Source organism: Platichthys flesus, chromosome 5 (genome assembly GCF_949316205.1).
Source record: "Platichthys flesus chromosome 5, fPlaFle2.1, whole genome shotgun sequence".
Classification (NCBI taxonomy): domain Eukaryota; kingdom Metazoa; phylum Chordata; class Actinopteri; order Pleuronectiformes; family Pleuronectidae; genus Platichthys; species Platichthys flesus.
The window spans coordinates 23,752,666-23,861,123 of NC_084949.1; the positions used below are offsets into that span (position 1 = coordinate 23,752,666).

At 43.2% G+C, this 108,458-nt stretch overlaps 8 protein-coding genes across 14 annotated transcripts; 5 read left to right on the top strand and 3 right to left on the bottom strand.

The window, feature by feature from the left end:
• Positions 1 to 6,352: 6,352 nt before the first annotated feature.
• LOC133954193 (noelin-2-like) lies at positions 6,353 to 29,657 on the top strand. Its single transcript, XM_062388512.1, has 8 exons — positions 6,353 to 6,917; positions 12,521 to 12,670; positions 15,223 to 15,378; positions 20,911 to 21,130; positions 22,628 to 22,734; positions 27,629 to 27,805; positions 27,901 to 28,074; positions 28,763 to 29,657. Exons 1-8 carry the CDS (start codon positions 6,774 to 6,776, stop codon positions 29,081 to 29,083), a joined length of 1,449 nt encoding a protein of 482 aa, XP_062244496.1. The 5' UTR covers positions 6,353 to 6,773; the 3' UTR covers positions 29,084 to 29,657.
• Positions 29,658 to 41,751: 12,094 nt separating this feature from the next.
• LOC133953462 (cilia- and flagella-associated protein 144-like) lies at positions 41,752 to 43,474 on the bottom strand. Its single transcript, XM_062387388.1, has 4 exons — positions 43,465 to 43,474; positions 42,783 to 42,932; positions 42,307 to 42,560; positions 41,752 to 41,823 (listed from the first exon to the last, which is right to left on the bottom strand). Exons 1-4 carry the CDS (start codon positions 43,472 to 43,474, stop codon positions 41,752 to 41,754), a joined length of 486 nt encoding a protein of 161 aa, XP_062243372.1.
• Positions 43,475 to 45,709: 2,235 nt separating this feature from the next.
• On the top strand, positions 45,710 to 63,701 carry LOC133953760 (cdc42-interacting protein 4 homolog). 4 transcript variants are annotated; one of them, XM_062387832.1, is made up of 15 exons: positions 45,710 to 46,041; positions 52,401 to 52,516; positions 52,633 to 52,686; positions 53,195 to 53,345; positions 53,461 to 53,523; positions 53,750 to 53,854; positions 54,116 to 54,244; positions 54,440 to 54,586; positions 54,992 to 55,153; positions 56,814 to 56,837; positions 58,913 to 59,022; positions 60,199 to 60,331; positions 60,421 to 60,488; positions 61,034 to 61,140; positions 61,233 to 63,701. In XM_062387832.1, exons 1-15 carry the CDS (start codon positions 46,018 to 46,020, stop codon positions 61,376 to 61,378), a joined length of 1,539 nt encoding a protein of 512 aa, XP_062243816.1. In that variant the 5' UTR covers positions 45,710 to 46,017; the 3' UTR covers positions 61,379 to 63,701. The 4 variants fall into 4 exon arrangements, with proteins under 4 accessions (XP_062243816.1, XP_062243817.1, XP_062243818.1 ...); XM_062387833.1 differs by having other exon boundaries at positions 53,198 to 53,345; XM_062387834.1 differs by lacking the exon at positions 56,814 to 56,837.
• A 73-nt stretch (positions 63,702 to 63,774) lies between these two features.
• On the bottom strand, positions 63,775 to 77,583 carry sh2d3a (SH2 domain containing 3A). 2 transcript variants are annotated; one of them, XM_062387830.1, is made up of 19 exons: positions 77,437 to 77,583; positions 77,147 to 77,238; positions 76,899 to 77,016; positions 75,533 to 75,594; positions 75,265 to 75,413; positions 70,166 to 70,205; positions 69,814 to 69,930; positions 69,526 to 69,669; positions 68,665 to 68,966; positions 68,472 to 68,557; positions 67,834 to 67,953; positions 67,589 to 67,746; positions 67,301 to 67,501; positions 66,918 to 67,079; positions 66,471 to 66,586; positions 65,526 to 65,697; positions 65,317 to 65,428; positions 64,994 to 65,179; positions 63,775 to 64,370 (listed from the first exon to the last, which is right to left on the bottom strand). In XM_062387830.1, exons 2-19 carry the CDS (start codon positions 77,234 to 77,236, stop codon positions 64,183 to 64,185), a joined length of 2,523 nt encoding a protein of 840 aa, XP_062243814.1. In that variant the 5' UTR covers positions 77,237 to 77,238; positions 77,437 to 77,583; the 3' UTR covers positions 63,775 to 64,182. The 2 variants fall into 2 exon arrangements, with proteins under 2 accessions (XP_062243814.1, XP_062243815.1); XM_062387831.1 differs by lacking the exons at positions 75,265 to 75,413; positions 75,533 to 75,594; positions 76,899 to 77,016; positions 77,147 to 77,238; positions 77,437 to 77,583 and adding an exon at positions 72,915 to 73,052.
• A 1,312-nt stretch (positions 77,584 to 78,895) lies between these two features.
• Positions 78,896 to 93,181, top strand: LOC133953761 (proto-oncogene vav-like). 2 transcript variants are annotated; one of them, XM_062387837.1, is made up of 29 exons: positions 78,896 to 79,051; positions 79,569 to 79,676; positions 79,890 to 80,006; positions 82,350 to 82,466; positions 84,893 to 84,951; positions 85,140 to 85,205; positions 85,347 to 85,455; positions 85,700 to 85,795; positions 85,895 to 85,963; positions 86,085 to 86,188; positions 86,286 to 86,385; positions 86,690 to 86,785; positions 87,082 to 87,150; positions 87,276 to 87,362; positions 87,450 to 87,535; positions 87,632 to 87,767; positions 87,870 to 87,979; positions 88,807 to 88,908; positions 88,989 to 89,083; positions 89,177 to 89,196; positions 89,722 to 89,758; positions 89,848 to 89,984; positions 90,327 to 90,392; positions 90,631 to 90,662; positions 91,535 to 91,645; positions 92,153 to 92,240; positions 92,353 to 92,482; positions 92,724 to 92,875; positions 92,964 to 93,181. In XM_062387837.1, exons 2-29 carry the CDS (start codon positions 79,590 to 79,592, stop codon positions 93,015 to 93,017), a joined length of 2,532 nt encoding a protein of 843 aa, XP_062243821.1. In that variant the 5' UTR covers positions 78,896 to 79,051; positions 79,569 to 79,589; the 3' UTR covers positions 93,018 to 93,181. The 2 variants fall into 2 exon arrangements, with proteins under 2 accessions (XP_062243821.1, XP_062243822.1); XM_062387838.1 differs by having other exon boundaries at positions 85,703 to 85,795.
• Positions 93,182 to 93,883: 702 nt separating this feature from the next.
• On the bottom strand, positions 93,884 to 96,212 carry ubl5 (ubiquitin like 5). Its single transcript, XM_062388150.1, has 5 exons — positions 96,054 to 96,212; positions 95,183 to 95,247; positions 94,779 to 94,862; positions 94,643 to 94,680; positions 93,884 to 94,182 (listed from the first exon to the last, which is right to left on the bottom strand). The coding sequence occupies exons 2-5, from the start codon at positions 95,236 to 95,238 to the stop codon at positions 94,139 to 94,141; spliced, it is 222 nt and encodes a 73-aa protein (XP_062244134.1). The 5' UTR covers positions 95,239 to 95,247; positions 96,054 to 96,212; the 3' UTR covers positions 93,884 to 94,138.
• A 56-nt stretch (positions 96,213 to 96,268) lies between these two features.
• pin1 (peptidylprolyl cis/trans isomerase, NIMA-interacting 1) lies at positions 96,269 to 99,373 on the top strand. The gene is made up of 5 exons (XM_062388149.1): positions 96,269 to 96,449; positions 97,619 to 97,701; positions 98,025 to 98,133; positions 98,216 to 98,326; positions 98,457 to 99,373. The coding sequence occupies exons 1-5, from the start codon at positions 96,392 to 96,394 to the stop codon at positions 98,564 to 98,566; spliced, it is 471 nt and encodes a 156-aa protein (XP_062244133.1). The 5' UTR covers positions 96,269 to 96,391; the 3' UTR covers positions 98,567 to 99,373.
• Positions 99,374 to 100,190: 817 nt separating this feature from the next.
• Positions 100,191 to 108,054, top strand: si:ch211-14k19.8 (uncharacterized). 2 transcript variants are annotated; one of them, XM_062388747.1, is made up of 11 exons: positions 100,191 to 100,606; positions 101,124 to 101,492; positions 101,974 to 103,806; positions 103,878 to 103,966; positions 104,085 to 104,143; positions 104,752 to 104,915; positions 105,746 to 105,911; positions 106,018 to 106,209; positions 107,217 to 107,438; positions 107,634 to 107,793; positions 107,882 to 108,054. In XM_062388747.1, the coding sequence occupies exons 1-11, from the start codon at positions 100,564 to 100,566 to the stop codon at positions 107,957 to 107,959; spliced, it is 3,375 nt and encodes a 1,124-aa protein (XP_062244731.1). In that variant the 5' UTR covers positions 100,191 to 100,563; the 3' UTR covers positions 107,960 to 108,054. The 2 variants fall into 2 exon arrangements, with proteins under 2 accessions (XP_062244731.1, XP_062244732.1); XM_062388748.1 differs by having other exon boundaries at positions 100,194 to 100,606; positions 107,885 to 108,054.
• Positions 108,055 to 108,458: the final 404 nt, after the last annotated feature.

Consider the following 108,458-nt stretch of genomic DNA (forward strand, 5'->3'; position numbering starts at 1 on the left):
ACTCATAGAAGAATGAAAAACTAAAAAAGTAGAATTAAGACTAAATTAAGGTTAAGGTCGTCTTTACTGTCCCAGAGGGGCCATTTGGTTTGTAAACAATAGTCACACACAACCAATACACATCATAACAACACATATTTACACAAAAAGAGCACAAAGAATCCATTAGTCCTTTGTTAAAATACTAAAATATATTAAAATGTGTGTGTGCCAAACACCAGGGCTACAGCTGGTCTCTCTCTCTCTCTCTCTCTCTCTCTCTCTCTCTCGCTCTCTAGCTCTTTCTCGCTCTCTCTCTCTCTCTCTCTCTCTCTCTCTCTCTCTCTCGCTCTGTGAATGTGGTTCGATAAAAGAAGGGTTTAAGTTTTGATTTGAAGAAAGTTACCGACTCAGCCGGCTGCATTTCCTCAGGCAGGTTGTTCCACAGTCTCTGAATCTTATTTCTCAAACTCTGTCTCAGTGTTTATCTCAGAATCTGGATCAAACTGGCTGATGTATTTCAACCTGTTGACTCTGGTTAGAATCCTGGCAGCAGAGTTCTGTTCTGTCTGAGGATGCTCCTCACTTTTCTATAGACACAGATAATTATTCACCTAAATACATCACATGCTTTTATTATGAAATGTTTACATTTCAACCTTTAATTTGTTAAATGTCAGCTGATCTTCCTGAACATCAGGGTTCTCAACTGTTTTCAGTCCGAACATATTTCAACTAATTCATCAGAAAATTATGTTTTCAGAGTTTGTGTCGTTTCAGAAAACGTCCAGGTTCAGTTTGTGTTTCCTCAGTTTGTCCAGTAGATCCAGTCCAGTCTGAGCAGCCAGCAGAGACACCATGTTGTTATACCCGGAGCTCGCCGCTGTGTCGTACGCCGTTTAACCGGCGGCATTCCTCCTCCTCACACTGGCCCTGCAGCTGAGGAGGAGGAGCTACCACAACGTTTAATGCCTGAGCATTTTGTGTATTATAGACTTTATATACGGATTTAACATCCTGTAGAAATGAAAGCAAAATATCTCAAATCCAAACACTGTCATCTTCAGTCAGTGTCAGCTGTCAATCATCAAGTCTCAGCCTGTTTCTTTTATCATCAGATAACTGATGAAACCAAACTGATCAGAAAAACTTGAACAAACAGCAGTGAGAAAAAAAGACGAGCTGAAACGACAGAAACATCTTTAAAAGTATATTTAACGTCTACTTTGACTTTTTAGTTTAGTCCATGTCCCATCTGCTAACATGGAGGAGGAGGAGTTCAGGACATGTACTGAAGCCAGACAAAAGGGGGCGATCAAGGCATCCATCTTTATTTGCAGTGTGTGTGTGTGTGTGTGTACAGGCGTGTGGTGACTGTCAAATCAAATATCATGTAAAATGGTGCTGTGTGTTAAATCTGCTGGTAATTTGTATTCACTGAAGCTTGAGCATACATCATTCATGTGACCCCACCCCACCCCCCGTCCCTCTGCACAGTGACATCTGCAGTGCATCTAACTGAGGACATTTCCCTTGGTGCTGAAACTTTAATGAGTGGAGGCGGATGAACACAGGTCGTCCAGGAGAGTTTAACCACTAATTTCCACTGATTAAATATGGAGGACATGTTCTGAGAGTCGGTTGCATCGTGTTCAGAGATCTGTTTCTGATTCTGATCTTTGACGTCTAACCCAGAGTCCAACATTCAGACATTTTATTCCTTTTCCAGTTTATGTGTTGAGGATAATTTTGATTGTCCACAATAGAAATGTAAATCAACCTTTTTAAATACACTTAAATTAATGGTTTCTTTCTTTACCCTAGAATGGTTCCTTTATATTTAAATACTTTATAATTACATCAGGAGCGGGTCTTCTTTACCGAGTCCGCCAACGTTTTTTTACAGGAGCCCAGACTGGACAAACTAAAAACCTTTTGGTTTTTTTATTGAAGCTACTGAAGCAGGGGGAGGTGAGGGGTGTTCAGCTGCAATGTGAAAACTTCACCACTAGTTGTCACTAAATCCTACAAACTGAACCTTTCATTCTCACTGTAACTTAAGTGTCTTTAACTTATTTCGTTAACAACAAGAAGTAGATGTAACTGATAACTGGTCGCTCAGCATCAACCTTTTATTCACGTATTGCAAGAAGGTGTTGAAACATAACTTTTAAACCCAATTTAAGATTTGTGAAACTTAAATATTTATTTGTTAAAGCAAAACAATACAAATTTCACTGTTTTATTTACTTTGAGATCGTATCAGAACAATCTTGAACAAAATAAAAAAGAAATATCAAGATATCAGATATCGACTAAATTTCAGAATAACTCAAATCTATTGTTTTTTATTTTTATTTTTATATTTATTGTTTGATCTTGATTCTGTCACCCAGTCGTTTTGAGCTGGACCTGGTCCTGTGTGGTCTGGATCGGCCATAAAGCTGTGAAATCAATATTATTTTATTTATATTTTTCCTTTAAACATTTTTAAATTATACCAATCCCCTCTTTATGGTCCAACATCGTTTTATAGAGTCACATACTGAGACCAAACACAACATCGCACTTGTAACGCATCACTCAACACTTCACCCACAAAACCACAAACTAATGGAATATCTGTTGTGGATGTAACATATAAAAATCCTCCTCTTCAGCCCCTCCTCCACTTCACCCCCGTCTTCACCTCCTCCATGACACTAGTCTTCTTCAGCTTCTGTGACTTTCATCATCCTGCAGCCGACACCAGGACTGTGTTCTTCTCCCACAGCCAGAGGGGATTCGCTCACTCCAGCCCGCTGCCCCAGAACCCTGAGGCAAGGCACGGGCAGTCGTACAGTCTTCTGTGTCACCTGGAGTGGTCGGGGGTCTCCTAAGTGAAGGGTCACAGCCGGAGTTTTTTTACTTTTATATCTTTCATGTCAAACCTGGGTCACGACAGGGAAGACCTGGAGGCCGGTGATGGATGGAGCTGGAGTGGGTTGGCTGCTGCTGTTCTTTGTATTCTACTCGTGTAAGGTAAGAAGGCTGTTCCCCCCCCCCCCCCCCCCCCCCATTCACACTCTTTATCTCTGGTGTAACATGGAGTCCAAAAGTGATGCAGCTTTACAACTTCAGAGAGAAAGTGGAGGGAATTGAATTTATAATCTTTTCATGCAGATAAAACATCTGTCTGTTGTGAGGAGATGTTCCTGCTGCAGAGTTCAGCAGCAGACGGGAAGTTTTGAATAATCTCCAACACTTCCCTGTTTGGCTCTTTTTCAGTTTTCTTATCTGAAACACACACACGTGTGTTTGCACAGGGAAATATTTATATCTCCCAAAAAACAGGATATATTTATCATTTGCTTTTCACCTGAGATTCAGGAGTCGTCTCTGCACTGAAATGAAAAACTTATCGGATCCACAGAATAAAAAAGAGGAGATGGATATAACATTTTAAACATCAGTGCATCATCTTAAGAGAAACTTCTAAAACCACGTTATTATAAATCTACTTCTTTTAAAACTTCTATTTTGACTTTCCTTTCATAATCAAATAAATCTCTATATCATCTGAAATTATTTTTGTTCGTTCTCTTCTGGCTCATTGCTTTTTGTTACTTATTTAACTTTTGTGTTGTGATATATTTGTCACTTTGCTTCACTCTTGTTCTTGTAAGAAAACATTGATACGAAAACGTCTTATCTCTCATAAACCAGAGACCAGAGCCCATTAACAGCCTGAAGGTGTTTCCCAGCACTCAGTTTTCATGCTGATTCCATTGTACTCCAACACTGTGTTTCCCCCTAAGTGCTGCCGATTGAAATATTCATGTTAGTTCAGTGTATCCGCTGGGGGGGGGGGGGGTATGTATAATCCATAGGTGTCCTGGGGGCATTTTTATAGAGACAGGAAAACGTGATCATGTAACCGCTGACGGGAACAAAGATGAAACATTTAGCGGTTGGTCGGTTTAATTGTCGACGCTGAATCGCTCCAGGAGGAAAACTACAAGCAGCCATGTTCTGTGTGTAACAGTGAAGAGTTGCTCCTCTTGATGTTGTATCATGAAAAAAAACACACATCAGCTGTTAACACACTACATCTGCTCCGTGGGGGTCTCGAACACGCAGCTCCAGAAAAAACACATTAGCTTTCTTTCATCAGCTTTTCTCCTAACGACTTAATTACGTGATCATTTGTTATATTTTGAACTGATGACATGTTGCAGAATTTCCCATTAGAAGCAAGATGATTGACTCGTTAGAGATTCTCTTTGGACTGAATGAATAATGTTCATCTCAACTGGAGTTAGTGGACTCAACGACTGCACCAGTAACACCAGTAGAATACACACACTACATGGACTTCCACATGCTCTTAGGCAGTTAAATAACAGAGACCATCTTTCAAAAGAATCATCATCAAAAAGATTAACAAATAGGATATTAATTATTTAATAAAGTTACCAGAAACATGTTTCCTCTCTTATCTTCAAGATCTACTGTCATTTCCCATTTGAAGATAAATTATTCAGCTTGAATTTGTGAATATATGTGTCTCTGCATGAGGTGGACACTGTGCCGTCAGCCTTCAAGGGCAAAACACAAAAACTCCAAACGAACAGAAGTCTCCACAGACAGGACAAACCTTGACTGACAGCTCGTCCAGTTTCGTCCCTGTTAGCAGAACCAGACGTCACCTGAGAGGACTGTGGAGCAGAACAGGACTTCAGTCACGTTCCCTCTTTACTTCTTCATCTTTCCCTTGGATCTGTTCCTCCATCTTCAGCGGGAGGAACTGAGATTAGAGGGAAACGTGGACAGTTAAGAGAAGTTAATTGAGGTGTGTCAACACAATACAACACAATTGTTTATCTCAAAATCTCACTGAATACGGCTGCAACAAAGAATTTCTTCATCATTTTAACCTTGAAATGTCAAGGTTAAATATATTAGACAAAAGAAACTACACAATTGAGTCGCTGGAACCAGAAAATTAAGATTAAGATTAAGATTAAGATGCATTTATTCGTCCCAAACACATGCACAGACATGCAAAGGCACACTCATGCAGGTAGGGAAATTTAATCTCTGCTTTTGACCCATCTGGTGCAGGACACACAGAGCAGTGACCAACCATGTACGGCGCTCGGGGAGCAGATGTTGGGGGAGTAAGGTGCCTTGCTCAGGGGCACTAGACAGGGAAGGAAGAATCCTCTTGGATTTTTGGACAGATCAATACAGGTTCGTCTTTTTGTTGTTTCTCCGTGGAGTCGAACCAGAAAAGAACCAGAGACAAACCAGAGACCTACTCTGCCCATAGTCCCAAGTTTCTGCCACTAGAGACTAATTATTTAGAAATGATAAATCAAAACACTTGGCTATTTATGTATTTTTTGGTTCACGTGGTTCCGATTGTATCACCGATGGAAGAGATTCAACCTCTCCTTCATTTTGGGGATTTATTTTTTCATAACCGAGCTACAAATAAAAAGTCTAATGTTTAAAATCACTAAATACTAATAAACTGTATATCAACATACAAACCTGAACAAAGTCAAAATAAATATATAAACACTTTTACAAATTGGTCTTTAAGAGACGTATCAAGAGAGAAGATGCTCGTCGCACAGTATTTCCTCATGATGATGGTTCCCAATAGACCATTGGTCTTCAGACTGGACTGTGGAACTGGGACAATCCTCCATCCACTGGTTCCTCTCTTATGCTCAGTCCCTGTGGAGGTGAAGGCAAACAGATGCTTCCCTGGAAACACAGAGGAAATACAGCATCTTCTCAGAGTCTGGTTCTTCCTCCAAGTTGGGATCAGATCTGGTTTGATGCTGGGGGGGGGCCATCGCCGGCCACATGGTGGCGCTGTTGCATTAGTTTGTCGTGCACCATGAGGCACAAACACACACTCACACTCAGTAAAACACACAGGAGACCAGGGAGAGGTCAATCCAGAGCATCGGGCTGTCGTGTGGGCGTTTCACATTTCATCAATATAAAGAAAACAGGGGGGGGCAATGAGCAGAGAGGAACATAAATGAATAATTTAACTAATGGAGATAAAAATACAAAATAAGATGATTAGAAATGTCAGGAGGAAAAATAGGAACAGCATGAAATGGGATAAATATTGAGTGGGCTTTTTATAACTTCTTATTTCATGTTAATCTGTTTGTTTATTAAAGCAGACACTGATGAAGAGGAGGATGAGCTCATTTGATGATGAAGAGGATGAGAGAATAGGTGAGAGTGAGAGATGGTGTGTATTAGAGAGAGAGAGGAAGGGAGGGAGGGAGCAGCAGAGAGTTAGATGGTAAATGAGAGAGCGACGCTGGCTCAGTCACAGCATCCTTCTGCCAGGAGGAGGAAGGATACAGGAAACACACACACTCACACAGACACACACACAGACACACACTCTGCTCAGTCAGACAGAGCAGGCGTTTCCAGGAGCGTCTCTTGCAGCCGGAGCTGGATGTTGTGGACGTTTGGACCTGGCGTGTCTTCACATGGAGACATCTGGAGCGGCTGGTGCTCCCGGATTCTAACCTGTGGCAGTGTGGGAGAGCGGACGTGCAGCACTGGGACCACCCTGGCTCTGCTGCAGAAACCCTGTGTTCGGAATTCCTCCAGCTGAGAAACTGCTCATCACCTGTAGCATCATGCCGTGCACCTGCTGTGGTTTGACTGGTGTCCACTGTCTGGACTGCGTGTGAGAGACCGGCCGGAGTTCCTGCCTGTTGTGTGTGTGTGCGTGAGTGTGTGCACGTGTGTGTGGATGTGTGCGTGTCAGGATGACCGTTCCCATGTTAAAGATCGGTGCGGTGCTCAGCACGATGGCCATGGTCACTAACTGGATGTCCCAGACTCTGCCGTCGCTGGTGGGACTCAATGGAACCGTCGTGTCGCCCGAGGGGACACATGAGCGCATCGTCAGTGTATGTATCCCGCGTACATGTACACACTTTGCACACAAAGCAAAATGAAGTTATTTTATCTAAACAGAAGTACCAGAAGTTTTGTGTTTCTCTCTGAGATTCTACGTTGTTCTGTTAGTAGTTCACTCCTGTTGAGGGTTAGGAACAAAGGATGATGCACCTCGTCCTGGTTTGAACTGGGATTTGTGAATATAACATTGTGTTGAATAATTGTTTTAAATATTCAGAAATGAGAGAAGATCAAAAGATCATCTTTTGTGTTGTGTGCTTTCTAAATATTCCCTCACATGCTTCTATCAGCTGTTTGCTTGTACATATTACCACCTTATTATCACACCCTATAATTACACATAAGTGTGATCATCCTCTTGAGATGAACGGCTGCTTTTTAATCGCAGCAAAAACACCAACAACACATTTTACATTTTGAGATGTAAGAAAGTGTGAGAATCAAATGATTCCTGGTTCAACACAAACAGGAACGTTTCCCCTTCGTGCTGCAGGAATATGTGTGATCCTCAGAAAATAGAACAAAACAAGGAACAGAAATAGAAAATGAGAAGATGCTCTGAAGCACAGATTCAGAACAGAATGGAGAAGAGAAAAATCTGTGGCTGCAAATGGGAGGAAGAAATTGGCAGCAATTTAATGGCAGAAATAAATAAAAAAAACAAATAATCTCCCCTGTTAATATGAGTCATAAAGAACACATGGACACACACACACACACACACACACAGGGGAGAGGGGGGGGGGGGGGGCATTGCTCTTTCTCTGACTTACTGGGGGGGTATTTCTCCCGGGGTGGACTGACTCACCCATGGGACAGCCAGTAATTTGTCGCCTTGGCAACACACTGGCAACCCCAAGACATGTAGATGCTGGAAAACTCGTTATATATTGTGTACGCATATATGTGTGTTGTTATTGTGTATGTGTGTTTTTCTGTGTGTGTTTGTGTATTCATGTGTCCCCGGGCTTTACATGATTTAGCTTTCTGGCTCAGGAGGCTCCTCACAGCTGCTGTGTGGCAGGACTTTGCAAGTTCAGCAAAGTGCATGCAGCCTCCTGCAAGTACACACCCACACACAACCTACACACACACACAAACACACAGACACACACACACTGGCAGGACATGGCTGAGAACAGATGGAGATGCTGTGTTTCTAGAGGAATCTCCTGATGAGTAATTTAAATCTGGTCTGGGGTTTCCAGACGTCTTGTCTCTGATGCATCCGACACATTATCGATATCTTTTTAATGCTTTTAGCATTTGGTCTAAATCAATTATCCATTGGACTTTAGTAGGCTAGTTTTTTTTTCTGTGTTATTATGGGTATCTGTTTAACTTGATCCTATATTTAAATTATCCAACGCTTTTTGATATACCGGTTTAATTAACCATTTAAAATTATTTATTCAAATTATCGTAACAATCAAATCTTATGGTTTCACCAATTTTTAGCTCATAATTTCAATAATTGTCTCTTTGTTTTTCGGTTCAGGAATTCATATCAACTGTTTGTCACTTACTTTCTAGACCTATCAATAATTAGTCCAACTGTTTGCATTACTTTAAACTCATTATTTGAATAACTTGATACTTTGATGTAACATTTCATAAATTTCATATAATTTCTTCGTCGTCTTTTTATCTAATATCTTTTTATCTATCTAATATCTATTTTAAGCTCATGTTTTCTATTCCTCCCGTTGCGTGTGTATGAAAATATGACTCCTGTAAACTCTCTGCATGATCACCCACTACTCTTCACTCATTCCCAGCCCCCCCACGTAGAGCGCAGGTGCTGCAGCTGTCTCAGTGAGTCGCTGTGTATTTTAAATCAAATTGTTTTTCTAAAGAGCCGAGCTGCTCGACATCATCTTTCCACGGCACCTCTGGCGACCCCCCCCCGGGTATAAAGGATCTGTCTCGTGCACTTTTCAGAGTTTGGGCTGTTTCCCCGCCTGCTGGCTGCTGCCTCCTCTGTTGAATCCGTGCACGTTCAGCGTGTGGGCTCTGCTCTCGCTCCTATTTGCACTGATCCCTAATCAGCCGAGCTGCCTCAGAAGATTCTTATCATTTCTCCCTCGTGTGGAACGGACCCTGAGGTGCGGTTTGTCCTCCTCTGTTTAATTAACAGGAGCAGTCGGCACAACTGATGCTTATATTTTCATCCCATCCACGTTCTGCTCCTTTATACCCCCCCCTCCCTTCCTCCTCGCTCCTTCATCCCTCCTCCATCCCTCCTTCATCCCTTCTTCATCCCCTCCATCAGCTTCATTGTAAACTGGACTTCAAGGTTACCACACCAAACCCAGCTGATTGATTTATGCCATGTTTCCCTCCAGGCATCCACCTCCCCTTCCCACCGCCCCCCCACACACACTCCTCTATATTCTCCCAGTTTCCTCCTCTGTCGTTATTCTCTTTCTCAGGGTTTGTGGGGCAGCTTCTCATCCAGATTACTGTGACAGGCTGGTGTGTGTGTGTCTGTGTGTGTCTGTGTGTGTGTGTGCATCAGATTGAGCTCAGCCTTTTACATTGTTCTAAAATGTTAAGTGGGTCAAACAGGCCTGGTTAAATCTCACCGAAATGAGCCCGTGGTTTTCTGTGTGCTCTAATTTAACGTCCGGTGACTTGGGCCCAAACGTCTAGAGACCAGGGAACAACTGCTGTGACCTCGACAGCTCCACACCAGGACTTGCATAACCCCAGAATGAAAAGAATGAAATGCGTGATTACATAACTGAGGTGGTATTTAAGGTATGTGTGTGTGTGTGTGTGTGTGTGTGTGTGTGTGTGTGTGTGTGTCTCTACTTCAGCCTAGAAAATCACCTTGTCTTTTCGCTCCGCTTTTGTTGAGTAACAAAAAAATAACAATTTATTCTCTTGAACTAAATAATGGACGTAACAATCTTTTTTTCTTTATTCTTGTTTGAGCTGTTTCGGTATCTTGGCATCAACTGAAGGTGTAATTTGTGAAATCCAATGCTTTGAATACCTGGTGTTTACTTTTGAATAACACTGCACTTATGCCATTGAAAATATGGCTTTGAAAACCATGTGTTTGGGTTTATCCTGCATTGAAGCCATTATTTAGGAGTTTATTCACCCAGAGATGGAGCAGCGTTACGGTTGGAGTCCTTAGTCTGCACCTGATTTATTTAAGAATGATAATTGATCATCTTTTAACATTTTTTTTTAATCTCCAATCGCCAATATTGACTCACACTCCACCACATTGACCAGCCAGTGACTCCCTGTTTACAGCGACTGGAGCACACTGTTGGTTTTCAGTGCCTTTCTGCACCTGCTCTATTACCAGAGCTCCCAGTCCGAGGAAGAAGTCTCTTTTGGTAGCTGTGAAATTCAAGTTTGAATATTTTGCCTAGCATTTCTGGCAAGTTGAAGGTATGAAATCAGCTGCATTTTTTACTATGACTGTAAGGTATCATTAGAGTACATCTGACAATTTGCTTGCAGGTCCCTCAGGATGTTTTTCAATCAACAAAAATGCTTTTTTCATGTTGTCATATGTATTTGAAACATGTTTTTAATATGTGAAATGGCAGCGAGAGTCAGAAAAACACTGTGCATCAGTTTGGACTGGGAGACTGTGGTTGACTGGGAGCTGCTGACATTGAGCCAGGGAGACCAGCAGCTTTGGCTGTGGACGCATGATGGTGGAAACTCTCCAGTTCAGCCGGTTGCTTTCCTGGACACGAACATGTGGGAGATGTCACAGCAGATTTTCAGCTGAAAATGAAAAATATCCCATTTACATACTGGATTGTCTCCAGTGCCATCAAATACAATGAAATCTAAATAGCGTGCAATCGCCTTTTATCCAAACATAAGAGGACATTAGAATCACAATAACGAGCCTCGTGGCGAGCTCCTGAATCCCTGCTGGGATTTACCAGCAACATGGAATTAGACAGGAGCATTTATTTATGTTTAAAGGGAAATATGTGTCTGACCAGAAGAACACGCTGAGGTTTTGAGTAAATGTTGTTTTTGTCGGGAAAAAGGCACAAAAGAAAAAATGACTCACTTGTTTCTTTTTGAAAAACGCTTTTACTCAAAAGAAGAGAAACGCAAAATAGAGAAAATAGACGAAAGAAGAGAAACATGTGAATGTGTCGAGTGTTTTAATAATTGAGTTTAATTAGCAACTACATTTCTCAAACATTCCCATCATGCTTTGCAGCCGGAGCAATACGAAAGTGTTATGTCTCGTTATAGTTACACCATGTAGAAATACTTTGTCCTGCACACGTCCCCCCCCCCCCCCCCCCTTATACCACACTGTACTGTATGTGTCATCTGGAGCTATATATGGCAGACATTTGTATGCAGCCTGAAGGGAAGCAGCTCCTGGTCACAGCCCTGGAGCTCGGTGTGGCTGCACATGATAGAATCGCATATGATGAATGTCTGATAGCGGAGTGCATTGTCCTATCTGGGTCACAACGATCGGGAGGAAGGGGACATATTTCAGAATTAGACAGATTCAGTGGAGCCCGACTTCTTTTTGATATTGCACACGAGGCATGAGAGGATTTAGTTTTCTGTTCGGCTGCAAGAAGGGACGATATCTCTTTATCGATGAGTCCGATGGCGGCTGCACGCATGGATTTTCAAATCATAAAAACGTGGGAGACCACAGACATAACGATAGATGCAGCCAATTTTTAATAGGTTGTGAGAACGTCACCTAGTCGATCCAGTCGAGACCCAGGAGCTCTCACACTTCCAGAGAGTTGAGAACTCACAGAAACTTTGACTTGACTTCAGAATAAAAAAACAAACAAGGAGGTGGACTCCTGCAGGTGTCAGCTGGGTGAGAATAACTAAATAAAAGAGCATGTTTGTCCTTTTCTACTGGTCACATGGTGCAGGAGACAGAGGTCTTATTAATGTGGGTAGACATGTTCCAGTTCTAAATGCAAAAATCAAGTTGCTGGGGATTTCAGTCTCAGTCACGTCTCCCCAATTTCAAATCGTAAATATCAAACATGTGGGCTAGATACTTACTATTCAAAGTCAGGGAGGCTCAAATGTCTGTAAACTCTTCACACCACAGAGACATTTCAGTTCAGCCTCATCAGAATCAGAACCCTGCATTTGACGAAAAGGGCTGAATTGGATTTGAAATTTGTCTGATTGTCCAAAAGGGAGACAGATCACAGGTTTCTACATTCCAACCATATTTCATTAAATAAAACTTTAAATAAATGTATTTCAAACGCTGAAGTTGGAGATTTTCTGGCTGTTTCTATTTGATGAATGAATGAATTATCAAGACACGTATTGATAAAACTATTTATGGACTTTCATCATGTTTTTATTACAGCTGCCAGAGTTTCAGTCAAAATCAATGCGTTTGAAAAGGTATATTTCAAATTGAATGGACATCACATTGATTCCCTCAGAGAAGTGAGCTGTTAAGAAACAGAAGAACAACAAACCAATAGATCCCTTTTGAGTTTAAATTGTTTTTACTTTGTTGTCACCTCCCTCTGTTGAACGCTCACATGTTGTTGCTGCAGCCTCTTCATTCCCCCCCCCGGTGTGTGTGTGTGTGTGTCTGCAGGGCTTGTACCCGGGCTCGGAGGAAGGCTGGCAGGTCTACAGCACGGCCTCGGATCCCGACGGCCGGTGTGTGTGCACGGTGGTCGCCCCGGCACGAAACCTCTGCAAGCGAGACCCTCGGAGTCGACAGCTCCGCCTGCTGACCGAACAGGTGTGTGTGTCTGTGTGTGTGTTTTGTGTGTCTGACCTGTGAGTGCGTCCTTGCATGTGTCAGTGCTCGGCATTGGGATGCAGCACATGAGTTGGGGAGGGGGGGGGGGGGGGGGGGAGGCGGCCTACTGGAATGATAATATTCCCTGGACTGTCTCTTTGTTTTGACACCTACAGAAACACACACAAACAGACACACAACCCGGGTTTCACTGACAGCTGTAGCCCTGATACATCAGCCGCCGCGGCCTCCACAGACTCAACGTGCCAGAGGAGTTTACACTCAAAGGCAGCACTGACAGATGGGTGGGACAGACACACTTTGCTGTGTGTCATGCCGATGTGCAGCTCTGTGTGTGTTTGAACGTCTGCATGTGTGTGTTTGTGTGTGTTTGTGTGAGGGTGTGGATGGAGCCACGTAGGCACTTTTCTGACGATATATCCGCGTCCTGAGGGAGGAATAAAAGTGATTTGTGACAGGAGCCCATGAATTATTGAACGCCATCAGTCCCTGCAAACATTTTTTTCCCAGAGCAGGCGCCACTGCAAGGCTCACACACATCAGGATACCCCCCCACCCCCCCCATTCCCGCCAACGTAAAAATGAAACGTGATTCTAACTCGCTGCCGGTGTTAGATAAATCAAGGAGGTAACACGAGAACTCTCAGGAACAATAACTCTCTCCGCTCGCTCCTCCACTCGGCTCCTGTTGGGAGACTTTGTATTTTATGAATCGTAAGTAGCTCAGCGTGTGTGTGGAGGCGACGCCGAGCCCCAGCTGTGAGCGTGAGGGTGTGTCTCCCTCTTTTTTTTACTTTTGTTTGTTTGTTCCGCGCGTCACTTCCTGATATCTGGGTCGTTTTTTTATAATAGAATTTGTTTTCGTGCTTGTTTTTCAGCCCGATATCAAAAGGAGAGGTGAGATACGTGGTAGCGATTCAGGGCGGTTAATGAGAGAAGGCGTGGGAGTGTTTGTTTCTTCAGAACACAACACACTGTCGGGGAGAAGCTCACATTGAAATGGGTCTAATGAGATGCAACTTCAAAGAGGAGCAGCATCTGTGGGTCTTTGCTTCGTGGTTGTTGAGCCAAAGTGTTTAGAATACTTAAGATTCAGTTCACTTTCAAATGTTTCTCTCATTTTTGGATTCTATTAATCATCTCCTCTGACAGGCCTGTCCACTCTCTCTTTTAAGGATTCGCCAACAAAAACATTTAGTAGCCGTGTTTCTTCCCAGAATTACTTTTCCGTTATCTTGGATAATCCGCAAGCTTTTTAAATTGGAACCAATTTCCGCTGCCTGTGGCTTTTTCCTCTTTTCTCATAAAGTTCACATTTTATTTTCATCATGAAATACAAATATTGAGCGTTGTCTGTAATCTGCTCCAGATAGTTGAGCTCCATGGAACGTGAGTTTTAAAAGCTCTCGTGAAGCCTTCAAATTTCCTTTAGCTCCATCATCTGATCGTTTTTGACGGGGGGGGGGGGGTTGTACAATTCTCTACCTAACAGATAAATATAATGTAATATACTTTAACGACCTGCGGATAAGGTCTGGAGAACTGGGACAGTTTGATTTCCCCACATGCAGAAGGCAGCGGGACGTTCCTCAACGCAACACAAAGACAAATTCATACAAAGACACACAACCCTTCACACCGACCGTGGGAGAAACTCCACACAGACACGTAGAGAACATGCAAACTCCACACAGACAGGCCCCTACCAAGCAGGGATTTGAACCAAGAACCCAATGATTATAATGCACTTTAAAACATCAGTTGAACATCATGAAGGTAGCTATCGTTTTTCCTTTCTGAGCATGTTGACGTTAGCATTTAGCACCGCCGTGACAAAGTGCAGCCTCACGGAGCTGCAGACACTTCATCTTGTTGATTTATAAGATCCCTGAAATCTAAGGCCTGAAATTAAATCAACGCTGTCAAGGTGAGACAGAAATCTGACTCATTCAGGTCATGCACCTTCCAAAAGATTTATCAAACACTGTGTAACTTTCGCCCTGCAACAATCAGCCACAAGTGGGAGTTTAATCCGTTTGGCTGTTGAGGGCTTTTGAGTGGTTAAGTGGTTTCTACACACACAGAAAATAAAACCTATGAACTGCTTCACCAGAGCTGCGACTGATGTTCCAGGTGAGACGTTGGAATAGAATAGGCTCCATTCATCTCTATTGTGAGTCAGTGTACAAAAGGATTTTGGGGACAAATCTGAGTTTTAAATCCCAGTGAAATTGCCATTGTGTTGGAATGGAAGCAGAAATCTCACAGAGGGAAATTTTCCTGGTCACATAAAATAAATCTGAAATGCTGATAACCATCTAAAATCACTTGTGTGTGTTCATGTTATGCACAAATCCTTTAAGTATTCAATCATGTCATCACTCAGTCACACTGCTCGACAATCAACAGGTGGGCCTCAGTCAGAAAACAGCCCAAACCAAAGCATTAGCATTTCAGGCAAGGTGGGACGCAACAAGCATTCATAATATCAACTGTGTGTGTGTCTGTGTGTGTGTGTGTGTGTGTGTCAGGTTCAGAATGTGAGTCAGTCCATGGAGGTGGTCGACCTGCGGACGTCCAGAGACCTGCAGTACGTCCGAGACTCCGAACCGCTACTGAGAGGAGTGGATGGACGTTTACACACGTATGTGGCCAACCCCCGGTCTCTGACGACAAAGGGCTTGCAGGTACACACACACACACACTCACACACACACACACACTCAGACGCACACAGAGTAAGACAGTCGCTGTAGGGAACACATAACCTTTGGTGTGAAAACATTGATTTCATGCATGCCAAGCTGAAGCTTCCTGTCTGCTCACAGGCATCTTTCATGGAGGGGACAGAATGTGTCTCTCTCTCTCTGCAGGAGTCTTGTGTAGAAAGTGGCAGCATCTCCACACACAAGCTAAAAATAAACCCAACGTCTGGATGAGTCTGAAATGTATTTCATTGATGTACAGAATCAAAGGGAGTTTATCTCCATCCTGCGTTTGTTGCTTTAGATTTGCAGGAGAGGAATTCAGATTACCTCGCCGCAAGTTCTGAATTCTAAACGTGTCTCACTTCCTAAAATTAGGAGTTCTAATCTCATCAGTCCCGGCGCTTTCTGCCATGACGCCGCTGGCAGCAGGCGTCTGCACCAATGACAGATCAGCAGGGCAGCCAAAGATTATTTGAAGAGTTACAGAGAATTCAGAGGGAGCGGATCTGAGGAGTGAATGATCTTAACGGTTCAATTAGCTGTGAAACTGCTTGTTTAATGGCTGCTACCTGCAGCTGTGGACTAATGATTCTGAACTCAAAGGTTGTGAGACCCACTGAATGCAGCCTTCCCTGTAAACACAGGTCTGGGATTTGGGCAAAGAATTCGGCTGCTTGGATATTGTGGTTTAATGGAACCTGTCATTAGGATCTAAATTTAGCCCAGTGTAACCTGGAGGTTTGTCTTTTGATTTGCAATAGACCAGATCTTCTTATCGGGCAAAAACAGATCCTATTCTGCTCCATCCTCCGTTATGAACCCTTTAAAGACATTTTGGGTCCTTTCTGTTTATGGACTTCTTAGTTTAGAGACATTTACCTTTAGGTTTCCTTGTGTTTGCTTGTTATTTCACTGTGTTCTCCATTTCCTGTTTTACTTTCCTCGTGTCTCTATCCTAACTTCCTGTCTTTGTCCTGTTTCCTGCCCCTGTGATTGTCAGCTTCTTTTCCTCACGTGTTCCACCTGTGTTTCATCGTCCTGCCTCCCGTGTGCTTCACTTTGTCTTGGTCGGTTTCCAGTGTCATCCAGTTCCCAGTGTTTCTCATGTTTATCACTATTTTAGTTTCTTTGAACCTAGTTTCCTGGACCGGGCTTTGCTTCTGTATCGAGTTCTTCTGTGGGGTTATTTTTACCTTATTAAAGGACACCTTAGTCCTTTGGGTCCTGCCTTTCCCCAAACTGTGACGAAAAACATGACAGGATTGCTGCTAATGAGAACAACAACATTTCAAAAGCACCTAATGACCACATTCCCCTCCTTACTTCCTTCACTGAGACACAAGGCAGACAGACTCGCCTGTGGACGTGAGTCGATGCCTCGTTCACCTTCAGGTCGGCTGAGCATTTACCTGACAGCTCACTAAATGTGGATAAAGGTGATAAGTGATGATAAGAACTAGCCAAAATAACGGAACCCATCCTTGAGAGATTTTATTTGACTTTTCAAGTTTCCTCTATGTCCCATCCATCAACGTGGAGGAGACAGGATGCACCCACGCCATTTATTGTCCCTTACAAGTATATAATGCCTGCCCAGCTTCGTTAGGATGTGAATAGATCAATGAGAAGTAGAGTCAATATGAAGACACAGTGTTTTTAATCCACCTGTAAACACCCCCAGAGCTCAGAGATTAATATTTGTTTAATCCCAAGAAAGAAAGTGGAGCGTCACTATAATTCATTGCTGTTGGTGGTTGTTTGTGCCAGACGAGTTCTTGGCAAGGAGCAGCAAACCCCCCCCCCCCCCTTTCAATCTTCACTATTTGTCTCGCAGCAGACTTTCGCTCCAGATCTAATGTGCAGACTCTTCTCGCTCTCTCTGCTAGACGGTTAATAATAACAGTTTATTACTTTAAAATACCAAACAGCAAACATGGGACAGATTGACTTGAAACTCCGACTAGAGGCTCACAGGAGACGCTGCATGAACCTATGAGAGTCTCCATGGGAGGAGGCTAAACACAGACACATGTAACAAGCAACATGCTTACCCCCACACGCACACAGACACACACACACACACACACTCACACAGGGCACAACTTCCCTAAATAAAGAGCATCACTGGTTTTAATTCCATTCAACCTTTCATCTTGTGCCGAGCATCTTCTTCACAACATCATTGGGCTCTGGGGTCTGATTTGAAGTTTTTATACAGTTAGCTATGGTTGTGTGTGTGGGTGTGGGTGTGTGTGTGTGTGTGTGTGTGTGTGTGTGTGTGTGTGTGTGTGTGTGTGTGTGTGTGCGCGTGTGTGTTTGCATCTTGCTCCTTGGGGGTTTTCACAGTCACAAGCTTTTTCCTTTGCACAGAAGTGGCAGAGCTGGTGAATATTTATGTGCAGCTACTGTAGGTTTATCAATAACTAAACAGTGTTTTCATCCCGAGGAAGGAAGGGAGCAAGGCAGACGGAGAGGGGGATGACGGACAGAGAGATTAAGAGGGTTTGATAGATGGACTAATCAAAGGTTTGAGATAGATGAAGGAGAAGAAAAGGGGTGGTGCGGGGGGGGGAGAAGAGAGGAAAAGATGTGTTATTGCATATTGCGATTTCTCCCTGTGGGAGCGAGGGATGAGGGAAATGAGCAAAATGAAGTAAGAGGGAAGGTAAAGGTCAGACGGAGGCTGGGGGGGAGATAAACGAGTGAAACTGGAGGGGGAGAGATTAGACAGGTGAAGATGAAAGAGGGGACATGGCAGGGGAGGGATTAACCAGGTGAAGTGTTTACTCTGAAACAGGCCGTGACATTCTCAGCATTTTGTCAACATCGATTTTTAATCACTTTACATATTTAATGAACCTCCAATTATGTGCAAATAGCGACACCGGCCCGACTCGGTGGGAACCAGGTGGACGACTGTGGACACCCAGCCGAGCTCTCGCTGTCTTTGACGCTTTGCTCTCACGTCGGTGCTGCGGCTCCAGAAACATGTTCTGAAGTGATGTTTGGGGAAAGTGTTTCTGATCTGTGGTGATGGCAGGAGAGGGATTAGACACGCAGTGTGTGTGATGACTGCACAGCCTCCTCCCTGGATGTGTCGTTCTGTTAGCACGTAGGAGGCGGGAGATGCTCCGAGGAGATGAAAACCTTTTTACTGTCTTTGCTTGTGACACTTTTAAAAAATCTCTCTCCTCTCAGCAAATCGTTTTTCGCAGGGATTTGAAAAATTAGTCGAGAATGAAACAGAAAGGGGGAAATATAAAGAAAAGCCTTCATACGCCGAATATCGATCTTCCTTCCTGCTGATTGCAGCGCACGTCCTGCAGTCTCCATCGATGCAGGCTCAATGTCTCCAGTTGGAGAGTTAGAGAAGAAGCTTTCAATCCTCACAATGATCCCAGTCTGCATGTTGTGCTGCTGATCTGAGTGCAGAACAGTCCCAGTCACTCTCTCCTGCAGCCACGTCTCCTCCTGGGGGACGGGGAGCTGTTCCCAGGGCAGATGGGATGTTCAGTCCCTGCAGTGTTTGTCTAACGCGGCTCGTTGCTCCCCTCACTCCTGTCCCTCGAGTCTCGGCCTCCTCAGGGAAATGAGAGGAGGCGAGGAGGGAGACGGCGATAGCTCAGGACACAAAGCATCTCAAATGTTGAATGTGTAGAAAAAATGTAAGTGGGGGAAAGAAGGAGTGATGGTTGCATGTAACTGAGGAGTCCTTGAAAAAGGAAAGTGGGTTTTCACAGGCAAACCAATTACTCTGTTCCTTTTTATTCCGTTTTCAAAGTGAAACTCCAACTCGAGGGGGATTCACACGTGTTCTATTCGTGTCTCCTTCACTGAGCTACAGTCCTTCAGTTCCTCGAGTCCTTTCAACTGTTCACTAACTAAAAGGCCGGTGGGAGAGTGTGTGTTCTCGCCAAGTTAAAACAAGTGTGAAAGTCTTCCGTCATTGTCATTGCACCATAAGGCAACATGGAAAATGGTCCAGTATAGTTTATAGAGAGTAATCCTGCTGACTGACAAACAACCAGCAGCACATGAAAACAAACCTCCACCAAATTTTTCCTAATTACATTGGTCAAGATCAAATTATTATTTCTTTGGAAATCATTGAAAATTTCAATAATTTAACAATTCTTCAATAACATGTCTCAAAACAACGACACCTCTGTTATTTATGTTGTTGACTTGTGTACTAACATCATACAAAATGTACAAATTAATTAAAATGCAGAATAACTAATTAATTTAGTTGCACGTTGCAGCTGAACATCCCTCCTCTCTCCATCCATCCATCCTTTCCAAACATGATAGAGAACCTGTGGTATCCTTCAAAAACATGGCTGCCCCCGTAGAGAGGACCTGCCTCTTATCTGGCTATAAAGGATTTAAATATAAAGATCTCATTCTAGTGTAAACAAAAGTACAATTCGTGCAATTTAGAGGATTAATACACACAAGTGAAAACATCACTGGGATTATTCTACATTCCATTTCACCTCAATCTTTCACACTGGACAACAGATGGGTGGAGGTACTGGTGCCTGCACATCACCTGATTCACCAGCAGCAACGTGCAGAGGTGACCTCAGACCGGAGGCAGCACTCTGCAGAAATGATATTAACTCTCTTTTGTATTTTTGTCCCAGTGTGGATTTTGACGTTGAAAATTGATTTTATTAATCGAATTTGCTGGTGTGAATGAAAAGAAAAGAAAAACCCAGACCCCTGATGACTGCTTCTATTATGGATCCATTTTGTCCTGAGTCCACGATGGAACAGGATTGAAAGAAATAACATTAGCGCGGCACAATTTGCGGTAGCTCCGATGCGTCTCAGACTGAAGCTTATTACAGGACAACAATGGCTGTGACTCACTGAGCCAAGACACGTGAGGAGCAGGTGGAAAATAAGAAAAGAGAAAAGGATGGAAAAATACAGCAAGGAGACAAAGTTGCAATAGATTTCATTTTACGATTCATTTATCATAAAGATCATCTCATTATGCATCCTTTCATTTCTATTTTATGGGTAATGAATAACTTTGGATCTGCTTTTGTGATTTTGTTTCCATTTGTTTTTTAATCTGCAGTATTGCAGTCATGCACAGAAATGAATATTCACATTCACGCTGCAGGGGTGTTGCTCCTCAGGAAAAACATTTTCATAGACTGAACACCTGTGGTTCCTCGCTCTCAGCTCCGGTGGAAGCCTCCTTTGTTCTCGCTCGGCCAATTTCCAGGTCACCAGCAGCAGCGTGGTGGAGCGATGACGGGGAGAAGCACAATTAGGGGAAAGAAAACCTCCCTGAGTCTATTCTGGGGTTGTCTTCTCTGTTATTCAGGCCCAGACCTGGACAGGGAAGTAGTGGGACACAGAGGAACGTCCTCAGCAGACGTATAAACCGCCTCAGTTGGCTCGACTCCGAGTTCCATCGCCCTAAAGAGACAACAGCGTGTGCCCCCATTTCTCCCTCCAACTTATTTCTTCCCCCTGCCTTTCGTGCACCCGCAGGAGTTGAAGGGCCAGATGTCTCAGCTACTGCCCCTGCTGGCCGTGGTGGAGCAGTACCGATTGGACCTGCAGACGCTGGCCACGCTGCGAATGGAGCTCTTCAACCTGTCCATCATCCTGACGGCCATCCAGGAGGAGATCGGAGCGTACGACTACGAGGAGCTTCAGCAGAGGGTCTTACTGCTGGAAACCAGGCTACACAGCTGCATGAACAAACTGGGTACGTACCGAGGGGGAAGTCAAACTCACCGACTAACTGCAGTGTGGTTATACACGGTACCGTAGAGTGTGTATAAAAGTAGATGACAGGTCTCTACTTCCTCGTATTGTACAAGAATGACGACACACATGATTGACCAATGACAAGTGAGTCTCAGCTGTCAGGAACATGAATATCTGTGTGATAAGATCTACTTAGAATGAGTTTAATCCATCTCCCATCTGATAACCTGGTGGAGGGGTGGTTTATACTGCAGCCAGCCACCAGGGAGCGATCAAGAGGACTTGGCTTCACTATAAAGGAGCTCTCATTTCGTCCATCTTTGTTTACAGTCTATGGATTGTTACCATTAGGTTGAGTTTATGGCTCTGAAGGAGCTTCTTTTTTATTATTATATATCTCAGAAAACAACTCTGATTGTATCACCAAGTTTATCTTGAATTGGACTATTCCTAACATGAAAAACATATGCTACCAACGAAAATATTACAATCAGTCAGAGAGGGTCTCACAGAAGATGCTATCAGATTGAATCATGAGAAGTGGAGATACCGAAGATCAGAAGTCCGGGTGTCTCCGCCTCAGCTTTAATGATTATTCCCTCAACTTTATGAAACTGCAAAACTTAAATGCTCCACGCCAAATAATGTAGAGGTAACAAGGTTTTTAACGATATCAAACCGATTTAACCAAGACTTGAGTTACGTTTATGATTAAAGCGATTATCCGTCATTTTGGGAAATTACCCTTATTCTCTTTCTTGCACTGTTAGTATAATATATTGTAGGCTGCAGTTGGACAGGAGCTAAAACCAAGCATTTCAGACAGAGGCTGAAAAGAGCAGCTGCAGCAATTGACAGAACACAGGAGCTTGTGAACCTTGTCAAGTGAAAACTCAAAAATTTCAACCAGAACATAAGAATAATTGGCAGGTTTTCTAAAAGGAGTTTGACAGGATCACACACTAGGAGAGAGGTTGTGTCCTTCAGGTGTAGCTTGGTGAAAAATGAATAGCTGAGACATTGAATAAACAGCAGTGAAGTAAATGAAGTAATTTTTGTTATTGCCTTGATTCTGTTTTTGCAGTGAATTTTGTTCACTATTGAATTCCATTATAACCGCTGTGAATCCACCCTCTATTAAAATTCTCAGGCTGAGTGTTTTTCACCCAAAAGACAGATTCCTGGTTGTGTTTTACTTTAAAGGTCACAGTTGCAATTAGTGGAGTTAAACGCGGTTCAAGGTTTGACAGCTCAGATTCTCTGTCTGTATTTAGAAAGGTTGTTATTAGTGGTACAAGTGGAACGGATATGTTTAGGATAAAGACCTCGTGAAGGAGAAAGGAGACAGTCGACCTTGAAGGACAACATCACTGACACCACGCCAGAAAACAGGACTCCTCAGCTTCCCAGTTTGTGTGTTGTGCACGAGTCAAGTTTGTTTTCATTGGATCCTCGTTTGCAGATTTAATACAATTCATTCATCATCTGTCAACAGGTTGTGGTCGCCTCACTGCAGTTAACGGCCCGATCACCGTGAGAGCCTCGGGCTCCCGCTTCGGCTCCTGGATGACTGACGCCATGATTCCCAGCTCCGACAGCAGGGTGGGTGTACAGTGTGTGTGTGTGTGTGTGTGTGTGCACGACAAGTAAAGCATGTGATGCAAACATGGTCACACGGCAGACACACAAACATCGTATCCTTGGTGTATTCTTTCTGTCTCTTTTCTGTCTTATTTTCAGCTTGACTTATGTATCGGTTTAGACAAAAACTTCTTCTCACACACACACACACACACAGACACACACACACACACACTCCATTCAGGGAGAGCATATTAAGCTAGTTGTCAAGGCGACTGTCTCCCAGTTGCCAGGTGTGATTTATATTGCCATGGTGACCCTTGCCTGTTCCCTATTAGAGCTTCTCCCTGGTGATGAAAAGGAGCAGCAGCATCCCAGATATCGTCTTGTTTGCCGGGAACCAGTTTGATTGGTTATCTGCTACTGGGTTATGAAAGGGGCCGGATCCAGGTCCCAGAGTCTGTTTACGAACCTGTGTTTCTGTCCCTGGGTTTTAATGGTGTTCACGAGATGCTCCTGAGTCTGTGAGGCACCCAGCAATGCAAAGTCCAGCTCCTACAAATCCACAGTTTTCCTCCGACTGGATTTATATCATGAAGAATCCATTGAAAATATGAGAAAATATGTGATTTACTATAGAAACCTTTTTTTTATATATAGCTAAAAGGAACCCTGTGGCATATTCTTGAAAACAAACAGTTATATTTACATTGTGTGCCTCTAACCAAAACGCACCGTGTCCTCGAGGCTCAACAAACATGTCGCATGAGTTTCCTGCAACAGAAAACATTTGCAGAGCTGATTTATTTTAAACCGTTTCAAATTGTATTGTGGTATCAAGTTTTAACGTCATGATATAAATGCAGACATTAACCATTGTTTAAAATGTCATAAAGGTTAACTAGATATATCGTGCTCAAAGACATGACAGAAATATAGGCCATAGCATGTTATGAGGATAAATGTTCAAGTGCGCATGTTTCTGATCAAATTGGTTTTATTAGTCATTTTGATAAATCCTGCTGCTGCTGCTACTTCACCAGGGTACACAATAGTTTTTCTGTGAACTCTCTCATGAAGCAAATAGTGAACGCTGGCAGCACCTACGTGACGGGAGGTGACCTGCACGACCTTTGATATTTCATAAGGTCGTCATTGTAAAGGTAGCTGATATTGAGTGTCAGAAATATCACCGACCAAGTGGAAAATATAATTATAGGTTTTTTATTTTTTATATGTCAAATAAAGTTGGTTAAAGTCACATGAACACACACACACACACACACACACACACACACACACACACACACGCACACGCACACACACACACACGAGTCAAGATGAGAAAAGTCACTCTCATACGTCCCTCAGTATCCATGACTACAGTGGCTGCGTATAGGGTCCCAGTTTGGCATTTATGAATTCTTCAGTAGCTCCCCGGTGAGTGTGAGACGTTACACTTAACACACTCAAACACACACACACACACACACACAAACGCCTGCACACACCTGTCGCTGTGTTTGAGAACAGCTGCCGAGGCGTGGATATCCCCTGATCTGTCAAGATGTCTCTGGTGATGGTGCGAGAGGGAGAGACAGAGAGAGAGAGAGAGAGAGAGAGAGAGAGGGAGGGGGGGGGGATGTTAGACAGAGAAAATGAAGAGAGGACGGTCGGTGCAGAGGTGTGATGCAGGGACAAGAAGACGTTTCAGCCAAAAGAGGGGGCGGAAGAAAAGAGGAAGAGACGACGAGGAGGGAGCGGGTTGATCAAAAGCACAACAGAGGGGAAGCAGGAGGGGATGAGAGAAGCAAGGGAGGAGATGAAAAAGGAAAAACAACCGAAAAAGAGCCGAGCCCAGACAGGGCTGCGGTAGACATTAAAGACGGGCTTTGAATTTTTAATGCCTTACTGGTCACTGTAATCATCCTTCTTCTCCACTCAGACTGGGACGTGATCGCTGCTTACTGGGACTGAGAAATAAGGAACTTAATTCTTCTCTCTGTGTGGAAAGGTCGGCCGGAGATGAGGCTGGAGCAGTTTGAGTTCAGACAAGTCAAGTGGTTTTCTGTGTCGCTCTCTCTCTGCTTGTGCGTTTGATAAACTGAGGAATTGTGTGGTCAGAGGATGTTGCTTTTGTGTTGCAGCAAAAAAACTGTAATTGTGCTCACAGACAAACGAACTAACAAACAAACAGGGGTTACAACAACAGAGGTAATAACATCGATCAAAGTAAAGGCACACAACACAAAGACACAAAAATCACAGTCGTATAAATAGCGTAACAGCAACATGAAGCCGATGCATCTCAATCGCCTCCTGGTGGCGGGCTGCAGTATAGGTCATAAACCTGCCTCCTCCATGTTTGTGAATGGACACGTTCTTATCACACTGATGTATGTTCACGTTAAGTTAAGTTTGGTATTAATTAGTTAATTGATTTATATAAAAACAGGGTGAAACTGACTCGCAATTGATGTCGAGTGTGTATCGGAGAAGCCTCGATGGTGTGGCTCCACGATCACGACTGCACAGACCCTGACTATATACATATACAAATACATATCTACCTTTACATCAGTATATAAAATACATACATAACGATTTGAATCCCTCTTTTTGGATGCAGCCAGAAGAAAAACTCTGCAGCGAGTTCAAGAAACAACTGAGAAGAAAAAAGAAAACTCCCTCGTTACTTTTTTCCCAAAATCAGCATCTGGAGCTTATTTATCTTGAGCTAATGGTGCATACAGATGCGATAAGATCACATCTGCCAGAAAAACAAGGACGTGTGTTGCTTTCAAACAGTGTTTTTAAAGATCGGAGAGCTTCTCATCAGATGAGCTGGCGAAGCAGGAAGAGAGGAGGAGGAGGAGGAGAAATGAAAGAGACGAGCGTTGGTGTCTCTGCAAATCAGCAGAATCAGTGCAATCAGAGGGGCTTTGTCTGAAAGTCTCTAATTCAGTGTGATTACATTTTTATTATATTGCGGCTGGAAATTAACTGTAATTTTTAAAAGAATCTCTGCTGTAGAAATGTTCTTTCCTTTGACACGTGGAAGAAGAGATCTTTTCATCTGCTCACGCTCCTCTGCCCTCTGTGCTTCGTTCTGTTTGCAGAGGGAATAACGAGCATCTTCTTCACCAACAACTCTCTCTCTCTCTCCCCCCCCCCCTTTTTCATCTCTTTCAGCTCCCGTCCCTAATTAATCCTCCACGCTGTCGACACTACATTTTTCTCTCCATCTTCTCCCCCCCTCATCTTGTCTCCTAGCCTCTTTCCATTTGTTTTGTCCAGTGATCTCTGATGGTCCCCCCCCCCCCCTTTTCTCCTGCCCTGTATTTACACCTTTTTCTCATTACTCTCCCATTACCTGGTTGTTGCTTCTCATTTTCCCATGATAAAGGAGATGGGGGAAGGTGGACATGAATCCTCTGGTATATAAAATATGATCTAATGTCACGTCTCTTAACAAGCTACAGCTCACAGGACAAAGACTCGTCTGATGTCATCGTGTTATGGATTATCACAGCAAGAGATAACTGTTGTATTTAGGTTGAAATAAAAAAGCCTCTGTTCTCACATATGTAGTCGTTTGAAGCCCATTTAGCACTGGACCTTCTGAGTAGTGGCTCCGTACAGTGAGTGCTTGTGTGTTCACTATGTGGTGCTCAAAGGCTGAGGAACAAAACGTATCATCCTCAACAGTCGATGAATCAGACGTTGAAGTAGAGCTGTTACTCTGTTATCTCGGAAAATGTGAGAGGTGTCATGTGACGTAACGTGAAGCTGTTGGGTTCCTTTACACAGAAAATGACTTTTCGATCTACTGTGGCCGGATTTCTGGAAGTTTTTACTGTGATTTGTGAAGTTTTTGTGGTTTAATTTGATTCGAAATGTAAAGACGAGAAAAGTGCTTCACAAACTTAGTCCATTTTCTCTCCTGAAGTCTTTTTTTTTTTATAGATTATACTGTCGAATACTTTGAAAATCCTAATTACTAATTCATGAGATAGAATATTGAACACGTCTTGCTGTGTGTTGGTCTGATCGAAGCTGAAAACAGACTCCAGCTCATTCAGAACTCTGTGAACCAGGATCGACTCCGAGCTGCTCCTCCTCTCATACCAGGTTCTGAATGGACAGCAGCTGAGTCTCTGGTTAACAAAGAGATCATCTGAGAGCGTTTTCTTTCTTTTTTAGATTTTATGCGTTTCTTAAATTTGATTAGATATTTTTTTCTTTTTTAAATAACCTTGTATTTTAAATGTCATCCAAATGTCATTTTGACATGTGCTTATCTTTCTTCAAATCTGTTCTCGTCTTATATAATTTATGCAAAGCACTTAAAGCTGCATTTCTTGTATTAAAGTAAATCAAATACAGTTTACTACTATCATTACTATTACTCTTACTATTATTATTATCATATTTCCCAGGCTTCAGAATGTTGTTATGCAGAAACATCATTGGAGAAGCCGCACAGCGACCATCCAAGGATGAGCATCCTCCAAAAGATGATGGATGTGTGCATGTGCTTTTGATTTTGGAAATGTTAACATCTGTATAATCTTCTTGAATCTCAAGTGTCCGTCAGCCTCCGTGTTCAGCCCTGCGGCGTGTCGAGAATCCAAAGCTTAGTCACCGTGGCTGAGCTGTGATTAATCCACCACAGTTCTGTTCAGGGTCATTTTAGAGAAGAGTCACTCAAACATCTCTGGTTCCTGTGTCGCTGATTCGTCTCGATTTGTTTGGCTTGAGGAGTTCAGAGGCCAACAGGGGGGGGGGTTGAGTGGCAGCTGCAAACCAAACACCTTGTTGTTATCAAGCTCCTGCAGGTGACCATTTGGGATCTGTTGGATTTGATTCAGCTTCCCGAATATGGTGATAGGAACAGATGTCTCTGTGTCACCAGGTCTGGTCGATGGACGGTTACTACAAGGGCAGGCGTGTGTTGGAGTACAGGACCATGGGGGATTTCACCAAGGGCCAAAACTTTGTGCAGCATCTGTTGCCGCACCCCTGGGCAGGAACCGGCCACGTGGTCTACAACGGGTCGCTCTACTACAACAAGCACCAGAGCAACATCCTGGTAAGAGACCGGCTGCAACCTGAGCAGAGGGTAGGGGGGGGTTAACAGTTTGATAATGAGATGACACAGGTGAATGATTGGCCTCTTCTTTCCAGGTCCAGTACCACTTCCGCTCCCGCAGCGTGTTGCTCCAGCGCAGCCTGAGCGGAGCCGGGTACAACAACACGTTCCCCTACAGCTGGGGGGGCTCCTCCGACATCGACCTCATGGCCGACGAGACGGGACTGTGGGCCGTGTACACCACCATCCCCAACGCTGGAAACATAATGGTACAGTCCGCCCCCTGACTGTGTGTGTGTGGGTGTGTGTGTGTTTTTTCCTGCACTCCGGTGATAAACTTAACAAAATAAAAGCCAAAGAACATAAATAGGTTTTGTCAGAGTATTTTAAATTTGCAGGTTTCTGCTGTCAGCACATTTGTTTTATCGTCCAGTAGCTGACAAAGAGGTTCTGTATTGAATAACAGTATAATGATAGGCATCGAACATAATGAGCACAATGCTTACTGCAGGCTCCACAACCGTGTTTATGTGTGTGTGTGTGTGTGTGTGTGTATGTGTGTGTGTGTGTTCCTGAGTGTGAGTTTGAAAGAGAGAGAGAGAGAGCAAGAGAGAGAAAGACATAAATCTATGAATATTTACGCACAGGTTTTAACAATAAAAAGTAATTTCATGGTAATTTATTATCGTAATAAAACGCACATAATGTAATAGGAAGTGATTGTGCGTTCGAGTGTCATTAACAACTGCAGGAGAGGACGCTGCAGACAAACCTGCAACAAACAAACATGTTGTAGAGAAACGGGACATTTGTGTTTATTGTGCTGGTTTAATGTGTTGTTTTTTTTAATGCACAAATAAAAAATATGCACAAAAACTAGAGATAAGTTATAGGTAAGTTACAGATTGTGGCTCAACAGCAAAAACACACATCTTGTGACTGACTCTCTGTCTCCAGGTGAGTCGTCTGGACCCCCGCTCGCTGGACGTGCTCCACAGCTGGGACACGGGGTTTCCCAAGCGCAGTGCAGGGGAGGCCTTCATGATCTGCGGCACGCTGTACGTCACCAACTCCCACCTGGCCGGGGCCAAGGTCCACTTCGCCTACCACACCAACTCCTCCACGTACGAGTACACCGACATCCCCTTCCACAACCTGTACTCCCACATCAGCATGATGGACTACAACCCCAGAGAGCGGGCGCTGTACACCTGGAACAACGGACACCAGGTCCTGTACAACGTCACGCTGTTTCACGTGATCCGGAGCGACGGATAGATCCACGTGTTCGGTCAAATATAGAGATATATCGGAGAGGGAGGTTGATGACAGGTCTAACTAACATCACATATACACACACACACACACAAACACACTCACAACGGCCGTTCATATCAAGAGGAAAATGATCTGTGTTTGAATTTGAATGCCCTCTAGGCCACGAACGCTTTTCTGAGCTAATAACGTTACACAATACACGGTTGTCAAACCCACAGTGGAAAGGTCACAGACGTATTTAACACGGCGAAGAGGAAGATGAACTGCCGCTGCTGGAGGACGCTGACGGGGAGGAGGGAGTCCGTCGGTTTGAGCTCATCCGTGTTCTGTTTTGCGTTTCATTCTACTCGTGTCTCAAGATGTGATTTTCTTGGAAGTTGAGGTCAAATTGTCGGTGGGGAAAAAAAATTGAAAGAAAGAAAGAAAAGCTCGGCTCGGGAACTGAATCCAAACCGGAGTCAAACCTCGAGCGTCGACAGAGGCCCTGATGGAGATGTTCTGGGTTTGTGATGTGATTGTGGACGTATTCAGTCTGCATGGTTGTTCATTCAATAAACCTTACTGTCAAACTCGACTGTTGTTTTCTGTGTTCTGCAGGAGGTTGAGTGGTGGAATCAGCTTTTACCTGGTTTTTAATGCAAAGTCTGTCTATATGTTTGCAGCTTTGAAAATGAAAATGAAAATGAGATATTTCCCTTCAGGAGGTAGTGGAAACAAAAAAAAAAACTGAGCTTAAATAGGAGTTGATGTATGTATTGCATGTATTGCATCAGATGCATGTACACAGAAATGTTCTGCTGTTCACATCAAACGCAGGAGAAACCTACATTCTCTTATGTGGTTGAAAGGAATATTTGTTGCCGTACAGTAACTGAACGAAGATCAAGGTTTCATGTCACAGGTTTTAATTTAATCTAAAAAAAACTTTTTTAAATGGACAGACAAACAGCGTTCGTTGGACAGAGAGCGATTATGAAACCCGGAGCAGAAACGTTTTGCCTGAACCTTCTGTGTGATTCCACAAAAAAAATATCACGACTCCACCAGGAGCAGCACGAGAGACGACGGAAGGCTTCATTTGCACCAAACCAGCGTCCAATGTGTCCTCAAGGTCTCCAAACCACACTTTGTCAAGTTTAATGCTTAATATAACATTAGGACAAGAGCTTAATGATGGCACCTTGTGATGTCATCTTGCTCCACATTCTGTTCTCGATTTTGCTTCGTTACAAAACCAACCACTGAAATTCAGAGTTAAAAAAGCTCAGTTCTCTTTCAAATGTTCAGTAAATGGCTCCTGGAAGCGGCTTCTCTGCATCGACTTTTGTCAAACGAACCCAAACACCGGGGGAAACCAGTGACACGCTCTCTATGAAGCCATAGTCAGTGTAAATTGTGAGTTCTCTCATCTGCAGGGATGAGTTGCGTCGGTTTTAATTGATCTCACCGGTGTAATGGAGGATGTGAGCTCGGGGGAGAGTGGCGTTTCCAAGCACAGCAAAGGTTAACCTGCTCATTATTATTTAATTGGCTATTATGAGCTCAGGAGGAAGGGTAGTGTCCTCAGAGATTCGTCCAGCAGTGTTTTCTGAGTCCAACGTAAAATACACCTGCGATACAATTCTGGGTCCAGAGAGGATCCGAACTGACGCAGTGCAAACACATGAGAGAAAGTGTCCAGACGACAAAGAGGAGGCAGGTGTAAGAGACGTCTCACTCGTGATCAGATAAGAGAAAATATAAAAAATTTGTGGATTTTGTTTGTTCCACTGATTTGTGGAAACCTAAAAAATTCTGTTGCAATCAGCGTCAGTAAATAAATGTGGATGACAGCTCCCCGAAAGTGAAGCCAAAAGGATTCAGTCGCCCTCTGGTGGCTGGCTGCAGTATGCGTCATAAAACTTGTTAGTGGAAGAGACATACGGTTTCATTTTCCCAGTAATTTGTTTTTAATCGTTTATTTGTTGCTATAAAACGTTGAAAAATCACGATTGACAGCTGACACTGACTCCTGATTGGCCGGTACAGTGCAAACTCTTCTGCCAACCGATGTTTTTGGCACAAGATGGCTGCCTTTGTATCCACAATATTTCCCCTTGATTTCTGTATAGTGGCAGGAGAGGTGGCGACACGGCGTCCATCTTTATCTACATGTGGTTGCGATGGTTTTCTCCGACCTATTTTGGGGATTTAAGACTCGTAATTAAACAGGTGTTGAAATATAAACGTCTCACTTTAACACAAACCTGGAAACAAACCTCGAACGCCGCAAAACGTCTTCTAACAGACAAGCTAGTGATGCTCGCACCTGAGGGGCAACTCCAATCTCATGTCTCAATAAACTGTGAAGATCATAAAGTTGTTTTTGGGAGTCACAGCTTCTGTCAGGCTGCATCAGTGGCTCCTTCACTCTGTATGAATTTCAAGCGACAGCCTCCAGAGAGAACAGGTGTGAACTCGCTGCACCCGTTTCCCTTCCAACACAGAACAAGGCTCCACGCTGATGATTACCGCTGATGAACGGTTAAATGGCCCAGAACTCGGTCGTTTAACGAACTTTAGATTTCGGCATTCGGGTGCAGTCACATCAGGCCTCTGTTTGAGACGGCTCCGCGCTCAGATACGAAAATATATAAGAGGATGTGACGTTTAAGTACATGTTGATCACAGGGTTTATAGTTCATAGGCTGGTAGAGTTAAAATGTACAAAGCAAGGCAATGATGCACATCACACTGTTCATATTTGCAGGTTCAAACCAAGAACTCTTTCAGTATATTTAGAAACATATTTATATATATTAATTATAGAGGCTTTTAATACTTTCAGCATTGTCTTATACCTTTAGGGAATTCTCTTATCTTCAAAACTCTGTGTCATGACAAGCGTGGAAAATGCATTTTTCTGGACGCATCATGGAAACAGCGTCCAAGTTTCTAAACTGCAGTTAATCGTGAATGACTCACACCAATGTTCCACCATTGAACTTTTGAACTCGTCCATTCAACCGACTTTAAATGATTTGAACATTTTCAGTCTGTCTGTGTGGGACTCATATCTTAAAGAACTTGGCACGTGTGATGTTCAGAGCTCAAGGAAGTGTAGTAGTGTTGGATTTGGTTTGATTTGGACACGTGATGCCTTGGTTATTAATAAACTGAACCAACAGACGACCAGGCGGCTGGGACTCATCAGAAGGGACATTGTGTTTCACAGCAACGACAACTGATTCTGCAGTTTTGGGATCAGCCCACTCGGGCTTCACTGAATCACCACAGGTCACTTTTCCAGTGTCACAAAGGAAACTATACCACCAGCATCAACACAGGCCCGAGACCCAACCCTTGACCAACAGGCAGGTTTAGAACGGACACCGTGAAATGTGATGCTGCCCATTATTTCTGTGTAATTTTCATTTTATTGCATTGTATTGTTGCATCATCGTTTTCTCTCCATCAGGATTACGCTGCAGCTTCTCCATGCAGGCGTCTGCACAGCATCTATCACACGTCCATGTCTGCTGGTGCAGTTTGTGATGTTGGCCTTGCAGACATGTTACATAACAAGATGGCACAATTTTTCCTCTCTCGCTTTTTCTCAAGTGAGCGTATTGCTGGATCCACATTGCAGCGACAGACTGCGAATGACTCCCAGAGCATTTACCTCGATTCGCTTCCATCCCTTTGTGCTTCTCTGCCTTTCATTGCTCCATCTCTCTATCTTCTTTATTTGCCCACCTCCCTGCTGTACTTGGCGAGGCCCCAGTCGCTCTGGCACCGTTCCTGCTGCAAGACTCCCTTCTCTCCATCCATCACCATCATTGGCTCAGATTTTCTGCATCGGGAAAGTGCTTCACCGGAAGACCTGCCGGAATTCCACCCAGGGCTACACACTCACGCACACACACACACACACAAACACACTCAGCCCTGGACAAAATGCTGCTTGGCGTGTAACAGACGCCGGTTATATCATTTTTACCTTTTTATTTATTCACCTCTGTCTTTCCATCTATCCACTGGCTCTTGTCTCCTGGGCAGATATCAGCCTGATGAATAATTGACTAATGTTAGAAGAGACCACCCGAGGGGGACAAAAGGAGGGAGCGAGGGAAACAGAAGAGGGAGAAGTCAAAGTGAGCAACGACACTCGGAGAGAGAGAAGCCGAGGAGTCGGATGCACGGCCACGTCGATGCCGAGCTCAGACAAATGGCTTGTGATTATGTTTAATTAATGATGGGGAGATCGGCTTATTAAACAAGCACACAGGCTGAAAGAGCAGAGTGGGAGGGAGAGAGGGGCAGGTGGCAGGAGGAGGAGGAGGAGGAGGAGGAGGAGGAGGAGGAGGAGGAGGAGGAGGAGGAGGAGGAGGTCAGGGAGTCAGAGCACAGTTTCGCTCATTGAGAGAGAACCAGGGTGTAAACAAGTGGCAGCCGGGGCCAGTCTGCAGTCCTATTTATAGAAGTGAGCACATTGGTGAGGGGAAGCCAACCAATTAGAACCAAGCTGCACAAACTCACTCTGTCACACACACACACACACACACTAACACATTTACAGACGTGTTGTCTTTGTCCCTCATTGTCACCGGGGTCACCTCCTCAGGGACCTTCGTGGGAATCTAACCTGCGCTGCTAATGACGACCCTCGACCCCGATGTTTGATTGGTCAGGAACTTTGCTGCAAAAGTCGATGATAACTCTTATTAGCCTGAGGGGCTCCGAGGCAACTTGTGGATCGGGCTGATGTAAATCAGCGGCTAATTAAGTAATTTTGTGCACAAAGGTTTCGATCTGTTTTAAAAGTTTCCAAACACAAGCGATAGATGGAAGTTGCAGATTCCAGCTGTTTCTTCCAGAGGACCTTATTTGTTTTGTGCTATTTGGTCCATATTCACCATTTACACAGGGTTTCACTTTATGTTCACATCCAGATTACACCTTGCCTAAAGAGAAGCGCATGTTTGCCAAAAAAAGGGTTACATTGGCTATTTCACAAGCGGGCAACTTTAGGCTCACATCCCTTTTTCCTCCGGTGGTTTGATCCCCGACCTCCTCCTGTCTTGAGTCTTTCTTACTCTTCTACTTTTCCCTGTGAGGTTTTCTTAAGCAGTTGGTGCAGATCACAATCATCAATCTCTCTTGAAGAAATCATTTGTCTTCATTAAAATGTCTAGAAGCAACTTCACCTACGTTTTCTATTGTGTTGATTTGTGTAAAAAAAGGCTAGCATGCACAATTCCCAGTCACACCAGTCTGTGATATAAAAACATATAAAATATAATACATCTCTAAAGTACCCTCAAGAATATGCAATAAAAAAGTATAACTAATGTTACTGAAATATTGATTCTAGACCTTGAGGCAACTGGATTTCAGCTCTTTTTTAATATTTGTTATAATATGCCCCACTGACCGATCCTGCCAGAAAGAAAAAAGAATGATGAACCTTCTGGAAATGAATCGAGCCATAAGATCCACGTTTCCTTCAAAGAGCCATTCCTCAGAAGACCTCTCCTACTGGTTCCCATGAGTTTAAACTGGGGACAGACATGCGAATGATGCAATTAAAGCACACGAGTGGAGTGAGAGGGAGCAGAAACATGTCAGCCACAGAGATCAGATCAGTTTTCTTTGTTGTGAGCGTTTAGCTCGGGACGTGGAACGTTTCCCAGCTCGCGGCGCCACAGTATCGATTCCCAGCGTTGCTCCATCCTCGCCCCCTTCCCTCCTGCTCCCTTTCATCCTCTAATGTGATCTCTCTCCTTCCCTCGAAGTCTCTCCTCATTGGGATGCCGTCTCTTCCCCCCCGCATCCATCAGAGCGTCGCCTCCCTCTCCAGCTCCTCTTATCTCATTACTCTCTCTAATTAGCCCCAAACGAGCCCGAAGGAACCAATAACACGCCTTCACTCCCGCATATCAATGAGATTCACACCCACACACACACACACACACACACACACACACACACATCTGTAGAGTTATGTTTAATTTGTGTGCATATACGTGTGTGTTTCTCACGTTCCTGCTTAATATTTGCATTTGTTGAAACGGCCCATGGGTTTGAGCAACCCGGGTTGACTTCAGGCAGATTCATTATGTAATTGATGTGTATGTGTGTGTGTTTGTGTCTGTGTGGGTGTGCGTATGTGTGTGGCCAGCTTGTTACTCAGCTGGACGCAGGAAATGTGGTGTTTGCTTGGGAACACACACACACACACTGTTCACACACACAAACCCACACACAAACAGACCAACAAATGCTTGTGTGGAATTATTATATTAACAAACCTCATCAGCGTAGAAATAAACATTAATATGATGTTTTTCTTAATGTTTCTGAGGTTGTTTTTTATTCAGACGTGATGAAAAGTAAATCTTTTAACACTCAGACGGTTTTAATTGGGTCGAGTGATGTGTTCAAACCCAGTGAGACGCTTTGCTGGTCAGTTGTGTGTGACTGAGTTGGGAAGTAACCCAGGCACAGCTGCAAGTGCAGCAAAACCAACACTCATGCATAAAAGATGAGTCCCTTTCTCTACCTCACACACACACACACACACAAACACACAAACACACACACACACACACAAACACACACACACACACACACACAAACACATTCACATCCCCATCGAAAAAGTGTTTACCTGAGTTTATTTCTCTTGGATTTCATTTACCAGTTTGCTGTGTTCCTACGAACTGGACAAACACGGCTCCTCGGTTCCTCTTGTTATTTTTTAACTAGTGTGGATGTGTGCACCTGGGTTTATTTCTGTATTTTACTCCTCACCTCTTCCTCTTCCTCTCATCCTGGTCTCACCCTCTCCTCTCCTCACCTCTCCTTTCCTCACTCCTCTCTCCTCTCTCCACTCCTCACCTCTCCTCTCTCTCCTTTTCCTCTCATCCTCGAGTCACCCTCTCCTCACCTCCTCTCCTCTCCTCACCTCTCATCTCCGCTCACTCCTCTCTCTCCTCACCTCTCTCTCCTTTTCCTCTCATCCTCGTGTCACCCTCTCCTCTCCTCTCCTCACCTCACCTCCTCTCCTCTCTCTCCTCTCTCTCCTCTTCCTCTTCCTCTTCCTCTCATCCTCGTCTCACGTTCTTCTCTCCTCTCCTTTCCTCACCTCTCCTCTCCGCTCTCTCCTCTCTCTCCTCTCCTCTCCTCTCTTCCTCTCATCCTCTCATCCTCTATCACCCTCTCCTGTCCTCTCCTCACCTCTCCTCTTCTCTCTCTCCTTTTCCTCTCATCCTTGTGTCACCCTCTCCTCTCCTCTCTCCTCACCTCCTCTCCTCTCCTCTTTCTCCTCTCTCTCCTCTCTCTCCTCTTTCTCTCATCCTCTCATCCTCGTCTCACCCTCTCCTCTCCTCTCCTCATCTCCACTCTCTCCTCTCTCTCCTCTTCCTCTCATCCTCGTCTCACCCTCTCCTCTCTCCTCTCTCTCCTCTTCCTCTCATCCTCTCATCCTCATCTCACCCTCTCCTCCCTTCCTCCTCCTCTCCCCTCCTCTCCCCTCCTCTCCTCAGGCCTCAGTCTGTCTGAGGACAGATTCATACCTCTGGGTGTTTTTTCCTCGTCTGCACTCAGCTATGAATCCCTGGCCGTGTGTGAAATGGGTTGTGCCGTCTCTCCCCGAGCTGCAGCTCAGCTTGCTTGGCCGTTGTGTAATGAATTAACGGCGCTGCACGTTCTCCCTGGTGAATCAATAGTATCTGTGGAGTGAAAGGAAACAAAAACTCTCATCGCTGCCCCCATCACACAGCTGTATCTATTTCCGTTCATTATTTGAGCATGTCTTTCTTCTTATCTGCCACCCCCACACCCCCACACCCCCATCCTGTATCCCTCTCATTTCCCCCTTACCCAGGAGCACAAGAGTGCCTTGAAGGGCAGAGGATGAGAACACAAATTAACCACAGGGAGCGGGTGAGTGACAGACACGGAGAGGAGGAGGAAATGGAGGGATAGACCATGTAAAATAGATGGAGGAAAGCGATTGCCTCCGATATCGATCTGGTAATCCTCATTGTGTTCTCCGGTGATCGTAATCTTCCTCCTGCACAAGAGGAGGAGACGCAGGGAAAAGGGCAAGAGAAGAGAAGGGAGCACACGGAGGGAAGGGGAGGTGGGGGGAGAAGGATGAGAGGCGGAGAGAGGAGGTGCATTGCCATCCAGTGGTGCAGAGAAATGCTGCAACCTATCGTTTCATTGATGAAGCCCTTTTTGCTGCATGTGAACTGATCTGTGCTGGTTTGTGTGTTTTAACTCATTCATGAGGACATCAGCTCCTCCCAGCCCCGGCACAGTGGCACAGAGGAGGTGGAGCTGAAAGCAGTGAACATATGGTCCGTGACACACACTCCGACCTTGACTGTGGCTTCTCTGGAGTTGTGTTCATGCATCAGCTGACTGTGTGTTCTCTGCCGGCAGTGTTTGGTTTTGAGTAAAGGTAAAATAGTTTTGAAGCATTCAGATGTTTGTGAGTGCAGCTTGAATTTTGGGGTTTGTGTTCACTGCTCTGACAAAAAGAGAAGTTTCTGGAAATAGAAAAATGAATAATGTATCTGGATCAACCATGATAAACAGAACTGACATCAGAAACAACAAGACAAATGAAAATAGAGTATTTCAAGGACATCAGCCAAACACTGATAAAACATTTCTTTATTCTTTTTGTCAACGATCTGCTCTTGCAGGACAATATCTGCTTGTAGCGTCTAATGCATGATGCTGGTCAGGGGTCAGCCACCTGCCCCCACCAAACTGCATGTGACTCTAATCCCAGCTCTACTGACTCCTTAACTTCCTCAAAACGTCCAGTATTTGTAGTTTGGTGTAAAATCAATGTGAAGCCACTTTGAAAGAAATATCTGAACATTTTGTGAACCTAGTTTTGCATCATATTCTGCATCACAGCCTCTGTGCCAGGCTCAGGGGCTCAAGTGGGCCTTCTCCTAGATTAGCTATGGATTCAAAATTCAATAAACACAAAGGTCCTGGAGGGAAACAAGAGGATTTGTTTGCTTTCACCATGACTGCTGCTGGTTGACCGGAAGGCTGGATTTGAACGGAGGAAGTTAGTAAACGACAAAAGCTACAAAAAAACAAGTGTGATGTTGAAAGACGTTTCCAGAACATGCATGAAGCGTCTGGAGGAAGAGCTTCAGAGTGGAGTGAAAGGAAAACAGCAGAGGATCTATAGAGAAGCAGAGACGGGGTTTAAGAAATGAATCGAATCTCCAAACTCCGAGCATCGCTGCTAGTTATCTTGGCAGCTCAGGAGAACGTGTGGGAGCAGTGCATGAGAGAAGTGTTTAATAAAGTGTCACAGTGTGTTAAGGTTGTACCTGGGATTTTATTAGAAGAGCAATGAGGCAGAAATTAACGTTTTACCAAATGATCTGCATAAAACGATGGACATGAATATCATCTCATCCGATCATGACCATGCACAAACCCTGTTCGTATAGCTCTCTCTCTCTCTCTCTCTCTCTCTCTCTCTCTCTCTCTCTCTCTCTCTCTCTCTCTCTCTTTAACACACTCACTCAATTTTTCTGCCTGCCTTTCCTTTTCTCCTCCCACCTGGCAGCTACATAGTGATGACCTCAGGAGTCATTTATTAACATGGATTATATGTCGACAGGAGCCGAACCTGGCAGAAAAACATTAGTTACACCTCCTTCCCTCTCTCTCTCTCTCTCTCTCTCTCTCTCGCTCCCTCGCTTTCCCTCTGAGCCAATACACCACCAGAGGTCTGACAGAGAGATGTAAGGAAACAGAGAGAGAGAGAGAAGGAGAGAGAGATAAGAATTGAAGAAAGAATCCACTTTTGCATTGACCTTTTCGTGGTTCATCATTCAGGAGCCCGCAGGTTTGATTTCCTCTCCGTGTTCGAGATGAGCCATCGATACCTGTGCTGTTAATGTCAAGCAGCTACTGATTCTGCTCTGACTCCGACTCTGGGATCTGAGGAGACGACAGATACCTCTGTTGTCTCCCCCCCCCCACACACACCTTTATACACTGGTGCTAAAAAAGATATTTTAAATTGGTTCCAGTGGCTCAACAGTCCAGGAACCGATGCTTGTTTCTTAAAATTATAAAGAAAGCCCATTAACGACAGTTGATTATACGAATGGCTTTTTAATTGTTGAGACAAATTGGAGGTTTAATATCATTAATAAGACCAACACTAAATAACAGTTTAAGTCCTTAATATAGCTAAATGGTCCAAACTCATGAATCTTGATGAAAGAAAATCATTAGATATGTTTAGCAGACTGATATTTCTGTGTCTGAAATTGAATAAAGAAAAATCTGGATTCATAAGGAAACTGTTTGGCCTCTGTGGACGTATGTGCACTTATCTTCTTACTTTCACTTTATGTAAATCCAACAAATCTGACTAATGATTTATGTATACAGTAAGAAGACATGTATCAGTCACCAGAACGTTTTTAGAGAATTGGGTAATCCTGTAAACTCACCACTTCCTCCTAAACTTTATGTGTGTGTGTGTTTGTGTCTGTGTGTGTGTCTGTGTGTGCGTGTGTGTCTGTGTGTGTGTGTGTGTGTGTGTGTGTGTGTGTGTGTGTGTGTGTGTGTGTGTTAACTCTGTCCACATGGACTGTTAAAAACAGACTGGTTTCACTTCAACATGTGTTTGACTGAGCGGACAGAGAACAGCTCAGCTCTTATCATAAAGCAGGTGGGAGCTTAACCAAATAAACAACACTAACTTTTGATCTACTTTGAAGTTAGAATATAATTAAATCCTCATGATTTATTGTTAATTAATAATAAGCTTTATCATTAACAATAACATTAAGGTTATTATTTGTCAATACACTAGAAACATGTTTTGTACTTCAATATTTTGTGTAAAATGATCAAACAAAATGTCACATTTCCCTTTTGTATTCATTTAGTGTCTCAAACACACATCCCATATCTTCAAGGTGAATTGGGCTGCATGTATTTCTTTCCAATGTTCTTTTGAACTGACGTTATTAATGTCTGCCTGATGTTCAAAGCACAAGGCCAACACATTGTTACTCATTATTCTTATTATGTGTATTTTGGTATGAATTTGGAATAGAACTAGAAAATGCATTTCCTGCTGAAAATGCAGTGTGATTGACAAGCTGCTGAATAAAGATGAAAATGTCTTTCATGAATTTATAGAAAATAAACTTTGACAAGGACGAATATGAACTGAACTAGTTGAATAGCTTGAGTGAGAAGTTTGAAATTGAAGTCTGTACTTAAAGTAAATGAAGACTGAAATGAAAAGAACAGTTAAACAACAGAATGATAATCCTTAACGTTTGTTATATCCTATCATGACATCACCCATTGATTTGGGAACTGACATTTTGAAGCCGAGAATTTCACATTTGCTCAGCGCCATCTTGGAATTTTGGAGCCATAATGAGCTGGAAGTTACCATATTTGGACAAAGAGGGAGGAGCTGGGTCTGACCTCTGACCTCTCAAGATGCTGACAGGGTTAGCTTCCATCCTGCGAGGTAAGGTACGTAAGGATTAAGTCATCTGAAAAGTGCAAATGTCAGCACTATATATGAGGAGTAATGAATCGTAGCTGAAGTTGATGTAAAATATATTTTTCAACACTGCTGCATGACCTGTGTGACTCGTGATGATTAACAGCTCCTGGACTGTTTCCATCTCCATCATTACAGTTCAACTACACACTGTAAAACATTTTTAAAGGTGAGAGCAGCTTGTGTTCCTCCGGGGTTTGGACTTTACTCACACGCTGCACAGACGACTGCATCGAGTGCTGTGAGGTTTATATGAAATATTACGTTACTACTGTGCTTTTTTCAATTCGAACATTTATACAGTCCGTGGTTTTAACCTTTAATATTCAATAGGTTTGCAAATTGTATCACCAGCAGCATCCTTGACTCATCTGATCCTATCTCTAATTTATGACTCAGGTTTATAAAATATCTTCTTTACCAAATTGTGGTTTGTTATCGCTAATTCTACTTCTGTGGTCTCTCTCTTCTTTATTTATTTCAACTTCACACACCCACACACTAACTTTCAGATGTAAAGACACACACACTATAGCTTGAATCTATAATATCTTCAATTTTTTTTTACATCAATTAAAGACACACGATTCATTTTGAGAAACTTTCAGAAAAACATTTGACTCGGGTGAGACTGTGCACAGATAAGGGATAGGAACAGGAAACAACCGATAGGAAGACATCGTCAGGGGGGTTCAGGAGAAAAGACTGGAGGGACACAAAGTAGACACATGTTCAATTTAAGAGTGGGATAAAGAGACAGAATCAAACAGATGTAATCATTATACCACAGTCTAACAGTCTGGACTCAAGAGCAACCACAGTTCTCAAGGTGCTGTGTACCAGGTTCTGACCTCGACTTGTTATAACGAACAGGAAGTATTTGATCATGTTCCATCTCTCACTTAATATCATGGGGTCATTCTCAGTTTAGATTTGATCATTTGAACTTACATGGAGCTGAAACATCTGGACTCGCTGGGCTCATCGTAGGTGAATGGTTCCAGCAGAGTTCCCTCCTCTGAGTGTCTTTTAGTCCGGGACCGACTAATTGTGAGGGACTAACTTTTTTTCTCTAAGGTGTAAGAGACGAGGGACCTCTTGTGTATCAGATGTCCCTGGTGATGTCTGTGCGCTGTCGGTGGTGGTTGAACCTTCTGTCAAAGCGGTCCGATGGAATCTGTGGAGGAGCAACATGGTCTGATTCTGCATCCAGGAGTTGGATTTTAACTGACATGACTGTGGAGGAGCAAATGGCTCTGTTGCTCCTTTAGGTTTGAACTAAACATATTTTTCCAACTTTCAAAACTGCAGATGTAACAAGGTGTAGAACTCAAGATACATTTTTTTCGTCTACTAATGTTTGAAGGATCATGACTTCGGCTCAGACTACGGGTACAGACCTGAAGTCAGTCGCTTGCTGCCACACTATTTACTTTTTGTAATTGAAATAGAATCGCTGCTCGGTTGTTCATGTCTCTTTCATGTTTTTATCACTACACATCATTGTAAGAGTAATTTAAGAAAGATATATTGTACATAAATAGTTCCAATCCGACGCTAAAACCAAACCGTCGGTTAATTTTAAAACTTTCTTTCTGTTGTCAGATTGAAAACCTATGGGAGATTAAAACTCTCTCTAACAGGAGCCTGTTTTCCTCACCAGTGGTTCTGTGCTCCATCCTATCTCGTGACTCTCAGTCACCGGCTCCGGATACTTCTTGGTGGGAACTTGTCGTGCTAAGTGGAAGGCCTCGATCAACTCCGCTGGAAAAAGAAGGGAGACGTGATGATGAGACAGATGCTGTCCAACGTTCAGGGCCTTTCCGGGATAGAAGAGAATCAATGTGAACTTACAATTCTTTTCCATCGTCTCTTTTGGTTTACTGGCCGTGGGTTTGTCTGACAAGACATGCACTGTGAGAGAGTGGAGAAGAACACGTAACAAAAAGCTTTCATACATCTACATCAGTTTAATAAAACAGCAGATACAAACCACTTTATCCCATGAAACCTAATTTAACAAGAAGATTTTAGTGGAATAGCTTCAAGTATCCGAAAATAAATAGTGCAAATAAGTTCTCTTCAGGTCCAGAATTAAAACTTGGGGAATAAGGGTTGATAGAAAGCTTTCCTTACGTTTCTTGAGTGGGTTGATGGTGAAGTTAGTGTAAAGTGTCTGGTGTCTCTGCTCCTTTCTTATCGTCTCTTGATGAATTGCGTCTTGATGAACCTTATTCTTGGCCTCCTCCTTCTTTTCTGAAATGTTGACAGATAAAAACTCAGAATCTACCAAGCAGATTCGCCCATGGTGGGTGAGCACAAGAGTAAACCTTTATACTGTGTAAAGATATCTACAGTTACATCGTAATGTTATTAAATGTATTGATATTTAATAACATAGAATAATAAAGGTGGCTATTCCCATTGCTATGAAGACACACAGTTAAATATGGAAATATTCAGAGCTGGAATGGATGACATCATCTCTGGAATAAGAGCAGGTCTGAAAATCTTCTAAATGTCAAATTTAGTTCTTCATACATTTTTTAATGATCACTGTAATCTGACTACTTGATCTCTATAACCAAATTAAAAAGCAATTATATATACGATTCTGTCCCAAGTTTTTTTAACTGTATAATTCTGGAAGGAGACTCAAAGCTACACTTTTATAAATTGCTGTAATGGTCACGTGTTTTAACTTTGACCCCAAAAATCTCATATCTCTGTGTCTTGAGTGTTGAGATTCTGACGGTGGTGTCATTTCACCAATCAAACCAACACTTCCATTTAACAAATCATGATCAAAGGACCTTACCATCAGGCATGGCTGATACCTGTAACAGTCACCAGTATCACTTCTACCAGCTCACTTCAAATACCACTACAACTGCTTTAACAGTTCTGTGGAAACAAGAGCTAAAAATCTACTTCTTTGCTTTGTTTTCCCCGGGTGGCCACTAACATCAAGGGGCATTACAGCTGAGCTAAACATTTCTACTTTTATATACAGTCTATGTTTATGGTATACCAATATCAAAGGAATGTGATGATAGCACATTGCCATGATCAAAGGGATTTGATGATTATTAAAAGATATATATATTTTAAATATATAATTTTATAAACATATCATTAAAATATGCAAGCAGAAGTGTCTTAAATGAGGTGAATGTTTTTATGTTTGAATGGTTTAATCGTTTTAATCTGTTACATCGAAGTATGAGGCTGTAGTTAGCGATCAAAATAAACAAATGGGAGAAGAAGAATATGCAAATATGCATGCTCAGCATTCACACTCATATATTTAACTAACAATTGTCCTGCAGTATTCACACAGATAAAGATTTAAAAAACAGCAGTGTTCATGATTACAAACAGGGCACACATCCCTCTGTGTTGACTTTTAGAGACAAACTGCAAACGGATGCTGTTGACCTGTTAACTCATGGATTAAGATTTTAGACTCTACACTTAAATGATTTTAAAGCTGACGCCACGATTAAGCAAGTACATTGATAAAAAGTGCAGTCAAATGGAATAAAAACACAATCAAATGGATGTTTGCTGTGACCTCCAAACAGAACCAGTTCTCCTGGATTCACAGATTTGTAGAATACTTGCCAGGTAAATCTTTTCCGAGTATCATTGATCCCAGACTGGTATCATGTGGTCCAGATCAGGGTTCTGTGGGGCCCTTAAATGTCTGTTATACGTCTGGTTATATATTTGAGCTCATTGTCTAGCTGCCAACAGATGGAGGGTGTCTTTAAATCTGAAGCACCTGAAGCCTTTACAGAGCAGTGTGTACAGCGCATGGCTAATCAACCTAAATATTCTTAATTAAGTTATTTAAATTGGACATTAGTTTACTTCGGGTGCTGTGTGCTCTAAGGGTCTGACGCAGCAGACAGTTTTATATTTGTTATGGAAATTGTGTCATTCCTTTGTGTTGGTGTGTCAAGTTGAATTACTCCTAAAAGAATCAATAGAGGTTAATCTCATCAGATCCTCTCTTTACCTCTGCCAAGGAGATGCGGTTTGTTTGTTATTTAACAGGATGAGACATTTTGTGGAGCGGTGGGATGTGACCCAAAGAAGAACCCATTACATATTGGAATGGATTCAAATAAATAGACAGATATCGACATCAGCCCCTAAAAATCCAGTAGCTAGTATTAGTTGTAGTAATTTTATTCCTTTGTTTTGAAATTACACGTCTAACAAGAAGAAGAAGTTGATTGTTCATTGTGTGGTCTCACTCATCCATGTTATTTAATTTTATTTTGGTATTTTTCTCATATTCAACCTGGACAATAAAAGCTAATCATCACTGAGCACGAAGTTCCTGAGGCAGCTGGGAAGGTCATTTGGATTTGCAGGTGTCGAAATTGGGCCTGATGGTGGCGCTAGAGGATTTTATAGATATCACTATACCCAACAGGGCGTTATTCAATTAGCTCTCAATGTTATTGTATTACTTTGCTTGTTGTCTTTGATTTCAAATATTATTCCACTACTTGATCTGAAGTGCTCGTTTTTATATGTTTGGCTGGATATGGTTTGTTGTCTTTGGTTTTAAATGACATTGTGTAATTCCTGCTGGTTCCCTGTGATGATTTGTTATCTCGTTTTCCGTTGGTGCTCTTTGCCAAGAGCTTTGTCACCTGCTTTGAAAAGGTCTCGTAAATATTTGCTCATTTGTTTATTGGTTTATTCGCACAACTCAACTCAAGGGTGTCCTGGTGTTCCTCAGAGGGACTGCCCTGCTCATTTGCCTGATTGTTATTATCATAACGCTTAGATATTTGTCCAATCAGGATTTACTTCTGGTTTAGAATCCTCTTAGGTGCGCTTTGATATTTATTGTAAAGAGAATAACATCAAAGCTTAAAAAACAAACCGGTGGTAGGCTTTTCCCATCCTCCTTCTCTCCTCCCCTCTCTCCTCCCCCTTCTCTCTCTCTCTCCCTCTCTCTCTCTCTTTCTCTCTGGGACCCAAACTTGTTTCAGGAAAAGCGCCTGAACACATTTTCTCCCCCCCACCCACCCACCCCTCCTCGTCTCTCTCTCTCTCTCTCTGGCTGCTGGGAGACACAGGACAGCCAGGCGTCCGAGCCAAGGGAAGGAGAAGGCGTAGACTTCCTCCAAACATTTCCTCCGCCATCTCTCCGCCTGCGAGACTCAAACAGAAAAGAGAGAGAGAGAGAGAAAGAGAGAGAAGTTTCCTGGGATCTTCTGTGAGCGACAGGACTTTCTCTCCTCTCCTCTCGGTCACCTGGGCGATCCAACGCAGGAGTATTCCTTCCTTCTTTTTTTAATCTTTTTCTGAAATTCCAACTCCCCCTCCTCTGGACGCTTTTTCAGCAGACATGGACTGGGGCACCGATCTGTGGGTAAGTTGACAGCTGACTCAGGATCAGTCCCTGCCGCACACATACCTTCCACCTCCCTCGGGGAACTGCTGTTGTCCTGTTCTCTGGACTCTGGGTTTTCCACACAGGGCCTGGAACAGTCTCGAGACTACAGCAGGAGTGTGTGTAAAAGCCAGAAGCCAGAGGATTTCGCAACCCCTGCTGCTGCTGCTGCTGCTGCTACTGCTGCTACATACCTTATCACAAGCAGAGGGGAAAGAAAGGAGAGAGAGCTTCACTATAATCATCATAATCACCATAATAACTTTATTCATATGGATTTTTTCAGAATCGGAGTTACAAAGGGCTCAACAACAAGGCAGAATTTCAGGAATCTACATTTTAATATAGGCAAGATGAGATAATTTACAATTAAAGACAACTCTTAGAAATAAGCCGGACGATAGAAGTGAAGTGTGAAGAACAGATTCAAAAAGCAGATACTGAGTTTGACTCCCTGATATCTCCAGGGAGAGAGATCCAAGCTTCCTTAGTGACCAGTCCAGATTTAGTTTAGAACTGTTACTGGGCCCAGGATCCCAGTCAGGTAGCAGTCACTGGTCATTCAGGGGCTTTAAAAAACAAGCAGTAAAGTAAATTATGTAACTGGCAGGTAACTGGTGAAGTGCAGCAGGGATCTGGATGATGTAATCACTTCTCTATGTGGCTTGTAGAGTAGCTCACTATTTCCCTTGCATTGCAATAGTTAATAGTTATGACTCTGATTGGCCTGTCTCTCTTATCAGGAGGGTGCACCTCCACCTCCTCTCAGTCCTCCTCCAGGCATGCTTGAACCAGGGCTGTGCATATGTGACAGCACCCCCTACCCACCCCCCAGACAGCATACGGATGTGGGCCACTTCAGTCCATTATGCAGCCCGGGAAAAACATGGATGTGAGCTTAAAGTTGCCCACAACTTTGTTAAGCAAACATGCAGTGCTCTCTGCAAGATGTGATCTGGATGTGAACCCAAAGCAGGCCGTGCGGTAAATGTTGAAAAACTAATTTGTGCTATCTGGGCCACCTTTGGTTGACATGCGGTGTTGCTTTGGCTCAATCGTGGCCCAGATCTGGCCAACAGGAGCAGTGACATCATTCCACACTGCATGGGGGCTGCATGACACTGTGGGTCAGGACCGGCTGTGGCACAGATGACAGGAAGCATTTGTGAAAAGTAAAGAACCTTGTCCCTGCTGCCCGGTCATTGCTAAGCTTTGAATCAGGTCAGCTCACACACCAGTGGACTCTCTGATCCCAGGCTGCAACTTAACAATCAATTGTTTGTTGCATTTATAACATACCAGGGGTTGTAAAAACAATGGCAGTCACAATTATGTTTCAACCCCATGATTTCCTAATTGCTGGTTTATTCTGAATAGGAGTCGCAAACCAAAAGTTATTCTTGTCACAACACAGAAGGAAGTCCTCTCTTCTGAGAAGCTGTGGCCAGAGATTTATTTGGCAACACTGCATCATAAATGATTAATCGATTATCAAAGCAGTTGTGGATTAGTGTGTCTCTGGAGTGACTGATGGTTTCTGCTCTGATCACAGTCAGACCAACGTGGAGGATGACTTATGTTGTGTTACAGTGCAAGTTTGTGTGTTTCACCCCAAACAAAATGTCCCGACTCGGAATGGTTTGTTCCAGCTGGTTTAATAGTTGAGCGATGAGAAGAGCGGAGAGAACCCATTTCCCCTCAGACCCTGCTGTGATTGCGGTCGGAGTCAGACTACATGCCTCTGAGGTTATTCAGCAGTTGAACACAGAGTGGGTGAGGCTGTTTCCTAACACAGTGTCGGTTGATGAGGAGTCGACGCTCGAAGTTGTTCGACTGGTGCTGCTCGTGTGATTCGTTGGGTCTGAGACAGTCGATCCATTTGGGGTTTGACAGGAAATTAGTCGTCCACTGGGGCTGCAGCTTGTAATTTTATCATCAATTAATCATCACAGCTTTTGGCTGATATGAAAGGCTAGAATATAGAGGTCAACATTATGTCTGTAAGATTTCTTTTGACAGTGCAAAATGAAGAAACTCAATTTGAGATATCAGTTGAACAGAAGCAGCAGCCAGTGAGTTTGAGGCTCTGCTCGTACCACTTCACTTCTATTAGCAATTTATCATATAATCAATGAACTGGTGAAATCACTTTTCAAACACTACCTACTTCTATCAACGTAGATGAGGATTAATGGCGGTGTAGAGGTTTATTCGTAGACTTGAAGTTTCTATCTGTGTCAGATCTGCAGCCCTGATGGAAATGTGATGCTGTTGAATGGAAATGATCAATCAACACACTGTTTAACTATAATTTAAACTTTTAATAATGGAGTCCTTGTTTATTTTTGCTGAATGTTCACTGTTTCCCCCTCTTTGCATGTAAATACTGTTCTTTGACACTTTATCACACAAATCAACACATTTTAAAATATCGTCATAATCATGAGCTCTGTTAACTGGTGATGAACCATTTCAATATTTTCCAGACCAAATGATAGAAGGTAGATTATGGCGGCAAGGTGGTGCAGCGGTTGGCCTCACAGCAAGAGGGTTCTGGGTTCGAACCTGATGGTGAACCAGGGCCTTGTGGGTTATCACAGACTTCCTCCCACAGTCCACAGACATGCACCTTAGGTTAAATCTCCATAGGTGTGATTGTTTGTTTGACTCTATTTGATGGCGATGGTGTTGGTTCTGCTCCTCACAGGATGAGTCATGTAGATAACTGATGAATGGATAACATAGATCAGTAGGTTGATATTGAGATTAGTCATTAATTGCAGTCCTTACTTCAACACAGGATTATTCTTGTCACTTGTCGGTGCACAGTGATCTGGACTTTTGGACGTTCAACCTCTCTGTCCAATGCTTTTTGAATCAGAGCCTGAAATAAGTGCATTAAGTTGCTGGTTGTCTTTAGGTTATAGACGAAACAAGCAGTTCCTAGAAATCACCTTGGCCTTCAGGAAACTATTACTGCAAGAACAAAATGTTTTAAATCGGAGGAATCACCTGTCGTCTGCAAAGAGAATCCTTGCACATTTGTACAGAAAATACATTTTGAAAAGCTGAATCGAACAAGATTTTTCCCTTCAAGCAGATTTGAAGTCAGTTATTTATTTGTCCCTGTCAGAGTGCACATCCAGTATCTTCTGTGTCAGCTTGTACCAGCTCCTCCTCAGTGAGGACCTCACGCTCTTCAGGGCTGCACCTCTCCATCAAATGAAAACGTTTTTCAGATGTCTTGTTTATCAGCGCAAGGCTACAATCCATACAGCTGCATTTTATTTAAAAAATTCTGAATTCTCAACGTAAAACAAGTGTTTTGGTTTAGAATCATTTTTATTTCCCGTCCATCCTAAGAAGTGACTCCTGTATACAGGACATGCTGGTGCTGGTGTAAACAGGAAGGTACTAGTGTCTGGACATGGGAATTGTGGCAGACTGCTCAAATAGCAGCTTATGCTCTACACATGAAAACAGTAGAATCAGTGTAAAATGCAGAATAGATGTTGGACACATTTTCACCTGAAATCTACCAAACACACTGTATCTGGTATGTTGGGTGACTCTGTGATCTCCACTCCTGGGTGTTCTGAATAGCTTCAGCTGCACAGCTTGACATTACAGTGACAGTGGTGAGTGGTCAGTGGGGTTTAAAGGGTTAAAAAAATCACTATCAGCTGCTGGCAAACATGACGTAACCCAGCAGCCTTCAAAACAGCCTGAACACACCCAGACCCTGTCAATGATTTCATCGCATCTTACACTGGAAACGCACAATGTGTGAACGAGGCTGTAAAGTGGATCATCTGAGGCAGGGGTGGGGCACTGGTCCCAGCTGAAGTCTGATTTGCCCCAGAAGTGCCCCTGTCCTCTCGTTACTCTTTAAAAAACAAAAGCCTTTGTGGCCCCTGATTTAGAGAAATCCAGGATCCACCCCTGGGTCGGTTGCTGCTCCATTTGAAGGTGGAGCAGGAGATGGAACCAGTGGACCACTGTGGTGTCAGCAGGTGTTGTACCAGTTCAATCAGGAAAATGGGAGATGTCTTGTGTCCAGCATAAGGAGAAGAGATGATTCCAAGGCTTTTATTTATTGTTTATCAAGTAAATTGAACTTTCTGAAGCATTTTTTTTATACATCTGAAAATAATGTTATGTTAATATTAAACTACCTAGAAACAGGAGCTTGTAGTTTCTAATAAACTGATGTCCGAGTGCAGCTGTTCATGTTGCTTGGTATTTTTCTATTAAGATGGATATGAGCTGGAGTCTGACCTCAGCCTGGATCAGGAAACGCTGCTGTGTGTCGTCACAGATGGGGGGGGGGCTGTCCGGCTGGCTGGGTTTGGACAAGCCCCTGGGACCGTCAGTCGCAGGGCGGTGGTTCACACCGAGCAAATGATTATCTCATCCCTGAACCCTCTGTGTGTCACTATCAGTGTTTCCTCCTCTCACACACGCTTTCAGATTTATTCCAGTGTAGCAGCAGAGGTGGGAAACGTGTTCAGAAATATATCTCAAAGGTTCTTCGACGACCTTTCGACCTCTCGAGACATTTTGTTTCCCCCCCAATCGCTCTCATTCCTGGCTCGTGAAGAAATGGGAAAAATGTCCTTTTCACTTATGTCGTTTTTCTCCTGTTTTCTAATCGTGTTCCTTCCTTCCTTCCTCCTCCCCGGCCTTTCTCCCAGCTCTCTCTCTCTCTCGAATCCAGGACATCGCTAACTGTGCTACGGTCTGATCTCCATTTAGCTTCCCCTTCCTCTGAGGACTCAAAATCTATGTCTCTGGCTCCAAAAGACCCTGCAACCGCTACACACACACACACTGAAAGACACACACACAGAACCCCACACACACACTGACTGAGTCCAGTCTTTCTGTGTTATTCACAAGAGACACAACAGCAGAACCACCCTGTTATTCTCATGTATCCGAGCTTTCACATTGCTCAGTTCTGTGGTCACCGTCTTCAGCGACACCGTGTAGATATAAGCCAGTGGCAACAGAGAGGACAAATGTTACCTGTCCAACCGGTTTGTGTGTGTGTAAATTTGTGTGTGTGTGTGTGTGTGTGTGTGTGTGTGGTTTTCAAGGCATGGCAGCCTGTAAAGAGGAATGTTGAAAGGAGAGAAGAGCTGGTGTTCTCTCTTCTTTCTTCTCTACTACACCTTTGTACTTTTTACCTTTGTGAGAAATTCTGAGAAGGGAGGATACTGTGTGGGCGTGTGAATGGGCGTGTGTGTTCGTGTGTGTGTGTGTGTGTGTGTGTGAAGACCATTTCGAGTCTAGACCTTATGGAGTGAGGACATTTTGGGAAACACTTTTTCAAAGAAGCCATTGGAAAAAACTGATTAATTCCTTTGTCAAAAACCTGAATTGGTTTATTAAAAAGACACAACACAACAAATAATGTTTGTGCAATACAACCAGGTTTAAAAAAGACTAGTGACACAGGTGGGGCAGCAGACGTTCCAGCTTATTATCCAGTTTCTCAGGGCTCCAGTAGTCTCTCCCCTGGCTGTGGATTAGCACTGATGTAAGGGGCTGAAGCATAATAACAGGGTTGTGTTAATGTATGTCTGTGTGTGTTGAGTTTTATTGTGGGCCTGTAGTTTTGATTTGTGACAGATCCACACTCCATTGAATGTGTGATGCAAAGGTCGAACAGGCCAGCACACGACTGTTTATTTCTTGCAGTAGAAATATAAAAGAAATACAGAGGCAGTCTGATAACCTCAATGATTTATTTGTTTTGAGACACAATTAACATGAAAACGAATTAAACATATATTTTACCTGCTCAAGAGAAATAAACTTAACACAATGGCTGTAAAAAGACAGACAACTATACATAATCTGTATGGATCTGCATCAAATTGTATACACTCAGAAAGACCAGCCCCCTAAATAGAGCAAATGTTTTTAGAAACAGGATCTGTACCAAAATGCCAGATGTTGCAAAGGAAAATCCTGGATCCGCCCCCAGCATGTGATTGGTTATTCTCAGATACATTCTTTTTGTATAATTCTGCTAACGTACAAAAAAGGTTCAAATTTAAATAAAAAAACATCATGTTAAAGAAAAAGAAAGATGTTCCTCTGACCCATTGGCACCCTAATTGAATGCTTTCTTCCCTGACCCATAATGATTCCTTCCAGCAAGTTCCGTTGTAATTTGTTTTTGAGTAATTCCTGCTAACAACCCCCAATGAAACCAGTTCCACTCTGAAGCCTCTGACCCACAGACACCAGCAGCAGTTTCACTTCTCGCCCCCGGTGTTTGTGCACAAGTATGTAAACGTGTGTTGCTCTGTGTGTTGCTCCTCTCTCAGGACCAGTGTGACATCATCGACAAACACACGCTGTCGGGCCTCGACCTGGTGGATCGCTACATAAAGTTTGTGAAGGAGCGGACGGAGATAGAACAGAGCTACGCCAAGCAGCTCAGGTGTGCCCCGAGGATTCTTTCTCAGTGTTTATTCTCCTCCGCATGACATAGGATTATACGTTGTGTTGTGCATTTACAGTATGTGTGTGTGAGTCATAGTTTTTCCTGTCCAACAGGAATCTAACGAAGAAATATGCCAAACGAGGGAGCAAGGAGGAGCAAGACTGCAAGTGAGAGATGGATCAAATGTCCAGTTTCATTTCTATCATTGTGCGTTTGCAAAGTAACACTTTTGTTGCTGAACCCATTGAAGTGCTGTAAATGCAGCTCATGTGCAATTAAAAATATTTCTATATTCAATGTGCCACTCAAGATGTGAAGAACTATACATTTGTTTGTATTATTGTCGTTGTTGTTGATTCTTGATTAAGAAGAAGAAATAAAATATATAAAAAGGCGGGTGACTAAAAGAATATAGACAACATATAAATTAAGCAAATCAGCTGAATAAATAAATATATATAAATAAATACTAGCTGGTAAATCTTTCCAGAGTGTGGGAGCCCAAACTGTACTCACAGGAATATTTGGATATATTTTAATATACTTCATTTGGAAATAACCCAAGTTCATTACTGATCGTACAATATTAAGGTGGTTTGTTGAATATTCATGTTAATGTCTTCATTAAAAGGTAATTTGTCTAATTGTCCCTCCCTCCCCCCCTCGCCCCCACAGCAGATTCAGCAATCACGCATCTTTCCAGGAGATCCTGAACGAGCTGAACGACTACGCCGGCCAACGGGAGCTCATCGCCGAAAACATGATGACGGGCATCTGCGTCGAGCTCACCAAGTACCTTCAGGACATCAAGTCAGAGCGGAAGACAGTGAGAGAGGGAGCAGGGGGAAGGGGAGAGAGAGCGAGGGGGGGGGGGTGATGTGAGGCACATGTGTCATCATGTGGATCTGCAGCACGTTCACTGAGACCTCTTCCCTCCACAGCACCTGGCGGACGCCAAGAAGGCCCAGCAGAATCTAGAGGGCAGCTTTAAAAACCTAGAAAGTGTGAGTCACCTGTTTCTGCTGCTCACTGACGTCTAAACTGGGTCATGTGCTTCTTACTGAAAGGTTGATTCACTCACAAATCATTTCAAAAGTCACAATATCCTGCTATGAAGGTCACAGGTTGATCATTTCCTGCAGTTTCACGACAAATACTCAAGTGAGAGTGAATTCTCTGATTGGTGATTCATGTGTGTTAATGAGTGTGTGTGTGTGTGACTTCCTGCAGACTAAGAAGCGCTTTGCAAAGGAATGGGCGGAGGCCGACAAAGCTACGCAACAAGCGGACAAGACGGAAAGCGACCTCAATGCCACCAAGCTCGATGTGGAGAAAGTAAACGCACAAATACACACACACAAACACACACACACACACTAACTCTAGAGCTGAGCAGTCATGTTTTCTCTTTTATTTTGATTTGGTATCATCTCCTCCACTGTCTCCCCCTGTTCGCCTCCTCGCCCACATCCGCTCCTGCATTCCTCCCTCTTTGCATTTTGTTTTGCATCTCTTCCCTTCTCCCTCTCCCTGCACTCTCTCATCCTCCTCTCCCTTTTCTCATCCTCCTCTCCGTCTTGTCCCTCGCTCCCCAAGGCCAGGCAGCATGCCCATGCCCGCACGCACACGGCGGAGGAGTGCAGGAACGACTACGCAGCCCAGCTCCAGAAGTACAACAAGGAACAGAACAACTTCTACTACACAGAGATACCACATATCTTCAATGTGAGACACACACACACACAAACACACACACACGTTGACAGTGTTGACAGTATATCGAGACAGAGCTCACCTCCCTGCTAATATGATGCACCACAGACCCAACACAGCCAGTGTGGTCCTTTTAATACAGGGTGTGTTAACACAGACACTGTGGCTGTAATATGAAACTAAGGGAGGTTGTTGTGTGTTGAGCAGAAAATGCAGGACATGGATGAGCGGAGGATCCGGCGGCTGGCGGAGGGATACTGCAAGTTCGCGGACATCGAAAAGAACGTGGTGCCCATCATCTCCAAGTGTCTAGAGGGAATCTCATCAGCGGGACTGAAAATCCAGGAGAAACAGGTCAATGTTAGATGTTTGCAGGATTATATATCGGCCTGTGTGTGTGTGTGCGTGTGTGTGTGTGTGTTGTTTGACCCAAATGGTTAAAACAAGGAGTCGGTGAATTGGTTTCATCAGTCCATCTTCACCCATCTAAGACACCTCTGTTCTTATTGTTTTAAAACTTGCTCCATGTTCTGGTGTTTAAAGGTTGACATTACATGAGAAGGTTGATACCACTCTCATGGGTGTTGGTTCCATTTGAGGGTATCACCTGTTGCCTGTTGTCTCAGCTTCCTGTAAGTCTGTAACAAGCAGCCTGGCTCGGTCCAGATGTAAGAAAACCTGCTTTTAACATCTGTCCTGAGTGATGTGAGTTCAGGTGGAACACGTTCATTCAAGTGTCTGTTTTCATGCCCTATGCAGGACTCCTTACTCTTCATAGAGCAGCACAAGTCTGGCTTTGAGCGACCTGGAGACGTGGAGTTTGAAGACTACACCCAGGGAATCAAACCAGCGACCTCCGACTCCAGCCTCAACCCGCCCAAAGTGCGCACCAAGCTGTGGCCTTTCAGCAAGAAGCACAAGGTGAACGTGCGGCCTCTCCCCTTCCTGTCCCCACTGGGCTGTATTTGTTAACCTGAATATCCTCTCCGTCCGGTTCCTATTTCTTAGAATGTGGCTGAACTCTTATAGGCTCACACATTTTATTATCACATCAAAACCTTCCTCTAATTTCGAAATACAACTTGGCTCTCTAGATACACCCTTCAAATACGGCACAATCCCATTTTGACTTTATTAATTTAAGCATCATTTTATTTATTTATCTATTTATTGATTGATTTCTATGAAATGAAGACCTCTCATGAAATGGACTGTAAACCTCAAAATCCTGTTCTTCTCTGGTAAATGGCTACATCCACTTTTTAAACACAGTCTGTCCCTAAAATAATAATAAATCAAACATTTACTTCCTGTGTCGAGGCAAATGGCAGCGTGGCTCCGCGTGAACTTCAACCTTTGCTGAACTTTTTCAAAATGTCATGTTCATTGTGACATCATCATAACATTCTGGACTGATTGGTCTGCCGTCCCACTCGTTTGTGTCTTAAAAGCGCTTAAAGTCCCGCCCCTTACACAGCGGCTTCCTGATCAGCTGTAAAACGCTGCTGAAGCTGAACCTGCTGGTAGGACTGGAATGTTACGGCACTTCAGCCGCAGTGCTAATGTGCATTGAAGCTTTTTATGGCACACTAAAGGAAAGAGGGAAACGTGCCTAACATCGAGCACTGAGATAAACTTCCTGTTTTCATTTCAAAATAAAGTTACATGAACATACAAGGCAAGGTGTCACGTTACAGCAGACGGTGGATGAACCTGTATCTCTTCAGGTTTTAGGGACTTGAAAAAAATGACTCGAGTCAAATGTTGAGATCCAACTTTCGAAGAACAAAAAAAATACAACCGCACAGTCGTCCAATCGTCAACAGACAAACTCGCACGGAGAACAGGACACAGCTGTTTTCTTATCTTCCTCCCAATGTCCACTGTAGGAGTGTAAGGTCTCCTAACAATGCTTTAAAACACACACACACACACACACCCACTCATAAAACTCAACACACATTCCAGTCATGTCTTACCCCACCGCCCTGTTGCCCTCAGGGGCCAGTTCTAATTCCAGTCTCCTGCACAGACTTGCCCTAAAACACCTTTTTTCTCTCTGTAGCTCTTCATCCTCTTTATTACAAACTTCTCCTTGACTCGCTCCTTCTTCTTCTTCTTCTCTTCCTCTCAATACCAGTATCAATTTCTCCCTCCTCTTCCTCCTCCTCCACCTCCCCTGTTCCTCCACCTTGTCCTTCTTTCTTCTCCCCCCCCCCGCGCTCTCCCCCTGTTTAGTTCGCCCCTCCGTCTTTCTCTCCCCCGTCCCCTCTCCCGCCCGGCTGCCACCCTCTTTCCCTCCCCCTCTCCAAGCTGCAGCGCTCCCCCCTCTCTCTCTGCGTGAGGGAGTTTAGTCGCTCTGTCAAACCCAGGATTTCCACGTTAAAGATATTACGCAGACCTCGCTTGGTGAGTGACTCTGACTTTGAGCTGCCCCCCCCGCCCCCCCCTCATTGTTGTGTCCACATCCGTCTCATTGATGTCATTTGTGCTTTTTGTACCTGTTCACATACTTGCCTTTGGGTTTGTGTGTTTGTTGCACACCTGTCTCACACTGACTTGTCTATTTGTCTCTGTCTAGATATCTCATGCTGAAAAGCACATGGTAACACTTGATATTGTCACGTTAACTTTAAAGGTGTCGAGGTGAATGAGAGGATTCTGGTGCTGGATTGATTCATTTTCAAGGGGAAATACTGTATTTCAGGGGGAATGATATTTAAGGAGTAACTGCGCTCTAGATCTTTGCTGCACTGACCTCTGCAGGTGGAAAGGTGTCAAGGCCCCGAAGCTCTCCAACGTAGCTTGTTGACGCACAGTTATTTAAATAGCATAGACTGTCAGTAAGTGAGCTAATAACTTGATCTATAGACTGTGTACAAAGATGGACGACAAGGCAGGGCCACAGAAGTGAAGCCAAAACACCTTGATGGCCCCCTGGTGGCTGGCTAAAGTATAGGTCTTAAACCATTGCCTCCTCCATGTCAGCAGAAGGTACCGAATACAAATATATTGGCAATGTTTATGCAATGATTGACCTCAACACTGAAGCCCCACTCAATGATCACTACCGCATAGACGCAGGTAGCACCCGTATTTTGGCTTCAGTTTTGAATAGTGGCAGGAAGTCAAGACCCGTCGTCCATCTTTGTTTACAGCCTGTGTCTTGATCCATGTACATCTGAGGACACAGCTGGAGCCTCTAGCCTGTTTGTGCCTCTCATGTCCATGTGCAACCATCACATCTGAATCATGGCCCAAAACATCCAATTCCCCCCCCAAAAAAATAGTATCTGAAAAACCCAGAACTCAAGCACATACCAGTGTTCTGACGTTACTTACATGGTCCCTCAAGATTCTTCTAAACATCTGGATGGTGTTTTCCAAGTTGAGAATGCATTTCCTAATCCAGGTGGAAATGACATGAGTGTCCTTGTTCATTTTGTAAAATACAAGACTACAATAATGGACAAAAACATAAATATATAAGATGTTAATGTAAATGAGACTGTTTCTCAGTAAGATCATGATCAGTCGTTCTGGGTTTATCCAAGATAGACAATTCATATTTTTTTAGCTACGTGGCTAACAGAAGTTAACACTGTTAGTTCAAAACAACACAGTCATTGAATCCGGTCTCACAGCTTGGAGTTGATCGACATCATTTGCAAACCAAAGTTTGCAGATTATGTCGATCAACTCTAACTTTTCAGTGAATATATCCTGAGGTCCCATTTTCCTCACCACTAGGGGGCAGTGCAAGCAGTGTTTATTATCCGGGTGCAGTTACTCCTTAATCAACAAAATCAATTGCATTTTTCTGATGGTAATTGGTATTTTCTGTTTCATTCAGTACATCAATGTATTACCTTTCTCGCCAGAACAAAAAACAAAGAATCAATCCTTGGTTCTGTTATACCATATTGATAAATCCCTTAGTTCTCTCTGTTTAACATAAATGCAAGCAAATACTGTCTAATATATTTAATGTGACTGTCAACTTAACACATAAATACACATCTACCTTTGCAAATAGTTTATCTTTGTCCTCATTACACTACAGTATAAGCAGTGTGTAAATTAAACTTTACATTTAGAACAACACAGAAGTATTTCATTACACTGGTTGATGTCCAAACAATCACACACATAGACCACTTCTTTCTAATGAAGTAACATTATTATTAATGTCTGAACTCTGTAATCCTTAATTGTCCTAATTAATATTTATTTTATTTTATTGATATCTAGTGTTTTTAGGTGATTAAAGGTCAGGGTTAGAGAAACTAATAATAATCAAGCTTTGTTTCTCTTTATTGTTTCTATTTCTATGATTTGTACATACAGTACATTACAGTATGCACCAGTTGAAAACAGAGCAGAAGCTCACTGGTATTTTCCTTTGGGTAAATGAATTGGTATGTTAAAGAGTTCATGCTTCTCCCGCTATCTGTGACATTTGTGTGATTTCTGCTTTTTCTTCACTGCTTGCAAATCAAAGTTTGTTTATTTTTGTCATGAAATATTTATGTGGCTTCTGCTTTTTGGGATCTTTGATTGAGAAACTCTTTCACAGTGTTAAACTGAATGTCAAATTAGCAGAGGGAGCTGAGGAGCGACATCTGGTGGTGAGCGTTGTTTGCTGTTCACTCAAGTGCGTGTGCGTTTTGTTTCGTGCAGCCGACGGCTTCAGAGGATTTCTCTCACCTTCCTCCGGAGCAGAGGAAAAAGAGGCTGCAAGCGAAGATCGATGATTTCTCCAGAGAGCTGCAGAAGGCGCAGGACGAAAGGTGACGACCTCATCAGCAGCAAATATCACTGTTGTCTCTGAAAAACACTTCTGAAGCTTATGAATTTGTCTTTACATCACATTAGGGTGTTTTGGACTAAAATTGACTCCATGTTGCATTGATCTACAAAACACAGGGATTCAGTGAACAGTTTGTTTTGGGGCTTTTCATAAATCTAAAACTCTCACCTGTGCACAATCAATCAGTTGCTTCAGAGTCAAATCAGTATCTGATTCTGGGTAAAAAAACAAAAACAGTTGTGCCACATTTTTCACAGACATTTCTCACCACTAGAAACATGTTCTATTGACATTATTGTGAAATCTTGATAGTGAAACCAGGCAACCACCAGATTAGAGCCCAACCCATGTGGATCTTTTGGGGGATGATGTCTGATACTGATATTAGTGAGTAAAAAAGTCCTGGTACTGAAAAATACATAATATAAATATATACACATATAAATATGTATTTACATAAAATATCTTCTACGATGCTCTTATCAAACCGTAGGACAAATACATTTAATTGTGGCTTGATGTATCACAGTTTAAACATAGACTAAATGATAAATGTAAACAAGGGGTATGTACATTTTTATTTATACTGTAAAAGAAGTTTCATATCTGCAAACACAAAGGATTTCTCTGAGATGTATGTGATAGCCAATCAATGAAAACAGTCCGGTTCTGAATCTGATGCATTTTTAACTTAGTATTAAATTTGAACAGTCACCTCTGTCCTAGTTGTTCTGAGGCTCTTTCAGACAGTGATGTCTCCCAGAGTTGACGGACATTAGATCTACGAGGCGTCCACATACTTTAAATTACTTACATACTTTCAATCTGAGTAAACTTAAAGCTCCTTCGTGCTTCTAACTTGGTGGCAGCAGTATGAGGAAGGATCTTTCCTCCTCTTATCCTGTTTGAACATGACAGTTCCCCTGAGCCGCGATCACAAAGTTTCACTCTTTGATGTGGAGAAACTGGACTGACCTGTACTCAGCCACGATCTCAACCCCACTGGGCCCGGCCTCTAACACCAGTACATGTATAATTCAGAGAGTCTGCCGACCCCTCCCATCCTTATCGGCAATGCTGCCCTGGAATGGGGCTTCCTTAATCAGTGCTCGCATTTCAAAAACAATAACACGTCGTCCTCCCTGCTTGACCTCAGTGAGGCGCTGGACAAGATGAAGGGCGTGTACGAGAAGAATCCACAGATGGGAGACCCGTCCAGTCTGGAGCCTCAGATCACAGAGACCACACAGAACCTGGGACGCCTGAAGGGGGAGCTCGCCAAATATGAGGTACTCACTCTCTCACGAACAATCGAATGAACAAACTCACGATCTTCAAGTATTTGTGCTTTAATCTCTTTATCTCTTGGTCGTCACAGTCGTGGCTGTCGGAGGCCGTGGGAGGAGAAGACTCCTCCAACACTATCAACAATAATATTCGACACAGGTAAGACCTGGATTTAAAGGAGCAGTTTAACACTTTGCAAAGTACATTCATTCACTTTCTTGCCCTCAGCAAAATGAGAAGATCAGTATCACTGTCTGGAACAAGGGAAGTTTCTGTTTCGTCTGTCAGCAGGATTATTACAGAACTTTGAAGTGAAACCAGATAAACGTCTGGAACCAGGATCTCACCTCACTCTTGTTCATGGTGACCCCTAGTGTCTGTATGACAAGTTTCAGAAGGTTTTACTGTAGAATTGTTGAGAAGATTAAATGCAAATTATATATATATTTTACATTATTGCACTCATAACTCTATTAATTAATTAATATTATTATTTTAATAATATCACCTGACCCTTGCTCAAAAATGATTCTCAAGGAAAATGTTGAAAAACGTCACGTCTCACTAATACTAAAGAAAGTGAAAATAAAAATCCTGCATCTAAAAAAAAATCCTTTTCTAAATAACAAACAAACAAATGCAGACAAAAACATAATGAGCATATTCTGTGCATTTATAATGTGAGTTTAAATGTGTCTCTCCAGCGTTGGAGCAGCTGACCAGCCCCACAACATCTACACAGAGTTTGACGATGAGTTCGACGACATGGAAGCTCCCATCGGCCAGTGCGCCGCTCTCTACACCTTTCAAGGTACATCTACTTTATTTATATTTGTGTACATATACATATGTTTGTTTTTTTATATCTTTGTTTATACATCTTTTGCTTGTGTTTGTGTGCAGGCAACAGCGAGGGCACCATTTCCATCACGGAGGGAGAAATGTTGAGTGTAATGGAGGACGATAAGGGAGACGGGTGGATGAGGGTCCTCAGAGCCAGTGGAGAGGAGGGATATATACCGTCGTCCTATGTCAAAGTCAATCCTTAACACACACACACACTACACAAACTCACACACACACACAGTACACATTTAAAGCTTGTGATGGAGGCGTGAATGCAATGTCGATCCAGATAATTGGAGCAGTTCTCCTCGTCCTTTGTCTCTTGGCCTGTGACGTGAACAGTGAGATGATTATAGAGCTCGATGTCACGGCCGGTCGCCACTTCCTGTGTCTGCTTGCATCAGAGGCCGTCTCTCCGGACTCAGACCGCCAGTCCTGTCAGCTCGTTTATAGATTTTTTTTAAAACCAAACTTCTGAATGTATTCCTGAACTTTATTTTGTCACCTTGCTAAAGTGACGACTCGTGCAACGTGTTCAGCTTCACGCTCACTCCTCCTTCACGCTGCTGTTTCTAACCCCCTGCCGAACTTTTCCTGTTCCCATCTCCAGTCTTCTCCTCAAACCTCTTTCCTGCAGCGATAATGTGACTTTTTTTTTTTTTTATTATCATAGTGATGTTTGATGACTTTGAACTGGATGAAAACCACTACCCTCTACAGAGTGCACTAAGTATAATATCTCACAGTAAAAGGATAGATTATTTTACATATCTGTCTTCAAACAATATTCGGCCGCCCGTATGCAATAGAAACAGTTTTCGCTTGCTGAGACCATTTCCCTTGATTGTACTGGTCTGCAAATTTCAATGAGATTTTCATTGAGAAATGCATTCTTTGTGTAACTGTCACACAAAGAGGGCGGTCCCAAGTCAAACGTGACAAATTAAAGCAACACTCTGTAGCTTGTACTGAGCAACAGCGCCCTCTGCAGCTGAACTTGGTGACTACTTCTGTTGGGGTTTGCGTTATTAATGGTTTGTCAAGTCTCACTCGCTGAACTGACACACAACTGAATGGTGAATATTACCCATGATCCCCTGCTTCCTGAAAACGGAAGCGCTGCCACTTACAAAACCATTCTTAAAGTTTCCTGGCTGTATATCAGAGAAAACTCTTGTATTTAATAACTTAAATAACATTTTAACTGATCTACAGTTCAGCTAAACTCTTTAACTCTCAGTCAGTTCCACACTTGTCACAGGAGATCGAACCCCCCTCACCAAAGTTGAAAGAACAGACGTTCAGGGTGAAGAGGAAACATTCTCCACACTCATTTTAGTTTTAAATATTTTAAGGTAAATGCATAGTGTTGCTTTAACTTCAAGTAATTGTCAGAATATATTTTTACTGGTCTCTTACGTTCAAAGCGCATTAAGAAGGGACTCCTCATTGGCCAATATGTAAAAGAGGATCATTGCAGAAAGCAGAAACTGTTTCAGTGCGTATGTGGACATGAGATTGTTGTTAGACGTGAAACTATCTTTTTAACTGGACATGATATATCCCAGCTCTTCTTCTACATTTGCAAGAAAAACCTTCTTTGCAAGTGTTTTTGTGAAATTTAAAAAAGCACAAAATGATCAAATTCAAATACAGAATTTATCATTTTTATAATTCCTGTGAACTGTCTGTATTTGAGGGCGCGGCCTCACTGCTGCTCCAGAGATCATCACATAGCACTGATCTTAAGACATCTGATCATAGGTGCAACTCAAACAGAAGATAGAAGGCAATTATTCAGTTTACGCTTTCCAGTGTTGCACAAAGCGAGGCTGGGATCTTGTTGGAGGGAGTGGCTCTCTGACAATCTGTTTAGATTTTCCATGTTTAAAACCACCTGTTTTTATATTGTGAGCCTTCAGACCTCCAGCATCGCACTCCTCCTCCTCCCAAGTCCTCAGATACCACTTAATTTAAACACACATATTAAAAGAACCAGTGAGAACAGGATGGATTTCAAAAGGGATGAAATGGGAGTTTTGAGATTTAGCTCCTGAGCTCCACAGCCAAGGGTGACGAATTGTAAAGAAATATTTAAATGTTGTCGGACTTGAAATGGTTTTAACGACGTGTGAAATGCTTCTTTGTGGCTGATCTATAATCTATAAATGTGCAAATGTTATTAATTTTTTAAAGTTTAATAGCCGTACACAAGAAGTCTCCCACTCCACTGAAAAGGATTCCAGAGTCAAGACGTACAAGAGATTCCTCAGACTCGTCTTTCTGCACAGTGAAGGTCAAACACACTCGAGAGAGAGGCAACAAGACGTGACATGATTTTGTGACTGGAGACTTCAGGTTTAAGACAAACAGTTTACACTTCTCTTTCTGTGCCATCCTGTCCTGCACTAGTAAAAGTTTTCTCCACATTTTAAGGGGTTTTATTTTACAATCCATTTTTAAACTGAAAATATATGTATTACCTTGTATCATTTGAGTCATAAATTGGGATTTAAGAAAAGAAAAGAGCCTGAATTCTTGTGTGTTTCTGTTTCTCGTCATTTATGGGAAATGAAATGTGTAAAAATTGAAATATGACTAAAAGTAAACATTCATTTATTGCGTCATATGTGAAAAAGACTATTTCCAGTGTGGCTCCACAGAGCCGCAGTTCCTGAACTCAGTTTAATAATGTCCGTGCTGTGTCCATTGGATACTCAAGGATCCGAATGCACATTTGGAAAAGTAAACAGATATTTTTGGGGTAAACAATGTCAGATTTCCTGCAAAAGGAAAATGGATCAAGCAAAGTCCTTTTCACAGTAAAGTCAGTCCAGGCAGTCATTACTTTTTTTACAAAATTTGTCGCTCACATCTCAGCCAGTGAAGGAAAAAATAACTTCTCCCTTTACAGAGACCTTCCCACAAAACTCAACTAAAGCCTCTTTTTGTCTTTGGATGCTGATGTCCCCTTTCACCCAGTGAAGCAGGCGCCTGCGGGGTCAGATCAAAGTGTCAGTTCCAAGGGGGTGATCTCCACGGGCTCCAGTTTATCCGAGAGAACACAGAGGATTTTGTCAAACTTCTCATAGCGCTCCTCTCTGCTGGCGGACGCACCCGACAGACCCCAGAGCAGGCGCAGGGCGAACTCCGTCCGGAAAACCTCCAGCAGCTCGGGGACCGGCTCCCAGCCTCCTGGAGGAGCAGTGTGACAGACATGTGATGAGAGCAGGCACCACACAGGATGGACCTCTCCACTTCCTGTCCGAGCGGGTTTATCTTACCTAACAAACTCTGCCTCTATCTACATGTGAATGGATTTAGGGTTTATGTTAATGAAATAAAACTAAAATAACTAAATTAGTTAATTAATCAATAGCTTGTTCACTATATCTTAAATCTGAAGTTTCAAAGACATATTCATGTAACTTTTTTTGAATTTGTGAGTCCAGCTTCCTCTGTTAACTCCTGAAGATCATAAATATGTCATTATCAGAAGTCATTTTTCAATTTCAGATTGTTGTGCTGATTTTGGAAAGCAGGACTTTACACTCTGCTGTAGTGAACTTCATCTTTCTACTCTTTCGTCATTTTTCTCTAACTGAACCTCACTCTCAAAGGGAGTAGAAGAACATTTTGTTGTTGACAAGTGACTTCCTGTTGTGAGCAGGTGATATTTTCAATTTACGACCAGTTGGCACAGTTTGGGTAAACGCTCGTTGAGACAAGTCTCACGAAACAGACTTGGGATGTGATATAGTGTTATGATGTTCCTGTCTGTAAAAAGAGAGGACATTGTCGTTGGTGCATGTGTGTACCTGTGAGCAGAGCATGTGCATGCTCCTGATAGTCTTTAGCATGTAGTGCAGCGCTGCGAGCTGATTGGAGAACATCGAAGAGAAGCTCACAGCCCCTGTCGCTGTTCTCCACCGGGTCCTCGCCCTCCATCGTCATGAGCAGAGGAACGAGGTGTGGCACGGCGATCGGGCCCTGAACTACAGAGTCTACAGAAGAACATATGAGTCAATGCACGACATCATCTAGTTTAGAAATGGGGTCACAGCATAAATTTGTTGGTAAAACCTTAACACAAAGCCAAAGTCATGTGATGTGTGTCTCTGTCTCAAACACCACAACTCACCGTCTCCCTCGTTCAGCGAGTTCATGAAGGGCTTGAGTTTCTTCTCAAATAAGATGGCGCTCTCTGTGTGGTTCCTCCGCAGCCCTCGCCACGTCATCTCCAGGCGCTCTATCTGCACATGTGCACACAGAGACATGTGTTAAAAGAAACTTCAATCAGTTTCCACATGATTTGACATAAAAGAACGTTTCTCTGTCATCATTCCCCACCTGAGGCATCTCCAGAGCCTTCATCACGGCCGAGAAGGAGTAAAGGTTGTGGGTGTGGTCTTTCAGAGCCTGAGCCAATGAGATTAATTTATGTAACACAGTTGCCCTTTGGCTCACGGTTCCCGTGCAGCCCAGGATGTCCACTGCGACTCCCAGTGCGATAAGATGATGTCTAAAAGAACAGGAAAGATGGAGAACATGAGGATTTGGCTCGACTATGTTGTCAAACAGCTAATGATGTTTAAGTAATGTGAGATAAAACCTGAGCTAATTTCCAAAATACTGATATGAAGACAGGGGACGGATCCAGGATTTAGTTTTCAGTATTTTTGCTGATTTCTCAGGGAAAGATAAATCAAGTTTTAGGGGGAAAATCTGGGATATTTAAGACTTGACTTTGTTTCTATGATAAAGTACAATTTCTTATAGATCTGAATAAAATCTGAATCTTGTGAATTTAAATATGGTTGTGCGTTGAGTAATGCACAAGGTATTTTACTTGTGTACTGTTGTGAACTCTAGACTTTGGTCTTCTTTGTGTTACCTGTCTCTTTGTGTCACCTGCTCCTTTCCCGCATTTGTTTTGATGAGCTGAAAACTATTTTTAACCCTAGAGGACGATAAAATTGGATTTTATTCTTTCCTATCGTCCACAAATAAAGAGTTCCCTTCCCGTGACACTGATTCTGGAAAAGTGTTTCACATTCAAATTGACTTTCTAATGATTTCTGCACCAGAAAGTTTTCATACATTGTTTTGAAGTTACACTGATAATCAGAGATGAATAACCTTAAAACCTGTGGGATGAATAAAGCATGATATCTTAATTGCTTGACACAGTAGTGAGATTTTTTTTGTAAATTTGAGTGAAACAACCCTTTATTTACAGCATTTATTAATCCATCACTGTATTTTAAGTTTATAAAGGGTGTCAGCTGCACAAACCTTTCTAACAGGTCCTGTCGTAGCTGGTGTCCATGTGGTAGAGTTACCAGCTCCAGCCCGGATTCAACTCCCATGAGCCTCTTCTGCTCCTCCGTCACCCCAACGATCCGCGCTACCTGCATTATCACCACAATGAACGAGGAGTGGTCAGTCGGGTTTTACAGCTAGTTTGCTGCAGGATTATCAAAACTACTCCAAGTATCTGTTTATGGAGTTTGCTGAAATCACAAAAGTATAAATCAGGGCAAATAAAAGTTTTTAGACTTTAAATTTGGGAGGAAATACTTTTAAACCTTTAAGCTTGAGAAGTCTGTTTGTTAAATAAACTCCAACATGGCTGGGGCACAACAAATACAAAATAAGGAGTGTATCGATTCTCAATATGTAATCCATTGTGTGTCTGTGTGTGTGTTTGTGTCTTGGTGAAATTGAAAAGCTGTATTGTACCTGGCAGTCGACGCTGAGTATGTGCAGAGCGGTGGTGTTGGCGTCCGAGCGGTTGAAGAGTTCTTTGAGCGTCAGCAGGACGCTCGGCTCCAGAGGTCGGTTGTTCTCCGGTAGAAGCAGCGACTCGAACTTATCCAACTGGAAACTGGACTCCGACTCAATCTGTGACAGTGTTAATGACGTGACAGCATAAGTACACAACTGTCCCTAATAGTCATTACTCAACATCTTATTTTACCTTGTGACATTTATATTTGTATTTTTGCATTGGTGATTTCATTTCCCTATTAGGTTTAATAAATCAGTCTATCTATCTCTTCTTAGAACAGATCAGAAAATACAACACAACACAAAAGTAAATTTAAAAAATCAATAATACAAACATGTGGTCGTTCAAAATGCCAGTCCTCCCCTCCCTCTGCTGCCTTCCTCAGCTTCTCTCCGTCAAACAGTGGCTGGGAGGATTTCTCGTTCTTCTGGGCCTCCAGGAAGCCGAAGGAAGTCTCTGTGAGGCGGGCGCGGCTCTGCCACTTCTCCTCCTCACGTAATCTGTCCACGTGGCCCTTACTCTGGGACAGTGGCACCTTGATACAACAGCAAGGGGACGAACTCTCAGTGGAGGATTTACACTTTCCCGAATAGAAAATAAAGAAAGAAAAGGGTTTTCATACCTGGATGACCAGCTCAGTGTATAAAGCGGAATAGTCTTCGTCCGAGTCTGAGGGTGGAGGAGGCACGGCGTTGGCAAAGAAAGTGGAGAATCTTTGAGGCTTGGGAGGAGCTCTGGGGTGCAGCTGTCCGTCTGAGCCCCGTAAAGTGACACCACCACCTGCAGCCACAGAGAGGGGGACTATGAGTGTGAGTGGTGAAGCTTATTTAGAATAAGGATGCACGTGTGCTGGTGTACGCATCGTACCTGGATGGGAGGGGCGTGTCTTTCGAGGTCGGGGGCTCAGCAGGGGTTCGCTGCCGGTGCGAAACACAGGAGAGATGGGGGCGGGGTCGTTGTCCTCTGACGGAGTGGTCTGTGGAACACCTGAAGAAGAGTTACAGCGACCAGGTTACAAATAAACCACAGAGGTGTAAAGCTCCCGGCCCCTGTCGGCTCTAAAGGACACGTATACTGCTCCTATTCAGGTTCACCATTTAAATTTGGTTTATTACTTGAAAAGGGTTGAATCCTCTAATGTTGAGAAAACACAAACTGTCCACTGCTGCAGCTCCTCTTTTCAGCCTCTGTCTGAAACTCTCGGTCTGAGCTCCTGTCTCTTTAAGGCCCCCCTCCTGATAAAGCCCAGTCTGCTCTGATTGGGCAGCTGTCCTACTCTGTTGTGATTGGCCAACTGCTTCCACTGGGTGTAGGAAGGGTTGTCCTCAGCTATTGCTTTACTTAGCTTTCTTAGGGGGCGTGTCAGACTGGCTGCCAGTCATTTCAACTTTCCCTAAACAGCTCGACCAACACTGGATTATTGAGGCTGATACTAACATCACTGACTCAGAGTTTAATATGTTAATAATCTATCGGCCAATATTTAAAAAAAATTTGATTTTCACCAGTTCGCAGGTTGCTGTCGGACTGGGCCGACTGGAGAAAAGGCTTCCGTCCCACATTCTCTAGGTTTGCAGGCTGACTTCCTGTCCTGCAACACAAAATAAAGTTCATGAGCCATGAATTCATATAAATGTATTTGTTTGAAGACGTGTGATTCATCGTTATGCGTGTGTACGTGCACTGCACTCCTCCCACCTTAGCAGAGGGTTGATGAGATGCAGCGTGTCGGCATGCGTGGAGCTGAAACTGCGTCTTTTGTTGGGTTCACTGTTCTTGTCCCGCCCGGCACCTCTGCTGCTGCTTTGGCCGCTGATGCTTTGGTTGTCCGCGTTCTGCTCATTGATGACACGCAAAGGAAGTGTCCGCGTGATTGGCTGAAAGATCACCGCGCCTGAGGCCTGGGAGATGGGCCGCCGGCCGCCCACATAGAACCGGATCAGAGCGGGAACATTGTCAAAGCGATCCTCCTCGAACTGGAACAGCTCCCGAGCGTGGCCCTGTCACACCGATGGAGGCACACACACACACAAACACACAGACACACACTGAATATCAAGCAGGGACTTTAAGGAAAAATCCATCTTCAGCCCTCAGAGCAAGGTTACTGTTACAGGCTGTAGCTTAAAACCACAGTTAGTTAAGAAAAAGGAACAAAAAGTCCATAAATATTTCTCAAACCACTCGACCCAATTGATCCAATTCTCCACTACTGGTCTCCCAGCTCAGTATTTTCCAATTGTATGAGTCTGCTTTTGGAACAAACTTAAAATATGGATCAACGGCAGAGACGTGTATTACATTTCAGGAGGGATTCAAAGAGTTGTTTTTTTTTACTTCACATTCATAATTAACGACATTCTTCCCAACCAGGTCAGAGCACAGGAATAGAAACAGACCCGACTAAAACCTGGGTTACAGGAGCTGATGAAAAACTGTTCTGAAGGGAAGTAAAAGTAAATCTAACAAAATAGTTTCTGATGTTGGGTCGTATTTAGCTTATGTGTGACATGGTCCATTCATCTTTATATTCAGCCTATGGGACACATAGAAACACACCTGTTTGGGGCGAAGAACCACTCGTATGATCTTAAAGTGCATCGGCCCGTTCTTCCAAAGGCAGCTCAGAACATAGTCTCCGGGGGAAGAGCTTGAGTCCCGGACCAGGAAGTCTCCGTCCCTCCCAAACAGAGACTCTGCAGCCTGGAAACGAGGGAGCAGGATAACAGGGTGAGCTGTGTATAACTTAGCCCCAGTGTAAACTCCATCTATTACTCGAATTTGTGTGTATAGAATGTTTTAATTAAGTGTAAATGCAGGGAGAAAAGCATGTGGTCCATTGAGCACCTCTCGGGTCAGTTGTCCGTGGAACCACGCATGGCTCCTCAGGTCGTCTGTGCTGAGCTTCAACTCCTCCTCCAGCTCCTTCTTCAACGAGTCCATCTCTCTCCGACCACCGAAAACCTGCAGAACCCACACACAAAAACACAAACACAAACACAAAAACACACACAAACACCCACACACACACACCATACACACACACACACAGAGCAGCCAAGCAGAGACCATAGTTACACTGCATGTTTTCTGTGCTCACATTTTCTACTAGCTTGGCTATTAAGGGTATCAAATATGCATGAAAAAGAGGCTCCACAGAGCAGGTGAAAGTGGGACAGGTTGTTGGTTAGCCTCTCACCTTCAGCTGGCTGAGGTATGCACTGACACTCTTCCGCTTGCTGGAAAACAAGAGAGAACTAAATTAATCCCAGGGGAGCTGCAGATGATGGTGTCATGTTTTTCCCCTGTACGTGAGCGGGACAAGGACAGAGGACCACTGCCAAGGTCTGCGTCTGTCGTTAACACCACACAACTGACTTTTAATAGCCGGCCTCATTTTTCCTTCTTCCTTCCTTCCTCCCTGAGCCTCCAGCTTCCTGCCTCTGTAAACACGAGGCGAACACACGCACAGCTCAGAACTAAGAGATGTGACGGCTGCTCCTTTGCCTTCCTTTGACCCTCAATATTACTGTTGACATCAATGGAAACTAAATACACACATTTTGTGCTTGTACATTAGTGTATTAGGTAATAATTGGACTTATTCCCTCCAGTGGATCAGATCTTCAATAAGTTGTCTTCTCATTAAGGTTAGAATATTCAGGTTGGGTTGAGACTGTTTTAGAAAGGAGGTGATTCCATGTTATTGTTGTTTTGGAGGCTGCAGTTTGTGTTGCTGTTACATTAAACTCCTGCTATACGAGAGACCAACAAACAAATAGAAATCACACAGGAATATCTGAATTGACATTTGTGTTTGCAGATATATGCCGATACAAGCGCTTTTATTTGACTGAATAAAAAATACAGAAAAGATGTGTTTATACATAAAGATGCTTAGATACATGTACATTTCTACATGGAAATGTGTTATCGATAAATATAATGTTATCGATAATAGAATAAGTATTATACCTCGTTCTTGAAACGTTACTGGGAAATTATAATATAACAGACTTTCATACAAGTCTAACAACAGTGGAACCAGTCTAATAAATGCAAACCACCTGTTTTTAACTGTAGAATGTAAAGTTCCACTCGGTTGTTAAAACTATGAAACTCACAGAAAAGAGATCGTGACCTTAGTGTGCTCATTAGTCCGGAAGCTGCAGCCGTGCTCACTGACCCAGGACCTGCAGAGACCGGGTCCACTTCTCACACTTTGATTATTGGGTTTTACAACCAAGATTAACACAAGTCTTACTTTTCTTTAAAAAGTTTTCTGGGTTATTTGATAAATAATTGGGTCTTTAAAATTGTGAAAAATGCCCACTAGTCTCCTACAGCCCAAGGCTGTATCCAAACTATTGTGTCTGGCGAGCGGGACAGAACCTATACATGAGAAGCTCACAGGCTCATAACGAGAAAAATCACTTCCTTATCATTTATCTGAATAGTACAAATTAAGTTTCTATTAATTGACTATTAATTCAAATAAAATACAGTACATCCACTGATTATTTCAAGTGTTTTTCCTTTCCTAACTCGTCACGTAACCCAACACTAAGTATCTAGAAAACCAGCCTATTAAAAACTGTACTGCATTATATTTACACATGCCTCCAATTGTTTGTCCAACTCATTGATATACACTCCGTTTGCAGTTTATTAGGAACAACTACACAATCCTTATTCTGCAGTACGGCAATAAACCCAGCAAACAGGCTAGAATGTCCAGTTTGGTGCTTGTATTATTTTGTCCACTCCATTTATCAAAAAGAAAAAACCAACACCTCTCGCTCTGTTGCAGTGTTTAAGTGCAGAACAAGCAACATCCTTCAAAATGATCACTCAGCCGAATCAACACCTTTATACGATTGAATTAAATAATAAAATCAATCAACTGGCACTCAGTGGAGCACTTAGCTCCACCACGGCTAAGCAGTCTTACACATGATTGCTCTGAGGGTAGAGATATAAAAGGAAAAGGAGAGGCATGAATAATTCATTTGTCATATAACACAGTTAAAGATAGAAAAAAAATCTGAGCTTTACGCCTCAATCTGCATCTACACTAAAACTGAATGGGTTCTCCTCAGACTCAGGCCCTATCCCTCCACCATGTCGGGTGGCAATTCGGAAATCAAGCCGTTTTTGCATAATCCTACGAAAAAACAAGTTCACAAACCAAGAACGGCCCTCAGTGGAACACACACAACTCCACCAAGACCCAACAGTCCCCTAAAGGTCAGTCGAGCTGAGCCTTACTACCTGGGAAATCACCATCGCAATGTCAAATAAAAAATGATTTGAAGAAATGTCTTAATTCGCACAGATATTTGAAGGACGTCTCATTCTTCCAAATTTCGTGGATACATGTAAACTAGTTTTTTGCGCAATCTTGCAGAAAAGTTGATTGACAGTTGACTGTATTACTTTTGGCAACATAATAAACTCTAATAAGGTAATGAGTGGGTTTTCACTTTTCGATGAACTATCCCTTTAAAGTTAAGAAGGAGATCCTGATAAAAAAAACGGAGATGGTGTCTGTGTACAGGACTCAGGGGCACCAGCACAGACACCCAGGACCACAGACAGACCACAGACAGACAGGTGGGGTTAGCTCCGAGCTAAGAGGAGCTACCTCCTGTGTGAGGGGCGTTGGCCCCGCACAGCTCCACCGGAGGAATCACCTGTGCTGCAGAGACACTGTTGTGAAATATCACCTGAAAACACAACTTACAAACTAGTTCAACATTTAAACACTCGAGCTAAAGGCTAAAGTTTCCTGACACGAGCGGCAAAAGTCCGCGAAGTTGTCGAGAAGTGACACTTTGAGGATTTGTTCAGATTTGCTTGAGAGGCAGAAGAAGTTGTTACAAAGTGTCGTGACAAGATCTCGCGTTGATTGAGGAGCGTGTGTGGGTTCGAACCCGGCTCGGTCCTACCTGTGTGTGTGTCCGCCTCAGCGCCGAGCCGCGTCCGACATGTTTCACGTTTTGTGGTCCAAAAACTACAACTATAACAACAACAACAACAACAACCGACGGAGCTTCTCCTCTCCGGTGCTCTCTCTCTCTCCTCCCTGTAAACCCTCCTCCTCCTCCTCTTCTGCGATCAGACGAGCTCCAACAAGCCCCGTGTTCACCTCCTCCTCCTCCTCCGCCTCCCCCTGCTCCACCCGCCCCGGGTTCCGCAGCTGAAACACCCCGCTATCTGACTCACATTCCTCGGATGCCGACACATCACCTGGCCGCAGGACGAGCGGCTGCACGGAGGTATGCGGTGGTAAATCACTGTCTGCAAACTCCAGCTGTTTCTATTACCTACACATATTTGTATGAAATATGTGTTTATGTTGTATTATGTATCAGGTAAATGTAAAAATTACTTTCATTAACATCAGTAAAAGTTTGGGTTCAAACAATGAATCACTGAGAAAGAAAGGAAGTGGTTTTATATCCTAAAGTTATTTGTCATTAATTATAGATGTAAAAAGATTCCAGGATTCAGATCTTAATCTGGATCTGCAGCCAGAAATGAAAATGTTCTTCCCAGAAACATGTGGTTTCGATTAGTTCTCCACAGTCCATCATTACATCTGACAATTATTTCCTATAATAAGTTATTGATTTGTTTATATTGTATTATGTAAAAGGTCTTTCCACAGTATATTTAGATTAGTGTCTGGCCTCCAGTCTAAAACACACATATATGTTAAGTTTACTATCAGAAAATACAAATATTCAGATTAAGATTATGAAATAGGAGAAGATGCAATATTAAATAAGCAAGAGTAAGTAATAACTAATATGCAATACTAAGATGTAAGGATAGTAATACTTAAGTGTAAGGAATATAAATGTATGAATGGCAAATCTAATATATACAATACAAATATGTGCAGTGTGAGAATATGTAGAGTGAATGGACAGAATGAATATTGCACAGTTAAGAGAGTTAAACCTGGAGTTGCTGCTGGAGGAAGGAACAAGCCTCTCCTCCAGACACTCAGGATGAATCATTCACATCTGATTCCAGTAAATGATCTAATTCTTAACTCATAAAACATGTGTAAATAAAAAAGGAAGTGGTTTTATAGCTTCATTAACATATTTGTCATAAAGTATAGTTGATAAAAGATTTCCAGGATCCACACCTTAATCTGTATCTGCACCAGAACTGAACAGGTTCCCCCCGAGGCCCAGGCACCTTCCCTCCACCACGTCCGCCGGAAATTCAGTTTCGTAGTTTTTGCACAATCATACTAACAAACAAACCAAGAATAGCACACAGGGGGGTGCATCCCTTCCCAGGGGGGGACAGGGGTGGAAACATAACCTCCCTACAGGGAATTATCAAAAGGGTTGTCTGCCTTTCTTTATGTTATATTAAACTAATATCTGATAAAACAAGACATTTGAGGACTTGTGCTTTAACAAAAGTATGATGGGAAACATTTTAATGGAAAAAGTAATCAAAAAGATAAGGAAAGTTAATTCTTAACGCCATAAACAATGGTAGTGAAAGTGGAAGTTCTCCCTGTATTTGAAATTCTCTGTTTACATGATCGGACCATGCAGGTGGGTCTGGTTTTATTTGCTCAGATTGTGAAACAGTCACCTTTGAAACTTCTGCGGCCGACCTGAAAACGATAGCAGTGAATGGTCGATTGCTTGTGCTCCCTAAAACACTGAGAAGTTACAGCTGTGATACTTTTTATTCAGACTTTTTCTCAGTTCCTGTCAAAGCTGTTCACAGTGATGTCTGCGGTTCATTCAGAGTAACTGGAACAAGGTTGTTTGAAATACAAGTTTCTGTAAATGTTTGCAGGACCTGAAACCAAACACCCAGTCACTCTCACTTTATTCAGCGGGGGGGAAATCTTACAGGTGTGTATCTCAAACCAAAACTCAAATCGACACAAAGCCAAAACCATTGTGGTCTCCCCGGAGTGAAGTGTGGCCAAAACTTCTTGAGGTGTGCTGTTTATATTGTTAGTCACCAGAAAGCTGTTGTGTTCCTCAGTGGTGGAAGTACAAAGTAAGATCATGATGTTTCATTTTAATAAAAGTTGTTCTCTCATTAGGTCTCAGCCTGTTCACAGTTCAAACCACTGCTACATCAGCTCATATAGTCTGACAGATTTTACAAGGCCCTGGTTAATTATTAGCCAAACATGAATGGACTCTCTGGAGAAATTGGATCTTTCTCTCTCTCTTTCTCTCACACACACATGGCTGCTATCTAACACTTTCACAGACACACACTCAACACACACACAGGGGGTCAGCTTACCTGCTCTTGCTGTCCCTCTCACCGATCTGAGCGTTGTCCTCATTCAGCGGGCGGAGCTGCGAGCAGGAGGCGGACAGGCGGTGTTTCTTGTCGGCACGTTGGAGGCGGGGTAGAACACTCTGACGGAATAGATCCTTCCCCGGCTTCACCTGCGGGACAAGGCAGAGGACAATATAGTTCGGCTCCCAGAGCTGAAGCATGCATTGTCCAAAAAGGGAAAGGGAAATTGTCCTCTGAGGGGATCAGGTGTCCCCCTCCGAGGTCTCACCAGGTCCATGGACGATCCCAGGGAGTACTTTCTGCTCACCCTGCGCTCCCGGACCTGCACAGCTGAGGGGACAGTTGTAAAGACATAGCTCAACATTAAGGACATATGTGTACATGCTTTACTAAAGATGAGACAAACAAGGTACAACATGTTCACCTGTGAGCTTTTTAGGTTCAGGTGGACTTTATTACTTTAGGAAAGAGCCTCGTTTTCTAATAAGGAGTAGCCGAACCAATCACAAAGCAAACACCCCAAGTAAATAATAATGATAGCAATGACTACGCATGAATTATCTCAAGCATGAGCTGTATATAAAGATGGACGACATGACAGCTACAGAAAGTGAAGCCAAAACAGCTAAATTATCCCCTGGTGGCTGGCGGCAGTACTGTCAAAAACCTGATCCCCTCCATGTTGATGGATGGGATGAAAAATAGGTTATGACTATTAGGGACACGTCAAAAGATGCTATATTATCTTTTGGCTTTGTTCAACCTAGACAGAAAAATATTTTTGTTGAACAACTTGAATGAGCTTTGATCCAAAATGAGCATCTGCTGTAGATACAAACACAGAATGAAGTCGACAATCATCCACTAGTATGCCACAGTATGTAATGATTGAGAGATGTGATTAAAATACATATCATAATATTTCCTAAACCACATGAGTCTGTATCATCCGGATGGAAAGATGACATTCAACATATATCTAACATTATTGTGAAAAAGTCTTGCCTTTTTCGAGAAGGAACATATTAAGTATTCCTAAAGTAAGATGGCAAAATAAATATTACTTCTGGATTTCTACCAATATTTATGTTACACCATACCCAGCCCTGAATATAAATAAACTATATATTATGGGATTGCAAATAAATTCACTTCTCGTCCTCCAAGGAGTTAAAGTTTCTCCTGCTCTCTGTGTTGTGCTGATTTATGCCCACACATAACATTTGCTGTGAGGTAATTTGAATAAACATAAACAGACCTAGAATCACGAAATGTGCAGTAAAAGCACAAAACTGAAATATTGAACGGATGAAAACTATGGTCCCTCCTCCAGACAGCCCCCCCACCCCCACTAAGATGAAGTAAACAAAGCATGACCTGCTTTAGGGCTCCTTTTCTGCTGATATTGTATTTGGCTTCTACATATTTCTGAGGAATTTTTCAATTGCATGAACACAGACAATAAGTGAGCTTTCTGTAGCTCAGGGGCCTGGATGTTGGATTTGACTGCTTGGTAATCCAGCCTCGCAAGTAACACAGAATAATATGATCGATACGACAAACTGTTCACAGAAATAAAGTGTGTTGTTGTGGCCTTAGTGTGCATGCATGTGTGGCTGGTGTGTGTGTGTCACCAGAGCACGGGTCCAGTCTCTGCCTGTGTCTTAGAAGCTGGTTGATGATGGTTTCCCGGTGTGTTGCATCCTCGACCCCGGCTTCCCTCAGCTCCACGTCAGTTACATTCAACAAACCCTGCAGAGAAACAGGGGGAGCAAAGGATTCAGAGGCATGGAGGGTTGTGAGGATAGAAGCGCAGGACAAATGAAGGAGATATCGACTATAACTACACACAAGCACAAGAAGATTTTAAATATTCACGTACCTCGAGACCATAATATTCACTTTCTAGCGTCTTGGTGTACTGGGGCAGGCCGATCTGTCTCAGCCACCAGGCGATGGAGCGATTATTCATGTCTGAACAGCAAAGGGAGAAGAATCGCAGATCACAGATCACATACCAGCACAGAATTCAAACTCTCACACACAGACACACACATGCTTGTACATGTTTTTTAGTGCACAAAGTTTCTGAGAAAAGTACAATTGAAAGAGAAGTCGCATTCAAGGAATCCGACTGTTTGCTCTGCAGCAGCAGCAGAATGTAACACCTACCTGTGTAGAGGCTCCACCGAGGCACTCTGGGACTTTGGCTTCTCTCTTTCTCCTTGTTATATTCCTATCTTCTTAACAACTCTCTGTTCTTTCTCTCTCCCTGTTGGCATTCTTGCTTTGCAGCCGCTCAGCTCTGACTTGCAGCCTCTGTCATTAACTCTGTCTCTTGGTCTTTGTGGCAGTGGAAGCCCGCTCCCCCTCAAACCTGCTGGGTCACTCACAAGGCCAATCAGATACTCCAGTGGGCTCCCAGTCCCCTGCAGAGGACGGCAAATCACAGCGCGGGAATTAGCATGAGGTCTCGGGAGGCGGAGAGCGCAGGTTGAGGCACGACATGAGGGAGGGATGGACCTCAGAAAAACAAGGAGGGGGGGAGATGGGAACATGTAGGACTGTTAGGCAGCTGTCAACATGTCAAGTCAGAGACAGGCATGCATGCACTGTGGTGTGTGAGTTTCAAACTGTCTGTATGTACAGGTGGTGTGTGTCAGGAAAAACACTCTCTGCTGGGATGATGGTGATGTGGGTTAGACTGACACCTGGTGTTTAAACAGAAAGTGAAAACAGGTCTGCCAGTTTGACGCAGAACAGTAAACAGACCAAACACTCAGCATGTGTTTAGAGGAAGTTTGCAATTACGGGGCTGGAATAAAATAATAATAATTAACTTTATTTATAAAGCACTTTTAAAAAAACGGAGTTTACAAAGTGATGACAGCAAAACAAGAAAAGTAAATATGAGCTAAATAATCAGCAGGATGCAATGGGATAAGGTAGTGGGTGGTCGGGAACAAGCCGGTGTTTAAATTAGATGAATAAAAATCAAGATGTTGAACACATAAAAGCAATATGAAACAAATAAAATAAAAGGTGAAAAGAAAATTATAAATACACAGTAAAAAGTAGAAACGGCCTTTTAATGAATACAAATTGGAAGAAATATAATAATATATAATATGCATTTACATAATATAAATTGGTTGATAACATTTTCTTTGCTCTGTAATATTGCTATTGGTAAATCTATACATAATTTGAATATAACCTTATGTCCTGCATTTGCTGTAAATAGTCTCTTCTATGAGTTTAGAACATTTGTAAACCCATAAAAGTGGATAAAACATATTTGCAAAAAAAAAAAAAAAAATACACATGCAGACTAATCACCTCAAATAAGAACTAATTGTGGTTTGGGGTTGTTTAAACAATGTTGTGGTCGACTTTCACACGTTAATTTGTGCTCTGTAGACTCACAAACGCACAAACTCACAAACTCACACTCACTGCTAATCTGTCTTATCTCGTGTATACAATTTCCCACCATCTCACATTCAGAGCACACTGGGTTATATCACTTTGTGGCACTGATGGCAACACCAACGTTGTGTGTGTGTGTGTGTGTGCGTGTGTGTGTGTGTGAATGTGAGGGTGCGTCAGAGGAAAAAGGAAGTTGCGGGCCGAAGTTAAAAGCCGTCAACACAGTGCAGCTCTGCAGAACACCCACCACGGAAGAAAGAAGGCAGAGAGCGAGAGCTGAAAATGAGACAATGAGAGGAAGACAGGGAAGTGAACGTCGAGAACGAAGACCTAGAACTGCCAGGAGAACATTCTGAAGGTGAGACCTCACTGTAATATCATCCGCCATTGATTCGTAATCGGAAACTCACAGTTTTATGTTTACAGAAGGGGCTTTTTCATTTCTTGTTTTACCGGGTTGCAAGAAGGCCGCGATGTTTCACTGAAGGAACGAGGAGTGGGGCCACTCAGTGTTCCTGTAGGCCAAATGGTTTTAGGATGGTTTGATCATTTCTATGTGCAGGTTTGAGTTTACAAAGAAGAAGAGGAGGCGTTATACTGAGCCAAAGTTCGATTCAGAGTTTCTTCACTTGTGTGAAAGCTGTTTCCTCATGCGTGATCTGAGATAGGGACATTATCTCATTTCTATTCAGCGTAAACTCTAAAGAAGGCTCTCGGCTTAGAGCTGAACGATTGTGAGGAGAAAGCTAACTCACACTCTGACTGATTCACTGCTGTGTGTTGTGTTGTTTAGAGCCAAAAAGCGATCAGTGGTTCCTGAATTCTGTGTTTGTGAGGACTTTGTTTAACAGCCTCTTGCCTCCTGTTCCTGTCAGTGTGTCGCTCGGAGAAGGAAGATGGAGTTGTGGCGGCAGTGTGCGATGTGGCTGATCGACTGCCGAGTCCTCCCTGAGAACCACCGGGTCACGTGGGAGGGTGCACAGGTAGATCAGCTGTGTCACACATGTACACACATCTGCATGTGAACCTACATCCTGCCCTGGTTCCTGAATATGATTTGATTTAATGCGTGTGTGTGTGTGTGCGTGTGTGTGTTTGTGTGTGTGCATGTGCGTGTGCGTGTGTGTGTCTGTGTGTGTGTGTCTGTGTGTGTTTGTGTGTGTGTGCGTGTGCGTGCGTGCGTGTGCGTGTGTCAGGTGTGCGACCTGGCTCAGGCTCTGAGAGATGGTGTGCTGCTCTGCCAGTTGCTTAACAACCTGCTGCCACAAGCCGTCAATCTGAGGGAGATCAACCTGCGCCCACAGATGTCCCAGGTAACACTCAATCAAACACACACACACACACACGCACACACACACACACACACACACACACACACGCACACAAATCTTTTCCTGCTCCATTTCCATAGGATATTTCCATAGCAGTAAGATAGGAAAATACTGTCTGTATCCCGGATCATTTGTCGAGAGGAGGGGAAAAGGAAACCACTGCATCTTATCAAGTAAATCTTATAATCGTTTAATAATATTCTCCAATAAAATTTAGGATAATGATAATAATTGGCTTATGCAAAGTGATTCTGTCAGGTTTGTAGTGGAGCCCAACTGATTGATGAGTTGGCTGAAGCCTCAGTTACATTTCTTTCTATGATAACGACTGAAATCTTTACTTTCTAATGTTAGCATTGGCGTCGGCCCCCAAATCGCCCAGGTCCGGCCCGGCTCTGTTTTGTGGGAGTTGTGACACTAGTTGGGAACAGGACAGAGTAAGCACTACAATCATGATCAAGAAAAGTGATTCCATGGACATGAGCGGAAATCTCCCTCATATCACTTTTTGTGGTGCACAAAAAGTGATATGAGGGAGATTTTCACATTGATATATAGTTTTGTACCAGATTTATTTTGTATTCAATTAAGATAAATAGTTCATAGATTCTCAGATTCTCATTGATGTGCAGCATCAGAGGTGTTTCTGATGCTGGTGTCGGTATCTGAACATCTCTCAATAGTTTGAGAAGCTCAAACGCTTGCCCGCCAAAGAAGAGATGTGAAGATCAGTATCTTCTGCGGTGGAAATATGAAGCCGCTGCCAGCAGATGCTCATCTCGTGTTAGATTTAGGCCCCCGGGTAGCTTCACCACATTTCATCAAAGTAAATTCTCAAAAAAGAAAAGTGTAGAGAAAATAATACAACACTAGGACGGGTCGTGTCTGAGTTGACAGAGAGAGAATGGAGAGGTCAGCAAAATAGGAGGGAAAGACCGGATTATATAAATAAAGTATAAAAAAAAAAGGGAAGAGACCAGGTGTCACGTGGTCCGAACTTCTCAAGGGAAGTCCTTGAATCGAGCGCCTGGACTCACCGTGATGTCTCAAACGTGTGAGAGCAGGAGCTTGAATGCTTGGACATTCGCAATGGGAAACTCCACTCTGACGTGCACACACACACCCACACACACACACACACACACACACACACACACACACACACACTCTTAGAGGATCGCCCCTGTCATCTTGCAATAGGGTTTACTACACTCTGAGTTACTGTTAGTTGCAGACGGACCTATGCGTGCTAACAGGCTCCTGGCAGAGTGATGTAATGTGTGCCGCAGTATCGGTCAACATTTCCCCTTTTTCTTAAATTAAGAGTTCCTCATTTCCCACTGCTGAGCAGAGAGAGAGTGTGAATGTCTGTCGCATGTGTGGTTCCTAACAGCTTCTAAATGATTCTGCCTTTTGTTTGAGCTTCATGTAGGATCAGCTGTTTCTGTGTATTAATGTTCTTGTGGTCTGCTATTGGCATCTAGAAGAAAGTTTTTTTTATTGCAGCTGTTTGTGGTTGTGGTCATGTGAGACCTAAAGTTGTTTTTCTAAGGAATGGACAAACCGAAATGATATTTAATAATACTTCCATCTCACTGCCTTTCACTTTCTGTAGAAGTCTACTGGGTCTGTTTGAAAGCCTGAAATCTATGTGATTTGTCATCAGTGGCTGCCACAGTGTGTGTGGCAGCCACTGTTGTTTGTTGTTTTTAAGGATTTTAAGCTGTATCTTGCTAAAGATGTGTATTTTAATCATGTTGCCTGCATTTCATTAGTTTTATCAGCTGTTTAAAAAACTTTGACATATTTATAAATGATAGCCATTAGAGCCTGACCGGTTTTATGGGACGATATCAGGAGGTAAACATTTCCATAAACCGTAAACTTTAAATAAATTAAAAAACTATGAGTTCAAAGAAAGACATATGTAGACAAATATAGACGACTTGACTTAACTTAAACATTACATAGAAACATAAATGCATATCATTTCTAAATTGTTATGTAAATCAATTTTTCATATAAACAAACATTAGCCCAGATACCAGATGTGTCTGTAATAGTTATGTCAATTAACGTCTAATATTGTTGTTTTTTTTCAGATTTGTCTGTTGAAAATTGTTTAATTATTAGTATTGTAGTCAATTTAATGAGCTGCGCATCAACTAAGCTAATTAACTGTCAAAGGGTTAGTTAGGACTTGTTTCCACTTTCCAGGGTGACCAATATCGACTGTAAATCTCTCTCTATGTGAAATTGTATTTTTGATACTATACTTATTATTAAATTCATTGACTCTTCAAATAATAGTTTGTCTGTGTTTAGTTTCTGTGTCTCAAGAATATCCTGACGTTCCTGGGAGCCTGTCAGCAGAGGTTTCATCTGAAGAAGAGTGAACTGTTTGAGGCCTTCGACCTGTTTGATGTCCGAGACTTTGCCAAGGTATCTGTCTGTCTGTCTGTCTGTCTGTCTGTCTGTCTGTCTGTCTGTCTGTCTGTCTGTCTGTCTGTCTGTCTGTCTGTCTGTCTGTCTGTCTGTCTGTCTGTCTGTCTGTCTGTCTGTCTGTCTGTCTGTCTGTCTGTCTGTCTGTCTGTCTGTCTGTCTGTCTGTCTGTCTGTCTGTCTGTCTGTCTGTCTGTCTGTCTACCTATCTATCTATCCATCTATCCATCTATCCAGCTATCTATCTCTCGCTCTCTCTCTCTCTCTCTCTCTCTCTCTCTCTCTCTCTCTCTCTCTCTCTCTCGCTCTCTCTCTTTCTGTCTGTCTCTCTGTCTCTCTGTCTGCCTCTATCTATCTATCTATCTATCTACAGGGGCGGACTGGGGGAAAAAAGTGGCCCGGGAGTTTCTGTCAGACCGGCCCACTCAATACACGGCGGTGCGCATGCGTATAACTGGGTGCCGCGTTGCGTGTATGTATGCAAATCCAAATTCTCTACACTTCGGCTGTGTAAGAACCAATTTAGAGGTGTTTATTAATAAGGTGGAGATCTTTTCTTACTTTGGACTTCCGAAGTCTGTAAAACACATATTAAAAGACACTTAAAAAAAAATCGAAAAATAGTCACCATGAGTGTGAAGACCGATTGCGAGTAGCAGTATAAAAGCAGTCAGTGCGAATAGATAGGTATAGCTCTTGGAGAAAATTACGCTTGTGCCGCTGTTTCAACCATTGTAGGGCTGATGCGATGATGGGCGTGGGCCGGTACATCATAGTGATGGGCCGTTGGATTTATATTTTCGGCCATCGGCCCACCGGGGATGTCCCCGGTATTCCCGATGGCCAGTCCGCCCCTGTCTATCTATCTATATATCTATCTATCTATCTATCTATCTATCTATCTATCTATCTATCTATCTATCTATCTATCTATCTATCTATCTATCTATCTATCTATCTATCTATCTATCTATCTATCTATCTATCTATCTATCTATCCATCCATCTATCATATATCTATCTATCTATCTATCTATCTATCCATATATCTATCTATCTATCTATCTATCTATCTATCTATCTATCTATCTTTCTTTCTCTGTCTCTTTGACTTGACTGAGCATCTCTTCACCTGATGCAGTCTGCCCTCAGTCTAAACGTGGTGCACTCTTATATCAGTCTTTACGGTAGCAGTCAGAGGCGCTGCAGCTTGCAGACGCCTACACCACGCTGACAGGAAGTCACAGGGTGATTTTCTAATTGAAGTGGCGCTGCGAACACGTTCAATCTCATTTTCACAACTTTCTTTCACTTTCGGTGCCATGTCACCACAGCAGCACCTCGGTGTGAAATGTGCCCTCAGTTGATTCGCATGCACCGGCAAAGAGGAAGCAGAGGTGGAACCCTCGACCTTGTACCCTGACTGCGAGGTCTCTGCATTACAAAAAAAAGTGTAGTTCAAAGTGTGTTACAGTAAAGTTCCTGTAACTGAACCTCTCGTTTCACTTTACTGCTTCCAGTCAGTCAACCTGTCAGTCAGTCACAATAAACCCTGTTATCGGATTTGCAACGGTGGTGAACAATATACAGGGCTTTATTTACTTAAGTTAAAATATTAATAACGCACTGAAAGCCTTGTGTTGCAAGTAATAAATGTCATTGTTAGATAGACACAAGGTTTTGTGTTGTAGTTGGTCATGGTTGTTGCTGACTACATGTTTGTTGATTTCGTTGAATGATTTCTAATCTATGGCTCAGGTTCTTCCAAAGAGGGTCACATAATAGACATAAGGGGCCGCCTGATAATAAAACTGAGAAGAATTTAAGCATGTCCATCAAAGTGTCTTTTGAATGTCGGACTGTAAATCAGTCTTTGTGTCCCTCTCACCGTCTCCTACAGACTTTCACTTCTCGTTACATCTGTCCTTCTTTCTTTCTCTGTCTTGGCTCGAAATAGAAAATGAATCGTTCAGCAGATCTGAGTGAGAAGTTAAAGTCTCTACTTGGAATTTATATCACGACGAGTATCATGAGAGACCGACCTGATATTTATTTGAGGACTGTGGGAGGAAACCTTTGAAGGGGGGAGGTGATGTCAAACGGCAAAAAAACACAGAACTGAATTTGTTTTGCTTTCTTGGAAACACCATTGTTAGGAAATAAAATAAACTTTATCAATTCAAATGTTAAAATAGTGACACTAAGTACTTCTTCAATCTCTCATGAAACTGTTTTTGTGGAATCACTCATCATGATACTGCAGTTCTCATTTTGAGCTGTCAAACCGAGTCAGAGTGAAACCAGGTCAGGGGGGAGATTTATTCTGCGCTTGTGTCTTAGGTGTGAAGCGGCTTTTATCTAATGTGTCTGTCTGTGTCTCACGCTGTCGTGGATTTCATTAATAATCCTAATGTTTCTGTGTCACAGGTCATAGACACTCTGTCCATCCTGTCTCACTCCTCCATTGCGATTCAAAGAAGGCTCCAGTAAGTAGTTTCCTTCCGCTGTTGGGATTAATGCAGTTTCTGGGCAACACGTCCTCTTCATTTATCTACCTTCTTCTATGAACACATATATTAAATCATTACAATTGGGTTTTATTATTATAATAGCAATATATAAACCACAGACTGTATCAAAGATGGACGACTCAGGCACACTTTCCTTCCTTCAGGCCTTTTCCTTTGGAAGGATGTTCCACCGATGATGAGATCTACAGCGGCTTGTCGGACAAGATAGAGTGAGTTAAAAAAATACATTTTATTTTTAGGATAAACAAAAAGAGGTTTGCTTTTTTGGTTTGCAGTATATACCAAATTCAAGAGACAGATTTCCAAATTAAAGTTGTAATAATGTGTGTGTGTGTGTGTGTGTGTCCCAGTGACACAGTGGACGAAGACGACGACTTGTACGACTGTGTCGAGGATGAAGAGAACGAGGGGGACGAGATCTACGAGGATTTGATGAGGACGGAAGAACCGCCTGAAACTGTGAGTTGTTAACGTTGAGTTACAAACCTCGAAATGATAAACAACACAAGAGTGTCTTTCCTTTCAAATATGTACGGTTCAATTTAACGAGAATGGAACCTAAGCACTAAAAAGCATATTCGTGACACAACCAGATGAAAGAGAAGATTTAGCTGCAGCATACAAGTTTTAAAAAATTCAAATTGTCTCTGCAAATAGATAAACCTCCATAATTCACCTCGTATTATGTGTTTGCGTTTGTTAGCAGCAGAAACCCACGGTGGACAAACGAGAGTGCTGCCTGCAGGAGATCAGACAGACGGAGGAGAAATACTCGGACACACTGGAGTCGATATTACAGGTGAGTACTCGCCTTCGACCTGAGATGCACTCCATGGACCAGCATGCAAACATGGCCATTAAAGACACGACTAACAAACACGCCTTCTCCTCTGAGCAGCACTTTATGAAACCTCTGGAGAAGTTTCTCCAGGATCAAGACATCGAAAGCATCTTTATCAACATAGAGGTACAGAAGGAGATTATCCAGATGCCAGGTCATGTGTGTGTGCAGGTTTAAATCCATGTATTGGCTTTGTTGACGTGTTTTGTGTGTGTGTGTGTGTGTGTGTGTGTGTGTGTGTGTGAAGGATTTGGCTGACACTCATCGTAAATTGTTGGAAGAGGTCCGGAGCTCCATCCTAAATAATGGAGCCAAGAATCTTTACATGGTGTTTCTGAGCTACAAGGAGAGGTACACAACACACATGTGCACTTTTTGTATTTTTTTTATTATAATGCTATATGTAGATTTTGTGTTTTATATGTTTATATATTCTTAACCCCCTCAGGCTCTTACTGTATGGTCACTACTGCAGTCAGGTGGAAACAGCGACGAAGCACCTCGAAAGTCTATCGAACGCAAGGGAAGACATCAAGATGAAACTAGAGGTGACACACGCACACACAAACACACACACACAGACACTCTGATTCAAATGCAGAAGAATGGGGCAAACAGGATATTATATGTGTGTCATCATGTCTCGTCAATATAAGCTTTAGATTGTTTCACTCACCCTGTTATTTGCAGACTTATCTGGGAGATTTTAGATGGACATATTAATATTTAAGACTTGTTTTTCAGTACTGTATTTGGCCACTAGGGGAAACAAGCATGAGGGCTGAATCGGCAGCTTCATCATGACACTGGTTTGCTGCAGATGTTCACGTTCTTCTTCTCTTTTTCCCTCAGGAATGTTCAAAGAGAGCAAACAGTGGACGATTCTCCCTCCGAGATTTGCTCATGGTCCCGATACAGAGGGTCCTCAAATACCACCTGCTGTTACAGGTGAGTGTGTGTGAGTGTGTGTGTGTGAGCGTGTGTGTCTTCAATATTTATTTGACATCACGACTGATTCACGATTAGTCGAGTGCATGTCTCAGTGAAACCTTGTTACCACGGCTCAACCCCTCTGATCACCACTGAGCAGACTCTGGTGCCGAATGCTCAAGATGGCAAAGTTTGTATCCAGGATGATTTGGCCTCATTTCTTGATAGTGGGAGGAAGTGGAGACCTGTCATCCATCTTGATTTACAGTCCATGGATTAACCTGTAATTTGATGTGGTGTATCTGTGTCTGCAGGAGCTGGTGAAACACACCACAGACCCAAATGACAAGGACAACCTGCGCACAGCTCTTGATGCCATGAGAGTAAGTGTGTATTTTTGTGTTTTACTTCAATTACTGATTTCAATTCATGATATATAAACTAACGTCTGTTTGTTTATGTGTGTGTGTGTGTGTGTGTGTGTTTGTGTGTGTGTGTGTGTTCCCAGGACTTGGCGCAGAGTGTCAACGAGGTGAAGCGAGACAACGAGATCATCAGGCAGATCACCACCTTCCAGTTGTCCATAGAAAACCTGGTGGGGTCACAGTTTCCAATTTTAATATTTTTTACCTTCAGCTGTTATTTGTTTTTTTTATTCATCCACCTCTCCTCTTGTGTCCAGTCTCAGTCTCTCGCTCTCTACGGTCGCCCCAAGATTGATGGAGAGCTGAAGATCAGCAGCACGGAGAAAAAGTCCAAACACGACCGGTGTGTGTTGTTTATGTGTCTGTGAGTATTTTCCCATGGGTGGATACCCTGGATCTGACCTTTTGTTGTGTCTGTGTGTACTCTGCTGTCTGTCAGGCATGCGTTCCTCTTCGATAGAGCCATGTTCGTGTGTAAGAAGAAGAGCGGGGAGTCGTTTGAGTTGAAGGAGGTCATCGAACTTCAGCACTTCCAGATACGAGATGAAACCACTGGAGAGAAGGACAATAAAAAGGTTTTCTCCTCGTCTCGCTTCACTCTGTAACACTAAAGATACCAGATAGTACACTTATAATACTTTTTGTGTGTGTGTGTGTGTGTGTGTGTGTGAGAGCAGTGGTCCTACTTGTTCCTCCTGCTGGACTGTTTCGGGAGGTGTGGCTACGATTTATTTTTCAAAACCAGAGAAGTGAAGAAGAAATGGCTGGAGCAGTTTCAAATGGCTATGTGAGACCACACACACGTACATGCACATATAGTCTAACATGCTTTTCGTTTTGTGGACCACACTTTCTCACAAGCTCTGACAAAGCCACTGCTCATGACCTGTTCAGCATCAAACTGCAGACAAAACAAATGAGCTGGTGAACATTGAGCAGCTCAGATGTTTCTCTCAGGAGGCAATGGACCTTTTTGACAGAGCTAGAAATCAGTTGATATTTGATTTAGCATGTTACCTGGTGAGAAGAAACACGACTCCTGATTTATAGTGTTGATCCATTTCTGCTGGATGTGTAAAATATCAAGAGTGTGCTATCACATCCACATAACCAACTGAAAAAGTGACGATAAGCTGTGTTCACTTGCTTCGCTCCCAACTGGCCGAATAAATCTCTTATTAAAAAAACTAATAGGCTTCAATACCTAGAAAAGAGTTTAGGTATGGACCTCCAGTCCCCTTGTGAAACCACATTAAACCTGCTAGAGCCAGATATTCATTTGGATCTGCAGCAACTTGCACACACTCATCAAATATCAGTCCCCTTAATATTCCTATCAAGATCCCGGAATTACTCTCTGATGATAAATCTGTTCTAATGTCCCAAAACATCCAATCTCACAATATCACAGAACGACTCCTGGATCCTCCTCTTTTTCTGGATATGCACCAAAAGTTTTTCAGTAGCTCAGGAAATCCATAGTGGGAGTTTTTGCGTTAATAAACGGAGGTGAAAACATAACCTCCATGGCGGATGTAATAATATACTTAGAAGAAACATTAGAAGATTTGCTTCCTCGGCTTTGGTCAAATCAGTCGTTCTTCATGGTTGCAGGTCAAACATGTGTCCAGAGAACGCCACGGCCAACAACCACGACTTCCAGATGCACTGCTTCGAGGACACCACCTCCTGCAAGGCCTGCTCGATGCTGCTGAGGTACCGTTCGCTCCGAGAAACGATAAAAAGCAACAAACACTTGCCAGCTGAGGCTCAATCTCTCCGTTTGTCGTCTGCAGGGGAATTTTCTTCCAGGGTTATCGCTGCACTCGCTGTAAAATGGCTGCACATAAAGAGTGTTTAGGCCGAGTACCTCCCTGTGGGCGAAGCTCAGGTCTGTCTACATGCACGTGGATGTGTTTATGATCAGAATCATGATTCAAAGTAGTTATAACATCTCACATTGATTTTCCTCTTGTTATTACAGATCATTCTGGGACCAAGAAGGTAAAACATTAACCTTTGGCTTTATATTTGAAGCAGTTATAAACAACTGCCTCTACTTTAAAGGAGATATTATAACCCCTAATAGCTAGGTTCATAACTTTTAATTTAGGTTATTACTTGAAAATGTTTACTTGCTCTAATGTTCAGAAAACAAATAACTTTACTTCGACTGTCCTTTGCTGCAGCTCCTCTTTTCAGCCTCTGACTGAAACGCTTGGTTTTAGCTCCTGTCACTTTAAGGCCCCCCCCCCCACTCATGGTAAAGCCTCTGATCGATCAGCTGGTGATTGGTCGACCACTTCCAGCCATGTTGTAAATTTGGTTATTGGGGGTGGGGGGGGGGGGGGGGGTGTACGAGTGAAGAGGTTTCATGAGCAGATTTTAGACTTTAGATAAAAACCTTTATAACTCAGTGGAGGAAAGACAAATTGAAAAAGCATCATATGTCTCCTTTAAAATGTGTCTCCTGCAAATACATAAAACCTGAGATCTGATTCTGGTTCTTTCGTCTTCTTGTTCCTCCAGAATAAAACACAGAAGTCCTCGGGAAACTCCGGTGTTGGTAAAGAACTCGCCACTGTAAATGTGTACACTGCACATTTTGTACTTCTCCTTCTGAAACGTCTCCTCTTTCTCCTCGTTGCTCCTCAGGATTTCCCAAGATGGAGGTGTGTCAGGAGTACTACGGGCTGCCTCCGCCTCCCGTGGGCTTCGGCCAGCAGCTGCACCTGTCCAAAGGGGACATCATTGAGCTGTCCCGCGCCGAGGTTGACCTGCAGTGGTGGGAGGTAAAGTTAGAGAAACACACACTGAAGCAAACACACTTGATTCTGTCGTGTTTTCAAGCCTTTTTCTCTGCTTCTGTCTTTTGTCTTCCTTTCTCCTGCGTCTCATTTTCTATTTTCCGTTCCCTCACTTATGCACAATCCGTTTCTTCAAGCTGCTTCAATGTGATTCTTTTTATGTGAAAGGTTTGGACATGGAGGATAAATCAAACCCTAATGGCTGAATTCCTTTGAGCTTGGAATTTTTTCCTTGGTTGCTGTGTATTTTTACTACTTTCCAAGCAGTAAATCCTACAATAAATAAATAACTTGACAAATAAATGAAACTGTGTGTGTGTCACTCAGGGAAGAAACCTGACTCTCGGAACAATGGGATGGTTCCCCTGTCGGAAGGTTCAGCCCTACGTCCCTGTGAGTACCATCCACCGGCCGACACAGGCCCACAGCAACAAGTTACAAACAAAAGAATCACATCTTCTGCTTAGTCCTGTGTTCCCTGTCGGCTTGTAGCAGCCATCCACCACTTGCTGCTGCTGACACAGACAGCAGCAGTCGTAGGAAGTGACGAACAGTTACCACCGTGACCACATACATGAGTTTTGCAAAGTGTCGCGTCTAACCCTCTGCATGGTCTCTCTCTCTTTCCCAGAGGTCGACTCCTGACTTGTCTGGTTTCAACTGGTGAGTATCAACAGGAACTTGTTTAAATCACTAAGCCACCCTTAAACCCCAGTGGTTGTTTTTTCCTTCCTGTATTGCAGTGCAGTGCAGCGCTGACAGAGGAAGAGCCCAGCGTTGACCCAGTAACTGTCGTTTAGAGCCGTAAAAAAATAAATAAAACAGAAGCAGACACTGAAAGGCGCTGGTGCTTTTAAAATAAGCTCTCGAACCTCTTATTGTCCATGTGTCAGAGACCCTGTAGTTATCAGTCCCTACAAGTGCTGTGTACTAGTAAACAGGTATTTACTTTAAAGTCACTGTGTAGGATTTGAAAATGTCAGACTTTAGCAGCATCTGGTGGTCATAGCAGGTACAAACATTGTGGCAGCTGTCACATAGGAGTTTTCCAGCTAGACAAAATATTGAGCATTTTATAAGCATTACACAAACATTAAATACACACTATAAAGCAGATTAAACAGGTTGTTATTGTATCTGTCAACAGCTGTAACTGCCCCTGAGGCTGACACATAAACAAGGAATGTATGAGAATGTAGTAAAACTCGGATGTAATAAAATAAAACACGCTGTGACCTCATTGGAGATTACAATTAATGACTCTACATTAGTAAAAACGTCTTGTACATACATTCAAATACAGTATAGTATAATTGTAAGTGTTGTGTAGGGCTTATAATTGTTAACAGAACCATATAATATGAAGTGATGCCACAACTTTAAAACAAACAAGTGACACTTCCTGGATATTGTGAGTTGCCACATTCGGGTTAACCGTACAATTAGTTATATTTCTTTAATTATTCCTCATTATTTAAATTCAAATTTTACACGAGCACAATAATACTGTTCGTATTGTGACTGTGATTGTCCAGGTTTGCTGGGAACATGGACAGAAGCGGGGCCAAGAACCTGCTGATGCCCCGCTCTGACGGAACCTTCCTGGTGCGGCAGAAAGATGGAGGAGAGTTCGCCATCAGCATCAAGTGAGTCTCCATTAGTTCATCAGTAACAAGCAGTGTTTCACTTTAGGTTTTCATCTAAAAACCCAGAACTGGACAAAAATATATAATATTAATTTTTATTGAAAGCTTCAGTTTATAGTTTTAAGGTGAATCAATTTAAGTTTAATCACTTACAATAATAAACTTCAGTTGCTGCCCTATCTACACATAAAACCTTTAACTCCTCAGAAAAACTAACCCTGATATTTATAGATGCATGTCTATTTAAAATAAAGATAAATTACTGGAGAGCTTTGAGCTCAGGTTTAACTTCTTTCCCGGGGACATTTGAGTTGATTGTGTGTAGTTCATGTTCTATTCAGCCGTTCTCAGGCAACACCTGTTGAATGCAGAAGTGGAAACATCTGCTTTTCCTCCTTTGAGAGCAGCATCGCTCAACTGTCACAGTGAAAACCAAGGACGCATCATGTCTGACTTCTGTGTGAACCTTCCCTTTACTCCCTCTCTCTCCCGCTCTCTCTCTCCCAGGTTCAACATGGACATCAGACACATTAAGGTCACGTCCGCTGAGGGCCTGTACCGCATCAATGACAAGAAAGCATTCAAGGGTTTGATTGTGAGTTTGAACACCATCACGCAGTCAGAAACCTCACAAGACTGTTACACACACACACACACAAACACTAGAGTTACAATCAACTTCTCCTCCTCCTCCTCCCGTGCTATAGGAGCTGATTCAGTATTACCAGAAGAACTCCCTGAAGGAGTACTTTAAGGATGTGGACACCACTCTGCAGACGCCCCACAAACAACCGGAGGAGAGCAACTCATCCGACACCACACCGAACACCACACCGGGTACAGTGCGTCTCTGTCACTCCATGTTAAAGGAATGTGTCGGTGTATTCAGTGTCTAACATTGGTAAAATGTAAAGAAAGATGTTCAAGAGGTCAAAGTTATTGCTATTTGTCCAAGGATACCAAGAATCTTTGCAAAACACCTTATGATGAAGCTAAAGTAAAAAAAAGGACATTTTTCCAAGATGTCAAACTATTTATTGAAGCTTATCCCTGGTGTCACATGGGCTGTGTGTCACAGGAGGCAGCTTGAAAAGTTTCGGCGTGGTGAGGGCCAGGTACGACTTCTCGGCCAGGGACCGCTCGGAGCTGTCGCTGCGGGAGGGGGACACCATCAAGATCCTGTCCAAGAAAGGTCACAGCGGTTGGTGGAAAGGAGAAGTGTACGGCCGGGTGAGGAATCGGCAAAACATCTACACATTAAACACAGAGATGGTTCTTATTTCATTTTGTCTAACCTGTAATTCTCCCGCTCTTCCAGGTGGGGCTCTTCCCATCCAATTACGTGGACGAGGACTACTCGGAGTACTGCTGAAGTGGATCCAGAGCTGGGAGGAGCCACAGCCACACAGAGTCGACGTGATAACTGGTTTCCATCGATTGCATTAACCCGTGTGTGTGTTTGTGTGAGAGGGAGAGAGATGCTGTTACTTGTGATCTTGTGATGTGAATAAAACTTTTTTTCAGTTGATCAAATGATAGCTGGTTTATGTTTGTAAGACTTTTTTTCTGGTTTAGAGCTCTGAGCAAATTCTAAAGAGAGAACCTAGGAAACGCACCCCTACAGTAATTAAAATGATCTAAAGTCTATGAATAAATACAACCAGAACAAACAGTACTGGAAGAATATTTACAACTTTTACTTGTGCATCAATACCTCAGTAAAAATACTATATTAGAAGTTCAAAAACAAGTGAAAAGAAAATTACCATAAATAAAAAGCTTCAACAGTATTACATCATTTATAGGATTACTGCAATATTATCTCAATCAATGTTTAAAGTTATGTTCTCTCCCATTACGTTCGTTTGAAAACAGATTTCCAGAAGAAAGAACCCATTCAATTTTGCAAGAGATAGATTTTGACATTATTTGATTTCCTTGGAAAGAAATCATGGATTCTTGGAGAAAAACTAAAGTTGGATATTGATGTCTAAGTGACAATTTTGTAAACCTCTCTTTTATTTCTGAATTTAAAAAGGAGACTGTTGGACTAAGATGTCATTTTTTAGGTGCAAGACAAATCTCACTTATTAGTCTAATAATCTTTGTATTCAGTAGGAATATGTAAACCAAAAGGTAAAACGAGTGTAGTTATCCTTCACGTACAAGCACAACATTTATTTCAGTCACTCCACATGAGGAAACAAATGATGCACAACAATGATCAGCACACTGCTCTGTGGGTAGGTAAATATCAGCTTTACTTCCAAAATATCAAAACAAAATTATTTCCAAAACATCCAACATACAAATTTATCAGCAAAAATTAAAAGCTAAAACTCGTCAATTCAATGTGTATTTTTCTGCAATGTAGATTCTCTTCTGTTGTTCTGATCATGATGGTTTCCTGCAACAGAATCCATCTAGTCATGTCTGTGTGCCTGTATCTTTGTGTCTGTGTGGTGTGTGTAGCATTGTCGTGCGGTCTTCGGTCTACTGGTAGTACAGCTCCAGGTTCATCCCATCATGAATTTCATCTGCAGAGGTTGGTTAAGTAAAATGGCTCAGTGCAGAACAATTGTTGATCAAATACATTCGATCAGAATTGGTAAACAAAATATTTACAGAAAACAGGTTGCTGCGTGTCGATGGTGCCAAAAAATACAAAGTGTTAAAATAAAATGTATTTTTAAGTGTTGAATCCAGGTAGGGATAGTTGATACAGGTGCAAATAGACTCCTTTCTTTTTCCATTTCTTCAATTAGACAGAATTGTCAGATTGACCCTGGCATACAGTAGATAAGTGTTCCGAGACATTCTAGTAATATGCAAGATTTTTGCCACCACTTCACACAGGGTCTCCTTAGTTTACACAATGAATTGACTGCTGGGGCTTAAAATGATCAGATGCCTCTGAAGAAATACAAAAACTGTTGGAGTGTAAATCCTGAGGTACACACACAGATAGAACTGCAGGAATTATTGTTGAAAGGATACAGTCGCCCAGAGACACGTGATCCTTGAATATGGTATACCTGTGGGAGCAGAAGAGAAATATTGAGCTTCAAATAGGAAACAACCACAGATACATGTTTTGGGATCAGTTGAGGCAGAATCTGAGACGAGAGCTCACCATTTCTTCAAAACAATCTTGTCGTGCCGTGTTCCTGTCTGGGCAGCAATGAGCTTCTTCAGATCTCCGATGGTATCTTCAGAGCTGAGACATGGCGGTTAAGGAAGGAGCTGGAGAACTTCAGAGCCCTGTTCCTTACATGTGGTTGAGCTAACCCCCGGGTTAACAGGATGTAAGCTGAAATCCTCCCGTTACATCTTGTCTAGCAACTGGAGAGTTGATCTTTTTCTATCTTTTGATAAATTCATCAAGATAACTGTGCATCTTATTTTTTAAACAGGAGGACAGCATGGACAGATAACAGCAAGATTCTGCTCATTTACCAAATCTACAACACAACTCATAATTGGAGGCGTTCTGTTTTCTGCCCAGCGTTACATGTGCACAGTTTCAGTGAAGGATACTTGCACTTGACCCGGACTTTCTTGCCCAGACGATCGTTGCAGACCACCTCGATCATCTTCGGTTCCTGTCAGACAAACAAAATGAGAGCGAAAAATGCAAAAATAAATGAATGAATGAGTCGATTTAAAACTAAACCCTCACACCATAAAGAGAAGAGTATAAATTAAACTAAACCCTCCCACTAAAGCGATAATTTCCCTCTTTTATTGCGTCTTCCAGGGAGCTTATGTTTGTAGGTTTGTTTTAAAAGCACGATTACACAAAAAAAAAAAAAAACTCAAATCTTTGAAACTTTTAAATGCTTCTTTTTGTTTGGACTAAGTTTTACAACATGTCATTATGTCTTTTATTTTCTTCATATAAAAGGCACCTTGCTGTTGATATATCCAAATTAACCAACCTTGTCTAATAAATTATAAGATTAAGTTTATATTCAACTCTGTCATTATCATTACAGTTGTTATTATAATTCAGTGTGTTACACAAACGTGTGTCTGTCATTAACCCTCGTTGATTTGAATGTGATGGACCAAACCACAGAGAGAACCTGTTAGCATAAAGCAACGTGGTTCAACGTTAAGACATGCTACATGCTACACACTGTGGGTAGGTTGTGTTGAACTGTTGTGGTTTAAGCTAAGTGTTGCTAACACACTGACAACTGAGCAAACACACAGCACTTGATATAGTTAGAAGTTACAGAGAACGTGGAAGAAGCATTTGCTTTAAAACCAGGTTGTTTTGTTTAGCTAGCATTAGCTATTACCGTCGTATTGATGCATAGATACACGCAGACAAGTAAAGTAAACGTATAACACCTAGCATTAGCTTTTATCTATAGTTTAAGTCTATTTAACGTTTTATTCTTACCTTAAAACGCACAGAAAATCAAATATCCCGTCCTCAGTGGTGTTTTTTGCAACGCTCGGTGCCTTTTACCGTAAAGGAGTTGCAGTTTGCGTAGTAGCATCTCAACCAATTAAACTAGCGCCGTCATGATTGACAGCTCCCATCAGCCTATGAACTGAGAGGAACTCCCAAAGAGGGCGGGCCCGCTTTCTGAAAACAACTCCGTACCGTAAAGCCGCTCCGGAGTGTCGTAACTTGCCTAGCTGCAGCCCCGGCCTGTCTCACGGCAGCCACATTGAAATCAAACTTCACAAACGTCGCTTCGGGGAAGAATCGATATTAATAGTTAATTATTAATAATGGCAGACGAGGAGAAGCTACCGTCCGGATGGGAGAAACGAATGAGCCGCAGTTCAGGTAATGAAACGCGACGCGGATAAGCTAGCCCGCCGGATCAAATGGTAATCCGTAGTAAAGTTAGCATGGAAGCTAACAGCTCCAGCGTCGAGGCTTCAGTGATGAGAGGAGGCGGAGGAGAAGTTTAGGTTTAACGGTGGAGAGGCTGGAAATTGAGATGTCTGCCTCTGTGTTGTGTGTCTGTCTGTGTTTCTGTGTTGTGTGTGTTTGGTTGTGACGGGGTGTGTTGATGATGGTGATCCATTCAACCTGCAGGGCCCCGCATGACGTCACTCCGCTCCCAGTGCCTCACCTGCGCACTGGGAGCTTCATGTTTACATCTGCATCCACATCTGGGAGCACAGGTTCACGGGGGGTGCAGGTTTTTTATTCTATTCTATAAAAACAGAGCTTTTACACTCTTAAGCTCTTCCCTCTGTTAATATGTTTATTTAGGTAGTTTTATGCTTGTTGAGGGTTAAGAACAGAGGATGTGATTTATTAATATTGGCTATACAAATTTATTGATTGATTGATACACTCGGATATTAGTTCCCTAAATGTGCAACTCATCATGTATCAGGATTCATGAGTTATTCCCTGGGAAGTGGTGAAAATGTTGAGGTTCAGGTGATTGTGCAATCTTGCAGACAAACAAACAAACAGACAGGGGTGGAAATGGGGATATTGTTATCATTAACACTGATCTAATATGAGATAATATTTTGGTTATTTCACACAACAGGGAGCAGAAAAACATCTGACACACCCACTCTACTCTACACGCCCTCTTTTTGAATAACAGACACACAGAGTTGGTGCGATTTGTTGAAAAGGTGCTGAAGAGCTGCATCTTTCCCTTGGGAGATGATTTCTACCGGGACAGAGTTAGAGAGGCTGAATTTAAACTCTAGAGAATAAACTCTCCAGAATGTTGAAGTGACAAAATCAGCTCAACTTTTTACATGAACAAGAAGCTAGTCTGTGACTTTCCGTAGATAATTTTTATTAAAAGTTTCACGATGCCAGCGATTGTTATTGTGGCTGTAACAACTGGAATCCAACTGAATTCCTGCCATTTTCCTTATCAACGCTACACGGTGAATGTCAGTGTGTTTTCAGCATTGGTCCACTTTCTGAATGTGTCTGAATAAAAGCTTTAATTCCTCTCTCTCTCCCGCCACCTCCAGGTAAAGTTTACTACTTCAACCACATCACTAATGCCAGTCAGTGGGAGCGTCCAGTAGGAGATGGCAGAGGAGAACCAGATAAGGTTATTATGAATATATTTTTGTAATTTCTTTATTATAATAATCACCAAAATGCAGCTGTAATTATTCCCTGGGAAAATGGAGAAAATTAAAAAAAAAAGATTATCTTGTTAAAGAAGGTGATGAGAAATTCATGGATCTGCCTTTTTGACCAGATCTTCACCAAAATTGTAGAGTATATTTCTTCCAATCTTACCACCATGACATTTCTATGAAAACGTATATGAACTCAGTAGCCCCATCTCTGATCATTATTATTGATTCTTGGATGATTTGACACTGATTGGTTTCTGTTTCTTCTTGTTTGTTTTCTCCTGTCATGCAGGTCCGCTGCTCCCACCTCCTGGTGAAGCACAATCAGTCGCGTCGTCCGTCCTCCTGGCGGGAACAAACTATCACACGATCTAAAGACGAGGCCCTGGATCTCATTCAGAGTAAGGGAGGCAGGGGAGAGGTGTGGATCCATGTGGTGGATTTCTGTATTTAATCTGTTTGTTGTTTCTCTCTTCTGTGCAGAGTACATAGAACAGATCAAGTCTGGAGATGAGAAGTTTGAGTATCTGGCCTCACAGTTCAGTGACTGCAGCTCAGCTAAGAACGGTGGAGATCTCGGACTGTTCGGCAAAGGTATACACACACAAACACCATGCTTTAAAGTGTATATGTATATATTATATATACATAGTACTGTATATATTTATTTGTGACAAGAAAAGGTGTGTTAGTGCTTTAACATCAGTATCTGTTTGTGTTTCAGGTCAGATGCAGAAACCATTTGAAGACGCTTCCTTCGCTCTCAAAGTGGGAGACATGAGCGGTCCTGTTTTCACTGAGTCCGGGACCCACATCATCCTTCGCACTGGCTGAACACAGGAAGCCACATACTATACTATCTGCTTACACACACATACACAAATGCACACACCCACAGTCTAACCCAACCAGTGCTGTGACTGGATTTAATAACACACAAACAGCCAATATTACAAAAGCCTCTGGGCTGACTCCAATTATTCTAAGATGGGTCGTTTTTGTTCCACCATCACACATGTTTGAGTTATAAGACGACACTGCACATCAAGGTGTGTTGCAGATTGTTCCTGTAAGACCTCAAGCTTTCGTTATAAACCACAGTAATGCTATTAATAAAAAAGACAGGAGTGACTGCCCCATGGAGACATTCTCACCTGACGAGTGAAGTTTGAGAAAGTGTCAGTAAAAGCTTGTGTGTTTCTGTATGTGCATGTTTTGAAAAGGACCATTCTGTTTTATTTTACGTTCTGCAGTGTGTGTGCCAAAGCGATTCCTCTATCTGTGTTATGTTTCACAAAATAGATACTTTCTGGCCATTGCAGAACTCTGAGTCAGAGAAAGAAGTTTAGAAAGTTCTCAGAGAAAGAAGTTTAGAAAGTTCTCTAAATTTAGCTTTGATTTAAAAAAACGAAACGTGTCCTTGGCAGAGAGTCAGAAACATAGAATTATTTCATTTCCTAATCTGCTTCAAAAAGTGCACGATTCCCCCCCGAAGATATGCAAAGATGGCACCGCTGAAAACTTCCAGGTTTTATCAAGCAGCTCCGCAGCTTTTAAAAGCATTGAGGTCCAGATGCATTGTCACGCTGTCGTTTCATTGGAGCTCTTCTTCCATCAATAAAGGAAATTCTTTTCTATAAATCCTGCTCAGGTCGACTCTTTTTTGTAGCTCCTCTGTTAAACCTAACCACGAATCTGTGTGTGCATGTGTGAAGTGGTTGGATGAAATGAAATGATGGAGGTGCAGAATGGCCTCTAATTAAAGGAGTACAATAATTGTTGCAATACTATAAATCCTTTAGTCCCAAATCCTAAATAATTGACCAAAAAAAAAGTTTGTCCATTAACTTAATTTTCAGAAAATATCTGCATAGGTAAAGTCATGTTCACCCTCTTACTTCAGTTCTCTTTTAAAACAAGACTCAGTAGGGACTGATTTTTGAGCAATTTGGTTCAGATCTTAATAACATTTAAGATTCATAGGTTAGAGTCATCAGAAGACTGACTGCCATTCTAGTTATATAGGTATAATTGTTGTATAGATATTCAGGTCAGCAGCAAAGTGGTGGACCAACCAACAGACACTGCCATCCCCCATTAGAACGGCTAATATATCAACAGCAGGAAAAAGTGAAGTGAAACCTGTTCAACAGTGATCATCGCATGAAACCAACATTTTGTGATTTTGTTAAAGCGACTGATATACATTGCATGGTGGTTCTTACATTCAGACATTCAAACAATTAGTTGTCCTGGAAGTCGGCTATATGGTGTTGTGGGGGTCGGGGTGTCCAACGACAGATGTCTCCCCCTGAACAGTTTGATCCGGCCATGTCACTTGGTGCAGTGTCATAGTGACTAATGAACCGCCCCCGCCCTCATGTCTCCGTCCCTCCTGTGGGGGTTTTCCTGTCACGCGTAAACGCTGTGCGTAAAGACGCATCTCCCGCAGCGCGCACCGGATTCCTCCCTTTGAATCCTGGGAGGTTCGGACAGTTTCAAACGACCTGGAGCCTGGAGGCCGTGTAGAGGCCGAGGAAAGCTGTCTCCTCTGCCGCCTCCTGCCCCCCCACACCCTGCGGGACGCGCTCCTCACACACGTGCGTCTCATTACGCAGCGCTGACAGCGCCGAGGCTTCCGCTCCGAGGAGACGATGGAGGAGGAAAGTTCCTGACGCCTCTCCGCTTCAGTTGGGTCAGAAGTGCAGATCCGTCTGTCGCCGCTCGCCCGTGGGCTCGTCCTCAGCGTATCACGTCGGAAAAGTCTGAAAATCTCTGCATGGAGTTAGGATCAAACTGGTGTCCGACTCTGAAATGTCTCAGGATTGGAAATGCTGCTCCACGCCTGCCTGTTGCTTTTTATTATCACAACAGGTAACGACATCTGCCTGTCACTGCTCCTCACAGCCGACACACACTGTTGTTTAAAGAACTTACTCTCTTACTTTTACTGGATTTAATGTTTGTGTGAAACAGCTCTTTTAGTATTTGGTACTTTAAAGTCCCCACAGTGCTGCTTTGTGGGTTTTTTTGTGTAGAAAGTCAAGTTATGTGTTCAACTGAGTGTCTTAAATCAGATAATAAAAGACAAAAGAAAGAGGAGAAATATTTAAAACCCTTTAAAGTCTAATTTCTGTTTCTTATTTGTATCTTTACAGATCACTGACTAATGTCCAGTCCATTGCTAAAAACATGTTAAAACTGTATATATTATTTTTATTGCAATTAATATTTGTGTATTTCCTTAAGCTTATATTGCCTGAGATTTACATTATCCTGTCTAAAATAATCCTCAAATTAATTAATCTCAGGATGAACTGTCCACATCTTGTGTTCCATAACTCTTTAAATAATTGAACTGGGTGAAATATACTTTTTTCTCTCTTCTCAGATAAATCATTGGCCCAGTCGCCCCAGCGCTGTGGTGGAGATGTCAGCCTGGACCAGGGGCCCGTTGGCCGCCTTAGTCTCACTGTACCTGGACTTCTTAGTGTCACCCAAGAGCTCAACTCCATGAACCACCTTTCACTTTGCACTTGGATGATACACATTCCTCCGGGTAGGACTATACATTTGAAGCTAGTAGGGTTGGAAGGAGACTCGAGCGTTTTGGTTCGATGTGTCAGGAACGAGAAAGCTCTCGATCGGGTCCTGGAGAGCACGGGGACGGCTCTGCTCTCGGGCTGTGACGGACACCAAGCCGCCCTCACTTGGACGGGAGCAGGAACCTCCTCCAATGTAATTCAGCTATCCTATTATGGTGAGAAACTGTTTACGCAATAACCCAGTTTGCCTTATTGAGTCAGTGTGGCCCCACTTGTCTGCCCCTTGCACCCCCCCTGATCACGAGACTTTGATCTAATTGTCGTAATAACATTTTGAAGAGACTTGTTTTGGAGCTACTGGCCTTTGCTGGGGAAAAAAGAGGAATGTTGTGGTTCCTCCTGTGGAAATGTATTGTTCAAAATGTGCTGCGAGCTGTAAATCTGTCAGTCGGAAAGTTCTTATCACGCTCGCTGTGGTGTGAGAGAGAGAGAGAGAGAGAGAGAGAGAGAGAGAGAGAGAGAGAGAGAGAGAGAGAGAGAGAGAGAGAGAGAGAGAGAGAGAGAGAGAGAGAGAGAGAGAGAGAGAGAGAGAGAGAGAGAGAGAGAGAGAGAGATGTTGTTGTGGTTTCCAGTCTGCCTCTCCTCACTCTGTCCCCCTCTCTGTTTTTTTTCTTCTGTTTGTTCCTGGTCATCCAGTCCAGGAAGATGAGAGGAATTCCTCGGAGGACCACACCAGCCCACTTCCAGACGGAGACCTCCTACACTGGTCCCCGACAGGAACCAGCTTTTCAAGTCGTGTTAGTGAAAAGGCGGTAAGAGGGACGGAGGGCGTCAGAGGTCACCGCCAAGACGTTGTGGAGTGGAGTCCTGGGCCTCGGCCTGTGTCTGGTCCCTCCTCCCGGGACAGGGGGCTGCTGCACCCGACCTCACCCCTGCAGGGACTCAGTGGTGTGGCTGGGACGGGAACTCTCCCTCTTCCTGAGGAAAGGCCAAACAATGGAGCGGATACATCTGGAGCCGCTCACCGCTCCGATGGGCCCGTATCTGCAACACACCCCTATTTTCTCCACACAGACGCATCCAACACAGAAACAAACCCCAGCAACGAGCCTGTTAAAACTCCGACCGATTCAACAGCCAGGGGCTCCAACACCTCCCCTGGCACAGGCACATACAAATACACAACCAGCCTCACACCTAAACACACAGGTCAACATAAAACCACACATCCTCACACCTCTCGATCCAGCGTCAACCATTTCTCGTCTCTCACTTCTTCTTTCCCTGAGCTGCGTTCACTGACCACCTGGGAGAGTGCCACTGTCCCTGTTCCACGTGGTGCAGCAGTCAGTGGGACAGCTGGAGAGGTTCGGTCCAATTCCTGGAGAAGCCAGAGAAGCACAGACGGACTTGACTCGGATCGGACGTCCGCCATCACCTCGGACCCTTTAGAATCGCCCACCGAACCCCCGCAGGATGACGCAAGCAGTGCACACACTTATATCGAACCCACGGGATCGTCCACATCCTCGCGGGCGCACGCTGAGACTCATCAGTCATCTGCCGCCCACATCACGGAGTCGGACGCTGCCGTCGGCTCTGGGGCGACGGGGTCATTCCAGCCAAACACAAGTCGAAGGGACTCGTTTGAATCCGCCACGTCTGATGTGTCCAGTGGAGCTGCTGCATTTGAGGCATCTGACAAAGTGGACAGCACGGTGAAGCTTCACAACTCTTCCACACAGAGTGAAACCAACTCTCCACAAAGCACAGAAGGCCTCACACACTCTCCTCACACCCCCCCCGCGTTCACACAGACACACACAGGAACAGAAAGCACACGGACAAATGTCACCGACGCAAACACAGTTCCCATCTTTACCGAGGGCGAGACAGAGAGTGAAAACTCAGCCGCCACCGAAACCACCGCTGAGACGTTTACACTGCGTCCCACTGACACACTCCCACGAGAACACTCCCCCACGGATTCACCTGTTCCTCCTTTGCAGACCAGCACGTTCCCACATCAACCTGCACCTTCGTACACACACACCACGATCTCTGGAAGTTCTCAAGCCACTCGCACGCCCACGTCTCTCACCTCTGTCCCTACGCCCACCGTGCACGCTGATGACGAAACCGAGCCTACATCCTCGACAACCACCCTCCCACCCTCACACCCTAACCCTTTGCTGTCCTCCACTCACATCCCTGCCAGGCACACACAGCCCCACGGCTCCATCACCACTGCACCTTCGACTCTGTCCTCGCCCACCACTGCAAATTCAGATCACAGCGAAGTAGAATTAGAAGCAGAGGATGAGTCCACGCAGCCGTTTCCCAGCAGCACAACCACACACACTCCCACAGCTGGAACACCGTGGCGACCTCCAGTGGAGTGGACCCTGTATCCCAGTCAGGAGACCACCACCACCACGTCTGCCTTGACCTCCGCCCCCACCTGGAGCTCCTCAACCAGTCCGACGCCCAGGTTCTACATCGTTCCCGACCGGCCTGCAACTGTGAAAGGTAATGTTTTCTTTGTGTTCTTCACAAAGTCCAGGGCTGTTGTAACGGATTTATTTGCTGGTTCCGTACAGGGGAGTCAATCGAGCTGTTGCTTCAGATGATTGTAGAAGAGTCCAGATCTGCTGCCCCCGCTGGTTTGGAGGAGGACACCTCTGCCTGGGTGAGGGGCTGTGTAGACCCACACACACACACACACACACACACACTGGCAAGCAGAATCCTGCTAATAAACAGCTTTATGTAGTGTGACTAAAGTTCCTACTCCCTGTTTCTTTCAGATGGAGCCATATCTGCAGAAAGCTCCAGGGTTCAGCCGGCTGCTGGGAGTCTGGAGCAGGTGAGGTGCTGCAGAGCCCCAGTGTGGCCCTCTCACGTGTTGCTATTGACTTCAAGTTACGGAATTCAGCATAAAATTCTCTGAAAAATACTTGTGGTAAAGGGTTGTCGATCCACCTCTTTGACCCAGGTGGAAATATGTGAGTTCTGTGACAGGTTCATGGTGCCAGAAGGACGAATCAGAAGCTGTTTTCAGACACTGTCTCCTGAAAAATGTCTGGAAAGTTGAGCCCCGACATTTTTCACACTGTGCATATGAGGAACGTCGTAGATTGTCCGAGTCAGACACGTTGTCCGGAACAGTCGGGCGAGGGGACCAGGCAGGAGGCAGGACATGATGTATAAAGATTCCAGCATCAGCCCCTGTCATGCTCGATTCTTGTTGTCTTTACAAGTGGACATCTTCATTGGTATCTTCTACATATTCATCCTTAGATATTTGTGTTTGTCCACAATGACAAACGTGTCTCCACAATGTCTTAAAGCAGCTCTTGCAGGTCAAACTTCTCGATCTCAAACTCTGTGAATGAATGAGTGATGAATTGAATTGGCACAAAATGTGGTTGGCTGCTGCCAGAAGGTGAATGTACCGCTCTGCTGTGGTTCCAGTGGTCACGCGGTGCAGAGTTTGGTGGAGTTTCAAACCAGCCGAGCTCTGCAGTGGCTCGGGGCGACGGGCCCCACGTCGCTGCTGGAGCGGACGGGCCTCGCTCAGGCTGCTCGTGAGGGGAGGTGGTTCAGAACCTCCAGGATCACCAACGTCACGCTGGGAGGTGAGACTCTGCTGAGGCTCCTGCTGACTTCTATTAGAGCTCCTTGTGGGGCAACCTGGCTACTGAGTCCACCCCGAGATGTTTGCTTCATGCAATTCTCCACCTCTCTTCCCTCATTTCCTGTCATTTCTCTAATGACCCGACATACTTAAACTGCCAGGTTAGCTCCTAACCACAGTGGTTTAGTTTACCTGGGAGGAAATTCCATTCTTAACCCTCTTACTCAATAAACCCAGTTGCAGGAAGACTAATGTAAACATCATAACAATGTTAGAATGACTCACTTAATCATATCATCCAATTATGATAAATCTGATGAGCGATCTGGGTTTACTCTGACATTAAACCATTACTATGGAATGTGTTCATCATGCTCCTTTCACTTTCTGTGTTTGCCGTGTGCACATTCACAATAACTCGGGGGGGGGGGGGGGGGGGGGGGGGGGGGCGTGTCTGCATTCTAATGTGAGGATAAACCATCCTCAGTCATTTATTTTACTGTTTACTGAAGGACTCATAGATTGGAAGATAGAATTACTGTCACGCTTGGTTGCAAGGTCTCACAGTATTTGACTATAAACACGTCCAAAACCTGTAGTCATTATTTTAATGACTTATTTCCTGGAACGCATGCCCCATTATCTGCAATGTGATTTAACATTTAGATGCAAGCAGACGTATTTAAAAGGTTATGTCGACAGTAGTATCATAAATTCTTCTGTGCAGTCAACAGATATCGATTAGGGTTGGAGGGAGAGAGACAGACAGGAAGGGGACGTCGCAAACACAGAATGAAACAGAGCTTTTCCTTTGACCCCTCTCCCCTCCAGGTCTGCAGGGGGACGTGTGTGACTGGTTACTGCAGTGCCCCTCGGGCTACAGATGTGTGTACCGGCCCGGCATTGCAAACTATAACTGTTCCTCTGTCTGTCGCTTTGACCACTGCCACAACCACGGCATCTGCACGCACCATCCAGGACAACTTCCAGTGTGCCGGTAACAACACAACACACACACACGCATACAGAGGTGCACTTACTTGTACACTCACGAACCATCTAAGAAATGCCTGTGTGTGTGTATCTGTGTTTCTGTGGACCAGCTGCCTGGTAGGAGAGGACTTCTGGTACATGGGTCAGAGGTGTGACGTGAGGATGACTCGAGCGCGCCTCGTGGGCGCATGTCTTGCCGTGTTGCTCATCATGGTGACAGTCATCAGCGTTTTGGCCTTTGTGGCAGTGCGGCGCTACCGAGCCATTCTGATCCAGGCCAAAGTCGACCAGACCCGCAGCAGGTACACACTCGCTCACAGATGTGTACATGTACATATTAAAACAACACTCAGGAACAACATTGTTGTTTGTTTCACAACATTTGCACGCATCATTACCGGAAATGAAATTCTCCCAACATGCAACCTACAATACAAACAATAATATATAGAATGGATGATATTTCACACAGGGTTTCACATGTATGATGTTAAGATTAAGATACAAGATATGAAGCCAGGGAGGGTTGAAAATGGTTGATGTGGTTTTACCTTCATCCAGGAAGGTAAAACCACAGAGAAGGACCAAAATGCATGTGCAGTAGGTGTAATTACATTAAAGTCCACTAGGTGTCATAGTCGTGCTGTTGAAAATACTCACTGAGGATGAGAGCTGAGCTGATCAGATATGCGTTGGAGTGAAGCATATCCAGCATATCTGGATGTGCACCAGTTATCAGATGTGAATCCAGTTGAACATCTCTGGAGTGTAGTGGAACAGGATATTGACTGAGGAATAGACGTTATGATCACATAGATCAGAATCTTAAAGGAACGGTTCCTTGGAAATCTTGTGGAATCCAAGTCACAAGGAAGTTAGGCCTTTTTACGCAGGCCCTGCCCAGTAAGTCTAGTGTACTAGTAAAGTGCTGGGTGAGTACATGCAATACTCTCATATCTTCATTGCACGTAAATCTTTCTTCACTGATCTTGATCAAATTGAAAAATAACACTTTAATTGATGAGTTAAAATGGGGTGAAGCGTTGTGATTGACAGTTGAGACTGACAAGAATCAATTCATCAAGAGCTTGATTGAATTTAAAGGAACTCTGGCGTTGGTACACGTTCTACTGAGGGCCCTTCTAGTTGAGGATAGATCTTTATGACTCTGGCTGTATGTCGTCATGCTGCAGAATGAATATGGGATCATTCAGATCCCTCCCTTTAATACACACCCAGATATTTCAACTATTATCTAGATATTGTGAGTCTTTAATATTCAACCCTCGTTATGACCTGCTGTGTTTAGCTATCGCAGGTTCAACCACTTTGATGAGCTGTCGGGTCGGTTCTGGTTGCGCTCGTGGGCGGGCTCTGCCGACTCGATGGACAACCCTGCGTTCACGCGGTCCGATGAGTTACTGCACCTCCGGGCGCTCGACCGCCCCTGCTGCTACCATGATGACACGCTGTCACTGGCTTCCACCTGCCCCAGCCACGGAACACACATCAATACCATTTACCCACACAGGTACACTACACACTGACTTACACACAAAAACAGACACACATTCAGTCTTACACACAAAAAAATGTCCAAAAGAGGAGACATTATATCGGCTGATCTTTATCTCATGTTACTCTAGGTAAAAATGTACATGTGTAAACTGATTTATGATCATTATCACACTGTCATCCAACCTCTGGCTCTGTGTGTCACCTGCAGCTCTCAGTATGCCTGGAGGGGGAGTGAGATGAGTATGGGGGAAGGTGTGTTGGACTCGGGAAAGGCCAGCGACCTCTCCATCTGTAGCTGGCCTGTGGAACCCATCCACTGGACTCCATTCCCACTCCTGCAGCAGCTGGCCTCCCACCGGACGCCCACGGTGAGCGCTGGCTTTTATGTGTGCGCCCTGGAGGGATGTAATTGGTTTCATTATGTGATTATGTGGTGTTGTTGTTCCCGTGTGAAAGCAGGTGCGGATCTCCAGGCCTCGGTCCTACTGTGAAGGGATGGAGCTGGTGGACCTTGGGAAGAGCTGGACTGCCTGACTACACGTGAAGCATCCGTCCAGACACTGGGATCTGCAGCTCATTTTGAAATCCTACTGCTCAAATTTCCTTTTTGTAATAAAACAATTGTGAAACGACAAGAGTAAATGTGTATTAGTGTATATTTTTTAAGTAAATCGTTTTTATGTTTCTGAGAAATGGGATACACAGACATATGGAGACTGGAAACTACGGAAATCTTCTGGATTTACCTGAATGTTGAAGAATTCCTGTAAGATACAATCATCTGTCCATTATCCAGTTTTATTCATTAATCCATGAACTATTCCCTGGGAAAACAGCTAACTCTGATAATAATATCATAAAATCCTGGATCCTGATCCACTTCAAGATTTTATGGATCTTTTAAACAAGTTTCATTCTAATCCGTCCAAGAGGTTTTGTCTAATCCTGCTTAAAACCAACAAACATGCAAACCAACCAACAGAAATGGACAGGGTTGAAAAGATCATCTCCCTGGCTGAGGTAATCCAGAAAA

Excerpts from the sequence above, each read along its gene's own strand:
- LOC133954193 (XM_062388512.1), top strand. The coding sequence starts at position 6,774 with ATGACCGTTCCCATGTTAAAGATCGGTGCGGTGCTCAGCACGATGGCC. Across the intron at positions 6,918-12,520 it reads CACATGAGCGCATCGTCAGT|GGCTTGTACCCGGGCTCGGA; the intron begins GTATGTATCCCG and ends GTGTGTCTGCAG. Across the intron at positions 15,379-20,910 it reads TGACGACAAAGGGCTTGCAG|GAGTTGAAGGGCCAGATGTC; the intron begins GTACACACACAC and ends GTGCACCCGCAG.
- LOC133953761 (XM_062387837.1), top strand. The coding sequence starts at position 79,590 with ATGGAGTTGTGGCGGCAGTGTGCGATGTGGCTGATCGACTGCCGAGTC. Across the intron at positions 85,796-85,894 it reads CACTGGAGTCGATATTACAG|CACTTTATGAAACCTCTGGA; the intron begins GTGAGTACTCGC and ends TCCTCTGAGCAG. Across the intron at positions 87,363-87,449 it reads AGTTGTCCATAGAAAACCTG|TCTCAGTCTCTCGCTCTCTA; the intron begins GTGGGGTCACAG and ends TCTTGTGTCCAG.
- sh2d3a (XM_062387830.1), bottom strand. The coding sequence starts at position 77,236 with ATGAATAATCGCTCCATCGCCTGGTGGCTGAGACAGATCGGCCTGCCC. Across the intron at positions 65,429-65,525 it reads AGGCTCTGGAGATGCCTCAG|ATAGAGCGCCTGGAGATGAC; the intron begins GTGGGGAATGAT and ends GCACATGTGCAG. Across the intron at positions 65,180-65,316 it reads CTCGCTGAACGAGGGAGACG|ACTCTGTAGTTCAGGGCCCG; the intron begins GTGAGTTGTGGT and ends GTTCTTCTGTAG.
- ubl5 (XM_062388150.1), bottom strand. The coding sequence starts at position 95,238 with ATGATCGAGGTGGTCTGCAACGATCGTCTGGGCAAGAAAGTCCGGGTC. Across the intron at positions 94,863-95,182 it reads AAAGTCCGGGTCAAGTGCAA|CTCTGAAGATACCATCGGAG; the intron begins GTATCCTTCACT and ends GCCATGTCTCAG. Across the intron at positions 94,183-94,642 it reads TCACGTGTCTCTGGGCGACT|ATGAAATTCATGATGGGATG; the intron begins GTATCCTTTCAA and ends CAACCTCTGCAG.
- LOC133953760 (XM_062387832.1), top strand. The coding sequence starts at position 46,018 with ATGGACTGGGGCACCGATCTGTGG. Across the intron at positions 53,346-53,460 it reads TCAAGTCAGAGCGGAAGACA|CACCTGGCGGACGCCAAGAA; the intron begins GTGAGAGAGGGA and ends TTCCCTCCACAG. Across the intron at positions 54,245-54,439 it reads AGATACCACATATCTTCAAT|AAAATGCAGGACATGGATGA; the intron begins GTGAGACACACA and ends TGTGTTGAGCAG.
- LOC133953462 (XM_062387388.1), bottom strand. Across the intron at positions 42,561-42,782 it reads CATCAACCCACTCAAGAAAC|TGCATGTCTTGTCAGACAAA; the intron begins GTAAGGAAAGCT and ends ACTCTCTCACAG. Across the intron at positions 41,824-42,306 it reads GATGGAGCACAGAACCACTG|ATTCCATCGGACCGCTTTGA; the intron begins GTGAGGAAAACA and ends GCTCCTCCACAG.
- pin1 (XM_062388149.1), top strand. The coding sequence starts at position 96,392 with ATGGCAGACGAGGAGAAGCTACCGTCCGGATGGGAGAAACGAATGAGC. Across the intron at positions 98,134-98,215 it reads GGCCCTGGATCTCATTCAGA|AGTACATAGAACAGATCAAG; the intron begins GTAAGGGAGGCA and ends TCTTCTGTGCAG. Across the intron at positions 98,327-98,456 it reads TCTCGGACTGTTCGGCAAAG|GTCAGATGCAGAAACCATTT; the intron begins GTATACACACAC and ends TTTGTGTTTCAG.
- si:ch211-14k19.8 (XM_062388747.1), top strand. The coding sequence starts at position 100,564 with ATGCTGCTCCACGCCTGCCTGTTGCTTTTTATTATCACAACAG. Across the intron at positions 105,912-106,017 it reads GGACAACTTCCAGTGTGCCG|CTGCCTGGTAGGAGAGGACT; the intron begins GTAACAACACAA and ends TCTGTGGACCAG. Across the intron at positions 107,439-107,633 it reads AATACCATTTACCCACACAG|CTCTCAGTATGCCTGGAGGG; the intron begins GTACACTACACA and ends TGTCACCTGCAG.